Source organism: Cavia porcellus, unplaced genomic scaffold (assembly GCF_034190915.1).
Source record: "Cavia porcellus strain 051 isolate PalLab524CR breed Dunkin Hartley unplaced genomic scaffold, mCavPor4.1 scaffold_15, whole genome shotgun sequence".
Classification (NCBI taxonomy): domain Eukaryota; kingdom Metazoa; phylum Chordata; class Mammalia; order Rodentia; family Caviidae; genus Cavia; species Cavia porcellus.
In genome coordinates, this window is record NW_026947498.1 from 67,416,155 (window position 1) to 67,526,478 (window position 110,324).

At 40.9% G+C, this 110,324-nt stretch overlaps 3 protein-coding genes and 2 pseudogenes across 6 annotated transcripts; 3 read left to right on the plus strand and 2 right to left on the minus strand.

Annotated features, from left to right (window-relative positions):
• The first annotated feature begins 45,543 nt into the window (after positions 1–45,543).
• On the plus strand, positions 45,544–54,227 carry Argfx (arginine-fifty homeobox). The gene is made up of 3 exons (XM_005003423.2): positions 45,544–45,676; positions 52,506–52,654; positions 53,706–54,227. Exons 1-3 carry the CDS (start codon positions 45,544–45,546, stop codon positions 54,225–54,227), a joined length of 804 nt encoding a protein of 267 aa, XP_005003480.2.
• Positions 54,228–56,905: 2,678 nt separating this feature from the next.
• Positions 56,906–57,770, plus strand: LOC100722438 (etoposide-induced protein 2.4 homolog; annotated as a pseudogene).
• A 6,872-nt stretch (positions 57,771–64,642) lies between these two features.
• Fbxo40 (F-box protein 40) lies at positions 64,643–86,102 on the plus strand. Of its 4 annotated transcripts, none has more exons than XM_013151842.3 (5): positions 64,643–64,867; positions 65,004–65,115; positions 77,432–77,463; positions 78,402–80,309; positions 82,558–86,102. In XM_013151842.3, exons 3-5 carry the CDS (start codon positions 77,461–77,463, stop codon positions 82,771–82,773), a joined length of 2,127 nt encoding a protein of 708 aa, XP_013007296.1. In that variant the 5' UTR covers positions 64,643–64,867; positions 65,004–65,115; positions 77,432–77,460; the 3' UTR covers positions 82,774–86,102. The 4 variants fall into 4 exon arrangements, with proteins under 4 accessions (XP_013007296.1, XP_013007295.1, XP_013007297.1 ...); XM_013151841.3 differs by having other exon boundaries at positions 64,643–64,857; XM_013151843.3 differs by having other exon boundaries at positions 64,646–64,857; positions 82,561–86,102.
• On the minus strand, positions 70,068–70,169 carry LOC111756644 (small nucleolar RNA U3; annotated as a pseudogene).
• Positions 86,103–86,989: 887 nt separating the features above from the next.
• On the minus strand, positions 86,990–108,398 carry Hcls1 (hematopoietic cell-specific Lyn substrate 1). Its single transcript, XM_003469234.5, has 14 exons — positions 108,274–108,398; positions 105,827–105,910; positions 105,172–105,245; positions 96,627–96,756; positions 95,693–95,803; positions 93,780–93,834; positions 91,240–91,350; positions 90,702–90,757; positions 90,006–90,075; positions 89,273–89,484; positions 88,629–88,733; positions 87,952–88,159; positions 87,755–87,820; positions 86,990–87,561 (listed from the first exon to the last, which is right to left on the minus strand). Exons 2-14 carry the CDS (start codon positions 105,908–105,910, stop codon positions 87,425–87,427), a joined length of 1,419 nt encoding a protein of 472 aa, XP_003469282.1. The 5' UTR covers positions 108,274–108,398; the 3' UTR covers positions 86,990–87,424.
• Between the last annotated feature and the right edge of the window lie 1,926 nt (positions 108,399–110,324).

Sequence of the window (110,324 nt, forward strand, 5' to 3'; positions counted from 1 at the left end):
ATAACTAGCATAGAAAAGAATTAAAGTTTATAAAAGTACTCCAAATAGAAATTGAGGAGATTAAAAATTCTATTGGAAATATGGGCAGCAGAAGTGGCCAGTGTGAGGACAATGTGTCAGAACTAGAAGACAGGGATGTTGTCAGTGATCAGTTAATGAAAAAAAAAAAAACCTAAAAGAACAAGAGGACATGAGAAATGGATCCAAGAGCTCCTAGATGATGCAAAGAAGACTAATCTAAGGTTAACGGGAATTAGTGAAAAATCACAAAATTGCATAAAGAGCACTTTTAAAACTTACTTACTGAAATAATAGCTGTAATGTTCCAAACAAGGTAAAAAATTTAACAGAGATAAATGAGGTATCAGAAGAAAAAATTTCCACGACACATCATAATCAAACACGTGGCAGTCCAACACAAGAACTGGATCTTAAATCAGCTATACATGCCCAAATCACTTATAAAGGTAAATTCACTAGCACCACCACAGATTTATGAACACAAACCCTAAAGATCAGAAAAGCTTGGAGCATAGTGTTTGAAGCCCTAAAGGAAAATACTTTCCAACTCAGGCTGATATATCCTGCCTTCAAAACTGGTAGAGAAATAAGATAATTTCATGATAAATAGCATTCAAAGAAATTCATGACCACCAAACCAGCTCTTCAAAAAAGATTATCAAGGATAGCCTAGAAAGAAATAAAGAAGCTAACAATGGCTAAATGCCTCAAAAGAGTAAATGCAACAAGTGGAGTGAGCAGTTAAACAGAAGGGAAAGACAGGGACTCAACAAGAGGAAAATAAGTCAATGACTGGAATAACTTAGTAGTTATCTGTAATAACTCAATGTGAATGGTTTTGCTTGCTCAAAATATTGGCAGACTAGATCGAGAAATAAAATCCAACACTATGCTGTATACAAGAAACATATTTAACCCAAAAAGAAACTCCTAGACTAAAAGTCAAATGATGAAAAACAATATTCCATGAAACAGGAAACCCAAATGCAGGTATAGATGTTTGATATACAGGTAAAGTGCACTTCCAGCCAAAACTGATAAAAGGTAACAAGGATAATCTCTACTTACTGGTTAAGGGAACAATCCAACAGGAGGTGGTGGCACTTATTAACATATACCCACTGAAGAACTGTGCATCTAACTTCATAAGACAAGTGCTACTTGACATAAGTCAGTTAGACACAGACACAGTTATGCTTCAGTGCCCCACTATCACAAACACACAGATCAGCTAGACAAAAACTCAACAAAGAAATATCAAAAGTAAACAAAATCTTCAAACAAAAGGACTTAATAAATATTTCCAGGGTATATCTACCCAACAGCAGCAGAATGCACATTCTTCTCAGTGGCATACAACTTTCTTCAAAATGAATCACACACTGATCAATGAATCAGCCTAAGTAAATGAAAAAGAAATGAAATTATACTACCAGACTATAGTACAATGAACTTAGAAATTGACAATGAAAGAAAACACAGAAATTATGCAAATTCATGGAAAATAAACAATACAGCTTAACCAAACCATGGGTTATACAAGTAATCAAGGAAAAAACATGACAGCTTCTAGAGCTAAATGATAATACCAGTACAACATACCAGAACTTATGGGACACAATGAAATAGCTCTAAGAGAGAAGCTTATAGCTATGAACGCTCCCACTGAGAAACAGCAAGTTCAAATACGCACCTTGTAATGCTTAATTGTGTCAACTTGAGTAAGAGAAATTCAAATAAATTGTCTCAGCAATTCCACACCCTAGGATATGAAAGATGCATTGTAGGGCAGCTTGCCATTTGATGGTATAAAAGAGAAATGAGGAGGAAGGGATCTCTTTCTGTTTCTTCAGAAGAGCTCCATCTTTACCTTCATCTTAGACGTCATCTCCTGGCTTCCAGCGTGGACTCTTCAATCTTCTACCACAGACCCACTGGCCTCCTAATCCAGATGTGGGACACTGTGGTGAGTTCCAGACCTTGAACTGCAATGTACAGACACTCTCTGTGCACTTCCTCATCCAATTCTGTGGTTATCATCATAAACCGATCTCATAATTTGTTATCCATTTGTATATCTTGTGTTATATTTGTTTCTCTAGTAAAATATGGACCAATACACACCAAGAGGTCATAGAAAATTTAGAACAATCCAAATTCAAAAAGAGTACAGGGAAATAAATTATAAAGCTCAGAGCATAAATCAATGAAATTGAGACACAAAAATATATGAAGAGATGGTTCTTAAAAAACATAATCAAACCTTAGCCAACCTAATTGAAAAAGAGAGAAAAGATGCAAAATCAATGCAATTAGAAGTGAAAGAGATGAAATCACAATGGACACTGCCAAAATACAAAACATTATTAACAGCTTCTTCACAAACCTATACCCCAATAAATTGAAGAATTCAGAAATGATAAATACACATGACTTACAAAAATTAAAATGGAAATTTAAAAGTGCTGAGCAATCTAATAAAAGTAAAAAAATTGAAAAAAGTAATAAATAACCAATCAACTAAGGAAAGCTCAGGTCCAAACAAGTTCACTGCTGAATTCTAAAAATATTTTAGGAATGTTCTACCACCAATATTTCTCAAAACTTGTTAATGAAATTGAAAAGAAAAGAGTATTCCCAAAGTACTCCTAGAGTATTCCCAAGGCTTCTCCTGGAACTTGTCATTAACCTGACTCCAAAACCAAACAAGAAGCCAATCAAAAAAGAAAATTATACACTAATCTCTTTAACAAATATCCATGCAAAAATCCTGAACGATACTGGCAAACAGAATGCAGTGTATCATCAAAAAGCTCATATATCATGACCATCTAGGCTTCATACCATGGATGCAAGGATGATTCAATATACAAATCAATAAATGTACTCTGTCACATAAATGGAAATGAGAAAAATCGCATCTCAGTAGACACAGCACAGACTTTGACGATATGCAACATAATTTCATGATAAAAACAGGTATAGGAAGACCTTATCTCCATATGATAAAAGCCATTATAACAAACCTACTGCCAACATCATGTTAAATGTAGAAAAACCACAAGTTTTTCCTCTAAAATTAGAAAGGCAATGATGTCCATTATCATCATGCCTGTTCAATATAAATGAAAAACATTAGCAAAATCAAATAGGCAAGATAAAGAAATAAAAAGGATATGTCTAGGAAACCAAGAAATCAAATCATCATTATTAGCAGGTGACATGGTACTTTACATAGAAAATCCAAAAAAGTCCACCAAAAGACTCTTAATAGCCAAATTGAGTAATACCTAATAAATACAAGTGGCCCAGAGAATCAACACACAAACATCAATATTGTTCCTATGCCTTAATAATGAAACCACTGACAAAGAAATTAGTGGAAAATGTCACTCCAGAAAAATTAAATACTTAGGAATTAACCTAAGGAAATGAAATAATTTAAAAACAAATATTACAGTACTCAGAAAAACAAAATTGAAGAAGGCATCAGAAAATAGAAAGGTATCCCCTGTTCCTGGATAGGCAGAAACAGCCATGCTTCCTAAATTGATATGCAAGTTTAACACAGTCTAAATCAGAATTTCAACACCATTTTTCACAGATGTTGGAGACCACTACAAAGCAGCTCTGATTGGGATTTAAAATTAACTAATTTGCTTTCTATGTTTATCTGTCTGTCCTAGGCATAGGCCCCTTGCCTGGTGATGGGAGCTGATTCATAGTAAGCAAACCTCTATGAATCACTGGTCCTGGCTAAGGCCTATAGTGCTGTGATGCCAGGGGTACCTCAAAGGGCAAGACAAGGCCACAGATGAGGACACCTTGGCTCCAACCCCAAATAAGTAGATAGAGATTGCAGCTGCAGGCTTCTCCTGCAATCTCCTAACATAAATATCATCTGGAAGTAAGACAGTTCTCCTAAACTGGCATAATTTACTACTTAGAGAAGTCTTTGAAGTGACTCCCAAGGTTTTGCTCATTTCCCATGCTTTCCTCAGTGTCCCCTCTTTGTTTGAATACCTAATAAATACAGGTGGCCCAGAGAATCTCTTTGTCTTAGTTCCCAGAGTCAAGAACTCTGCAAGAGGGTTTTGATCCTCCTGAAGCTCTAAAATCATACCATTTGTCTCATTTATTTGCTGTACATTTGTTTGGGAGATTGGGGATCTAGGCCAGACCCTGATACACAGAACAAAAGAAAATAATCTTAAATCCATACAGAACCAAAAGAGACCCAGAATAGCAAAAGCTATTGGCTCTGTGTAAAAAGAGCAAACTCATAACCATCACAATCTTGCTCTAATATTATAAAGCTACTGTGATTTTAAAAAATAGCATTGCACTGGCACAAAAACTGACATGAGAATCAATGGAACTGAATAGAGTTGCAGAAGCAACCTCAAGTACATTTGATAAAGGTACCAAAAACACACACTGGAGGAAAGATAGCTGTGATGGCTGATGGATTGTGTCAATTTGAATAAGAGAATCAAATAAATGGGCTCAGCAATTCCACATGGTGTGGAAGACCCTGGAGAAGCTCGTCACCCCTATGATATAAAGGGGAAACGAGGAAGGATGGATCTGCTTCTGTTTCTCCACAGGAGCTCCAGTCTTCACCTTCACATTGGATGCTATCTCCTGGCTTCCAGTACGGACTCTTCAGCGAGCTCTAGACCTCGAACTGAATCCTTTGGTCTCCAGTGTGCTCACACCCTCTGCATGCTTCCTCATCCTACTCTTTGAGTGGCTATTGTAAGACAACCTTATAACTTCTTATATATTAATATATCTTGTGTTATGTCTGTTTCTCTAGTAAACGCAGTTACAGCAGCTTCTTTAATAAATGACTTTGAGAAAACTGGCTGTCCATGTGAAGATGATTGAATCTAGACCTATATGTCTCACCATGTACTAAACTAATATTAAAATGAATCAAATAGCTAACATTAATACAGAATCACTTAACCTGCTGGAGACAAAATAGGTAAAACTTATGAAGTTTTAGGTATAGGCAAGGACTTTCTGAACAGAACTCCAGTTAAATTGGAAATGGTGTTTCAAATCAACAAATGGTATCACATCAAGTCACAAAGTTTCTGCACAGCAAAAGAAGCCACCAACAGAATGAAAAGAAAACCTTCAGATGGGAAAACATTTTGCCAGTCATTCTCAGACAGAGGACACATACCTGAACTATATAACGAACTCAAAAAAATTAGACTCTCTTGAAATAAAAGTTCCATTCAAAAAATGGGCAAGAGGCCATCATGGCTTTCCTCATAATAACCTGTCCTGCTTTCTCCAGGGTACTCTTTTATCTTGCTTTTTTCTCTTTTACTTGGCCTAAGCTTGCTATTCAGAGCCAGTTTCTCTCAATGTTCACTTTCACTTTTTCCTATAAACTTTGCCAATGATAAAAAAAAAAATTGGGCAAGAGAAATGAACAGACACAAAGAAAAGATACAAATAACCAATAAATACATGAACAAATGTTCAACATCAATGGCCATTAGAGAAATGCAAAGTAAAACAACACTGAGATTCCATGTCACTCCAGAAAGATGGCTGTCATCAACAAATCAACCAGTAACAAATGCTGGCAAGGCTGTCGGGATTAAAAGAAAAAAGTCTTCTCTACTGTTGGAGTCTAGATCGGTACAACCACTATGCAGACCAGTATAGGGATACCTCAAAACTCTAAATCTAGAAATTCCATGTGACTCAGTTATTGCCCTTCTAGAAATCTTCCCGAAAGAGTTAAAGACATCGTATTACAGTAACAAATGCATACCCCAGTTTATAGCAGCACAATACATAATGAAAGGGTTTTGGCCCAGACAGGACACTGTAGCTGGTGAAGCCTTAGAGGTGGAACCAAAGAGCTCCTATCTCCTCCACCTCTAGGAATTTACCTGTGACGCCATCTTCCCCGCCTCTGGGAACTTACCCATGGCACCAAACCTAGGACCAATGGGCTACCCGTGCATCCCTGATGCCCCCTTAAGTTCCACCCCAAACCGAGGCTATTTACATATCCCCGATGCTACATGTCCGCCAGAGAGAAAGCTGGACTCCCGGGGAGGGGGGGTCGGTTCTCTCTCTCTCCGTGTTCTCAGAATAAAGGCCTCTTTTGTTTTATACTTCTCATCTTCTGAATATAATCCTATCACATAATAGCTATATCATGGAAGTAGCCCATATGTACATCAACAAATGAATGAAGAAAATGGGCCATTTGTTAGGTCCCCCATCTGAGAGACAGCACAATCATCATGGCAACGATTCAAAGCTGTGCTCTCAGAATGTATACCTCCTTATTCCCAGAAGCCCCTATAGCTTCTCCCTCCTGAAAGTCTGCCAAAGTTCAGGCATGTAAAGGTTTACTCAGTCCCTGTACTCTCACGAAATAAAACAGTTCATATCAACCACCGGAGCCCTTCCCCTATCAGAGCCTATGTCAGTCAGAACCTGCCCTTTGTCTGCAGGAGAGCCACCTACCCTTCTCTGTCGTGACTCCCTCCGTGCCCCCATTAAACTCTTATCTAGTTGTCTCCTATATTTTAATATTCTGCACTGCTCTAGACTGAGTACAAATCAATCACCATTTACACAGAATGGAGTACTACTCTGCCATAATGAAAGATGAACTTGGGTCATTTGTAGGAAAATGAATACAACTTGAGACTATAATGTTTAGTGAAATAAATCAGACACACAAGCATAAATACTGATTTGTCTTATATGAGAACTTCAGAATAAAAATACAATGCAAAAAAAAAGATAATAGGAAGTAGGAAGATAGATCATTCTCAGAGGAGAAGGGTATCAAGAGATGGAGGGCGGGAAAGGGAGAGAAAGTAAGGAACTGGAATGTGTTAGGTGAATGTACCAACACCACACAAGGAGGGTACTGCACACAGGCATCAAGGGTTGGGGAGAGGGGACATGAGATGGATGGGGGGCCAGGGAAGGGAAGGGAAAAGAAAGGAAAAAGGAACTAAAATTTCTCATGCATGTCTGCTAACTTCCCACAAGGAATATAAACATTATGTGCTATTCACATGTACTAATAAGCCAAATATAGACTTCCTTTTCTCTCTCTTAAAAACTCCATTTTTTTTGTACCATGTCCCCATCTTTATGCAAAGTCCTGATCATCTGTATGAATTAGGTGTGCCTCTGTAAATAAATCTTATTTGCACAAAAAAATTTCCATTTTTTTCATTATGAGATTGTTAGGGGGTTTTTTTGTTTATTTGTTTTGTTTCAGTTTTGCAATGATATTTGTTAGGGTTCTCCAGAGAGACAAAACTAATAGGATATTAAAATAGATGTAAGGTGGGGGGTATTAGGGAAATAGTTTCACATTATTATGGAGGTTAAGAAGTCTTGTCTGCAAGCTGGGGACCCCAATACCAGCATCAGAGCTTAGTTCAGATCTGACACTTCAGAACCAGGGAAGCTAATGGTGTGGTTTTCAGTCTAAGACCAAAAGTCTGAGAGCTCTGGGGGGCTGCCAGTGCAAGTCCTAGAGTTCAAGACTCAGAGAGCAGAGTCTCAATGTCTAAGGACAAGAGAAGGATGTTCCAGCTCCAGAACAAAGATAGGAGGCTGCTCTTGCTGTGCTTTTTTTGTTGCTGATCTACAGGACTCTCAGCTGATGGGATGGTGTCTGTGGACACTTAGAGCCAGTCTTCCTCACTGCACCAATGCACACACCAGACTCTTTCACAAACACTCTCACAGACATGCCCAGAAGCAATGCCATAATCATACCCTAGGTAGAATTTAATCTAGTCAAATTGGCATCTGTCCTATTTTTTTAGCAGAATATATTTATTGAAAGAAAGCTTCTAAGAGAGAGGAAGAATGGGTCCAGAGTGGGTTGCCCCTTCTTAATTATTTTTCTTTCATTGCTGTGAAAAAATACCTGACACCCAAACTTAAAAGAGGAAAGCTTTATTTGGCTCACAGCGCATAGAGGATTCAGTCCATAATCAGCTGGATCTGGCAAGGTGGCATGGCAGAGGGGCATCACAGAGAATAGTTCATGGGGCCCACAAGATAGTAAAAGCAGGCTGGGGATTTAGCTCAGCAGCATAAGCACTTGCTTGGCAAGCCCATGGAAGAAAAAAAAAGATAGTTGTATTAGTTACTTTTTACTTGTTGCTGAGATAAAATATCTGAAGCCCAAGATGGGAAAGGAAAGATTTATTTCTTACAGTTTTTGGAGGTTTCAGTCCACACTCAGTTGGCTCCGAGGCAGGCAGGCATGGCTGGGTCGCAGTTCATGGCGGCTGCAAACAGCAAGCAGGAACCAGCAAAAAGCAAGACCCACTTTCTTCCTGCCATTACATCACATCCTGGCTCCACCCCTATGTGGGCAGAGCACTGACACCATCAAATCCAAGCACTAGACAATGAACCATCACAAATGCACAATGCAAACTCATGAGGCCTGGGGGACACAGACATAAACCATGACAATAGTAAAAGCAACAAGGAAAAGAGGTCTTTCTGTCCCTTATATTGTCTACAGACTATCCATCCTAGGATGATTATAGCACTCACACCCTTAAACTTGGCCAGAAATATGCCAAATTAATCAATGGAGTGAATTACTCACCACACATGTTTGATCCCAGAATCACACACTCTAGATTCAGCCACCTCTAAAAAGCCCTGTGACCACAAGAAGCTATGGGGGGACATCTAGACACAAACTATCACAACACCTAAAGGTAACCATCATGAGTCAATGCCTTCTAAAATTTATTTCCACAGATAAACAATACAATACATGCTTTTGTTCACTTCTTTGTGTCAAGCTTTTTGTTGGCTTCTAGGGTGTACAGAAAAAGTGAACCCAATCTTCATGCTCAAAGACTTGGTAGATGGCTGGGGAGGAAGCACATGCATTTGGAACCCGGAGGGAGGCATCTCAGTCAGACTAGTGGGGTTCACTCAGTGTCACAGAAGTCAGAAAAGTCCTGGTCTAGCAACCCATGTTCAGAGCTTAAGGCGGAGTTGAGGTTAAAAAGAAATAAAAAGAATTCTATGAGAGGGACACAGAAAGAACTAAGATGTGTTATATGCACATATCGGTGACTCAAGATAAATGTGGTCATTGTGTACAGCTAACATATACTCGTAAGAAAAGTTTTTCAAAATTTTAATAATAAAAGGAATGCTAACAGACCAGAATTAGGGAAGAATTGGAGATGCAGGACAACCTAGAGATTAACAGTGCAACTCTGGTGCTCAACAGTCTAGGTTTGAAGATTCAATAGCTGTGTGATCTGTAGCAATTTGCTTAAAGCCTCTGTGCCTGTTTGCTCATGTGTATGATGGAGTAATAATGACAGCTTGTTTGGTATGGTGAGGACTATGTAAGTCAATGTGTGTAAAGTGCTTAGAACGTAATAAGTATTATCAGGAGAAAATGATATATAAGTGTTCTAATATTGCTCCAAATATAAGTTAGTATTCTGATAGAAAAGAATAAACCAGGCAAATGTCTTACAAATGTATTATATATATTTTTTATAAATAGCAGACAACAAGTTTCTTTTATTTACAAGTTTTACAAATCACTAAGGGAGAAATTTAACAACACAATAGAAAAATAGACAAAGGATAATAATAGGCAGTTTCCTGAAAAAAAAAAAAAGCAGATGGAATCATATTCAGCTCACTCAAATAAATGTAAGCAGTCTATTTTTCAACTACAAGGACAGAAAAGATAAAATATTCTGATAACACACAATGTTAGCAAAAATCAGTTATTAGAAATGTAAATTGAAATAACTTTTGAAAGGCAAGTCTGTGCAACCTATCAAGATTTGCTTTTTTTTTTTTTTTTTTTGGTGGGTACTGGAATGGAACTCAGACCTTGCACTTGCCAGCCAGGCATTGTGCCACTGAGCTTAGCCCCAGCCCCCTAACCTATCAAAATTTCTAATGCATGTACTGCTAACCATAATTTTATATTTAGGAATTTACCCAATGAGCTACCCTTAATCATTAATTCTTTAAGCTATCTAAGCAGTCTATATTTACTGCTTCATATTGGTAATGACAAAAATGTGAAAATGATGCAAATACCCATCAATTTTAGTCTACCTGGTAAATTAGGCTATTTTATATAAAATCAACTCAATACTGTTTAGCACTAAAAAGAACCATACATGATGGAAGAGGGAAAATCATTTTGTGTTGTGATGCATTCATGTATGTGAATAAATCATATGTAAGCTTTATATATATATATATATATATATATATATATATATATATATATGAATCAAACAGAAATGCTGGTGGTTTAGCTCAACGGCATAAGTGCCTGCCTTGCAAGTGTGCAGTCGTGAGTTTGATCCACAGTACAAAAAAAGAAAAGAAAAAAGAATCAAACAGAAGAAACTTAACTAAGTAGCTAAAGCAAAACTTTGGGACAGGAATTAGTAGAGACTTTGTTTTTCATTTTATAACTTTATATCTAACTTAAATTTTACCATCTACATTTGTACACATAAAACATCATATATATATATATATATATATATATATAAAACATATATGTTTCCTGAAAAAAGAAAAGAGATGGAATCATATTCAACTCACTCCTTTATTCCAAACACCATATATATATATGGGCTGGGAATTGATCCTAGGGCTTCTACCTCTGAACTGAACCATCAGTCCTATAATATTTATTTATTTATCTGGTACCAAAGGTCGAACTCATGACCTCAAGTTTGCCAGGCATGTGCTTCTGTCACTGAGCTGTATCCCTGAGCCTGTATTTATTTTTTAAAAATAGTTCTTCCTGTGATACTGTCAAGTAATATGAAATCACACAGACAACTGTTCATATGCCCTAATCATTCCATAATATATATGGTATAGAACTCACATCATCCATTGAAATATTTTTTTTCTAAACAGTGATTGAAAAAATACAGGTTTCCATCCTATCTTTCTAGATGTTATTTTAAATTTAAAAGTAAGTCCAGCACCAAAATATAATTAGTTTGTTTTCCTCTCTCAAGAAACTGTTCAAAAGACGATTCGTGAAGTGTGGGGGAAAAAAACAAGAAGTCACCAAGAAGCAAGCCCTCCCCGAGAACCAGCACCCTGTCAGACTGCAGGGGGACAGTCAGACCCCAGCCCCTTCCAGCACATGGGCTGGGAACAAGAAGAGCCAACTCCCCTGCCCCCGCCACACACACATCCTTAAGCAACCAGCTGATCTGATGAAACACAGGCTTTGCCCATAACTATTGAGATGAAATGAAACTGGATGCTTGCGATTTTGGGGTTTCACTGACTTTGCAGGTCTAGGACCAGCAGTCTGACCTCTACTCAGAGGATCACGGTGCACAGTGTGGCATCTATAGGGGATCTCCTTCTGAAGGTGGTGGCCATTGTTAATTCCTCATCATCTTCCCTTGAAGTCCCATGTCATGTTCACTGTCTCTTTGGGTTGGGTTTTATTCTGTCCCATTTTGTCTGATTCCTTTTATCCAATGGCATGAGCACCTATTTCAAAGATGGCATGATATATTCTAGTAGCCATTTCGGATTTACTATTGTCTTGTTTTGAAGTCCTTTATTGCATTCATTGTTTTGTTTTTATTAGTTCTGTTCTATTTTGTTTGGCTTCAATACCCGGGAGCCACTGACCAGGTACCCTGTATTATGTATTTTTATTAAGTGAACTATGATCAAATAAGAAAAATCATTAGGAAGGAATTGAGTGATTTATATCACCCTGCTAGAAGTCTAGACAAATTTTACTATTTATATTTTTAAAATGTTCAACATTGTCACTCCCTGATTGAAGACTGTATTTTGAAATTTTGTTTAATTTCTTTTCTTCTTTGAAATGAAATGTATTTTTTAAAAAAGATCAAAAAATGTTCACCACCTTCTAATTAAAATAAACCATACTCAACAATATTAAATAATTATATGCTAATAGTGTCTCAGTAATCAATATTAGAACACGAGAAGCATTTGCCACCTTTTGCTGGTGGCTTAGCTCATGTTTTTTTGCAATTTTGTCTGTGATAATTCTCCAAGGTCTGAGTTACATTTCCTCAAGGAACATTTACACCCACTTCCACCAGTTACTTAAAAGACGTATCAGGTCTGGGTCACTTGAAAGTTAATCTCTGAATTGACAATTTGTTTTTCAATATACAAAGAAATCAGAACAACATTACTGACATCAGAGCCAGGTTTGGACAGGAGTTAATTCTCACTGTCTTAATCTGTAGCACAACTATTTCTCTGTTTTACCCACTGAAGGAGCTGTGCCTGTGTCCTTGTTCTCCTTACACAAGGAATTTTGTTACCACTTAGCCTGCTAGAAATTCAAACTCCAACCCACTAAAATCTATACTCAAGACTCTCAAGGATTAGCAGATATCCCCATGGAAATTTATAGTTCCAGTTTTTCACTCTGCTTATATTTATTTGACATTCTGTTCTACAAAGAATTCCTGATTTTACTAACTTAGTCATTAATTTTAAAAAAATTTAATGAAACATCCAGAATTTTAAAATATGGTTTGCTCTTTTGGAAGTTATTTTTTCAACTTAATATTGAGGACAACAGAGGCAAAAGAAAATCAAATAATAATTGATGTACACTGGCAGGCATGACCTGATGATTTCAGAAAGTCTTCATGAATAAGAGAGATTTTTCTTTGAAACTCAGAAGTTATATGGAAAACAAAATTTTTACAAAACTACATTTGAAGATTGACTAAAATTGTCTACCTAGACTGAATAAACTCTATACCCTTCACAGTAGATGTGATTTGCACAGATACAAAAAGGAAAAGGCCAGAATAACTACAAGAAATAGACGATTTGAGTGGTGTTTGGAATAAAGGAGCAGCTCATTAAGGGGATTTTAAGTATGAAGTTCAGTGGTTCTCAACAGGACATTAGAATCACCTGGGAAACTTTTGAACTAGTATCCTACTCCTGGAGATTCTGACTTAATTGATCTGGGATGAAGCTCAGTTGCTATTGACATGCCTTAAAAGTTTATATGAAGAAAGAAAGAAAAAAGAAAGAGGATGGGGGGGTGGGGGACAGAGAGAAAAGAAAGAAAGAAAAAGCTGATGAGTGTGTGTTCTAATGTGCAGCTGGGATTGGGGTCCGCTGTATGACCACAGTGGTAAAGCCAACTTGAATGTGTGTGGCTCCAGTGAGAGTTTTCATAAGAGGCTTAAATTATCAAAGGACCCTGGGAAAGATCTATTTTTCTACAATGACTGGACTACTAGAAATAGCTTACACACACTTTAACTTAACATGAGTTGACATCAAGATAAATCTATTGTACGGGGCCGGGGGTTTAGCTCAATGGTATAATGCCTGCTTGGCAAATGTGAGGTCGTGAGTTCGATCCCTGGTACAACAACAACAAAAAAAGATAAATCTATTGAAAATTGAAACTGTCATCATTGAAAATGCTTGTAAACTGGGCATAGTGGTACACCCCTGTAATTCCAACACTCAGGAGGATTGCTGAGAGTTTGAGACCAACCTAGGCCCCATAGTGAGTTCAGGGCCAGCCTAGACTACACAGCAAGACTCTGTCTCAAAAAACAAAACAAAAAAAACCCACAAACAAACCAAGAAAAGACTTGTAAAGCATTCAACCTATCAAGGGAGCTATCAGAGCCCTCTTAAGATTCAGGGGCAACGAGGAGCCGGGGTTCACTAAGCCTGCCTGACCTCATCAGAAAAGACTACTGTTTATCATCAGACCCCAGAGAGATCAAAGCTCAAAACTCCAGGCTGCTTTCCACAGAAGTCTTATCACTTTCAAACCATTGCAAAGCCAAAACCTGTAGTTCTAAGACTGGAATTGTCTTCAATATTTTTCCCATGTTCATCAAGAACAGACTGAGAATCACTGAGATTATTGTGATCACTGAGATTATTGTGATCACTGAGAATCACTGAGATTAACCCTCAAACAACTTAATCTAAGGCAAAGCCAGGCAGGGGTAATGCTGCAGGCCCATAATCCCGCACTCTGGGAAGCTGAGGCAGGAGAATCAGATTCAAGCCCTGCCTGGGCAGTTTAATGAGACTATCTCAAAATTTAAAAAAAAAATTTTTTTTAAAGCTGGGAATGTAGCTCAGTTCAAAAGCCCTAGGTTGGATCCCAAGTGCCATAAAATTTAATTTAATTTAATTTAATTTAAAAATGTTTTCAGTTCACAAAATAAGAAACTTAAAAGGATTGAAATCATATGGAATAAGCTCAATGTGAAGGCCCTGAGTGAAAGAAAGGAAAAAATAGCTGTAGTGTTTTTTGTCTTTATGTATTGTCCTCCTAATGCTCCAAAATTCCTTTTTTTTTTGGCCGGAGATTGAACTCACAACCTCGACTTTGTCAAGCAGGCGCTTACACTGCTGAGCTAAATACCGGGCCCTAAATTTCCTTTTTTTTAATCCTTCCTTTCCACTTAAAAAAATGCCTTTAGATGTTCTTCTAAGCTGGACGTGCTGGCAACAAACTCTTACTTTACTTCCTCTGAGAAAGGCACCCAGCCTGGCTCTCGATGTGCCAGAAGACCCAGAGTTAGCCACTGCTGCCCGCAGAATCCAGAGAGGACACCAGTGGTGAGACAGACAAGGGATCCAGTTTTGGTGTCATCATACAGAAAGACAGCAGGTCCACTGACCTCCTGAGGAAGCTGCATTCGGGGAACTGACAGTAGCTCTTGGATTATATAGCAGAAGCCTGAAGCATTCAGTCCGCCATGCTTGGCCAACCTGGGTGTAGTCTGGTCCAACAAGGTCTTGCTGTCCCTAGAGAAGATGACTGCCTTCTGTTTTGCTGTTCCTAAGGTTTGTGATAAGTCCAGAGGGAAACTGACTCGGAGAAAACAGGCCAGAAAAGAAAAATAGTTGAGTCAGTGACTGAGGACTCCTTCACATTTAAGACAGTGACTAGAGATTTATGTATCACTCTTGTGAGGCTGAAATCGTTATCTGGTTGCTGGACGTGGTAGGTTATATCTGTAATCCCAACTCTCTGGGAGGCTGAAGCAGGAAGACTGCAAATTCAAGCTTACTCTGGGAAACTTAGCAAGACCTTGACTCAAAATAAAAAGGGATGGGGGTATAGCTCAGGGCCTGCACTTAATCCCCAGTATCATCAAATAAAACAAAACAGAGGTAAAAGCTGGTGGTTGATAATCTTGTTGGTTATGATTTCCCTATAAATCTTGAAAATATCTTGAAGGCAGAGGAAAGAGACTGGATAAATTTAGGGCTAACCAACCCCCTCTATTACCCACTTTAGAAGAGCAGTCCTTAAGAGGTTACCATGTCTATGTGCAGAATTGGGCAGGAATCTCACCCAAAGTTTAAGAGCAAAGATGCAGGAAACAGTAAAAGGCAGAGATGCCAAACTTCTATCCTGCTTGCAGTTATCCATCAGGTTGCTGCAGGTCCAAATGGAGAATAAGAGCTTTCAGCTCTTAAGGCAGCCTTTAAGTTCTTGCTACACTAATTCTTGACTTTCCCTACATACATGCAAGACATTTTTGTTGGAGGTAGAGCATTGTTTTCAGCACTTGGAAATGTCTGTCACCTCCTTCTGGCCTTCGTGGTTTCAGAAAAACACGGTATTTGTGATTGTCTTTCCCTAGAGGTGAACTGTCATTTCTAATTAGATGCTCTGAAGACTTTGTCTTTCCTTTCCAGAAGCTTGGCTATAGTTTGACTTAACATAAATTTCTTTGGATTTAACCCAGTTGAGGTTTGCTCAGCTTTTTCCATCTGTATATGATTTGGGTCCAGTTTTTGGAACATTTTAGCCATTTCTTCAAATACATTTTGGCCCACTCTCTCTGCTTCTGGGACTCTGATGATACAAATGTGATTTTTTTCCAAATCCATTTTATTCAAAGATAAATAGAAAAGAAGAAAAAGAAGGAGGCGGAGGAAGAGGAACTATGACAAAATGTCAAAGCACATCAATCAGGGACAAATGTGAATTTTAAAAACTAGTTCCACCAGTCTCCACAGCTCTATTAATTTTTTTTGGTACCAGGGATCAAACTCATGGTCTCACAGGCACTTATGCCACTGAGCTAAACCCTTGCCCACTAGTAATTTTTTAAAGAAAGGGTTCATTAAATTGCCCAGACTGACCTTGCACTGGCAACCCTCTGCCTTTGCCTCTTGGGTATTTATCACTATGCCCAACTCGGTTTATCTTATTTTTCCAGGCCATTTTCTCCCTGTTATTGACATCAGGTGGTTTCTAGTGTTATGTCCTCACGCTCACTGATTCTTTCCACTGTTCTTTCCATTTATCTATGAGCATTGCAGTTTTATTGTTCTGTTTATCATCAAGCATTGCAATTTTATTATTTTTTAGATCTAAAGTTTTCATCCGGTTGCCCATCAACCAACGAATGAATAAAGAAGATATGGCTTTTTGTACAATGGAGTATCACTGGGTCGTTAAGAAGGATAAACTTGAGACAATTTTAGGTAAATGGATGCACCTTGAGACCCTACTCTTAAGTGAAATAAATAGTACACACATGTTTAAATGTTTCATTATTTCTTTGGTGTGAGAAACTGAAAATCTAAATAAAGACAAAAATATACATGATATCATGAAATAAGAAGTATTTAAATACATGTTCAAATGGGAAGGAGCACTAGGCAGGAGGAGGAAGAAAAGAAGGAAGGGAAAAGAAGAAAAAACAAAATAAGGAAAAAGTGAAACCAAAGCTTTTGTAAATAAGGAGGAGAGAAACACAGAAGGGAAAGGAGAGAATTGGGAAAGAAAAAAAGAATCAAGTTATATAATGTACGGATACAAATTCTATGATGACTGATTGTTATATATATCTAAAATGTATTAATAAACTTAATTAAAAAACAATTTAAATTTTGAGAGCATAATACAGTTAGATGTTGAGTATATTTTATATATTTGGTTTACATATTTTTTTTAGTTTTGTCCTTTGTATTATTTTAGCATCTGAGCATGAGTTAATAAAAGGCAGCATCAGAAAAATAAATAGGGGCTGGGGATTTAGCTCAGCGGCATAAGCACCTGCCTTGCTAGCAGGCAGTTGTGAGTTCGATCCCTGGTACCGATAAAATGAAAAAGACAAAAAAAAAAAAAAAAAAAGAAAAATAAATAAATTTCCATTTGGAGATATTTATATATTTTCAAAACTTCCTATTTCTTTGCTGAGAGTTTTCATTTTTTTACATTGTTTCAAGAGTGTTCATAATTTCTTGCTGCAGAATTTTCATGATTACTGCTTTAATATTCTCGTCTGTCAATCAACTTCATAAATAACAGGCTCTATTCCTAGAAGGACCAGCCATCCAGATAAAGACATGCCCCTCCTCAAACCCTGCCACCATTTTGCCAGAAAAGGAGGAAATTAAAGCTGATGGACATGACTGTGAACAGGTAATTCTCCATACGTATGCTGCCAGAGAAGATTTAATAGACACTCCCCAAACAATGCATGCACACAATAACTTTACAGGGTAAAGACTGGATGCACTGGTTTAATCACCTGGAATTAGATGGAAAGTCCCCAGTGGCACTCATTGGTCTTGTAGGACAAATTTATGGCCCTTGCCCTAATTGGATGGATAGGAGAAGACACATTAGGATTTGCATGGTTATAAGGCAGGAGTGTCAAAAATATCCACAAATCTGCAAATTGAATCTACCTATAATTTTGATGGTCCAGAAGTGTGTTTATCTGGCATGATCACTTGGCCTCTATCTTAATCCCTTCCCTAGAGTTTGAAGATAGCATGCAGCACGTCAAGGCATTAACTAAGTAGACCCAGCATGCCTTAAAAGACACCATGGTTGGACTCTCTCTCTTAAATGAAGAAGTAAAATTAATGAGACAGGCTGTCCTCCAAAATTGGATAACATTGGGGCTGGGGATTTAGTTCAGCGGCATAAGTGCCTGCCTTGCAAGTGTGCGGTCATGAGTTCAATCCATGGTACCGATAAAAAGGAAAAAGACAAAAACAATTGGATAACATTAGACATTCTAATGGCAGCACAGGGGGTACTTGTATAATTTAAACACTGAATAATATGTGTACATTCCTGATCCTTCTGTTAATATCTCAATAGCTACCCAACATATCAGATGACAAATCAATGATATGTCAGACTCTGAAATTCCCTGGGCCTTATCCTTGCCTCTATGGGAAGTGATTACTAGCTCCTCTGGGTAGAAATCCTGGTTAACTGTATTCATAATTATCCTGCTGATCCTATTATTTGGTCCACGCATACTTATTTCTTTGGTTTTTGTCTCCATCAGACTAAAAGCTGTATGCCTACCAGAGTTGAAGATGCCTGATGTCTATCAAGGCCCTCTAGATGGATACTCTGTGGAGTATCTCTGATTGCCAGTCAACAACTATGACCCTATTCAGCCTGAAGAAGTCAGATCATTCACTGCTCATTACTCCCTCATGGAACTTTGGGTTACTTCTTCAGAGGGGTGTTCGGGCAGCTGAGTTAGTTAGAAATATTATAGGCAGTCAGATAGGGCTGGGCCTCAAAGGAGCCAGTGCAAAAAACCTGGTACCTTGCCACTGTGGAGGGTAGACAGGCACCTCCACTGGACCAGACCTCAAAGTAAAAGATAATATGAATGCACTCACACGCTTCTAAAGGATAAACATCAGGGCTTGATATGCTAAAGGAATCAAGGGTAAAAATCAGGGATTGATAGTCTAAAAAAGGTAGCAAGGGTAAACACCAGGGTTGATATTCTAAGCAGGTATCAATAACCTTGGGGAAACCAAGAAGAGCCACTAACGCAACCTCCTACAAGTAAAGGCCCTGTTCTGTTTTCACGTTCACTTGGTACATGAATTGCTTTCCCATTTGATTTAATCAATTTTACCAAAGAAATTATATTTGTAATCTTATTGGTTGACCACAGTGTTGTCCTGTTTCATGACCACCTTGCATTTTCCCATTCTTCCCACATTGGACCTGCCTTACTTCAAGGGTTAGCTCTATAAAAATCCTCAGAAAAAGGAAGGTCCTTGGTAAACCACTTGGGACCTGTTATGGATTAAGAACTGGTGGTCAACTTAATGCCAGCTGGATTACATCAGCATGGCATTGAGCGAAGATGCTCCACCTGAGGAAAGTAGCCAGGATAAATAGGTGGAGAAGAAAGGTGTTGAGGGTTGAGGCATTAATGCGTTGTTGCATAGAGGCATTGTGGGTTCTCCTATGAGTTGCTGTTTGAGTTGTTGGTTCTCCTGGAGAAGTTCTGCTCCTCACATTGAGCATTGCTTCCTAGCTCTGGAGGGGAAGATGTGTGCTGCTTGGTCTCCAGGATGAACTTGTCGCACTGGCTTCCTGACATGTACCCGACTGTGCTTGTCGAAGGAGGAACTCAGGGCCTCTGTGTCATTGAGCATGGTTGTGGTGCCTTTCAGAATAGCCTTGGTCTTTGTTGTGAGTGTGACTTCTCGGCTCCAGTGTAGAACCCTCATCCCACTAGCACAGCCCCTTCATCCTGCTGGCATAGACTTTCTGGCTTCCACCACTGACCCTTGGGTCTACCCGGCATGGGTCCATAAAAGAGACTGGTGTGAGTCCTTCTTGTGGGCTATGGACCTCCTATTGGACTTGTGAGAGGCATTGTCTTGAGCTCTGGGTTTTTATCTGGACTCATGTGGGACTTTGCTGTGGGGTTTAGGCCTTGACTAAATAATCTATGTCTTTGATGTTGTCGATAGATTTCCTGCATTTTCCTGTGTTAACTCCTGGTGACCATTATAAAAATAATATTATAAACTCCATGTCCTGATCCTAATTGTTCTCTGTGTACAATCTCTAACTACAACAGGACCTCTCTGCCTTTCTCTCAGACAGAAGCTTTCTATCCCCCAATAAATACATTCTACTCTTCAAAAAAAATCTCTTGTCCAATAATTCAACGTCATCTTGTTGGTATTGGAATTTGTTTATTACTCCATTTAGTTTGGGATATTTCTGATTCTGGCATTTGTTCACTATTCCACTGAGTTTGAGACCTTCTTGGTCTATGAACCATGAGTTTCAGTGGAAACATGCATATTTTGTATGACTCAGGACCTTGTGTAAACCTTGTAATTTAGCAGTATCCTCCAACATTAAACCAATGGGTACAGGAGTTTCCATTCCTTTACTGCCTGGTGGGATGGAAGTCCAGTTTCTCTGCTCAGTGTCTATGGACAGTGAAGGACGAAGGAGGATTTTATTACAGCCAGGAGACAGTAAATGGGTAGGCTCTTCCTTGGATCTCTGTTGGGGTCCACCCTGGCCAAGGGATGGGGGGAGGAAGTTATCAGAGTCTTTAAATCTCATTCCAATACTACCCCATCAAGAAGGAGGACAAATGCATTCTTACCACCAGGTGGAGCTGGAGCTCTAAGCTCTGCTTGGTCTCTGCTGACACCATTCAGGAAGAGGTGTTCCTAGGCAGAAAAAACTTGACTCTCCATTCTGCCTTCTGGGATTCCTCCCAGCTGTAGAAGATAGGGAGAGATGGCCTCCCCGGATGTCATTCAACTATAATGGCAGTTATTGTAGTGAGGTTGTGTGTGTGTGCATGTGTGCGTGTGTGCATGTGTGCGTGTGTGCATGTGCTTGTGTTTGTGCGTGTGCATGTGTGGTGTCCATTGTCATTTCCAGGTGCCTGGCTTCTTCAGTGTTCAATTTAGAATCTATTAAGCAAATCAAAACACAAATTCACAATAGATTATAGTCTTTTAGATCCCCCAGTTGTGTGTGTTTTGTTTTGCTGGTAGTAGGTATTGAACCCAGGGCCTTCATCCTGAGCTACATTCCCAGCTCACGTTTTATTTTTTATTTTGAGACAAGGTCTCACTAAATTGCTAAATCATCCAGGCTGGGCTTAAACTTGAAATTCTACTGCATTAGCCTCCCAGGGTGCTGAAATGACAGGCATGTGCTGCCAAGCTTGGCCCCCTTGTCCTAGCTGGTCAGCCTCCTCTCTATCTTTGAGAATCTACATGTGTGTTTGCATATAATGTACAGGGCTTTTAGTTGTACTTTGCAAGAAAAAGAGGGAAAAAGACATCTATTTCATCTTTTCAGAAACAGAGGTCTCACTTCCTACTTTTTAAATAATCTTTTCACAAACAGACATTCAGAACTTGTAACACTGATTTCTCCCGAGACTCTTCCCCCAGGGGGTTTGCCGAACCCTCTTGGCTGTCAGAAGCATCGGCTGGGAACTTACAGATGCCCCTCTCTGTGACCTCTACACCAGTATCCCTCTACCTGTCACATTCACATTCCAGTCCATGCTGCAAATCTGCACTCAAGGCTTACCCCTGGGAGGAGGCCAAAGCTAGTCGCTTGGTTAATTTTCTTATTGCTGGGGCAAAATATCCAACATCCAAAGTTAAAGGGGAAAAGGTTTATTTAGCTCACAGTTTGTAGAGGATTCAGGCCATAATTGGCTGGCTCCATGGCCAAGTGGCAAGACAGATAGGCATCGCAGAAGAAATCAAGTTCATGGTAACCAGAAGACAGAAAAGCAAATAAGCAAGACGTGACTGCAGTTCTTTCTGTCCCTTGTATCTTACCCAGGCTACTCACAGCATGTAGCACTCACACCCTTAATCCTAGTGCCCTGGAGTCTAGTACTGTCCCGTTATCAATTCCAGCATCACACATTCTAGATCTGGCATCTCTGATAAAGTTCCACGAGGCTTTGGGAGGACATCTAGATACACGTTGTAACAGCAGTCTGCAGCTGAGGCCAGGCTCCAAATGCATTTGTGTTTTTCTTTTGTGGTCAGTGCTATTTGTGCATTTATCTCTCATCCCTATTCCAACTGTCTCACTCCCTTTTTCTCTGTGATCATTTTTGATTCTCATCTTTCACCTCTTCCATTTTTCCTGTTTCTGGGATGCCAAGGCAGATAAAGGTAGTCACAGCTCACTTCAGCTCCTTGAGGTTCAGTTCTCTGGTCAAGAAGGCAAGGTGGGGTATGGCTCCCACCTCCTCAGTAGTGGGGTTCCCATAAGAACATCACAGGGGCCCTTCCTCGCCTGGGGGCCAGGCCGCGGTTCCCTGCCAGGATCAGTTAGTGGGGACGAGGCACAGAATCCTGTCCCAGCCTGGCTGACCTCTCTCCCTCACTTGGAACAACACTTGAAGCTCGAAAATATAGGGAAATGAGGGGCTGGGGATTTAGCTCAGTGGCATAAGCGCCTGCCTTGCAAGCAGGCGGTCGTGAGTTCGATCGCTGGTACCGATAAAAATGAAAAAGACAAAAAAAAAAAAAAAAAAAAAAAGAAAAAAGAAAATATAGGGAAATGACAAAATGGAAGACCAAAATGCAATATCAAACATCCAGCCCATCCCAAGAAAGCCTAGGAGCCATGTGCATAGAAAAAAATACATGCCACATACCTGAAATACCTGAAATAATAGTAACTGAAATAAAGAAGCAATTCTGGGAAGCCTTAAAGAAATTCGAACTAGAAATAATCTCACAGGTAAAAGAAGAAATGATAAAAGAAATGAAGGAGATGCTGAACATATCTAAAGAAGACATAGTTAAAAAATTAGAGGAACTAAACAAAAAGAATCCCTGGATGAACAATATAAGAAACAAACAGAATACATAAAGCAGATGCAAAGAGATATACAGGAAATAAAAAACTCCATTGAAAGTTGTAAAAACTGCCTCAATGAATGTGAAGATAGAATTTCAGACCTTGAAGACAAGATTGCAGCCAGTGAACAGGGAAGGAAAGATCTTTGAAAAATAACAAGAAATCAGGAAATAACAATTCAACACCTGCAAGATGATGCAAAGAGGAACAACATAAGGTTGATAGGGATAAATGAAAAAGAAAGGGACAACATAAAGGATGTCAAGAGGATATTTAGAGAAGTAATAGCTGAAAATTTCCCAAACATGAGATTGGAAACTGATATCAAGATCAATGAAGCATATAGAACTCCAAATAGCCATAACCAAAATGAAACTACACCCAGACATATAATAATGACCATCCCAAAAATCAAACAAAAGAATAGAATATTAAAAGCTGTCAGAGAGAAAAGACAGATCACCTATAAAGGAAAACCTATCAGAATCACAGCAGACTTCTCAGCACAAACAATATAGTCAAGAAGAGCACAGAGTGAAGTATTTCAGGTCCTAAAGGAAAATGATTTTCAACCTATGCTGATGTACCCTGCAAAACTGTCCTTCAAAATGATGGAGAAATAAGATACTTCCCATAACAAAGAACAGCTGAAAAGCTTCATGATCACCAAGCCAATCCTGCAAACAATGCTGAAGGACACCTAGATACATTTAGGAAAAATCCACTAAACAAAGCAGACAATTAAACAGAGCAGAAAGATAAAGATGCAACACAGAAAGATAACATGTCAACAATAAACCAATATATAACAGTTATAACCATTAATGTAAATGGTCTCAATACACCAATTAAAATTACCAGATTAATTACACCAATTAAAAGAACCAGACTGGCAGAATGGATCAAGAAACAAAATGCAACCATATGCTGTCTACAAGAAACCTATCTAACCCAAAAGGATTCTCACAGACTAAAAGTCAAAGAATGAAAAACAATACTTCATGCAACAGAAACCCCCCAAAAAAGCAGGAGTAGCTATTCTGGTTGCAGACAATGTGAACTTCAAGCCAACAATGATCAGAAGGGATAAAGAAGGTTACTACACACTGGTTAGGGGAAAAATGCAAAGGAAGAGATAATTATCTTAAATATATATGCACCAAACTCCAGAGCACCCAGTTATATAAAACAAGTACTAACAGAAATGAAAAACCAAATTAGCAGTAACACAATTCTAGCAGGAGATCTTAACACACCATTGACACCAATGGACAGATCAACCAGACAGAAAATCAGCAAAGAAATAAAAGAACTGAATCGCACCTGTGAACAAATGAACTTAATAGACATATACAGAGTATTCCACCCAACAACAACAGAATACACATTCTTCCCAGCAGTACATGGGTCATTCTCTAAAACAGACCATATATTAATTCACAGAACATATTTAAATAAATGCAAAAGGGTTGAAATTATCCCTTGCATGCCATCGGACCATAGTGCTATGAACTTAGAAATTAATGATAAAAGATACTGCAAAAATCCCACAACACATGGAAAATGAATAACACACTCTTGAGTAATCAGTGGGTCACAGAAGAAATTAAAGAAAAAATTAAACAATACCTACAAACAAATGAAAACACAAATACAACTTACGGGAATCTGTGGGATGCAATGAAAGCTGTCCTCAGGAAAATTTATTGCACTGAGTTCACACATCAGGAAAACAGAACGAATACAAATAAATAACCTGATGTTACACCTCAAACATGTAGAAAAAGAAGAGCAAGTCAAGCCCAAAGCCAAAAGAAGAGAAGAAATTATAAAAATCAGAGCAGAAATCAATGCAATAGAGACTAAAAAAACAATCCAAAAAATCAACGAATCAAAGAGTTGGTTATTTGAAAGAATAAATAAAATTGACAAGCCCCTAGGCAACCTTATTTTTAAAAGGGAAGAAAAAGCTCAAATTCATGCAATAAAGAAGGAAAGAGGCAAAATCACTACAGACCCTATAGACATACAGAAGATCATCAACACCTATTTCGAAAACCTCTACTCTCAAAGGTTTGATAACACAGAGGAAACAGACAGATTCCTAGAAGCATACGAAGTACCAAAACTAGGTCATGAAGATGTAAAACTACTGAATAACCCAAATTCTATTAATGAAATCGAAAACATAATTAAATCTTTACTTACAAAGAAGAGCCCAGGCCCAGATGGATTCACTGCAGAATTCTACAAGAAATACAAAGAAGACCTAATGCCAACACTCCTCAAACTCTTCAATAAAACTGAAAGGGAAGCAATCCTTCCTAAATTGTTCCTAGAAGCAAATATTACTCTAGTACCAAAACCAGAGAAGGTTTTGAAAAAGAGAATTACAGACTAATCTCCCTAATGAACACAGATGCAAAAATCCTCAATAAAATATTGGCAAATAGGATGCAGCAAATCATCAAGAAGATCATACACCATGACCAAGTGGGATTCATCCCAGGCATGCAGGGATGGTTCAACATACGTAAATCAATAAATTTAATACACCACATCAATAAAGCCAAAAGTAAGAATCACAAGATCATTTCTATAGATGCAGAAAAAGCTTCTGATAAGGTCCAACATTCATTTATGATAAGAATCTTGCAGAAAATTGGAATAGATGGTCTTTACCTCAATATAATTAAGGCCGTCTATGACAAACCAACAGCCAATATCATATTAAATGGCCAAAAATTGAAGGGCTTTATTTTAAAATCAGGCACAAGACAAGGACGTCCCTTATCACTGCTCCTATTTAATACAGTACTGGAAATACTGGCCAGAGCAATTAGACAAGACAGAGAAATAAAAGACGTAAAGATAGAAAAAGAAGTTAAATGATCACTATTTGCAGATGACATGATACTCTATATAGAAGATCCCTAAAACTCCATTGAAAGACTCCTAGATATAATAAATTCAGTAATGTAGCTGGATACAGAATCAATACTCAAAAATCAATAGCATTCCTATACACTAACAACAAAGTCACAGAGAGAGATATAAGAGAGGCCACACCCTTCATACTAGCAACCAAAAAAACGAAATATTTAGGAATTACTCTCATGAAAGACCTATACAGGGAAAACTATAATGCACTGAAAAATGAAATTGAAGATGATCTCAGAAAATGGAAAGACATCCCTTGCTCATGGATAGGAAGAATAAATATTGTGAAAATAGCCATTCTCCCAAAACTTTTATACAGATTCAATTCAATTCCGATAAAAATACCATCAACATACCTCATAGAACTCGAGAAATCACTCGTAAAATTCACCTGGAGCGAGAAGAGACCTAGAATAGCAAGGACAGTTCTAAGCAGCAAAGGCAAGGCAGGAGGCATCACAATCCCTGACTTGAAGTTATACTACAAATCAACTGCAGTAAAATCAACATGGTACTGGAACCAAAATAGAGCTGAAGATCAATGGAATAGATTAGAAGATACAACCACAACTACAAACACACTCAACCACCTTATCTTTGATAAAGGGGCCAAACATGTTCACTGGGAGAACGACAGTCTCTTTAATAAATGGAAAAACTGGCTCTCCATTTGCCGAAAACTAAAGCTAGACCCATGTCTATCACCATGTACTAAATTAAAATCTAAATGGGCCAAAGATCTGAATATTAAAACAGAAACACTAAATCTATTGAAAGACAAATTGGGTAAAAACCTTGAAGACATAGGAGTAGGTAGAGAATTCATGAACAGGACTCAAACTGCATGGCAAATACTTCCCAGAGTCAATAATTGGGATTGCCTCTTATTGAAAAGTTTCTGCACGTCAAAAGAAATCTCTAGCATAGTGAAAAGAAAACCCACAAACTGGGAAAAATTCTTAGTGAACAGTCCCTCAGACAAAGGACTTCTGTCTAAAACATATAAAGAATTAAAAAAAATCAGACCCCCAAAATTCAAAGACCCAATCCAAAAATGAGCATCTGAGATGAATAAACAATTTTCAGATGAAGAAATACAAATGGCAAATAAATACATGAAAAAATGTTCACCATCACTGGTCATTAGAGAAATGCAAATTAAAACCACACTGAGATTTCATGTCACTCCTAAAAGAATGGCCAAGATCAAGAAAACTAACAACAACAAATGCTGGAGAGGCTGTGGGGAAAAAGGAACTCTCCTGCACTGTTGGTGGGAGTGTAGACTAGTGCAACCATTGTGGAGGTCAGTCTAGAGATTTCTCAGAAAGCTGGAACTGGAAGCCCCATTTGACCCAGCTATTCCACTTCTCGGCATATTCCCAGAAGAACTGAAAGCATCATACCACAGTGATATATGTGCACCCATATTTATATCAGTACAATTTGTAATAGCCAGATCTTGGAAACAACCTAAGTGTCCATCGATGGATAAAAAAATTGTGGTATTTTTATACGATGGAGTACTACTCAGCTATAAAGAATGATCACATTGAGATATTTATAAATAAATGGCCGCAGCTTGAGACCATACTCATAAGTGAAATAAATCAAACTCACATGTATAAATACCGAATAGTTTCCCTAGTGTAAGAAATGATAAGAATACATAAAAGTATGTGGTAATCATGATTCCCAATCATATTGGTTTGAAGCCATATAATGTTTTCACTCATTAGTTGCAATGGTTTTAACCTGGGTTGTTCGATTTTAGTATTGGTGATAATACGAATAGCTATTTTGAAGAAAACAACACATCATAGAAGCTAGCGCTGATTTAATATAATCTTGCTTTGAAGTCCCATCAAGCTGTTGTACATCTGTTTCCACTGGTTTTAACATGTTGTATCTTACTATATTTTACTATATGCAATAGTATAAACAAAATTTTTTATAGGAAAAGAGATAATATAGAAACTGTTGTTCATTTTCTGTTAATTGGTTCTAAATACCCTGTAATTCTTTCATTCTCTTGAATGGCTTCACACTGTCTTGATATGCTTGATGCTACAATATACGAAGTTATACTGAAATAATTCAAGGAAAGAGGCACTCTAGTGACTACTATTATGTTAGATTATCTGGGGGTGAAACACAATGATGCTTAAATTGTTTGGTTCTGACCTGTGTTGTTCTGTTACAATGTCCTCTTTTATCTCATTCTCCACCCTTTTTTTAAAAAAATTAATCAATTTTTTCTTATTTTTTTTTCAGTTAAGGGAAAACTAAATTAAAAAATAGTGGGATATATTATAATAACTTTTTTGCTTTCGTTTTAAACTGATTTGAACCCCAGTATTGCTCTCCCCATCTTGTTCTGTCTGATTTTACTATATTCTATTTTGTTTGATAGTATCAAGTTTGAGGGTATAGGCAACCACTTTGAAGGCAATAAGATTTACTATGATGCCCATTATGGTTTGACTGTTATCTTCTTTTGAAGTCCTGTAAGGTTTCCAGTGTAGGTTTCATTGGTCTTGTTCTGTACTGTTTTGATCATTTCTATTATACCTGAAGATATAGGCAACTCTTTAAAAATAGCAAGAGGCACAATGGTAACCACTTTTGATCACCTGATATTCTATTTTTGCATCATGTACTATGGCCATCCTTCTGTTCTAACCGACTGTTTCGTTTAGTCACATTTGGTTTTATTCTCTTCAAAAAAGTAATAAGAACTGTGGGAATAAAAAAACCCAAAAAGTGTAATCGTTATTGTAAAAAAGAGAGGAAAGGAAGGTGGTCTAAGGGATATAACTGCATGTATGGTTGAGTGTGTAGGATGGAAAACCATATTACTGAGCTTTTTTTGGATCATTGAACGGAACTGTCTGCAATCTCACTGTATGAATATCCACTTTATATGATTTAATATTATAATTTGGACAACCGTTTCTAATATGTAATATGTAACCTACTAACTAGTGATTTCTTACTGCATTTTTTTTCTTGAAATTTGGTATTATTTGTACCCTTTCACTGCTTTATTTTTTTATTTTCTTTCTTTTTTCTCTTAAAAAAAAAATCACAGGGTTGGGACCACAGAAAGGAATGACAGAGAGAAGCACCCCCCCCCCTTACTAGGGATCGAACTCTAGATAGGGGCAGTTTTATCTGTAGTTCCTCTGTCCCAGTCTCTTTTGTTACCTGCACTTCCTCTTTATTTTGTTGTCTAACTTAAAAAGTTAGATTATCAAGTATTCTCTTTGTGAAGACTACTCTCCGCCCTCTTTTGGAACCTCAGCCCCTCCCTCATCCGGTGCAACTCTGGCTCTGTCCCAAGAGACGTCTCATTCCTGCTGACTCTCCCTCCTCTTCTCTCACAAGTTAGGGTTTATCCTGCTGGCAGCATCGCTGTGTCTGCCCCTGTCTGCAGGAATAATTTGTAAGTCCCTAAAGCCAGAACACTTACAAACCAAGTATAAACTAAAAATTGGAAGGAGACTAGAGAGGGTTGTGCACAGAAATAATTAAAAGCCTCTCTTGGGGAATATCCTAACCCTCAAGTAATACATACACGTAAAGCAAAAAGAAATGAGCTTCTCAAGTACGAGAAGCTATGATATAAAATGAGCTTCTAGTGCTTATTAGCTTCTAGAAGTATGTGCTTAAAAACATAGACTTAAAATACAAAAAACAAAACCCGACAGAATTAAAAGTGGAAATTGGCTGGGGCATAGCTCAGTGGTAGAGTGCTTCTCTAACATGCGTGAGGCTCTGGGTTCCCTCAGCCCCACAAAAGCAACTGGAGAATCCAAAGCATTTACCCAAGTCTGAGCATCTATTAAGAGGATAATAGTATACAGTGTTGCAAATATGGGGGGGATTTCCTTCTGTCTTGGTTTTGAAACCCGGTATTGTCCTGTTTTGTTCCATTTTATTGTTTTATTTATTCAATGTTTTGTTTTGGTTGGCTTTATTCTGTTCTATTTTGTTAGGTTTTATTCTCCTTAAAAGAATTATAAAAGAAACCCATCTACTCAGCCCTCAGGAGGCTGAGGCAGGAGGAACACTGTGAGTTTGAGGCCAGTGAGTTCAAAGCCGGCCTGAACTCCATGGCAAGACCATGTCTCAAAAAGGCAGAAAATAAATAAATAAATAAATAAATAAAATCACTGTGTTCATTCTTGGATGGTGGCCGCCCTTACACAGTAGGATGTACTTCTAATTTTATTTGGACAAAAGTCCCTCCCTATTTCTTTTCTTACCTCTCTTTAATAAAACTTGGCTAACAATGATTAAAAAACCCCAACATAATAAAACAATACAGCTAAGAAAGAGAGATTAAGCAGACAAAATAATCATAATACTTATTGTTTTGTTTTGTTTTGAGACAAGGTCTCACTACGTATCTCTTACTGGCCTTGAATTCACTATGAAATTTATACTGGCCTCGAATGTGCAACAATCTTGCCTCAGCCTCCCAAGTACTATAATGATAAGTGTGCACTATCACAACTGGAGATATTTTTTAAAAATTTTCTGTGACAATGGGGATTGACCCCGGGTCTTTTCACGGAGCTACCTCCCAATTCCTGTTGTTTTGAGACAGGGTTTTGATACCCAGGCTGGGCTCAAAAAGTGCTAGGATTATGGGCATGCAGCACCATGCTCAGCTAGGATAGAAAAATTTTGAACAATATAATAAACAAATTTTAGTTGGTATTATCTACACATAAGATATATAATATTTATATGTAATTTTGTAACCAAATAATAAAGTACTTTCACTTTAAACATGCAAGTAACAACTTAAGATTTAGCTATAAATTAAGCACTATGGACCAAATGTTTGTTTTGCCAAAAATTAATAGTATGAAATCTTAATCTTTAGAGTAATGGCATTTGTCAGGGCCTGGAATCTCAGCCTTTGGAGGGTGAGGCAGGAGCACTGCTGTGAGTTCAAGGTTGGCTTGGCCTACATAGGGAGACCCAGCCTCAAAAAACAAGAAAGAAAGAAAGAAGAAAGAGAGAGAGAGAAATGGGACTTGGGGATGAGGTCTTTGGAAAAGAATTAAGCCATCACGGTGGAGTGATCATTAACAGGTTAGTGCTTTTATAAAAAAGAGGCCAAACATCTAAAACAAGTACACACTCAACACAAACCCAATCAAAACTCATGTGAAACCAGAAGAGATCCAGGAGGGCAAAGGCAATCCTGGGCAGTAAGAGCAGAGCAGGAAACATCACAATCCCAGATCTGAAGTTGTTCTACAGCGCTGCAGTGATTAAAGACAGAACAGCGTGAGACTGGCACAAAACGGGACGTGGGTCAGCGGAACCGAACAGATGATGCAGAAACAAGCCCAGGCACCTTCAGCTACCTGATCTTTGACAAGAAGACCAAAAACATGCATTGCAAGTAAAATGGGTCTTTAATAAAGAATGCTGAGAAAACTGGCTATCCACACAGAACACTGAATCTAGACCCATACTTCTCACCACGTACGTTAGTAAAATCAAAATGGATCAAAGATCTAAATGTTTATATATATATATATATATATATATATATACTGGAAAATAAAATAGGTGAATCTCTTGAAGACATAGGCATAGGTGAGGACCTTCTGAACAAAACTCCAAATGCATAAGAGTAACATCAAGAGTATGTTATGAATTAACAAACAGGATCATATCAAACTGAAAAAGCTTCTGCACAGCAAAGGAAACAAGCAACAGAGTGAAGAGACAACCTACAGACTGGGAATAACATTTGCCAGCTACTCCACGGAGAGAAGACTCACACATAGAATACATAAAGACTCAAAAAAATTAAACATCCCCCAAAATAATTGTTATGGTTTGATAACTAGTGGTCAACTTAACACCAGCTGGATTACATCAGCATGCATTGAGAGAAGATGCTCCACCTGAGGAGGGCTGCCAGGATAAATAGGTGGAGAAGAGAGGTGTTGGGAGAGGGGTTGAGGTGTTATGGAGGCATTGTTAGTTCTCCTACAAGTTGCTGTCTGAGCTGTTGGTTCTCCTGGAGAAGCTTTGGTCTTCACATCGAGCATTGCTTCCTGGCTCCGGAGGGGAAGACATGTGCTGCCTGGTCTCCAGGGTGAACTCCTCACGCTGCTTCCTGGCACGTTCCTGACTGTGCTTGTCGTCGGAGGAGCTCGGGGCCTCCGTGTCGCTGAGGACAGCTGTGGTTCCTTTCAGGACCGCCCCGCTCTTTGTTGTGAGTGTGACTTCTCAGCTCCAGTGTAGAACCCTCATCCCACTAGCACAGCTCCTTCATCCTGCTGGCATGGACTTTCTGGCTTCCACCGCTGACCCTTGGGTCTTCCCGGCATGAATCCGTAAAAGAGACTGGCGTGAGTCCTTGTGGGCCCTGGACTTCCAGTTGGACTCGTGGAGGCATTGTCCTGAGCTCTGGGTTTTTATCTGGACTCATGTGGGACATTGCCATGGGGTTTAGGCTCTTGACTTAAATAATCTATGTCGTTGGTGTTGCGGATAGATTTCCTGCATTTTCCTGTGTTAACTTTCAGTGACCATTATAAAAATATTATAAACTCCATGTCCCGACCTGAATTGTTCTCTGTGTACAACCCCAGACTACAACAATAATGAAAGATCCAAAAAAAAATGGGGAAGTGAAATGTGTAGACACTTCTCAGAAGTTCAAATGACCAATAAATACATGAAAATATGTTCAACATCTCTGGCCGTTAGAGAAAAGCAAATTAAAACAACACAAAGGTTCTTACTCCAGAAAGAATGGCTGTCATAGCCGGGGAAGGTGGCACACTCCTGTAATCCCAGCACTTGGGAGGCTGAGGCAGGTGGATTGTGGCAAGTTCAAGACCATCTCCTGCAATCCAGCTGTGCCTTCCTTCTCGAAGATCAGGTGCGCCCAGGTCTGGTGATGATCCGTGTACCTCCCTAGCTCCCTATGAGGCTAGTGTGAGGCTTAGGGGGGTATCTAGACGTAAAACATACTACTGCCTCAAAATGAAATAGCAGAGGGCTGGGGGTGCAGTTCTATGCAAAGACCCAAATTCAATCCTGAGTACAAAAGAAAAAACAAACAAATCCAGTTTGGATAAGCAGAAAACACAAGAGAAATAAACTAATCCAAAAAAAGCAGCAGTGGGCTGGGGATGTAGCTTGGTGGGCGCAGTGCCTGCTACACAAAGTCCTGAGTTCGACCCCTGGTGCCAAAAAAATTAATTTTTTTTTCCATTTGCAGTAAAAAGAAGGTAAATATGAGAGTGGCTTAGGAGCTTGCTCATGCAAATGTGTGTGTGTCAGTTCCATCACTGGGCAGATTTCTCGAGCTCCCTTTGGCCGGCTGCTTGACATGGTTGGGTTGAAGTCCTGCGGAGGGGAGATGCCGGGTGCAAGCCAGGAGCCTACAGCCACTCCGGGAACTTCCAAGACAGAGCAAAGTCTGCGTGACACGGGACAAACTTGTCTCTCACTACTGCCTCTTCTTCTCGAGGAAGAGCATGGAGTGGAGCTGTCTTTAACCTGCCTTACCCATTCATAGGGATCATATTTCCTTTCCTTTCTTATAGTTAAATACAGCACATAACTGACAGCCAATCAACACTTTCACTTTTGTGATGTGACTAGATACAGACTTTTAAGTTTTTACATTTTTTTAAAAGACAGAATCTCACTAATTGGTCTTAATATGTAGCCCAGGATGGCCTCAGACTCCCAGCATTCCTCCTGCCTCAGCCTCTTAAGAGTTGGGATGGTAGGTGTGTGTCACATCTGACAAATTTTTACTCTTCCTGAGATTTAAGATGTGTCTGGAATTTGAGAATTGTATTAATCCATTCTGGAAAATTCTTACACAGCTGTATTTAAAATATCACTCAAATATATTTTCTATATCTCTGTTTCAAATTTCCAATTGGAAGTATGTTAAGCGAGGTATGGGGTGCGCCCGTAATTCCAGCACTTTGGAGGCTGAGGCAGTTGTATAGTGAGTTCAAGGTCAGCCTGGGTTACATAATGAGTTTAAAGCCAACCTGAACTGTCTCAAAAAAAACAAAAACAATTTAAGCATGTTGTACTATAGCATGGCCCTGTAATCCCAACACTCTGGAAGGCTGAGGCAGGAAGATCACAAATTCAAATCCAGTCTGGGCAAGTTAGTGACTTAGTGTGACTCTGTCTCAAAATAAAAGTAAAAAGTAGCTCTTTCAGGGACTGGGGATTTAGCTCAACGGCATAAGCACCTGCCTTGCAAGCAGGTGGTCATGAGTTCTTGGTACCGATAAAAAAAAGAAGTGGCTCTTTCACTGTAGCTTGGCACAAAGGCCCTGAGTTCGATCCTAGGACCACATACAAAAAGAAGCATGGCGAACCGTCTACTGTTTTCTTTCCCTTCTTGGAAAAACATATCTCAGGAGCTGGTGTGGCACAGTAGGATTTTGGGCTTTTGACTTGTGTCCTGTAACAAAGATGTATCAGGAAACTGAACTTGATGATTTCTGAGTCATTTAGTCACATAAGATCTTCTCTGGATATTTGTTTTAGGATTTTCTAATGTATTTTATCTTCCCGAAATTTAGATTGATCTAGGCCTGCTCATTTCTTTTATAAATGATAAAAAAATGAAGAAAAAAAAAAGAAAGAAAGATTGCCCAAACCATGTAGCATTAATTCACTCGATGACTTAACAGACATTCTTCTTTAGAAAATGACTCAACCGGGTGTGGTGGCACACCCCTGTAATCCCAGCACTGGGGAAGCTGAAGCAGGAGGATCATTGCAAATTTGAGACCAGCCTGGGCCACATACTGAGTTCAAGGACAACCTCAACTGCATAGTGATATCCTGTCTCAAAACGACAAAACAAAACAAACAAAAAGACTGACTCTCAGGGAGGCACCTGTCTGAGCGCCCTCTAGCACTGTTACTCTCTCCACAGACTCACAGACCCTGTAATGTAGCATTTGTGCACATTGCCAGTGATGGCCAATCGTTTAGAGCCTGAGTGTTCAAACTACTACCCCAAACCCACTCATTTATCATAAACTGTGAATGCTGTCCCTACTGATGCTCTGGGGTGACCTGCCTGAGCGCTGACAGCAGCATGCATGCAGTCGGTTTACCACCACTGCCCACTGCCGTGTGACTTCTTCAGCAGTTCCCTGAGGGCAGGAACTCCACCTGGTTCCATGTGTGGCTGGCATTTAGCACCGTGCATGGCACATGGGAAGTGCACAGCAGTGTCTGCATGATGGGGAAAGGATGCTACAGCAGCACAGTGCTGACTCTAGAACCCGGTGATGGATGTGAGAGGCATGGTGTCTCAGTGTCAAACCTTCTGCCCTCTTTTCTGAAGTCTTTTGGTTTCACTATTGGACTTGGAAAACAGGGGTTTAACCCGAAGGAGGTCCAAGTGTGCTATGTTCCCCAAGATGTAAATATTAACTGCTCACACTGGGGATACAGATTGTGAGCCTCCCTCCCGCCCCCGCCCCGCAGTACTGAAGATTGAGTCTAGGGTCTTCACACCAAGCTATGTCCCTTCCAATTGTTTTTCTTTTCTTTTTCTTTCTCTTCTACAGCAATGGACAATGGACTAAGACATCCTCCTTCTGTATTCTTTTCTCTGTCCCTCTCTTCTGTTTCTCTCTTTCCCTTCTTATTTTTATTTGTAGTTTTTGAAGTTAAACAGACGTTATCAGAATGTACCTCCACCACTTTAGAACTTTCTTGATCATAAATTTCAGATAAGGATTTTTCTGAAAGGCAAGTTTTGTAAGTTGTTGTAAACTAAATACAATTTCATTCTGAACTTCTCCTCTCCGATGAAAACTGCAAGACAAATTTAGCTGAAAAATCATTTTCCTTGTTACTCTGTAAAAAATGTTATTAGTAGGCTGGGGATTTAGCTCAATGGCATAAGCACCTGCCTAGCAAGCATGAGGTCGTGAGTTCAATACCCGGTACCAAAAAAAAAAAAGTTATTACTGCATGTTTATAGTCCATGAGTACATTTCCATGTTGCTGTATGCTGTTGTACCTGTACATAGCATGCCCCTTTCCTTCTGATTGTATATTTTTTCATTTCAAAACCCTATTGAATTCTGTGTCTCACACTTCTGGTTCTTGTGGCTTATCTCAGAGTGAGGTTTGTGAGCTTGGTCTTTAAAATTAGGAACATTTGAAATTAGAGCCTGGGTCCATGTTCAGTCTTTATTGCTGGAAAGTCAGTTTTCTCAGCACACTTATTAACCAGGCTGTCTTTCTTCAAGGGAAGAAGAAAAGATGGATAGTTACATGTACTAGGACTGGAAGACTCCATTGGATTTTTTGTTTTGTTTTGTTTTGTTGTTTCTGGGGATAGAACGAGGGCTCGTAGATGACACTGTAGCATTGGGCCACACCCCCAACTCTGCATTGGAATATTTTAAACAAACAAACAAAAAATATATTATAAGCCAAAGACCTGGGCATGGTGGCACACACTTGATGTCCCAGCAGGGAGGATGAGGCAGGAGGATCACTATGCATGTATGTAGGCAAAGCTCTGAGTTTAATCCTCAGAACCACAAATAGAAAGAAAGATAACTCACTAATGGGGTGGAAAAAAAAAAGGAAAAGAAAGAAAGAAAGAATATACACAGGGAAGAATCAAAAATATAAATAAACAAATAACAAACAAAAAATTATGTACAAAAAATTAAAATGTGGAAAAATAAAATAAAAATATGACAGTGAACAGACTTCTTGAATAAATTGTATACTTACCTAACCTATTATACAAGAACAACAATGTAATATGTTTTAGGGAAACAAAACTAGTAAACATTTGTAACTAAGCAGCCATCACTGAGAGAATCACTTAGAATTCTACATCAAAAAGAACAAAATAGTGCCCAAAAGGGAAAGGAGACATGAAAGAAGCAATGATGATTTAGAAAAATGCAGTAAGCATATGATTAAATCTTAATAATAAATATTTTTGATCAAATTAATGACTACCTTTAGGGGCATTAAAACATTTGATCTAAAATAGTAAGCAAAAATAACTCAAAAAACTAAATTTCAGCATGCATTCATCATTACAAATCCAAAGAGCATGTTATAACTTGAGAGAAGTATCAAGACTGATTAATTTCACTTTTGCGTGTGTCTTTTAAATTTTATTGGTACCTTTAGACATACATAATGATCCCATTTATCTAGGGAATTTGTGCTGTACATGACAGATCTGGATTCTTCCTTTTTTCTGCATTCCTCTCCCCTCCATGGTTAAATTTTAAACTTTAAAAATCAAGAGTGTATTCTCAAAAGCAATGTACTTAAAATTTTGCATTTAACTTACTGTTGTAAGTGAGAGAACAAAATGTGACTATTCTAATAGAAGCCTGGAAAAGTGTAACACCTGGAAAGGTAGTGCAAAATAAGGAAGGGATGGATTTTTAGTTATGCTAAAATTCTCAGATTGGATTGCTAACATTAGAACTCATTTTTAGTTTTCTTTTTCCAGGACGGGGAATTGAATGAGGGTCTTTGCGCTAAACTACATCTGAGCCCGTTTTTAAACAAACTTTTTATACTGGGACAGGGTCTCACTCTGCTGGCTAGGCTGGGTTTAAACTTGAGCCCCTCAAGTGCTGGGATTATAGGTGTGTGCCATTCCAAATCTAATCCTTGGATTTTAAATATCTAAAAACTAAACAATGCGAGTATAAAAGTGGTGAGGTAGCAGAACTGAAATCACACAGGAGCAAGTTTGAAGGGTTCTGTTAAGGTAGGAAGCTTCAGCGTAAAAATAATAATAACAACTTGGATTCCGGCCAGAGCTACACTAGGCTAAGCATGTTTGTGTTGAGTGGATGAGTGAATCAAATGACTGAATCAGTCAATGGATCAATGGTGGATTTCAGGGTGTATCTGAGTGGTGTTGGTTGAATCCTATTACAATTGCCTTTAAATACCCAGTTTCTCCCTATGAGGACACACAGGAAGAGACTGCTTTTCCTGAGATGGACCCCCAGGCCGGACTGAAAATGAGTGCTCCCCGGGAACTCACCGAAGGTAAGCAGCAGGGAAGGGGGAGCAGGGGATAGAAAGTGGGACTTCAGGGGACTAAAGGGACCCAGCAGTCACAGGGGCACGATTAAGGATGTGGAACTACTCAGCTATGAGGAAGGAAGACCTTGAGGCCTTTGTAGGTAAAGGAATAGAACTTCTTAAGATCAAGCTCAGGGGTAAAAAGATTCAGAACAACCTAGGTAGGGAGGCTGCTTGCCTCCTTAATCTAAAAACTAAAGGAGTTAGTGGGACCCAAAATGTACAGGGCACCTGTAAAAGTGAAAGAGGAGAAATTCTCTAAAGAAGGAAGGCAGAAGACATTGTTAATAGTGTATCAGGATTTAAAACCCCACGTGGTTCTCATCACTCTGTTTAGTTTGGTTATATTCTGTTCCAGTCTGTTACTTGTACTAGATTTGAGGGCACAGACAGCTCTTCCAAGAATAGCAGGATATATTGCGGTAACCATCCGTAATTTCCTATTAACTTAATGTGAAGACCTATATTACTTATATTGTCTTATTATGACTGATTTTATTTGAATCTGTCTTGTTTGATCACTGTCTTTTTTGACTGATTTTGTTTGAATTTGTTAGTATCAAGTCTGAGGGTATAGGCAACTATTCTGAAGACAATAATATTCACTAGGATACCCATTCTGGTTTGACTATTACCCGCTTTTGAAGTCCTATAATGTCTCCAAAGTTTTGTTTTTATTGATATTGTTGTGTACAGCTATGTTCAATTTTACTACACCTGATGATATAGCCAATTCTATTGAAGATAACAAGAGACATCATAGTAACCCCTGTAGATCACCTTGAATTGTGGTTTTAATCTTGCATTATGCCCATCCTTTGGTTTTTAATGATCCTGGTTTTTTTTTTCTCATTTGGCTTCATTCTTCTCAAAACAAAATTTAAAAGGATTAAGGATGTGAATCTCTCAGCTCCATTCACACTGAAGGGAGAGGAGAGAGGGTATGATGACACAGGCAGTGGTCAGGGAGCCAGTGTGGGGCTGGGCAGCTGCTCTGCGGGGTTCCTGCACCTCCCCAATCAGCCCCAGTCCAACCTGAGTCCCATCAGGGCTACTGTTCTGAGATCCTTCACAGAAGGCAGGTAGCAACTATGCTGTCCTGCCCGAAGTTCTGTCCTGTGCTCCTACTGCGGGAGCGCTCACACGGTGAGCGTCGGTCAGATCATAAATGCCCTATGTGCCCTTTCCGGCTGCCTCTTTATCTGTTTTGTCAAGAATCAAAGGGGTTATGTTTGTGGAGCACCTTGCGTATGACACATCCAATGACATGCTGCCCCACATTACACTCCCGCTACTCTAACTGCATCCTGTTCTTTCTCCAAGCACAGTATTCAAGTGCAGAGGCTTAGTGAAGTTTACTTTTTTTTATTCAGGGTTTTTGTTGTTGTTGTTATTGGTTTTTTTTGTCTTTTTCTTTTTTATCAGTACCGGGGATCAAACTCAAGACTGTCTGCTTGCAAGGCAGGCGCTTATGCCACTGAGCTAAATCCCCAGCCCCAGTTATTGTTTTTGAAACAAGGTCTCACTGGGTAGTTAAGGCTGGCCATGAATTCACTGTGAACTACACACTGGCCTCAAACTCATGGATTATGCTCCTGCCTTAGCCTCCCAAGTTCTGGGATCACAGGGGTTCACCTCCTCGCTGAGTTTAAAATTACTTTCAACTAAGTGCCAGACACTAGCCCATTCCTTGCTTTCACACTTTGGACTTCAGAAGCTCTTCCTATTTTTTCTTTTCTTTTCTTTTGTTTTATTTATAGAGACAAGTCTTGCTATGCAGTTCAGGTTGGCCCTAAGCTCACTGTGTATGTAGCTTAGGCTGGCTTTGAACTGCCTGAGTCTCCAGCTGCTGGAAGGTGTGCACCACCACCCCCAGCTTTGCCTCAGTTTTTGAAAGATATTTTCCCTGGATACAGAATTCTGACTTGACAATTCCTCTTAGCACTTCAAAGATTTTGTTCAGCCTGTCATGTTTGGCACATGCCTGTAGTCCTGGGCAGTCTAGAAGGCTGACACAGTAATATCACAAGTTCAAGGGCAGCCTGGGAAACTTAGTGAGACTCTGTCTCAAACTAAAGTCCAAAGGGCCGGCTGTGTGCTCGGTGGTAGACCACTTGCCTCGCACATGTAAGGCCCCAGTTCAATCCCGCCCGGAAAAAAAACAGTCATTCTTCACCAGTGTGGAGGTAGAAACCCTCCCCTGCCTGAGGTCATAGCGCAAACCCCCGCTCTTAAACATTGTTTTCCAAGGAGTGAATGACCTTCTCAGCCCGTGCTTTCTCATTTAGGCTTTTCACCCCAGCTTTCAGAAATCTTGAACAGAAGGACTCCAGAAAATCCTGGGCCAGACTTTGTTTTCTTCGATCAGAATTTCTCCAGATGGAACTCGTTGGCACCACCGTGTCCTGGTGGACTCAGTGAGTAATCCGACCCTCCTTCTCCAGCCTCCCTCTACTCTGCCCGGGGCCCTGTGTTTGCATTTTGTGCTTGCTTTAAAGTAGCTATTGTTGGTTGTAAAAAAAAAAAAAAGACAAAAATAAAAAAATATTTTCAAAAATCTATTCAAAATCTTCCCATCATTAAAGCAGAACTTTAGGTTTCAAATCAATTGGGTCTTTGCCCCATGTCTAGTCCAGATCATGGTGGATATGGCTGAGCACACAAGATATAGAACAAGTGAGAACACTTTCCTGGAAAGAAGGTAGGAAGTACAGGGAGACAGAAATAAGGAAGTTCTCTTTCTCAGGCAAGAATATTGTATGACACTAGAAAAAAAAAAAAAATAGAGGGTTGTGGTGGGGGATTTAGCTTAGCAGCTAAGTGCCTGCTTTGGCAAGTCAGAGATCCTGAGTTCAATCCCCGGTACCTCGGAAAATAAAAGGAGGTTGTTAGAATAGAGTATAAATGTGTACAGGACTTATTTACATAAATTAGATTCTACTGCACAAAAGTTTTTTCTGTATATTAACAATAAAAAGCCTAAAAAAGAAATTATAAAAACAATTCCATTTATGATAATATCAAAGATAATAAAATATTAATAGTTTCAATGAGCAACATGAAGAATTGGTACAGTGAAAATTATGAAATGTTGCTGAATGAAATGAAACAGGATACCGATAAAGATATCCGCTGTGTGAATGCTGTTAAAATGTCAATAATATCCAAATGACCTACAGGTTCAATACAATCCCTAAATGGGTGTGGTGCTACTCACCTATAATCTTGGCGGGTGGTTGAGGCAGGAGGAACAAAAATTCAAGGACAGCCTGACTAACTTGGCAACTTAGCAAGACCCTAAATTGTCTCTAAAAAATTATTGTCTCTAAAAATAAAAAATAAAAAGAGGGTCCTGGGTTCAGTTCCCCCAGTACTGGAGGAAAAAAAAGAGGAGATCTCTACAAAAATCTCAATGGTACTTTTTTCAGATTAAAGAAAAAAAAGCACAGGTATGGCGGTGGTATATTACCTGTATTGCTAGAGACCCACCTGGGCAAGGCAGCAAGCTTATGGGATCTTAGAGGATTCCACATAGCCAAAGGATCTTGGAAAGCAATGAACAGATTTGGCTGTCTTGCACTTCCTAATGTTAAATTATCCAACAGTGTGGTGTTGTCATAAAAAGAAGACATATAGACAAATAGAAAAGACCAGTCAAGAAATACACTCTTGTACGTATGGTCAAATGATGTTAAACTAGAGTGTAACCACCATTCTGCAGGTAAGGCGCCTGCTGACCGACGGGTTAGGTATAGGGAGAGTCACGTCCAAATCCAAGCCTTACACAAAGGATTTGAACAAATATTTCTCCCCAGAGGAGGTAAGAATGGACGGTAACACGTAAGAAGATGCTAAATCTCATGAATCATTAGGGAAATGTGCATCTGAAGTATATTGCAAAGCCCTGTCTCAAAACAAAACATTAAAATTACTGTGATTGCAAAATTCCATTTCTGAGCATGTACCCAAAAGAATTAGAGATGATATCTCAAATAGCTTATTTTTACATTCATGTTCACAGAAGCATTATTCATAATAACCAAAGGTAGAAACAATATAAATGTACATCAATAGATGATTAAATGAAATGCTTTGTATGCATATAAGGGAGATTGATTTAACCCTAGAAAGGAAGGCAATTCTGACACCTGGTGCATCATAAATGAACCATGAAAACATGCTAAATGAAATCAACCAATCACAAAATGATAAATATTATGATTCCACTTATAACGCACCTATAAAAATCAAATTCATAGAACTACAAAGTAGAATGTTGGTTGGCAAGGGCTGAGAGGAAAGGAGAATGCAGAATTGTTTTGTTTTTAAATTTTAAAGAAGTAGTACATGTTTAGCTGGACATGGTGGCCCACGCCTATAATTCCAGCACTTGGAAGGCTTGGTAGGAGAATTGCTGAAGGTCTGAGGCTTGTCTAGTGTTCTTTAATGGGTAAAGGGAGCTTCAGTTTTGTAAGGTGACACATTTTGGAAGCTAGTTGCACAATCAGAATACTTATATCACTAATGAACTGAAAATTGTTAAGATGATAAGTTTTACATGTATTTTACCATGTTTTAATTACTTCACACCTTGAATGCATGAAAGATTATTTCTCTAATTTCCTACTAATGAACATTTTAAATTCCTGGAAGGAAATATTCTGGGTTAACTGGTGTGAAGACATTAAAGATATGGTTGATGGTTTAAAGATACTAAATTTCTCTCAAAACTTGCATCAGCTTATAGTCCCACTGAGAGTAAGTAATGGGGTACATTCCTCTCTAGTCAGTAGTCATTGATTTATGCCTAGCCTTTTGCCAGTCTAGTGTTTTATTACTATTGCATTTTGGATTTTTTGCAGGCCTGGGGATTGAACACAGCACTGTGTACTGAGACATACTCCCTTTTTTTGTTTTGAGACATCATCTTGCTAAGTGACTAAATGGCCCAGACTGGGCTTGAATTTGTGATCCTCTTCTCTCAGCCTCCTAGTGTGCTGGGATTATAGGAATGTGCCACCACACCCATCTAATACTACTATTTACTGTTATTATTCTACCTCTGCATTAATACTCTCATCTGATTATAACAGACTTTGAAAATTATCTCATGAGAGTATTAATGCAGATAATGAGATAATTTTCAAAGTCTGTTATAATCAGATATATGAGCTAATACATCAGTTTTTCTCATAAGAAACTCAAAATATAAACAGTAAAATAAAAGACAGATACTAGAAAATAGAGAGATAGTCTTTTGTTTGTTTGTAAACAGGGTCTCACTGTGTAATTTAAACTGATCTTGAACTCATAACAATCCTCCTGCCTCAGCCTCCAGAGTGCTGGGATTGCAGGTCTGTGGCACCATGCCCATTGGGATAGATCCTTTGAGGATGAGAAGAGGGGACCAAGAGATGGAGAGGGCAGAGAGTGGAAGGAGATGAAAAAAAATTAAGAAGTGTTACGTATATGTACTGGCTCCCCAGGAGTAATCACAATGCACCACAAGCACATACTAATAAAAATAAAAATTGGAGAAAAGTGAAGATGCTCTTGATGTTCATTTCCAATGCATGATATAACTCAGGTGAAGAGTTTTAGTAACTTATCCCACATCATGTGCCTATAAATATAGAGTTTAAAGGCAGAATTTCTACTATTGAAAACATAATTCAGATCACTGAAGAAAACTTTTTAGGAGTGTAACCTGCATATCCCAAGCTCTGAGCTTACAGAGTGAAAAATAACTCTGTGTGTCCAAAGGCCCTGCACATACATCCAATTAATTTGCAGAATGAAATTTGACCCCCATGGAGTGACTTTTCCTGGGGTACAACTGGGAGTTGACCATATATGACCAACATATGGTCCGTATGTTTGATAAGTATATCAATATAGTCAATCTTATCATGTTGTTCAGAAAAATAACTTGGCTCTTTATGTAGAATTAACTTGTAACCAAAAGTTCCTTCTACCTCCGCCTTTTTCATTTTTCAAAGTGAACTGACAGTATTTGGAGAGTGTAATGTTTTCTTTCTGCAGTGCTCCCGATAGAAAGAATGGCAGCCCTGACTCTGCAGTCTAACACTTCAGTCAGCTCAGGTGACCAACAGACATACTTGACCCCGCAGGTCCAATCTAGTTACGGTGAGTACAGCTCTCCGACCTCCGTCCTCTCTCTAATCTGCCTCTTCTCCTGGGAGCCCACTGTCTTTCCCTTCAAAAGTTACGGCTGTAAGGTTCAATGAAAGCAAACCCAGGGAGGACACTGAGTACCCTTCTTCCAATGGAATCAGGAGTTTTTTGGAAGCACAGGCCAGCATCCTCTTCAGTCTTGGATCTCAGTGTCTCATTCTTTTCGAGCTGTTGCACAGTTATTTGGTTGCACAGTTACTTCTTTGGATCTGAGAGTCCAGGCTTGCTTTCTGCCCCTAGCCATGTTTCCCAACCACTTCATGATCTTTGATCTCCAAGGTGATGTAGTAGTGTTTTCTTTTTCTCTAAAATGTCTTTTTCTCTGAATCTTCTTATGGTTTATATATAGATGTCCCCCATCATGTGATCATAGGCAGGGATTTGGGGAGAGTGATTGGATCGTGGTGTGTTATACTCATCAGTGGATTATTTCCTCAATGAGTTTATAGCTAAATGTGATGACAGGAGGTGGGCCCTGGTCAGAAGAGGTGGGTTACTGGGGGACGTGACATAAAGATACACCTCCCCTCCTGACTCTTCCCTAGCTTCCTGCTTTTATCAGGGCAGAGCAGCTTCTCCTCAATAGGTCCCTCTGCCATGCTTTTTCTTCCTTGGAGCTGGCTGACTGCAGCTTGGAACATGAGGCAAAATAAAACTTCTCCTCCTGTAAGTTGTATGCTAGGTGCTGTGTTCCAGGAATAAGAGAGTAACCAGGACAGATTTTTGGTACCAGAGAAGTGGATATTGCCATTACTTGACTGTGTGGTTCAGAAGCCTTTGGAATTGGCTTGTAAGAGGAGTTTGGACAGGTTTGGAGATGCTGCCTGGAGAAGCAGCCCTAGAATGTGATAAGCTAAGCTTGACAGGTGATTCCTGGTTGGAGCTCAGAAGAGCAGAATGCTGATAGAAATGCAGATGGTAAAGACCAGGCTCAGTTGGTCTCCCTTGAAAATAAGAATCCCATTGGCATTTGGACTTCAGGCCATGGGTGTTATTTGTGGTGGAAAATTTGTCTACATTTTGCTCATGTCCTGAAATTTTACGGGAGACTGAGATTCAGTGTGACAGACTAATTAACCTGGTAGAAGATATTTCAAGGTATCTGAATGTTCAGGCTGTAGCATGGTTACTTCTTGCTGCTTTTAGAGTGATATACTGTGAAAAATGAAATCAAAACCCCACTTAAAAAGTTTTTAGTTCTTGGCCATTTGTGGACTGGGAATGAGGTGAGGGATCCAAGCAGCCAAACTGATAAATTTGGACTTTAATTAACTGAGCTCAGGACCACTTGTACAGACTCCCCCATTTTAGAGTCCAAACAAGTGGCACAGAACTGGAAATTTATAGAGTTTTTAAAACAGAATCACAAAAAGACATCCTGTTGGAAACAATTTAGCTAGAATCTTACATTAATTTTTGGTTGACACCTGTATCCTGCTTCTGTTGAACAGGTTAATTTTTCTCTTGTGGATACAGCTCATTCTGCTTTTCTCATGGGCCTCATATCCTGAGTAATTTTCCATTCTCCTGGATCAAATACAGGGCACTAGTTAAATTCAGGGATCAAGATGACGTCAGTTGTGCCAAGCTACAACGGAGTAGAGAGCTCAAAGGACACATCAGTGAGTAAACCCAATCTGGGAAGCAGTGCCATGCGCACACCCCTGCTGGATTGGAACAGCCAGACCCCAGCCTCTGTCTGTAAGTCAGTGCCATTCAAGGACCAGGGTAGAGAGAACAAAGGACACACATGCACTCCTGATGGACTGGAACAACCAGACCTCAGCCCCTTCCAGCATCCCAGCTGGGAAACATGAAGTAGCATATATCCCCGCTTCCCAATACCATAAGTGGCTGGCTTAAATGGAGAAACACAAGCTGTGATGATAGCTATGGAACTGAAATGCAATTGGATGCCTGTGGTGCTTTGGTGTTTCACTAACATTGCAGGTCTAGGTCCAGTGGTCTGATCATGGATTCAGAGGACAGTGGTACACAGTGTGGCATCTAGGGAGGATCTCCTTCTGAAGGTTGCAGCCATTGTTGATTCCCTATGGTCTTGTTTTGGAAGTCCTATATTGTTTCCATTGTTTTTCTGGGTTGTTTTATTCTCTTTTGTTTATTTTAAATCTGATGGCAGGAGCAGCTATTTCAAAGATAAGATATATTATAGTAGCAATTTTGGATTTACCATAGGCTTGTTTTGAAGTCCTTTATTGCATTCATTGTTTTGTTTTTATTCTGTTCTGTTTGATTTTTACTATGTCCAAAGTTATCTGCTGCTATTTTGAAGACATCAAAAGGTTTTTCCAGAAAGTGCCTGCAAAATAAAGGAGAGCTTGGTTGTTGAAAACTTACCATTAAAAACAAGGCAAGTACTTTGGATCAGAACAACAGGAAAAAAATCACTTAAGGCATGTCAAATGAGCAAGGCCCATACAGTTTGAATCCTCAGTGTTGCAAAGGTAACTTTCAGAGAGAGCCCAAGCTCACACAGCTTGAGAATGGGAGCCTAGGAAACTTGTTCCTTGTTCACCGTGCTCCTGCATCTAGGCATTTGGAGGTCTCTGGAGCCTTCACCCAAAATGGCCTGGCAACTCCTGCAGATGGTGACAGACCTGGCATTATTCATGTCCTACAAATTTTACAGACTTGCATAGTGCAAGACTTTTGGGGTTGGGAAGGCTTCTACCCAGATTTCAGAAGGTCTGGGAGGCTGGGAAGTGTGCCTCAGAGAGGGCAGTGAAGACTGCAACAGATTGCAGAAACCAGGAGCATAGAGCATCAGAGGAAAGCTGCAAAGAGGGAACAAACCCAGCCCCAAACAGAAGCCAGAAGCGCTACAAACACTGGCAATGTCATAGGGATGGGGCCACCCAAGCCCTTTGGATTTATATTTTGCCACCACTTGCCTAGAGGACTGGACATGGAACTATGTGATTGAAGGTTTGCCTTGCTGGGTTTCAATCTTGTTATGGACCTGTTGTTTTTAGTTCTGTGTTCCTCCCATTTGGAACAATAGTGACAACACTATGCTTTTATACGTAGTGGTGTTTAACTTTCTTTTTGATATTCATAGGGTCTCACAGGTAAGAGTTCACTTTAAGTCTCAGAGGAGACTTTGCACTTGGACTTTTCAGCAATGCTGAAACTGTTAGGACTTCGGCGACTCTTAGAGGGGGACTAAATACATTTTGCCTAAAGAGATGAGTTTTTTGGAGATTAGATGTAGAATGCTATGGTTTGTAACTGAATCCACCCCTCCCTACCCCCCCTACCCCCCGCAAAACCATGCAGTCACAGGCAGGGTTTGGGGAAGTGACTGGATCATGTGTTGCCGTCCTCATTGGTGAGTTTGTCCACTATGAGTTGATAGCTAACTGTGATAGTAGGAGGTGGACCTGGACAGAGCTGCCAGGTCACTGGAGGACAAGCCAAGAAGCAGGTGTCTCCTTCCTGGTCCCTCTTTCCCTGCTTCCTGTCCGTCATGAAACGGAGCAGCTTCTCCCCAACAGACCCTTCTGCCATGCTGTTCTTGCTTTGAAGCTGACTGACTGTGGATGGAAACATGATATATACCCTTCCTTTAAACTATGTGTGTCAGGTTTTATGTCCCATCAATAAGAAAGTGACGAAGACAAACTGTTCGTTTGTTTGTTTGGTTGGTTTTTTTGGAGCAGGGTCTCCCTATGTATTCCAGGCTGGCCCCAATCTCTCAGCAGTCTTTCTGCCTGAGCCTCCCAAGTGCTGAGAATCTTGCCTTTGTAGTTCAGACTGGCCTTGAGCTCACTGTAAGGCCGAGGCTGGCTTCAAAACCAAGGTATTTCTCCTGCCTAAGCCTCCTGAGTACTCGGATTACAGATATGCACCAGTGTTCCAAGATACAATCTTATTTTTAAAATTCTTCATTATAAAAACAACGTTTAGAAACTGGTAATGTTTTCGTTGTTTTGTTTTTTTTTTTTAAATTTGTTTGTTGATTTGTTTGAGACAGGGTCTCGCTCTGAAACTCATTCTGGGCTTTAATTCACTATTTAGCCCAGATGGGCTTGAATTTACAGCAGTCCTTCACCTCAGCTTTCTGAGTGCTGGAATTACGGGTGTGTGCTACCACTCCTAGCCTGATAATTTATCTTTTTTTTTTTTTTTTTTTTTGAGACAGGGTTTCACTATGCAGTTCAGGTTGGTCTCCAGTTTACTTTGCACACCACACTGGTCTTGAACTCAAGCAGTCCTGCCTCAGCTTCACAAGTGCTGAGATTATAGGAGTGTGCCACCACACCCAGCCTGGTTTGGTAATTTTGTTTATTTATTTAGGTAGCAGGGATCAGACTCATGATCTTGCCTGGCCTGATAATTTAATAGTTATTTTAAAACACCCATACTCAGCAGTGGGCTTTAACTGATCACTATGTTATAGGCAGCTGAGCTAGTTAGAAATATCATAGGCAGTCACATAGGGACAGGCTGTCGAGGAAGCTGGCACAGAGGACCCATAAGACACCTCCTGCTGTGGCTCAGCTCTCAAAATAGAAGGTAAAATAATTGCAACCACACGTTTAAGTATATACCTTAGGGATTAGGTATGGATTACTTTGAGAAGCCAGGAGTCACCATCCCCATGGGAAGAGTCACTAATCCGAAAAGAATGTTTGCTGGCTACACAGCTCGCTTCCCCATTTGTCCCTGATTTGGTTAATTTTACCTGAACAATTAAACTTACTGCTTGACCATAGCTCTGTTTCACTCAGTGGCCCAGGCTGGCCTTGAATTTCCCGTCTTCCCTCAGCCTTCGAGTGCTGGGATTATAGGCCAGTTCCCCTTTTAGTAACTACCAGTTTTTGCATGAAGTGTACTTTTTTCTTTTCCTTCCTTCCTTCCTTCCTTCCTTCCTTCCTTCCTTCCTTCCTTTCTTTTTGTTTTTGAAACAGGATCTCATCGTGTCATTCAGGCTAGCCTTAAACTCACTACTAGCCCAGGCAGTCCTCAAATTCATGACAATCCTGCGTCAGCCTCCTAAGTGCTAGGATCACGGGTAGGTACCACCACATCCTGCACTTTCATAAGTGAAGGGCAGGCCAGGATTTTCAGCTTCAGGGTTCTTTTTTCATTGCTTTTGAAGTTATCAGAGACCTCTTTTCTTTCTGTCTATCCTTTTCTTTTGTCTGTATTATTGTGTTCAACAAAACCTTCCAGCAGAATATGATACTTATTCCAGAAAGTACATGGCTTGTGTCTAGCTGTCTCCCCAAAGCCTCAAGCAGTCATAAGTGGGACTTTTCAGAGCTGTGTGTGATGCTAGAATCAAGGATGTGATGATGGGGTTGATTCATGGGGTGAGGCTGGGATTAAGGCTGCCCTGCTCTAGGTGTGAGTGCTACCTGAGCTGAGGTGAGGAGCCCAGGTAGGATACAAGGGACAGAAAGAGGGCTTTTGCTTGTTGCTTGCTGCCTTCAGCTTTCTGCTGGCCAGGAAGTGCTTCTCTGTCATGCCACCCTGCTTTGGAGTCAGCCAACTATGAATTGAAACCTCCACAAACTGTGAACCAAATAAACCTTTCTTCCTTTGACTTTGGTTTTTGGGCATTTTTGTCTCAGAAACAAGAAAATTAACTAAGATATGTTATGCTTGGGAAGAGAGCTTTGGTTAATTAGTTTCAGGAGGTCAGGGAACTGTACTCCATCCACTTTAGACCTATCCAGATTCTTGGAGCTCACAAGTTGGAGTCAGGGAGGGGGATGCTCCTGTCTTCTCAAGCCCCAGTGGTCCCCTAAATTCCCTCTGCATCTCTGTGCATGGATAGGTGGGAAGTTACAACCCACAAATGGCTCCAAGGCCCATTCAAAAAGATAAAAAATAAAAAGACTGGTTGTTATACCAAGATTTGAGTGAGAAGCTTAGGTATGAAAATCCATCCTACTTAAAGAGATTCTTCACATCAACACAGAAGCAAGATAATGATCATTTAAAAGTATACAAAAATCTAAAACCATGCACAAAAGATCAGTACTTTCCTTCTCTTTGTCATTTATAGGGTTTTTTATAATTTAGTTTACCTTCTGGGAAGTTTTTACAGTTTATAAATCCCCTCAGCACAAATCCACAAAGTCACTACAGATGATCACAGAATCTTTACTCCTTCAGCTTTTGCAGCCCCCCAACTTTCCTCATTCTGCTCTTGCATTCCTCTTACTGTTTGCTTGAAGTCTTCGTTTTTAGTTTGCATAATCCAAAGAATCATAAATCATGCAGTCAACTGTCATAACTTTTGTGTGTGGGTCAGGGTCTCACTGTACAGGTCTGGACTCACTACATGGCCCAGGCTGGCCTCATATTCACAGAGACCCTCCTGCCTCAGCGTCTGGAGTCCTGGGATTACAGGCATGTGCCACCTCCTCCAGCCAAAGTCAACGGTCGCTCCACAAACAAGATGGCTTCGTTGCTGTCTCAGGTACGTTTGCTGTCTCGGGGCCAAAGATATCAGTGACCATTTGTTTCCTTTAAAGTAGTGGCTCAGTACCTCCTGGTTTAAGTAGTTATTGTGTCATTCATGATGGGCAATCCTCAGGCAGCCAGGAAACAGAGCAACTTATTTAACCTACTTTTATATATAGTGTTTAGATATATACAAGTAGGTCCTAAATCTAGGGCTTTTATCTTTAGTTTTGTTACATGATTAAATTAGACCATATATATGTAGTATTTGCATTTAACATTAATAAACCATACTGTTTTCGTTTTTTGAGACAGGGTTTTGGCATGTAATTCAGGCTGGCCCTCAATTTACCGTGTAGCCCAGGCTGATTTAGAACTGAACAATCCTACTGAACAATCCTCCTGCCTCAGCCTCGCAAGTGCTGGATTATAGATGTGCACCACCATGCCCAACTAGCTGTTTTGCATAAAGTGTAGTTTACATTCTTCTGTTCATCCTAAGATTTGAAATCCAGTGATAATTTTATGCTTATCTAATCTAGCATATCTCAATCTAGAAGCTAAATTTTTACCAGAAATACTTGATGTAAAAAAGAAATAAAACTTGATGTCTCTGGGTTTTATAACATTTATAGTTGAAAATTATCCTAAGCATACTTAAAAGTTTTCCAATAACTGGATTATCACTTTTAAATTTTAAATTAACTAAAGTCCGCTGAAATTAGAAACCCCGTACCTGAGTGGAATTGGCCCTGTTTCATAGACTGAATGCTTATTTGGAGTAGTGGCTACTGATTTAGACAGACAGCTCCAGCAGGTAATCATGAGGCTGGAGAACAGAATCATCTCAACTGTGTACTGTTTGCCATCTAGACAAAGGGATTATCGATTTCTTCTTTAAAAGCAATATAAATTTAGGTTGCAGGGTAAATTCGTGGGCATTAGCGAGAGGGAGAGCAGTTATCTTACTATTAAAAGTGGCGTCCTCTTGGCCTAGAAAAACATTCCCAAAGATAGTCTTCCAAAACCATATGCCAAAGGTACTGTGCTACTAACAATGTATTTTATTTTATTTTTGAGGCAGGGCCTTGAACCTAAAGCAGTCCCTTTGCCTCAGTTTCCTAAGTGCTGGGATTACAGGCATATGCCACCATGCCCAGCTCTAACAATTTGGGTTTTTTTTTTTTTTTTGTCTTTTTCGTTTTGATCGGTACCAGGATCGAACACATGACTGCCTGCTTGCAAGGCAGGCACTTATGCCGCTGTGCTAAATCCCCAGCCCCTCTAACAATTTGTTTTAAAGTATAGATTATGTTCGTGGTAAAGTTCTAATATGTAATTAAATAGGATCAGAGTGGTGATAAAGATAACAGCAAACAGTTTTAGTGAGATAATTGTATTAAATAGAAAAAGAAAAATCAGTATTTCTGAATTCTTATTTTATGTATTTGACTTTAAAGATGTGTAAATGGACCTCGAACATGAGATAAAATTAGGAATATGTACATTTAAAATGAGTCCACATATATTTGATGCAAATTGTTTCTAATGTGTTCTTAGGTAGCAGGATCTTTAGTTTTTTCTCAGTGGTTATTCTTCCCTCACTGTGGTTGCGAGGCTCAGGTGAAGGTCTTCCTTTTCTCCAGATGGATTACATGATCGGAGATTCAGCACAGCACTGCTTTGCAGTCTAATTTATCTGTATGTGTGGTTACGCATGGTCTGTGGCTCCTGTTCAGTTAATTTTGGTAATGGTGTTTCTTTAGAGAATTTTACTGTCTTCCCCATTGCGGTTTACAAAATAAAAAAGAGTGGAGAGAGTCTTAGGGACTCTCCAAGAGATAAAGCCCAGTTATCAGGGGAGATGGAGGCTCCGGCATAAGTGGGCACGGGGCAGAGAGCCTTGCTACCAAGGGCTCCGCCACCCCAGGTCACCCCTCAGGCTCAGGTCTCCAGCTTCTACATCCTGAGTGTAGCTGAAAAGGGAGCAGGAGGGACCCACAGCTGGGCCAGTGTCAGATCATTGTTCCGTCCTTTGTTTTACTGGGAGGGGACAGGCACCATGAGTGTGATGGCTCGCTTCTTTCCCCCACAGATGCCAGGAGGAAGCAACAAGGTCGCACCTCATTCACCCGCCAGCAGCAGAAGGAGCTGGAGGCTCTGTTCAGCCAGACCATGTTCCCAGCGAAGAATGTCCGGGAAGAACTGGCTGGAAGGCTCAACCTGGAGGAGAAAACCGTAAAGGTCTGACCCTGGGGTGCACGGGGTACCCCAAACCATAGGAGACCATCCGAACTGGAAAGCCCCTCCCTGCCACAGCAATAACACTTTCCTTACCAAGTACCTGCTGAGCCAGCATTCAGCTGGGCATATCTCTTGGGTCGGTCTCCTTGTTATGCAGTTAAAAGAGGAAAATTGAGGCTCAGGCAATGTGAGTGGGTCTCAAGATACTAAGTAGTATAGCTAAAATTGAAATTTCAGAAGTAGTTGGGTGGGGGTGAGCGTAGGGATTAAACCCAGAGACTGTTGTGCTACATCCCAGAACATTTTTTAAAATAGTATTTTGAGACACAGTTTAGCTAAGTTGTCCAAGTTTGCCTGAATGTGAGATCCTCCTGCTTCAGCCTCCTGAATAGCTGTAATAGGTTGTGTGCCATTCAATCCAGCTAGCGGTTTTATTCTTAAGTCTTCTCTAGGAGACATTGCAGTTTATTCTTTCACAACACTACCAACAGACAGGTTAATTAATCCCTCCCTCTGATCTCTGGGTCTGCCTGGCCCATAACATTTTTGGTGGAATAGCCTTCATAATTCAGGCTTCCTGAATCAAGAATCTTAGTTCAAGCTGGGCATAAAGGCACACACCTACAATCTTGGCATTCTGGAATGCTGAGACAGGAGGATCCCAAATTCATACCCAACCTGGGCAACTTAGTGACTTGGCAAAACCTGCCTCAGAAAGATTTAAGCAGGCCTGGAGTGAAATTCAGTGTGAAAGCCCAGAGTTCAATCCCCAGTACTGAAAAAAATTCCTAGTTAAACTCCTCAGCTCTGGCTAGATGCCCTAGCCCTTCTTTCGAGTGCATAAATCTTTCCCTGAAGCAGTACAACCTGTGAGACACAGGCCCTCTTCTTCCCCTTCTCTGGGGACCCAGGCCCAAGTCTGCTGGCTCTGGTTGGCTCCTGCTGCCTTAGCTCTGGTGTTACGGTAAGGGGGAGAGGGCTACAGTCTGATCGTCTTCTCCCCCAGGAAGACGCCTTCTCTGTCCACAGTGGCCCTCTTTCCCTGCTCTAGATCTGGTTCCGGAACAGGCGTTTCAAGCTGAGGAAGCAGCAGAAGCAGGAGGAGCAGTCACTGCAGCAGTCAAAGCAGACGCCTCCACCTGTGAACAGTGTGCCTTCCTCACTCAGAGCATCCGCCAAAGCACACTACCTCACTTCTCTAGCTTCAGATTTTGATGGCTCCCTATCAAGGCGGCACACAAACCCTTGTGACTCATCGGAGGATGAGAGTCCCACAACTGATTTCCAAATGCGTGATTTTCAGTTAGACAAGCTGGAGGCCTCTGTTCGTGCTGTGTGTTCCGATGCCTTTGACATAAGCCAAATCATAGACCTATACAGTTTTCCTGATGAGTGTGAGGACTCTGACTGTTTTGGCTGTCTGTATCAGTATCTTTCACCTACAACGTCCCAGCCAGAAGAAAATGATGTCTCTCTCTGCTCCCTTTATGGTCCGGTTATTTGTCCACCTCCTGGGCAAACCTGCATACCCAGTGTGAGGAGCCAACCCTGTGCTGCCTGGGGTCCCCAGTAGCCTGGCTCCAGAACCCCTCCAGTAGGCAGACTGTATTTCTAATGGAAGTATTTTTACAATTAGTCTTGATGCATTTTGGATGCCCTTCCTGATTGCATTTGTCAGAGGGATTTTGTACACGATACATCATGATTCTTTTTTCCGCTGCTCCCTTCGACCCTACTTCCCTTTCTTATTTACAAAAAGCAAAAAAAGGTAAATAAACGTCAGATCACTGCAAAATCTTCTTGCCTCTTCCACATGACTGTCTTCTTTCCTTTGCCTGATTTTTAACCCAAATATCTGTCAGTGTTAAACTTTGTTTTTAATACAAATATTGTAAAGTAAAAATTTTTCCAAGTACAATTCACTACTAGACAGCCAGCTCCACAGGTCATGGGGAAAGTCTTTCTAGCCTTGAGAAAGTCACCAATACTCTAAAACTCTTTCTTCTTAAAATTTTTAAGTTTTTTTCAGAGACAAACAGTGGCTTTAGAAGTAACTGGCTTTTTTGGTCCTGGAAATTGAACCCATGTACACTGAGCTAGAGTGCCAGATCTTTATATTTTTATTTTCTGATTACTCAGAATTTATAACCATTCTGTTATGGTCTAGATCTAAAATCTCTCCCTAAAGTCTCATGTTTTTCAATTTTTTTTGCTATTGTTTTCTAATTTCATTCCACTGTATTTGGAGAACACATTTTGTAACATTTCAATTCTTTTAACCTTTGTTTTATGACTTCCAAATGCTGTATTTATTGATTTATTTATTTTTGTGGCACTAAGGATTGAACCTAGTTCAAACTGAACTAGATATCCAGCCCTTTTTTATTTTTTGAGACAGAGTTTCGCTAAAGTTACTAGATTGCCTGGGATGATTTTGAGTTTTCAATCCAGAGCACGAGGAGTACAAGCATGTGCCACCATGCCTGGATCAAATGCCTTTCTTTTCTTTCTTTCTTTCTTTCTTTCTTTCTTTCTTTCTTTCTTCCTTTCTTTCTTTCTTTTTTGGATACAGGGTCTCAGAATGCAGTTCAGGCTGACCTTGGAATCACTTTGTAGCCCAGGCTGGTCTCAAACTTGCAACAATCCTCCTGCTCAGCCTCCTGAGTGCTAGTATTTTTTAATTTTTTCGATGTAGGGTCTCTGGCCTTGAATTTGGACTAGTGGGAAAAGAAATCAGGAAAACTGCTCCATCCGTAACAGAGTCACATAAAATGAAATACCCAGGGATCAATCTAACCAAGGGAGTGAAAGACCTCTGCAGTGAAAATTTGGAAACACTGAAGAAATTGAAGGCATTAGAAAATGGAAAGACCTCCCATGCTTATAGATTTAATATTATTTAAATGCTCATATTACTCAGATCTATATAAACTCAATGTAATCTCCATCTAAATTCCAATGGCAGGGGCCAGGATGTAGCTCAGAGGCATAAGCACCTGCCTAGTATTGGGATCTGTGCCTAGATCTCCAATCTCTCAAACAAGAGCGAGATAAAGGCCCAAATGAAGGAGACAAATGGTATGATCTTTAGGGCTCCACAAGGACCAGAACTCTGCAAAGTTCATAACTCTGGTGGCTGAGAGAGACAGTGTCTTGGGCACCTTATTCGTTTAGTATTCAAACAAGGAAGGGGTTAGAGCAGGAATCCTGCTAAGGACCTTGGGAGGGGTTCGAGGACCCCTCCAAGCACCAGACAATGCTAATTAAGGAGAATTATCCTAGCAGAAAGTCTCCCGGTGTCCTCAGCTGTGGCCTGTCTTGTTCAGCCATGCCCAGGTCATGCCACAGCCCTGTATGTGTATTCAGCTTCAATGGCTTCAACAGTCTGGCAAGTGCGAAGTCCTGAGTTTGATCCCTGGTACAAAAAAAAAAAAAAAAAAAAAAAAAAAAAAAATCCAGTGGCATACTTCACAGAATGAGAGAAAACAATGCTAAAATTCAAACAGAGGCAAACATGACCCAGATTAGCAAAGCAGTCCTAATCAAAAAAAGCAAGGCTGGAGGCATCACAGTACCTGATTTCAAATTATATTATAAAACCTTAGAAACTAAAACAGAATGGCAAGGAAAGAAAGGAAAAAAGTACAAGATAGTTACATTATAGCAGGAAATGCCTCCCACCTCGGTCAGTATACTTCAGTTGCCAGTTCCTGTAAAAGACCCAACACTATGATGCCTATTGTAAGAACCAATCAAAGGCAGCCAAGTACTCCATTTCTCTACCTCTGCTTTGCAAGCGCATAGAACCTCCTTCCCTGAGCCTTCAAAACCCGATATTGTTAAAATATTGATTCCTTGTTAGTGCCATCTGTCATTAAATCTGACTGCAAATCCTGGGTGTCATTTGTTTATTGCTGCAACAATACTATTAGCTTCTTTTAGTTCATTGAAAAGGAAGGTTTTCTCATTTGGAGAATTTGTATGCCAATATCTTATACTCTAAGAAGATAACAGTACATGATATATTAATTATGGCTATTCTATTTGGTATAAAATTTTGTTTTATATTTTACATAAAATAAAATTCTAGAAAATAAATAAAATTTTAGAAAAACAATAGTACTGGGCGTGGTGACACACATGTGTAATCTCAGCACTTGGGAGGCTGAGACAAGAGAATCATTGTAAGTTCAAGAGCAGCCTGGATTACAAGGTGAGCTGACAGCTGGCCTGCACCTTGGCAGCTGAATCAAAGACTCCATCTGGGACATTTGTACCATCTCAGGTTGAAATCCAGCAAAAGAAAGAGGAGCAGCACAGAGGAAAGGCAGATAGTGTCTCAGCTCAGAGAAGAACCCAGAGCACAGAGCACAGGCGGGAAGGTGAGCCATGTGTCGTTAGCACAATTTTCCAGGACTGTGCATGGATTGGTGGAATATTCTGATTCAGTCCCTGCTTTATTGAGTGTTATTCCTGCACTTCAGTCAATAACAGCCCAGATTATTTGTGACCCATCATTGCATGGAGATGTTTGATCACAGCTGGAATTCTCCCCTCATGTCAATTTTGTCTGCTTTTGGGGTACTGTCCCGGTTTGTTCTTAGTGAGACTGTGAGGACCATTTGGTTTCAAGAGCCAGCTGAACTGGCATTTGAAGTCCCAGGGAAGATGCCTCACCCATTCCCTGGTGTCAGCAAATTGCTGACATGCTCTTCGGCCTTTTACTGCAGCTATTTCTTGATCCAGAGGATGCTTCTGAGTCTCTTTCCCATCCTTCTGGTCGGTCCGTTGGTTAGCCTGCTGTGATGTCCCTTCTGTATGCACTGTACTTCTTCAAATATTATTGGTTCAGTAAAAGAATTGAAATGCACTAGTGATTGTCAAACATAGAGAGGAATTGGCTTTGCCACTTTGGATGTGGTCTGCCCTGGCTTTCCCCACAGCAATGCCATATTCATATATTATCAGTGCTACCTCTTCTCCGACCTCTTTCTTTTATTCCACATCAATCAATGCCAGTGAAGCAAAGACCCCTGCAAAATTGTGGGGATTGAATTGCTGTTCCGGCAGGGAAGATGGTTACAGTCATGCTCATCACCCTAGGCAGAGTTCGTGAGTGGAAGCAAAATGTAGCAGAATGCTTCTGTTCAGAACAGAAGTAACTGTTCAAGAACAGAAGTATTCATGAACGGTGGCATTGCTGCACCTGTAAACAAGTTAAAAAGCTGGCATAGTTATATTAATACATGTCACATTAAACTTTTTGTTTTGTCTTTTTTTTTTTTTTTTTTTTGAGATGGGGTCTCGCTATGCAGTTCAGGCTGGCCTTGAACTCACTTTGTAGGCGAGGCTGGTCTCGAACTCACAACGATCCTCCCACCTCAGCCTCCCAAGTGCTGGGATTACAGGCATGATCCACCATGCCGGGCTTTTGTTTTGTTTTTGATATAGTGTCTCACTATGTAGTTCAGGCTGGTCCCAAACTTGTAGTGAGTCTTTGCCTCAGCTTCCCAAGTGCTGGGATTACAGGTGTTTTCACCATGCCCAGCCTTATTAAATTGAACTTTAAGGCAAAATGCTTTATTAGAAATAAAGTATACTAGATAAAAGGAACAATTAACCTGAAACATAATTCCAAACTTTTATATAGTTAATAGCATATACTCCAGGACTGGGGATTTAGCACCTGCCTGGCAAGCACGAGATCATGAGTTCAATTCCCAGTGCCAAAATAATAATAATAATATACCCCAAATATATGAAGCAAAAATTGGTAAAAATTTTTTTAAAACCGAGCAAATACATCATCATAAAATTTTTATACAATGCTCTCGATAATTGATAGGTCAAGTAGATCCGAATTTAGCATGAGTGGAAAAGATTTAACACAGTTAATAAGTCCAATCTACTGGAAGTACATAGAATTTTACATCTAACTGGTAGAGAATATATTCCATGAAACAAATCTTAACAAACTCAAATGAATCAACAACACACATACAGCATTCATTGATCACACAATAATAAAAAAAAAACTCACTTCTCTTATTTAGAAAATAAAAATCAATTGAAAAAGAAACTATACTTTGAATAATCTGGTCACACACATATAATAATGATCCAGAGCAGCATTCTGAGGGAAGTGAGTAGCAGGTTTTTAGATATCTGTTACCCACAGCATTCTAGGTTGTCACAGAAAGACCTTGCAAAGCTGCAATATAGAACCAGGATGGGAGCCAGGCACAGTAGCCCATGCTTGTCATCCCAGCACTCAGGAGGCTGAGGCAGACGGATTGCAGTGAATTTGAGGCCATTCTGAAACTACGTAGTGAGTTTAAGATGAGCCTGAACTATGTAGTGAGACCCTGTCTAAAAAAACAAAAACAAGAATTGTGCTGGGACTGGGTCATTAGCCTTTATGCTAGTAGCCATTTTTTGTTTTGGTTTGGTTTTGCAATTTTGATTTTTGAAATTAGACTATATTTTACAGCAGCTTTAGGTATGCAGCACATTGAACAGAAGGTAAAATTCCTATATCCCCCATCTTTATGGATGTACAGACTTCTTCATTGTCAGTACCTCTCACCAGAGCGGCACCTTTGTTACACTAAATCTGTTAGTACATCATGGTCACTCCAAATCCATAGTTTTTGTCAGGTTCAATTCTTGATGTGGTACATTCTACAAGTCAACAAATGTGTAATACTATATTCCCACCATTAATGGTATCAGAAATATCTTATAGAGTAATCTCACTGCTTTAAGTAATTCTTAGCTTACCTGCTCATCCCTCCCTGCCCAGACCCTTGACAAACAGAGCATTTTATTACCCTCATAGTGTTGCTCCGACTCAGTAAATTTCTACCTTAAAAACTAGAAAAAGAAGTGCAAACCAAATCCAAAGGAAGTAGAAAGAAGGCAAAGTTTAGAGCAGAAATAAACCCGAAGGAGACTAGAAAAGGCGATAGGGAAAAATCAGTGAAAGCAAAAACTGGTTGTTTGAAAAGATGAATGAAATGAGAAACTTTCAAGCTAGACTGAGCAAAGAGGAGGAGAAAAAGGAGAAGACTCAGTAACTAGAATCAGAAGTGAAAGGGAGCTGGGAGGGGTGGCATCTCCTGGGATCCAGCACTCAGGAGGCTGAGGCAGGAGAATTGCTTTGAGTTCAAGTCCAGCCTGAACTACATAGTGAAACACTGTGAAAAAAAGAAAGAAATGAAAGGGGATTTTACACCAATTTTACAGAAGTTCATAGCATTATAAAGGAATATTGTGAACAATTGAATGCCAATAAATTAAGTTACTTCGTTGAAGACAAAATTCCTTATCTGACTCAACAAGAATATAAAAACCTGTGACTAAGGCTGTAACAAACAAGAAAGTGAGTTCGTAATCAAAACTTCCTCTAAGTAAACGCCAGGCTCAAATGGCTTCACTGATAATTTCTACCAAATGGCTGAGGAAGAAATAAAAATCCACTGGGTGTGGTGGCTCACGCCTGTAATCCCCACACTCGGGAGGCTGAGGCAGGAGGATCATTGTGAGTTGGACACCAACCTGGGCTACAAAGTGAGCTCAAGGCCAGCCTGAACTGCCTAGAGAGACCCTGTCTCAAAAAAAAAAAAAAAAATTAAAAATCCTTAACTGGCCTCTGCCTACTGGATACCAGCACTGGAAGGCCCTTTCCTGCAGGCAGCCAGTTTGGGCAGAGAGAACCAGCAGATCTGCCTCCACCTGCTGGGTGCCTCCTGCTGTGGGCAGCCAGCAGGAGCAGGGACAGGCAGCCAGGTAAACCCTGTGCACCTGTAGGCCACCACTGGAGGCCCTTGATTTCTTCGGGCAGCCATCACCTACTAAGAGAATCAGACAAGCACACCCCTGTGTGTCTGCCACCATTATCGGAATCAGTGTAGACACACAGGCTAAGAGAAGCAGCCTCACTTCCATGCATCCCTGATCACTGGGAAAGACCCAGTGTAGCTGCACAGAGCTGGAGAAGCCTATCCAACACCCAGCTACCTCCCTGTAAATCTAGAGTCAGAGGAACACACTGCTCTACAACATGGAGAGGCAGCCAATGCGGGAAGTGCCTGGGGCTCCACAACCAGCTTGTTGGGAGGAACCCAGGAAAATGTCAAGACGAAGGAGCAAAGACAAACTCAGGCCTCCAGCCCACACAGAACAAGTCTGGGAGATACAGTCATGGAAGAAAATGGAAGTCACTCACCTGAAATCTCTGAGAGGACAGCAATTGAAGTAAGGAAGCAACTTCATGAGATAGTAAAAGCAGTCAAATCAGAAATAATGTCTCAGGTGAAAGAAGAAATCACAAACATATTGAAAGAATTGCTCAGCATGTCTAAAGAAGATATAGATAAGAAAGAGGAACATAGGAAAATGATGGAAACCTTGAATGAATTTAGAGGAATTACAGTGCATGAAACATATTCAAAGAAAGACACAAGAAATTAAAAAGTCAATCAAAAGTTGGCAAAACCACTTGAAAGAGACTGAAGACAGACTTTCAAATCCTGAAGATAGGCTTGTAGCTAGTAATAATGAAAGGAAAGATCTCTTAAAACTAACAAGAAATTAAGAAGTAATAATTCAACAGCTGCAAGATGACACAAAGAAGCGTAATTTAAGAGTTATGGATGTCAGTGAAGAAGCAGGGGTCAAAACAAGCATTAAAAGGCTATTTACAGAAATATTAGCAGAAAACTTCCCAAACAATGGAACTTGATTTGACATGCAGAAAAGTGAGGCATATAGAACTCCAACTAGCCATAAGCAAAGTAAATCTACACCCAGACATATAATAACCAACATCCCAGACATTCAGCACAAGCATAGAATACTAAAAGCTGTTAGTTAGAGAAAAGAAACAAATCATCTATAAGGGAAAACCCATCAGAATCACATCAGACTTATCAATACAAACCATCAAATCAAGAAGAGTTTAGAGTGAAGTGTTTCAAACCCTGAAAGAAAACTTCCAACCCAAATTGATATGCCCTACAAAACTATCTTTCAAAACTGATGGAAAAAATAAGATATTTCCATGATAAAGAACAACTAAAGGAATTCACAACCACCAAACCAACCCTACAAAGAGTGCTAACGGATATTCTAGAGAGAGATAAAGATGACCATGGTTCCAGGAACAGCAGCAGAGGAGGATCACTAAACAAGACAAATTGAATGAAGGGGAAAAGTGGAGAGCCAGCAACAGAAGGACAGCATGGCAGAGACAAACCAGTGTATGCCGGTTGTAACCATTAATGTAGATGGCCTCAGGTCAGTAATAAAAAGAAACACAGGGAGAGTGGATCAAGAAACAAGATCCATTGATATCTGGCATACAAGAAACACATTTAGCTGGAAAGGAAATTCACAGACTGAAAATCAAAGGAGAGATATCAGTTGCTCCATGTGACAGAAGACCCGAAAAGTGAGAATAATTTGCCCATCAACTACAGGATGAATAAGAAAGATATGGTATTTCCATGCAGTGGAAAGTCACCCAGCTATCAAGTAGAATAATCTCAAGGCTCTTGTAGGTAAATGGGTACAACTGGAGATCATGTTCATGGGCAAAACAGTTTTAATGCATATGCATGATCCCTAGCTCTTGAAACAGAAGGAGTTAATGGGGCCCAAAAGCAAAATAGTTACTGTAAGAATAATAGAGGAGTAAACACCTGGGAGGCAAAGGTGGGTAACTACTGTTAGTTTCTTATTGTCTTTTTTTTTAAATTGGTACGGGGGATCGAACTCACAACTGCCTGCTTGCAAGGCAGGTTCTTATGCCACTGAGCTAAATCCCCCGCCCCCTAGTGTTTTGTTTTGAACTCTTGTATTTTTACAGTTTGTTAGGTTTGACTTTGTTCTGCCTTGTTAGATTTTATTCCAGCTGAAGGTATGGGCAGCTATTTTGAACATAATGGGATATATTATGATAATCATGGTTAGTTTCCTATTATATTGCTTTTAAGTCTTATAATGCTTTCATTCATTTTTTTGGTTTTATTCTGGCTTGTTTTGTTTGATCTTATTATTATTATGTGTGACGGTATGAACAGCTTCTTTGAAGAAAGGAGACATTATGGTAGCCATTGCTGATTTTCTATCATCTTGTTTTAAAGTCCTATTATGCTTTTGTTCTTCTGTTTTGATTGGTTCTATTCTGCTGTGTTTTATTTGATTTTATTATGTGATAATATGGACAGCTTTTTTGAGGAAAATAAGACATTATAGTAGCCACTGTTCATTTCCTGTTATCTGGTTTTGAAGCCCTGTAATGCTTTCATTCTTTTGACTGGTTTTATACTATTTTGTTATGTTTGATATTATTGTGTGTGAAGGTATGCTCAACTATTTTGAAGAACACAAGAGACGTTATGGTAGCCACTGTTGACGTCCTGTTGTTACGAAGTCCTGTGTTGCTTGCATTGTTTTGTTCTGATTTGCTTTGTTTATTTTGTTTTGTTTTCTTTTGTTTTATTCTCTTTAAAATAAAAATAATTAAAAACCCTTTACCAACTCTTCAAAGAAATAAAAAACAAAGGAGAAGGGAACACTTCCTACCTCTTTCCATGTGACCAGTATCACTCAGATACCAAAACTAAGCAAAGACCTCACAAGAAAATTACACACTCTTCTGAGTATAAATGCAACAATCCCCAATAAAATCCTAACAAAACCTCAACAACACAAGGGAATTCTACATCATGAATGAGTGAGGTTTTTCCAGGAATGAAAGTTTGGTTCCATATACGAAAATCAACTAACATCATACACTATTAATGAAGGACAAAAATCACATGTCCATCTCAAGAGGGACAGAAAAAGTGTCTGATAAATTCCATTCCCTTTCACAATAAAGACACTCTCCTTGACTTTGGTAAAAACTCACAGGTAATATTTTACTTGTGAATGAAAGACTCTGCTGTGCCCTAAGGTCAGGGACAAGTCAAGGTGGGCTGCTTAGCACTGACAACAAAGCAAGAAAAAGAAAGAGAAGTCATCCAGATTGAAAAGGAAGCAAAAATTCCTGTTTGCACATGGCTTGATTTTATATAAAGAAAATTCCCAGCAATCTCCAAGAAAGCCATAGGACAATTTCAGCAGTTGCAACTTAGAAAATTTGTTTAGAAAAATTTTACAATTTTTTTTTTTTTTTGTCTTTTTGAGACAGGGTCTCACTATGCAGTTCAGGCTGGCTTTGGGCTCACTTTGTAGCCCAGGCTGGTCTCAAACTTGCCACAATCCACCTGCCTCAGCCTCCCAAGTGCTGGGATTACAGGAGTGCACCACCATGCCCGGCTAAATTTTACAATTTTAGTCTGCAACTTTTAGTAATATCCACTCAGACACATTCATATAACATCTAGCACTTTTGAGCACTTTGTATGTAGTAGACATTACCCATGTGCTTTTTGTATATTGATGCACATGGCCATATCAGGTAGATTTATGATCATTTCACAACAGGGAAAACTGAGAAAAATAATGCTTAAGTAATTTAGTCAAAACTTTATACTGAGAAATTAGCAAAGCCAGGATTATACATTTTCTTTTCTCAGAAGTTAGCTGAATGAGTTTATTTGAAGATGATAAGGCACATAAGACCTTTGGATTTGGAATTAGAATGATGTCTTTCCTCTGGCTCTGTCACCGGTAATCCATGTGACCATGAATGAACATTTTACCTTCCCTGGGCCTCTTTTCCTCATCTTTAAAAAGAAAACTTAGACTAAATGATGGCTAAGGCTACCACCTCTAATTCTTTACACTGGACTTGCTCTCTGCCTGCTTTCTAGATTACAAAGTCTCTCCTTTTCTCAGTCATCTGGGAAAGACAAGGGCCAGGAGAAGACAGCTGCTTACTTGCCGTGACAAGAAACAGGAGAAACTACAGCAGGACAGCATGTCACTTGCACAAGTTGCTGCTTGAGCCCGTGGTGGGGTTGGGTGAGAAGTATAGTTATAATTAGAGCAGTGGCCTGTGCTGACCGCTTCACCAGCCTCCCGAAGCACAGCTGGACCTGCCCAAGGCACCACCGGGACTCGGACACTGTACTGGCCTTGAAATGATCCTTCTTCAAAGGGTTTTTCTTGTCCTTCTGGGGAAGAAAACCCATTGTTCTAAAAAGCCCCACTTCCCATCCAGCTTCCTTTGCCAACTGCCCTTGCAGGAGAGAGTGAGTGTTGGTACATACAGGGGAAGGGAATCCTCGTAAGCTGAGCCTGGTCACATTGCCCCTTGTGATATAGTTTTATTTTTAACTTGGAAACACTCGAACTATTTCTGTTGAACTTTTCTTCCCTTTCTTTGCCTTCCCCACAGAGCTCTGGCCTGTGCTGCAGTGGATACACCAGCAGCCACCTCCCTGTGATCTGTTAGCTCCCTGTCCAGGGACGCAGTTGCAGCAGATGCTGACTCAGCCTGCACCCTTAAGGTAAGCTTTCTGCAAAGAGCAGGTGCGGCAGGGGGACCTGCAGACAAAGTCAGGCAGACCGGGGCTTGCTGTGCTTTGCTTTTGTGCCTGGAGAAAGTGGGTTGCTCAGCAAATATGTTCTAAGTAGGGGTGGGAGAAAGGCTGGTGCTCAGCAAAACACACTTCAAGTGTAAAGTCAGAGCAGCTCAGCGTCTAAACTGCTTTCTGACAGCTTATGGTCTCCCTGCCACCAGTTTTGTCTTTAAAATTACATAGTGGTAGCTTGGGAGGGGGTTGGTGGGGAGAGTGAGAAGATGCTAAAGAAATGGGTAGAAGACCCAGAACCTAGAATTCCCGTTTTCTGGTTTAAATGTGCTCTTTTCTCTGATCAACGTTTGCTGTGTTAATTGCAAGTCATTCTCAGGCGGCTTAAATTCCATCTACCGTGTCCCACTGCTGGTTAATGTAACACAATTGTGTTTACTGCACATACCGCTGAAACCCTGCCTGTTCTTCTCTAACAAAATTCCATAGATGTGACTATCTCCTTCCTAGTACTCTTGAATCTAAAATGTATCTATGAAATATAAATGAAAAAAGTGTTTTATGAATTGAAAATCTACAGACTCGTGCATCCAAACCAAAAATCATTTCCAAATTGCACATCCATGGGCACAAAAGTAACATGACTAATGTTACTTGAAGCACTGAAAGCTATAAAATGTAGACAGAGTATTTATAGCTTCTGAAATAACTATACAGTGTGGCATACACAAAAAATTGGCAATAGAAGGGAACACATTCATTTTCTGGTTCAAAGTTCAGCTGAGGACATCCTAGGAATGGCCTATGCAGCAGAAGGAATTCTATATCTCTGAACTTTTAAGTGCTCAGGGTAAGGCTACTAATGCCAAGTAAAAGACCTAAAGCAACAACTCAGAAACCCTCGCTTTTGGTTCCTTCTTGCTGGTCTCTGTAACCTCCAGATATATTCCAGCACTCTGCTGGAGGTGTCTGTGTTATGATTATGCCCTTTTGCTAGCACAGGCAAATTCGCTGTGTATAACTGCCCAACTCATTTAATTTTACCAATGTTTCCATGGCACCAAAGCTGCAGAATGCATGCTGGTCTGCTCTCCTGGGGAGACAAGGGTGCTGGCTTAGGCTGACTCACAGCTGCCCCTAAGTAATCCAGCTAATGAAGCACTTCCTTGGCCAGTGCCACAGTGACTTAAAACACTGATACCACTGTAGCACCAGAGAAAAGAATTATCTAGCTAAGTAAATAACTAAAAAATTTAAAGATAGTGTGATGGATTAAAAACTGATGGTCACTTTAAACAACAGCTGAACTGAATAAATGGTGGTAAGTGTAGATGGTCTGTCTGAGGACTGTTTCCAGCATGAAAAGGAGACCTGGAGAGGAAAAAGTATCATTGTCAGTTCTCGTAAGCCTTGTTGTTTGGAGTGTTGGTTCTCCTGGAGGAGTTTGTCATGCTGGCTTCCCTAAAATGGGTACTGACAGAGTAGGATCATTGCTGTGATGTTGCCTAGCCATTTGGTTTAAGAGTCTTGAGAATCAATTTGCAAAGTTTTTGAGAGGCTAGCCAAAAAGGCAGTCCCAGTATGCCATAAACTATATTGGAGACTCTGGTTGGAGCCTGGAAAATCAGAGTACTGATGGTAATTTTGCTGGTTAAAATGAAGCTCAGGAAGCTTCTATTGAGAACTGCAACAGTTACTGCATCCCAGGGAGCATATTTTGTTTTGGTTGAACGTTGTTCTGCATTTTGCTTGTGTTTAGAGATATTTCCTTATTGGGAACTTGGCCAAGAGTCCCGATTGTCAATATTGAGAACTTGGCAAAGAGTCTCAATTGTCAATCTCAAGAATGTCATGAGAGAAATAAAAACCAGAGACAAGTATCATATTCCAACAATGGCTGGGAAGTCAATGTCTCTGGATTCAACTTCCTCCACTTCCAAATAGCTACTATTTATTTGGTCTACACAGTGATAGGTGGGGATAGCAAAAGATTACAATTCATCCGAAGGCTCTGACTCCAGAGGGCGTAGATAGTCTTATGTTTGAAGTATCTTGACACAAGTATAGTCTTGTGATGATTTAAGAAGGCATAGATGATCTTATGCTTACAAGTGTCTTGTCCTTGAGTGTAGTCCTCAGATGACTTAAGGAGGCATAGATGATCTTATGCTTGGAAGAGTCAAGGGGAAATCCCAGATTAGTTTCATCAACAATCCCAGTTCTTCCTTTCATCCCACAGGGAAATACACAGATCCAGTCACTGTGAATTTGTGGTTACCTGGGTGGCAGAAAAATTTTTGTGCAGTCTACTGTTGGGGTTGATAGCATGGTTACTGCTGAGAGCTCTCAGTCAGACGTGTGTTGGAAATTAAGAGAGAAGAGCCACTAGAGTGATTTGAAACATTTGGCCAGAGAGAAAGGTCTAGTGGAATTGTATGTAGATAGCAAGCGTGAAACAGAGGAGAATACAGTTTTGAGAACAGGAAAAATAAACTGAAGTTTTTCACCTGAAGAGAAGACTTTATGTGAATTGCAGAGGATCCTTGTTTTTTTAATCCTGCCATGCCATGTTAAAAGTGAATGGGGGGGCTGGGGATTTAGTTCAGCGACATAATCGCCTGCCTTGCAAGCAGGCAGTTGTGAGTTCAATCCCTGGTACCGACAAAAACGAAAAAGACAAAAAAAAAAAAGTGAATGGGAAGCAAGACTGTGATTGTAATAGTTGTTTTAATATAATTTTAATGTCATTTTTAAGTACATGTTTGTAACCAGGTTGATTAATCAAAATATTGTGGTTTGAACCTTGAATTTGGTCACCCTTTGAATATTTTGCTTTTGGTACAGAAATGAGTGTAATAAGAATTATATATGTGTAGTTGTTGTATTAGTGTAAATCTGAATAGACTAAGACATGTTAACTTTTCACAAATCTGCTACTAAAGAATATGGGTTAAGGAAATGTATGAATAGTTATTAAGCTGGCCAGGGGTGGACTGTGGTGGATTAAAAGCTGGTGGTCACTTTAAACACCAGCTGAACTGAGTCAGCATAGTGCTGAGTGTTAATGGCCCACCTGAAGGATGTTGCCAGCATAAAAAGAAGTGGAGAGGAAGAGAGGAGCCTTGCAGGTTCTCCTAAGTGTTGTTGTTTGGAGTTGATGGTTCTCCTGGAGGAGCTTGTCATGCTGGCTTCCCTATGAACCCGGCTGTTACCATCTGAGGAGCTCAGGACCTTATTCTCACTGAGAATGGCTGCAGTTCACCTTGGGGGAATCGCTGATTCTTACTTTGAGCATCACTTTCTGGCTCTGGAGGGGAGGATGTGATGCTCAATCTTCAGGAAAGGTTTGTCACACTGGCTTCCTGCTATGTACTCTGCAATTCTCACTGTCAGAGGAGCTCGGGACCTCACTGTCACTGAGAATGGTTGTGGTACTTTTGCGGGGAGCCCTGGTCCTTATTTTGAGCATTGCTTCTTTGCTCCGGTACAGAACCCTCAGCCTCCTAGCGCAGATCCTTCATTCCACTGGAATAGACTTTCTAGCTTCCACCATTGATCTTTGGGTCTTCCCAGTGCAGAGCTGTGACATAGATTGCCCAAGTCATTGTTGTGGGCTCTCAGCCTCCATTTGTACTTGTGGGAGGCACTGTCATGGGCTCTAGGTCTTCAGCTGAACTCACTCAGGTTATTGTCATGGAATACAAGTCCTCTGATGGATTTTCTAGGTCTGTGTGTGAACAGATTTCTTGTAATTTCTTTATATTTGACTCTGGGTGACTATCATAAATAATACTATAAATTATGTGTCCTGTATTGTATTGTTCTCCTTGCAAACTTTTGACTACAGCAGAGAGATTTCCAGGTCAGGTAGAGAACTACAGACTATGAAGTTGAGTAGATCCAAGGGGGACAGTTATGGCTCTAGGGCAAGGTGAAGTTACTGGAAGCTTAATACCTTGGAAATCAATGTGGAAATTATCCTCAGCCAAGTGGTTGTATAAAAATCTGAAGAGTCAAAGGGGTTATTTTAAGGCTTAGCTTTGTATATATATATATTTTTTTAAATTTAGAACTAATAACTCCACAGCAGGAAAACATGCTAACACTAAAATTATTAATTGTGTGATAATTATGTATGTAATATAATTAATCAATATAATAATTAAAGTAATGAATCAATTAGCTGGTTAATAGTTCAGGAATATCTTTGACCTTTAACTTCTAACCTTGTCCTTTTCACTGAAGTTGAAGCTCAGAATAAATCGTTATTGGGAGGGCCAGCCACATGAGGGGGCAGAATAGTCACTGACATCATGTGAGGGATGCCATGAGGGCCCTTTGCCTAAAAATATCTCTCTGACATCAAGCCTGTTTGCCACTAACTTTAAAATTATAGTCAAGAATGTTAAAACTATTATCTGTTAATCCCATTCTCTTTGGCTTGAATCAGTGACTTAAATATACCTGCTATGTGTTATCATGACCTTGTTGGCCTATGACAGCTGGTCGCCATCTTGTCCTTTCAGGCTATGACCTATTCTGTCCTTGGTACCATCTAAGCCACCACATTCTTGGCCACCACCACGCAGATAGCTTGTGTAGGGCTGTGATTTCTACAGAATCAATGAAACATCACAGTACAGTACGGAAAAAAAAAATCAGGATTTCTGGTTGATACCTGCTCTAGGCTGCTGACAGTAGCCTACAACATTTCAGAGATCAAGGTTTTATTGTCACACTAGCACAGGTCCTTGTTTCAGTGATAATGGAAATTAAAATGGAGGCAATCAGCACAAATTTCAGATGAAGCTGTAACTGGAAAGTAAGAGAAATAGGAGAGAAACTTTAGCTTCAGGAGCTTGAGGGGAAATTTGTTGTTGTTTTATTTTATTTTATTTTAATTTTGAGATAAAGGTTTTATTTAGCTCACAGTTTATAGAGGTTTCAATCCACAGTTGGCAGTACTCTACATGATCAGAGAAACTTGTCTAGTAACCAACTGTAGAAATGATCCCAGAAAGTATAGCCTCTTGAGGGGGTAGTTTGTCTCTGATGAAATGATTGTTTTTGCTTGGGAAGGGGCTCAATTCTTCCCATCCTGGGATAATTGCTCCCACTTGGGGAGGTGACCTCATCATGCAGTGGTCTTGTTTTTCTTTTTTCTTTTTTGAGACAGAGTCTTGCTATGCAGTTCAAGCTGGCCTTGAACTTGTGGTGATTTCTCTGCCTCAGCCTCCTGAGTGCTGGGGTTACAGGTGTAGTTAATACATTCCCTATGTTAGGAAAGAAACTGCCTTCACATTGTTTCTGTAACATCTGAAATGTCCCAGGCCTTCTGATGACAATGCCTCCACTACAAAAAATGTCTTAGGCCCCAGCACACTATCTGAATTCTTGAATGCGTGAGGAATGCTTTGTGATGATTAAGGGATCCCAAAGGGGCAGAAATTACAGGGATTTGCATTCTTGCAAAGAGTGAGAAGAGAAGGCTTGAAGATTATTATACTGGTAGTGGTCTATAAGATCCACTGGAGAGATGAGGAACTGAAAATTGGAATGCCAGCCAAGGGCTGCAGGAGCCACTCAGTGGGAAGCAACACAGCTTATCTGAGGAGGCAACCATAAGAATGGCCTTCTGCATTGAGGAAGGACTCACCATTGTGTGACTTTTGTATATTAAACACTTTCTTATTTTACTCACTTGATACTCACACAAGCTTAATGTGTTATTAGAAGCCCTGCTTTGTCAATGAATACATTAGATTTAGGGAGATTAACAACGTCACAAACTGTGCAACTAATTCACGAGTGTCATTGATGTATTTTGTAATAGTGTCGGAGAAGCCTCTTTGTGTAAGATGTAAACTGAAACCAAAATGGCAAGAAAAACTTACAGTGCAAATAAGGAACGAGGGGGAGAATTTTCCTGGCAGAGATACGAAGCACACAGGTGCCCAGCTGGAGCAAGTGAGCAGGCAAAGTGAAGCGCATTAGAGCAAGGAGAAGATAAAGGGAAAAACAGGAAACAGTGCCTTCAGGACTTGTGGCTGTGATAAGGACTTCACAGTTTATTTCTTGTGGTGGGAATCGCTGGTAATTTTAAGAAGGGGAGTAAAGACCTAATTTTATAAATAGGTAAAATCACTCTTTGCTTGCAAACATGATTATGGGTGCAAGTTTGAGGAAGTGAGTCTGATTATAAAGCCATTACGCTATTCCAAGTGAGAGATCATGGGGTTTGCACAAGGGTAGCCTTGTCAGAGATGGAAAAAGGTGGATACAATTGCATGCTTCCTTTTCGGGTCTTTTGTCAAGCCCTTCCCACCTAACTAGCAATACTTTCTTTGTACCTGGAGGACACAAAACCAAACTGCTTGTAGCTCAGTGGTTGCCAAACATGAACTTCGGTAGAGTCCACGGGATTCAGAAGATCTGCATCAACAGGTTGTCATAGGACCTCCGATGTTCTTCTCTGCAGTTGCCAAGCTTTGCTGGTGCTGTTGGCTTTAAGAACCACTCTTCTGGCTGCCTCCCCTAGTTGTCAGTTTACAGCTTTGTGAGCAATCTACACAGCCCCTCAACCTGCACCAAATCTAGCTGCCATCCTCCTGGCTGATTCCAAATAGTCCTCCATTTCTTTAAAGAAATATCCATTCCTTATTTAAAGTCTCACACACCTGATACTCCTGCCAACTTATATTCCACTTAAACTACGTCTAATACAGTCAATAAAATTGAGTCTACAGATCTTCAGACTATTTGAATCTAAATTACATTATTTTGATTTTTCTTTTTATCTCCTCTAAACAGGAATATTTTGTTATGGTTTGCATCTGGATGTCCCCCCAGAGCTTTATATGGTAATGGGGGGCTTTCAAAGGTGGCTGAATCTAGAGTTTGTGATTGGTTAATTGTCTAGTGTTGGATTGGTATTGTGAGTGCTGTACTTGCCATGAATGGTTGCCCCTCAGCCATGCCAATCTGCCTTGGAGCCAACTGAATTTAGGCCAAAACTACCACAAACTGTGAATCAAAGAAACCTTTCTTTCCTTCATTTTGGGTGTTGGGTATTTTGTTTTGGCAACAAGTAACTAAGACACACTTTAAAATTCAGAGCTTGGGAACAACATGTTGATCACATACTTGACTGAAATTCATTAGTAAGAGGAAGGAATGTATTGCCTTTTCAGGTAGGAAGCAAGAACTTATAAAGGAGAACACAAGGTCATGGAAATTAAACAGGGAAATGGCACTTGGATAGTCATACTCTTTCAGGTTTAGATTCCTGTTAACTTTTCTGAAGTGAAGCATTCTTATGATCCATGTACCTGATTTGGTGTTTCATTTAAAACTCTGAATCCATATTCTCATACAGATTTTTAACCCTAAAATCTTCCCTTTTACATTTATCGGTCTGAAATGCAAAGCCATCAGACCTAGAGGCTTCTTTTTCCCACTACTCAGAGAGGACACAATATGAGATGTGGTCCAGAGGAGTGAAAAAAATCCACATAGAGATCAAGGTGCTTCTCAAATGGAAAAAGACTGACATCTTTCCATTTGGGTAGATTACACATGTGGATGCTATTCTGTGCCCCATTTCTCACCGTAGATTTGCATTCTTTCCAAATCATGGGGCAGACCACATATGTATCTGTGGGTTTCCAAGACACACGGTGTAATATGACAAAGGATATAGAGTTTGTGCCTCAGGGTCCTTGTTTGTAAACTGGAAATAGTAATAATCAACTGCCTTAGCTACTTTTCTTTCATTGCTGAGACAGAATACCTGACTCCCAAAGTTAAAGTGGGGAAGGATATTTAGTTCACAGGTTGCAGAGGTTTTAGTCCATAATTGGTCTGAAGCAGGGTAGCACATGACATAGGGACAACAGTTCACAGCTGCAGAAGACAGAAAAAAGCAATGCAAGAGAGACAACACTCTTTTTTATTCCTTATTTTATTTTATTTTAAATTTATTACTTTATTTGTTAATATTAAGAAGAAAATGTAAAACAAATTTTCACAACAAAATAATGAAAAAGTAACAATTGTTGATAAATTACACAACATTATCTTTAGTCACTCAAGTACAAAATATGAGCATAAAAATTACTTCAATCAATATTAGGACAACCTTTCCTATTCAGTGAACTAAGTGACACTAATGGTATAACTAACTTGCATTTTTTTCTTTTCCCTTCTATCCTATCTCTTTTCCCCTATCTTAGTTTTATTCCGTATTTTATATGCAGGCTACCCAGGCAAGTGTAGGGCTCACACCCTTAATCCCAGCACAGGACCATGAATCAATCAGACTCTAGATTCAGCCACCTCTGAAAATCCTGCCCCCATGACTGCATGACACTTTGTGGGGACATCCAGATACAAACCATAACACCACCTTATATGGTTATTGTGAGGACTGAGTGAGATGGTGTTACATAAATGCACATGATAGGCACCAAAATGTTATTTCTGTTCCTTCATAACAGCAAAAGAACAGAGAAACCTCTCAATGTAAGAAAGTTAGATTAGTCCCATTAATTCTTCCCCATGAAGAATTCAGTCACTGTGCAGTAGCACCAAGACGATGAGGGGGATAGGTCATCTTATGTCACAAGGCAACTAATAATACACCTAGTTTGATTCATTTGAGGCAACACTGATTTGCTCCACTTCAAGTGATCAATCAACTGTCCTACTTTGCCTGCTATTGAGGGGTTCCTGGAACATAGAACCGTCAGTGCTAAACTAGGAAAGTCCTAAGTCATAGGAAAACCAGGATGATCGGTTGCCCTATTCACCCAGCACTAATTAGACTACCAAGAATCCTGGGTGGATCCTTATCCCACTGAAACCACTTTTTCCCAGCTATACATAAAAGGGCTAAATGTGATTTTATGCTCTTATTCTAATATTTCTCCTTCTTCCTCCTCCTACCGCTAAATCGTTTCAGAGTGGTCCCTGTTCACCATGTCTTTCTGCTTAGTACAAGTACTTTCTCAAAGTCACTTATCTGGAACTCAGAACCTAACAGATTTTTAAATAACAGCAGAAAGAAATAAAGGAGAAGAGAGAGGGGAGTGGATAGTTGCCGGTATATGTTATTTTGTCTTAAAAGGTATTCTCAAGTAACTTCACAGAGATGGAAAGCAATGAAACCAAACCACAAATGTTCTTAGCTTCAGTAACACTTTCCCAAGAATCATAAGCTAAATGCCGAAGGGTAAGAGGGGAGTGGTTCTAGGTAGGCATGGTGGAGCATGACTGTAATCCTAGCACTCTGGGGGCCTGGGTAGGAGAACTACGAATCTGAGTGCAGCATGGGCAACTATAGGACTTAGCAAGACCTGTCTCCAAATAAAAAATAAAAAAGGGCTTGGGATGGAACTCCTTGTGAAGGCTCCTGCCTTCAATCCTCAGTACTCAGTACTACAAAGGAGGTGGGGGGATCGGCCTTAGACTATCATGGTGGGTGTCCCCCCAGCCAGACATCCCTGCTGCCAGGGCAGAGTTCTCACTATAAACATGAAGCCCACTGAAGTAGACAAGCCTTTCCTTTCTCTTCCTGAACTAAGCTCAGCACCATGATGGATGAATGGCTATTGTGAATAGAAATCAGGTGGTCACAAGCCTGCCAACATTGGGGTGTGCACTTAATAGCTTTCTAATTCCTTCTAAAAAACACTATTTCTAATGGCCAAGAGTCCTACCACTGAAATGCCATGTGTATTCTGACCAGTGCTCTTTAGCACCTCCCATAAGAAGTGGCATAGCTGTCACTGTTCTTGGCAGTGGCAGTTGAGGCTTCCCTCTTCATTTCCTTCACACTTGGGACAACATCATCCTGAATTGCTTAGCTCTGTGTCTCTCCTCTGGATCTATTTTTTCCTAAGTTCCCCTATAGCTATGCATTCATAGCTGTGCATTTCATTCTGCAGGGGTCTATTCTGTGTTCCCACTTCCGAGTCAGAACTCCTTCCTGCACTTTTAAGTGGATCATTTTCTTATCTACATGTCCATCTAGTCTGTCATCACGTATATTAAACTTGCGGGACTCATCTTGCTTCCACAAATAGCTCTCTCTAAGATTTCTATTTTTCTTGAAGTTGTAGCCAAAATTCACTTCCTGGTTCAAAATCTTGGCATCAGCTTTGATTCTTCTTTCACCATCTCGAGCCAGAAACAAAAATAAAATTCTTCCTTTGTAATCTCTCCTATCTGCCTTATCTTGTCTGATTCTGTTTTCACTCTCCCCCATACAAGCTTCCATCACTCTATATCCTACTATATCTCTCAGCTATGCTTAGCTAACACCCAAATTACAATGTAAAATGACTCCCTGTTTTGTACCAAGTAATTTCAGACTCTTTAACCAAAATTTAAGAATTTCCACAATAAATTCACAATAAAACCAAAATGCCAATAGGCCTATGGGTGTAAAGGCCAGACCCAGATTTCAACTAGTAACAAGTGTTCAGTTGGCAATTGGATTAGATGTGTGTTTCATATACTGTGGCAGAAAATTTAGCTACATTTTGCTCATGTCTTGAGACTTGTGGAAGAATAAGATTGACGATAGTAGACTAATTGATCTGGCAGATGAAATTTCAAGGTAGTCCAGCATTCAGATTATGGCATGAGTACTTCTGGCTGCTTTTAGCTAAATTTACAGCAAGAATCAAGGACAAAATTCAGAACAGAAAAACTTAGAAAACTTAAAATTTGTTCTAAAAAAACCCACGTGTAAAGTTGGGACAAAAGAGATGTGATTTCTGAAAAGAGAAACCTAAAATATAAACAAAGAGTAAAACAAAAGATAATGTCTTGTCTTGTTGCTGAGACAAAATACCTGACACCCAAAGTTAAAGGACAAAAGGTTTGCTTAGCTCACAGTTTGTGGAGGTTTCAATCCATAATCAGCTGGCTCCAAGGCAGGGTGATGTGGCACAGAGGCAATAGCTCACATCTATGGAAGACAACAAGAGCAACAAGCAACAAGAGCAAAAGAGGAAGCCAGCCTCTTTTCCTCCTTTATGTTGTATGCAGACTATCCCCCATAAGGTGGGTACAGTACTCACCCCCCCAACCCCAGCACTACACAATGAAGCAATCACAAACTCTAGATTCAGCTGCCTTCAAAAAGCTCCCCACCATGACTGAATGGGGCTTTGGGGGAACAGCCACAAAACCGTAAAAATCATAGGAAGTAGGGAGATCATTTTCAAACGGCAAGGTGAACAAGATGTGGAGGGAGAAATAAAAGGGAAGGACAAGAAGGTGGAAAAAAAGAATTGAAGGGAAAAAGTAGACATAGATTTTTTGCAAATGGGAAGCAGACCAAGAATTAGAAGGAACAGGGAAAAATGGAAAAGGTAGGGGAAGAAACAATTAAGATGTGTCATATATTTTACCAGCCCTTGATAAATACAACCATGATGTACAAAAAAAAAAAAAAAAAAAAAAAAGGAAAATGAAAAAGCAAGCACTTGGCATAGGAATAAGAAGAATGATGCCTTGAGGGCATCTCGGGAATCATGAAGATTTGACCCATTGCTGGCATATTGCTGGTATAAAAATATTAACCTTTCATTTGAGAAGAGAGTGTCTCGGACCCTTGCTTGAGAAAAGCCTCCTTAGGAATTGGTTTCCAGAATTCATCTCATTGTACTCAGCCAATGAGCACTCAGAAGCTACAGCATTACTTGGAAGGCAGGGCATCTTTTCTCCCATGTACCACAGTCCCCACTTGGCCTGCTTCTGGGACATTTGGGGTTTGACCTCTGCTCCAGTCCCAGAACAGCCGAAGACATTAAGGTGAATGTCATATTATGTGATAGATGTATCACTGGCACTTAAGTTACTCTTCAGATCAAGTTGAATATGAGGCTGACTTCTTGGTGGACATAAAGACTTAATGAGAGAGAAAGTTAGAGGGTAGCTTGGGCCAGATTGGGTGAGGGTAACAGAGGTGAGTAGGAACACCAGGACAATTGTCAGCAAACAATAAGAAGCAACAAGCATGATTGGCCCCATCAGAGGACAGTGTGGGTTTGTGAAAAGAGGATGGGCCTGCATGGACTCAGATATAACAGCCCAATTCCATCATGTAGCTGCTGTGTATCGTTGGGGAAAAAACCTCCATTTCCTTGACCATAAAATGGGGGCAATACTTTCAGGGTGGTTGAGGAATTAATAAGAGAAGTGGAGTGTCTTTGGTGTCTGCTAAAATAAGTGCATTACTCTTCTTACTAATCATTCATATTCATGTTTTCATATTTCCCGCTAGGGTTAAGAAGCAAGAAAAACTGGAAAGCTATGGTAAGTACCACAGTCTTCCTGAAGGGGTTCACTTTCAGGGGTCCTCGTCTTGACCTATTTAACCTGCAGATGAAGTGGCTAAAAGATGCATCCTTGTGCTTTGATTTGTTGGTGAGAAATTGACATAGGATAAAAAGAAAAAAGTTCAGAACAATTTGTGAGCAAGGATTTTTAAAGAATATTTAAAAATAAGGTTCCCAACATAAAAATGATAAACATTTGAGGAGATGAAATGCTAATTACTCTGACTTGATCATAACACACAGTGTATTTGTATCAAATTATACTGTACCCCATAAATATGTATAAATACTATGGCAATTAAAAGCAAAATAGAAAAAACAAGTATTAATGTAAATGATTAACAATTTGTTCAACAAATACTACTGAGTAGCTGCAGAGATCCAGGCCCCATGCCAGGTACTAGAGATGCAAATGTGAGTTAAGCCAGCCCTCCAGGATGCCTTTAGGGAGTGGTTGGTTGAGTGAGTAATGTTCTGTAATATTTCACTGCTGTTTTGAAGAAAGTGTACAAAGAATAATTAATAAAATATGTTATAATAGCAAGTTAAAAAGGAAGATACAAAGTTGTATTCATAATATTAACAATGAGATACAAATCACCCATAATCCATAATTCAGAAATAACAACTGTCAAGATTGTATTCTGTTACATTCAGCTTTTTTGCACTATTCTAAACATATCTACCATGTAGGTAGAATAAACTATAAAGTGTTTTAAGACTGTCGATAGCTGTTATTTCTGGATTGTGCATTATCATGGATTTCTTTTCTCTATGATTCTTAATATTACAAGATTCCTATAACAATCACATAGACAGGAAATGAGCTCATTAAAGCACAGCCACAAACATGCATCAAGCTTCTCCTCTAGCATTCATTTGCTTTCTCTTTTCCTTTACCCTTGGTGTACACAGGGCAGAGTTCACAGGCCAGCACCCGGGCAGCACCGGCACTGTGAGGGATGCATCAACCGCCACTGTCAGGCTCCTGTGGAGCGGGGTGTTTCCTGTCTGGTGATAAGCTGCCACCTGCTGTGTGGTGCAACCTTTCACATGTGCAAAGAAGCAGAGCATGAGCTCCTGTGTCCTTTAGAGCAGGTTCCGTGCCTCAACTCTGAATATGGCTGCCCCCTTTCCATGTCCCGTCACAAGCTGGCCAAGCACTTACAAGTGTGCCCAGCCAGCATAGTGTGCTGCTCCATGGAATGGAACCGGTGGCCAAATGTGGACTCAGAAACAATCCTTCATGAGAACATCATGAAAGAGACCCTGAGTGAGGAGTGCTTGGACACAGCCCTTGCCCTGCGAGACCAAAAGGTCCTCTTCAAATCCTTGAAAATGGTCGAACTCTTCCCCGAAACTAGAGATGCCACTGAGGAGGAATCCCTTATGAATGGCGAAGCCAGTTGGGAGGAAATGGCAGGAGCAGTGGGGGGACTGGGTGCCACTTTGGTACCACACGCAGCTGCTAATGGGGAAATGATGGAGTTGAGCCAAGAAGAACGAGAAGCATTAGCCAAAACCAAAGAAGGGATGGACCTGGTCAAGTTTGGCCAGTGGGAAAACATGTTCAGCAAAGAGCACGCAGCCTCTGCTTTAGCAAGTACACCAGCAAGGTGTGAAAACAAGAATGCAAAAGGCACAGGTAAAGAACAGAGCTCCAGTGGCGATAACATGGCAGACACAGAGGGTGCCACCAAAGGGAAAGAACCTCAGGAATACCAGATGCAACAAAACTTGTCCTCAGTCATAGAAAAGGCGGGGCTCGCCCCCTGGCAGGACGGTGTGCTGGAAAGACTGAAAACAGCTGTGGATGCAAAGGACTATAATATGTATCTAGTGCACAACGGGAGGATGCTCATTCACTTTGGTCAGATGCCTGCTTGTACACCCAAGGAGAGAGACTTTGTTTATGGCAACCTTGAGGCTCAAGAAGTTAAGACCGTTTACACCTTCAAAGTTCCTGTGAGCTACTGCGGAAAGCGAGCTCGGCTTCGTGATGCCATGTTGAGTTGCAAGCCAGGTGAACACAAGGCTGTGGATACTTCAGACTTGGGCATCACTGTAGAGGACCTGCCCAAAGCAGATCTCATCAAGACCACCCTGCAATGTGCTTTGGAAAGGGAACTCAAAGGCCATGTCATCTCTGAATCCAGGAGCATCGACGGGCTCTTCATGGATTTTGCCACACAGACATACAACTTTGAGCCGGAGCAGTTTTCATCTGGGACAGTGTTGGCTGACCTTCTTAGCACAGCCGAACCGGGGGGACTCCATGTGGAGCTCCACAGTGAGTGTGTGACCAGGAGACACAACAAAAGCAGCTCTGCCTTCACTTTCACCTGCAACAAATTCTTCAGAAGGGATGAATTCCCCTTGCACTTCAAGAACATCCACACGGACATTCAGTCTGGCCTCAATGGCTGGTTCCAGCATCGATGTCCCCTCGCCTACTTGGGATGTACATTTGTTCAAAATCATTTCCGTCCCCCGGGGCAAAAGGCAAAAGTGATCTACAGTCAAGAACTTGAGACTTTTGCTATCAAGCCAGAGGTCGCTCCAGAACTGAACGAGGGAGGGAAGAACAACCAGCTCTCTGGCCGTGGAGGAAAAAACCAGAATTGTCTAAGCGACCTGCCCCTGGAGGTTCTGCAGTACATTGCTACGTTCTTGGACAGCGTCAGCCTGAGCCAGCTCTCCCAGGTATCCAGGCTGATGAGGAATATCTGCGCTACCTTGTTACAAGACAGAGGGATGGTCCTCTTACAATGGAAGAAGAAGAGGTATTCTCATGGAGGATCTTCTTGGAAAGTCCACAAAGAGGCAAGTCAACACTCACTCATTCATTTAACAAATATTTATTGAGAGCTTTCTGTGTGCCAAGCACTTACAGTGGTTGCACATAACACTGATTCAATAAGATCTGTCTGCTAGGGAAAATAATAGGAGGAATATATATATATATATTCTGCATATGTACATATATACATATATATATATATCTTCTGAATGTTTTCTGTATGCTCACATCTTTCTCCTAGTAGTCTGCTAGGCACCAGCTTCTCTGCACAGAACCTCAGCTGGACCCCTTGCCCTTCAGCTTCCTGTTGGGCCCATTCAATGGGAGGCATGGGCAGGGAAGCACGGCGCTGAGGGGTCCGTTCTTCTGGCTTCTTGACACCTTGAGCTGGATATATTGCTCTACCGAAGGTGGCTGTATCGGGAGGTTCTCTACACAGTTATTCATTCTGGGTTCCAAGGACCAACCTCCTTCTTTCCCTCAGTATAGCGTGGTATCATGCAGCTTTCCTTTACTATGCCTATGTGTTTTAAAAATCATGTCTTTTAAAAATTATTTAAAATTGGGGCTGGGGATTTAGCTCAGTGGCATAAGCACCTGCCTTGCAAGCAAGCGGTCATGAGTTCAATCCCCAGTACCGATAAAAATGAAAAAAGACAAAAAAAATTTTTTTAAAAATTCTTTAAAATTACCCTATTGAGTGTACCATCTGTGTTTTGTTTGGACTCTGACTGATACCAGAGGGCAACAAAACTCCTCTCAGTCCTCTGTCAACCAATTGCTTTTGTTTTGCTTTTATTTTTGCAGTATTGAACCCAAGGTCTTGCACATGTTAGACAAGCTACCACTGAGCCACAGCCCCAAGCCTCAAGTGATTCTTAAGACAGTTTTTGCTTTTATTAAAGCCATTTTGAAATTCTAAGTGAATTTGGTCCACTGATTTCCCCTGTTTCAAATGCTTATTTAATTTTTCAGGAACTGTTGTTTAAATCAAAGACTTTCCCTTCAGTAAAACCTTGTTTCTTTTTCTCAGTTGGATACTGTTTGCTTAACTGTATTACAACTTCTACGCAAGTGAGATTTTTTAATTCACCATATCTAGGGTTCCTGTGAACACCTGCACTGTTACAGAAATATGTAAGATAGATGTTTCAGACATAATCAATAAAAGTAGATGTAAACAACTCTCAGGTGCCAATTTTCAAATACCCATATTAAGAAGACCATAGAATTATTGACCTTAGGAGCTGGGGATTTAGCTCCGCAGCATAAGCGCCTGCCTTGCAAGCAGGCAGTCATGAGTTCGATCCCCGGTATCAAGACAAAAAAAAAAAAAAAAGAATTATTGACCTTAATAAATATGATTTATACATGGTTCATATTGCCAACATATTTACTTTGAAAAAGCATGTTACAGGCACCTTGGCTCAGAGAAATGGCTCCAAGTTCCCATAAAATACTTTTTATACAAAGAAAACAAAACAAAAACTGAAGATGACATAGGTAGGTTTAAAAGGCACCAGGTTATGTCTACTCTTAAGACCAGATTTTAAAACTAGTGACTTTGCTGCCAATTCCAAGTAGAGAATGACCAGCGAGTACTTTATGGGTGTTACACTCATGGCGGGAGCGGGGCTTCCTATTCTAGTGAGACCCTTATTAGTTGGATACTTTTACTCTCAAACTGTAGAAAATTAGCTGAAAGCCATAAATAAAGGGAATTTTTAAAGCCTATGTAAGATCCAAAGGTGTTAGCTTCAGATAAGGCTTGACTCAAAGCTCAAAACTGCCCTCCAAATGACTTTAACTTCCTATGTTTTTAACTATGCTTCATTAATACTCCCTACGTCCTACAGCTTCTTCTGTGGTGGTTCTGGTAACTGCTGGCCCCTTATTGAACTATAGTTTCCCAATTCAAATACAGAAGGAAAAAGGTAATCTGATTTTTGATATCTCAAACAAAACTTCCAGAGTTGTCCTGATTCAAAAACTGTCTACGCTAGCACCAGTCACCTCCACTAGTAGAGAAACAGGGGAGGCCACGTGTCAGTGTGCTGATTGGTGACAGTCATCAGCGCACAACTACAGGGCTGGTTGGGCAGATGACTAGCGGGGAGAGGGAGCCAGGAACTGGACGCTGAGGAAGAAACTGACAAATATGTGCAGTGACCAAATAGCTAAGTCCCAGAAGAGAAGCTTTCCTGATAGTGTCTGTATCTGATCACCTGAGTGCGTAGCCTGGTGTTCAACTCTGAGCTTTGTCTTTCCCAGCAGATCTGGCAGTTCAGCAGTCTGTTCTCCAAAATCAACAGCTGGGAGTTTAACGAAGTTACTTCCATGTCTGAGCACCTGAAGACCTGTCCTTTCAACATTGTAGAGCACAAGACGGACCCCGTTCGTTTGACCAGCATGTGCCAAACCCATGAGCAGCCCCAGGAGAGCTTAGTCTCCACCTTTAGAACCAGGCAGCGAGGAAGATACACCTAATGATGAGGATACTTGCACTCTTGGACTTCTCCTCGGGGTTATTGAAAGCAGGATGGCGTGGGGTTTCAGGACCCCACTTCATAACTGTGTGTCTGGGTCCCTGAGTGTGTTCAAACACAGCTTCCTTCCCACCTTGGCAGTTGTGCTTGGCATAAGAATTTCCTAAGCTATGACTTATACTATGGTGCCACTTTGATGTCTGCTTTCTTTTCTTAAAAAGATCCATCTGTGGAGAAAATAAGTAACTTAAGGCCACTTGGAAAATGAACCCAAATCTTGAGGAGATGAGAAGACAGTGAGATTTCATAATCAGCACGAGCCTGTGGTTTAAGGGGGCTTTTTTGATTCACAAAGCGCTTGCAAATTCATGGGGCAGACAGTGAAGTCTGCAACTGAGAGGCAGAGAGTTATCTTCCAGCCAAGTCTTCCAGTCAAATCCAGGGCTTCTTTCAGCCCCGATTGCCTGGAAGCCCAGATGGCCTCAGCTCAGCCTAACCTAATAAAGCTGCCACGAGGACATCACAGACCACAGGAGGAAGGCAGTCATGGGGTCCCAGAATCTCTTTCCCTAGAATCTTGGCAACATACAGAAAAGAAGCCTTGAAAAACAAAGGAGAGTCCAAAGGAAACACTATCTTTATGGAGACTATTGGGATCAAAACCACAAGTCTACTTCTTAATACATTAATAATGATTTAAGAGTTAAGGATGTTCTTTCTTAAAAAGAACACTGAAAGCCTGGGAAAGAGATAGCACAGGCAGAGTCCAGTGCCACTCATGTCATCAGAAATGACATCAGTTCATAGTGCCAACTTCAGTGTCACACCAGATCGCACAACACACATTTGGCAAAGTCCAGACAGAGTCCACCAAAGACCTTGTGGCATCAGCCGTTGGGTCCTAGACAGCCCTGAGGTACAATATCTGAGGTTTTGGAGAGGAGGACATGTGAATATAATGAAACTGCTCCAACTAATTACTGGTCATGCCTCCAGCCTGTCAAAAATGGGTGGCACTGCTATTTTTGGTAGCAAACTGAATATTCTTGAACAGAAATTTTTAAAATTACAATAAAAACTGGCATCTACAGCAGGGCTTCTCAGCCTTCAAACTAGTGATCTTTTAAAGTGGATAACTCTGTCGTAATGGACTGTCCATGTATTAGGGGATATTTAGCAGCATCCTTGGCCTTCATCCATTAGATACCAGTAGCACTTCCACAGTCAACAACCAAAAATGGCTCCAGACATTGCACGATGTCTTTGGGGAGCAAAGCGGCTCATGGCAATCACTGGCCTAAGGATGTTGTGTAAGTGACAGTAAGTTAGGACACGCTTTTTTTTAGCACAGCAAAATCTAGTCCCACATAGCTAGTGAAATTGGCTATGAGTTAGTGTAGTTCTTATTTATCTAGATTAAGCTGGGAACCAGTGTGGCTGATTTGCTTGATATGACTTCACGTCCTTGAGACACATGCAAGAACACATCCTTTCTGCTCTCCCCCAGGTACGACCAAAACCAGGGAGTTTGAATCATTAGCCCTGTGTTTATATCCCTCTTACTGTAATTAGCACCATTTCCCCAGAAGTCCTAAAACAAGAGAGAGAGAGAGAGAGAGAGAGAGAGAGAGAGAGAGAGAGAGAGAGAGAGAAGGGAGGCATTGTAAGGAAGCAGAGAAAAGGAACTTAGCTAAAGAAAGAAAGAAAGAGTCTCATCAATCTGAGTGCTATGGTTATCTGGGTCTCGCTCTGACTGTGGGCCAGAGCTGGTGTGGATGTAGTCGGCACCTCTGAGGAGTCCTGACAGGAGCAGAGCAAGTCCCAGGCCAGCAATCATCCACATTTCCTCATTACATTGTACCACTTGGTGCACTTAGTAATGTTATCCAATCTTTCTTAATATTTATTGTTTAGTTTAGATTTTGCATTTGTATACAAGTCATGTTTTAAAACTAATTAGATTGCGATCTAACTATTTTTATTGAGTGAAGATGAGTTAACTGGAAACTACTAGACACTGATGTAGAAAAGAAGGAGGAGTTCTTCACCTGTCACTTCTACTGTATCTTAATCTGGCCCTTCCTACACAGAGAAATTAAAAATCCAAAGGGTGTATATGAAAAAGAGATGAAGGGTAAGAGACCCTGCAGATGATGGGGATGAATATCGAGGACTACAGTTTGGTTGGTGAGAAGCAGGGTGCTCTAAAGGGACGGGAGGAGGCAAAGGGCTTTCCCTGCACAATCTGGGTGGGCAGGACAGCCCAGGGCCCAGACAGTAGCCACGAGAGGACACTACGCAGGCCTTCTCTGTGTGTGCAGGTTTCCAGCCATGCCTCACTCTCCTGACTGCTGCCCTGGGAGCAGCACCGCCCTGGTCATCACAAGATTTCTAATGATCCGTATTGCTGGAAATGAAAGTGCTGAAGACATCCCCGGCCCCTGGGAAAAGGTGCATTTTACAAAGCAAGGGCAGATGGAGCAAAAGGACACTTTTTTAAAGCAGCTGAGTTAGAAAATGGTTTGCTTTATGAGGTGAAGTTTTGAGTGAGCGGTGTGAGTAACAAGCCTCCTTTGACATAGGCAAAGCAGCTAGATGAGACTTCAGATTAAGAAGCCCGTAAGGGGGATTGGCGATTTAGCTCAGTGGCATAAGTGCTTGCCTTGTAAGCGCACAGTCATGAGTGCGATGCCCTGGTACCAAAAAAAAAAAAAAAAAAAAGAAGAAGAAGCCCTTAAGGTGCTGGGTATTGTGATGTACACTTGTAATCTCAGCACTCTGGAGGCTGAGGCAGGAAGGCTGTAAATTCAGGCCAGCCTGAGCAACTTAGTGAGAGCCTGTCTTAAAAATGGATAGAAAGACTGAGGATGTAGCTCAGTGACTTGTCTAGCGTGTCACTGGGTTTGATCCCTGGTACAATTTAAATAAAACAAAAGAAAAACCTCTGATGGGAAGAAGAGGGCGATGCTGCAGGGGTAGCGACGGGAGAGGAAGATGTGTGTACAGAGGGCCTGTGAGGAGAAATGCTGCTGAGAGAGACAGCTGGAGCTGAGACTAGCCAAGCACGAAGTCGAGTTCTGTAGACCCAGCCACAGAGGACCTGGGGCCTTAGCAGCAGAGGGGTCTGAAGAAGATGTTTCTGTCTTACAAAGAGGAAGTGCAAAATGAGAATTGGAGATGTATCAGGAAAACTATTGTAAAAGTCTTATTTATGCATGATGTCAAATGAACCAAAATGAATGAGATTGCATATATTCGTGACAACTTGTCTCCATGTCCTGGGAGCCCCGATGTTTCTAGAAGAGGAAATAAAGCTGCTTTGCACTGAAAGACTAAGTGGGTGAAACTTGCGAGCTAGGTTTACAGACAGACTTATGATTCCGTGATTGTTGAAACCAAGATGTATGTGCATGTGTGTGCATGTACTCATGCGTGTGTGTGTCAAAGAAACACCATGGGGCAAACCTGGAGCCTGCAGCACTCTATATTCACAAGCATCTCACCAGCTCTATGCAGCCCTGAGCAACTATGGGTCTCAGGCCCTGATCCTTGCCCTTGTTTGATCTCAGTGCCTCTCTGTCTTTGAGAGCCAGAGCTAACTTTCAATACAGGTGACAACACAGACATCTATGTTCTGCCAACCAAGGGTGCCCTGCTCTGGCTTTTATTTTGACTGTGCTCTAGGACCTCTAATTCCTTGCTGTGCTAAAGCTGAGGCTTGATAAACCCACCAGGCCCTGGCCTCCCATTTTCCCTCACTCTCATATTTTGCTTGGTGATTCGCTTTTTCCCCATCCCTGGCCATCAGCTCTCCTCACCTCCCTCCCTATTTGCTTTGGCTTTGGACCACACAGAAGCTTCTGGTACCTCCTCCACCTATGCTCTTTCTTGGACATTGATTTCCATCACCCAGCTACAAGGGGGCCTGGACTTTCTTGAGCAAAGGCTCTAAATCCTCCCCAACCTCATCTGAGTTTGTCTCCTCCTAGCTTTAGTACTTTCTGTGGGTCAGATATGCCTGTTCCTCCTTCCTATCCTATAATTTGTGTTTCTTCTCAAGAGTCACTGTTGATTTTCAGGGTGCCAGGGGGAGGGCAAAGGGATGGGCAGTGGTAGGGGAGGTGTCTTCTGGTCATGCCTGGAAAAGGAATGGGGAATGGAAGCCACAAGGGACAGGGCCATCAATGGCTGCACAAAAAGTATCACTTACATATGCATAGAGGTGAGAGAGAGTCCTACTTTATTTTCCACATTAGGGCTGAACAGAGAAAAGGTTCAGGGATAAACCTGTGGGGAAGAAAAGTGGGCGAAGGCACCACCAGGGAAGCCACACAGTCTAGAGAGCAACCTGGGAAGCCCAGGGCTCAAAAGGGAGGAGACCAGAATTGGGATGTTAGTGGGTACACTCTTGGAGAAAGAGCCAGGACTATGGGACAATATCCTCTAGCTCATGCATGATACGATTCTGAGGGGAAAGAAACCCCCCATCCTCATGCTGTCTCCACCCAAAGCCCTTAATAAAGCGGGAGGGGAAGTCTGTCCAGAACAGCAGGTAACACGTGGCGTCTGTCAGGCACTCAAATGGTGTTGGGGTGGAGGCACAGCCACTTTGGACACAGGAAGTCACAGTAGCAGTAGACGGAAAAGGCCAGTTACTGGAGAAGCTTGACATAATTTGCAGGGAAGAGTCCAAAGTGACCGCGACATTGTCCCCGCCACCAGCCCTCATCCACCATCTCGATGTCAGTGATAATGTCGTCTGGATCAAAGGACAGCTCATCGCTTCCCTCTGGAGGGAGGCATTAGGAGAGAGCATTAGGATGGTTAGCTGGGAATCTCTCCGTGCCTGCCCATGCCCGCTCTAAGCCTCAGGGAAAGAAACGGGTCCGGCTTTCCCTTCATGCTGAACCAGGCCCTCCCTTGACTCCTGGGACCCACCCCCCATCCCTTGTACCCAGCTCCTTGGACCCCTCCACACTCACCTCCTTGGTAATCATACAGGGTGACAGCTGAGATCCCCACAGCCCCATCTCTGCTGCCTGATGATCCTGCACAATGAGAAATACAAGCATGTTTTCAGCCACATGGAGAAGGCAGACACACAGGTCCTGCAGGGCCATGTGGAAACTGCTCCAGATTCGGGAGACAGTTCTCCCCCACTCCTGACACCACCACTTACCAGCCTGGGCAGAAGGAGCTGAGGAGTCCTCGGGCTCCAGCACATCCTCGTAGTCCCCCTCGGCCTCTTCATCGTGCTTGCTAATCTCTTCAACGTCCTCGTAGTCATTTTCAGGCTCGGGTTCAGGCTCTACTTCGTACACTGGCTCTTCTTCCACTTGGAAGCCTTCTGGGGTCCTAGGGGGCAGAGCTGGAGGCTCTTCATCATCCTGAAAAGAGACAGAGTAGGGCAGGTGACTTCTACTCTGCAGGAGGAGTCAGTGGAGGCTTTGTGGGGGACACTAAGGCCCCCCCCACCGTTACAGCCCTGCTGCCTATGCCCTTCCACTAAGAGCCTCTGCTCAGGGACACAGGCCTGCAGTCATCCCACCTACCTCCCCAGAGCCTCAAAACACCTGCCAGGAGGTGAGGGGAGAAAAATGTAAAAGGTGTGAGGGAGTGGGAGATAAGTCAGAGCCCTGGGAAGGCCAGGAAAACATGGAGCGAAGGGCCTCGGGACAAGGCTAAGGGAATTGGCTGCCCTAGTTTGTCTAGGACGGGGCAGAGCTTTCTAGAATACAAGCCTTTCAGGGCTAAGACCATAACAGTCCCGGGAAAACCATGATGGATGATTACCTTACCCCTGCCTTAGACTCGAGGAGTAGGGTAGGGAGCGGAGAAGTTCTGGGCTTTGCTTACCTCCAGGGGATCCTGCTTCGTGGGCAGGGAGGGCGCTGGGCATTCCCTGCTGGGTCTTACAGGCTCGGGCTCTGGTGGTACGTGACTCTGTGCTGGAGGCCAGGCCTGTGGAGAATGAAGCATCCTTCCAGTAAGCACACACTGCCTGCATGCTTACATTTCCCAAGAAACCCTCCCGGTCTCTGCCAGTCCAAACAGAACTCCTCCCTCAAGATCGGCTCCAACCTGAAGTGACAGCTCTTTCCTCAGTTCCTTTATGGTGACCTGCCTTCAGTTGTACTAGGTAAGTTCTGTTGGTTATTTTTTCTGACAATCTGTTATACAAGGCCAATTACACAGTCAGATGGAATTTTCCTGATGACAAAGACAGCAGACTGCCAGGCATGGTGGCTCATGCCTGTAGTCCCAGCACTGGGAGGCTGAGGTAGGAGGACTGTTGTAAGTTCGAGATTTGGCCTACAAAGTGAACTCAAGGCCAGCCTGAACTGCATAGCGAGACCCTGTCTTAAAAAGCCAAAAAAATAAGAAAGAAAGAAAAAGAAAAGACAGCAGACATAGGACACAGGACAGGCCTTTGCCATCATCTGAACCCCTCAGAGCTGACCAAGGGTCTCTGGATGCTGATGTTGAGTCCGGGTGCTTACCTCTGAGGAGATTTTCTTGGGCGGTGGGGCTGGCGCTGCTGGCTCTTCCACAGGAGCTGCTGGCCGTCGAGCCTCTTGGCTCATCTTCACCACAGCCTTCCGCTCCTGTTGCTGTCTGGCCATCTGCTTTGCCTTCTCCTCTTCCTCCAGCTTCCTCTTCTCCTCAGCCATGGACTCAAATTTTGCCTTCAGTCCACGTGCACCACTGGAAGCTGCAGACATAGGCAGGAATCAGTTAATATCTAGGAGGAGAGAAGACGGGGGAGAGGACTCCTGGAGGGGAGGTAGAGAGGTGGCGATGGAAGAGTGTAAGAGGATGGTTTGGCCCTGGACCTCAGATTTCCATTTGACGAGTCTGCGTGACCTCAGAATCTTGTCCTTCCTAAATCATAGGCCTTGGTGCCCTAACCAACATCCTTTCCTATCTACCTTCCTTAAATCTATAATGCTCTCTAGCCACCACCATCTTCTGCCTCCTCCCAAGTTCCCACCCCAACCATCTTTCCCAATCTCCATAACTGTGTTCTTTGCTCCCACTTGGTTTCCCAACACTACTCCATCTCCATGTCCACTTGATATGGCTTTTCTAGGAGACAAAACCTGGAATGTGAGTGTGGAGATCAAGTCATTCTCAGCTGATCTAAGCAGTTGATGGTGTGCAGAAGATAGTCTCAGGAGAAGGGAAGGGAGAGGAGACTAATGATCACAGATGGAGAGGATCATTAAGACTCACCAGCTTCTATGGGTGTCGTCTTCTTATAGGCCGTGGTTGGGGCCTCCATCTCATTGAAGCCAACAGCACTCTACAGGTAAGAGGATGGTATGTGTGGTGTGGGGCAGGAACAGGAGTGGCCGTGACCCACAAGGCAGTATGGAGGCACTGGGGCCACTCTAGGAGACATCCCTTACCTATGTGATGCTCAGTGGTAGCACAGGGTTCTCCAATTTTGCTTTGTAGCAGAGAAGGGTAAATATATTCTCACCTGATAGCCTCAGCCCTCCTTTCTAGAAACTCAGTGTACTAAGAATCTCATGTGTCCAAGTCCAGCTGCCTGGAAGGTCACAGAACCCCTAGCTAAGGCAGGAGGAGCAACTAACATAGAAAGAGGAAAATTGCATGGGGAAGAAAGAGACTAAAGACTGTGTCAAACCATGCCAAGCAACCCCGTGAAACTTCACATCGGACAGCAGCTTTCCTTGGCATTTATCTCTCCCTCTGTCTCTCCTTGCTGCCCTCATCTCCTCAGTTAAAGCTCGGGCTGTAGAATTCATGTCCATCAGATTTCGAAGACAGTCCGTGGGAGAGCAAGAGCCCAGTGGGCAGACTCAGGACACACAGCACCCTGTCCCTCCCTGCCCCAGCACTGCCACTCACTATTCTCCATGTGCTTCCCTCCCTTGTTAAGACATGGCTGTCCTGGTGCTTTACCTTATCCACTCGGTCCTTCTGGATTCCATACTGGCCACCAAAGCCTTTGGCATAATCTGCAAGAAAGAAAGTTCTGAGGGTCAAACAAGAGGTCAAGATGCAGGGAGCGGATGTGGGGAGAGAGAGCAGTGGGAAAACAGACTGAAAACAGGGAAAGGGGGAGCAGAGAGGTACAGAGGAAGTAGTTACCAGAAGACAGAGGCACGGATGGAAAGAGAGGAAAAAGGATGGGAAGGAGGAAGTTAAAGAACAGAGGAGACCCGTGATAGACAAGGAGGAATAGGAGAAGACAGGACAGCCCTCCGCCAAATGCTGAGTCCCTCTGTGAAGCCAAGAGCCTGGAACATTCAGCCAAGCAACCCCGTCCTCAGCGGCCCCCTCTCTGGAGCCTCCTTCCTCTGCTTGCCCTTAACCTGGCAGCTGTCCCCTCTGCCCACCCAGCTGTCTCTCTGTCCCACTCTGTCCCTGCTCAGCTTCCCGCAAGGAAGGAAGCAGGCCCTCGGCTCCTCGGCGGCCTCTCCCTCCCAATCCCACTCACCTCTCTGGGACTCGTGTTTCTCCGTCTCTCCCTTGTAGTCATATCCCAGGGCAGCTTTGTCCTTTTTGTCCTTCTCCACTCCATAACGGCCACCAAAGCCCCGAGAGTAATCTAGTTAAAGGGGCAGTCATGAGAGCCCACTCTCAGCCCATGGGAACATGCTGGAGAAAAGTTGGGAGGCAGAGAGACGGGGGCTTGGGGAGAGAGCAGCCTCAGGCACAGGCTGGCTTGATTGAACACTGGCCCCCCTTTCCCTCTCCTTCCTGGCTTTCATCCCCTAGAGGACCATTTCAACACCCAGCCCACCAATTTTTGCAAGGAAGGGACAAGTATAGAAAGTGTGCGGAGAGATCGTTAGGACAAAAGTACAGACAGAGATGTGAAATACACCTTTGCTCTATGCTGATATAAACAGAGATGTGAGCAAAAATGTAACACTTTCTTAAACAGTGAAACTCAAAAGAAGAAAATCTTGATTCCACAAAGATCCAGAGGAGGCAAGCTGAGTATGTGTGAGGGTAATTGAGAGGTGACATCACAGGGAATGTAGAGCATCTTACATTCCAAATTAGGATCTAAAGTCTGGGGTTCTGATATCTGTACAACAGCAGACAAAGCAGGGGAATGGGAGCCACAAATGAGACTATGTCTAGTCCTAATAAAAGAATTCTAGAGAAGCATTCTCTTGTCCAGGAAATGGAGAAAGGGCTTGTAGTTTGTTCAGCATTTGATGGGGGAAATTTAATTGTGAGATCTGAACACTTGAGGCCCTATACCTTACAAAGGTTAAGTAGACAATGAAGGAATCTCAAGCAACATAGGTACAATGGACAAACTTCTTGAAAAGTACAACATGCTAAGCTGACTTAAGAAAAAACAGGAAGTCTGAACAAACCTGTATGCATTTAAGAAATTGTACTCAACAAGGACAAAAAATGAACCATTACTATTAACAGCTCTAGAACTAGGCCAGGAGTGGAATCCAGATTTCTTTATATTAGGTTCAAAGTATATGAAACTCCTATAAAACAAATATCCCTGTCCCCCCTGAAATAAGTTCACAAAAATGAGAAAATAAATAACTACTAACGAAAGCAGATTATTCAAGCAGAATTAACTCCCAAGAACTGCAAATGATAAAATTTTTGAAATAAGCTATAAAACAAATACATTTAAAATGATTAATAGCTTGAAGAAGGGAGGGTGTCTTATAGAAAACATTATGGAAAAAGAACCAACATATTTGCAATAGAACCAAAGTGACTTGCAAGAAATGAACACACTTGCAACTTAAAATTGTAGTGTGAAATTTAAACAATAATTTGCCATATCTATAGGGAGGGGGGATTAGTGAATATATCATCGATCAATGAGAATTAACCAAGGCACAGCACAGTGAGGTAAAGAGATGAAAATAAAGCAGAGAAATTAAGAGATACCGAGAAGAGAATGAAAAGATCTAATATGCACCTAGTGGAGTCCAGGAGGAGGAATAAAACCCGAGAGCAGAGAGGAACTGTCCAAAGAGAAAACGCCTGAGACCTCCACAATGAGGCTCATGCTTGAGGCAGGAGAGCAGAAATAAGTCTCATGTTGGATCATAGAATAGATCTAAAACCTACACATACATCAGAGACAAAACAAAAACCTTTAAAGTTTCCGGAAAAGACAGAGATAAGTTATGTTATCTACAGAGAATGATGATGATTAGATTGACACAAGACATGCCAAAAAAAATGAAATATTGTCAATGTGATGTAGGAAAAATAAAAATGAAGAGTGGTACAAGATAAAAACATTGTTTAAAGACTGACATTTCCTCCAGAATCTCTTACTAAAAGAGTTAACAAACCATCTACTTTAACAAGAAAAAAATGAAAGAAGAAAAGAGGAAACAATGAAATACAATAAACAATGATGAGCCTAGAGACTGACCGCTAGTCAGTTTAAGTAAGCATTATTGTTGGACAAGACATCATGCCTATATCTTATACTCTGAATAACTACTACGAAGATAGCAATGTACAATGTACTTAATTATTGTAACTCCTCTACTAACCTGCTTTGAGACTCTGTTTTATAGTTATTTTTATTTTTTTCTTTTTAAAATAAATAAATAAGCATTCACTATGTAATAATGAGGGACAGGATAAACTCTAGATATAACCAATATTACCAGACAGCAACAACGTGGAAGAACGCAGAAAGAATCCATGGTAGAGAGAATGCAGTTAAAATATTCTAAGTCTCTTATATTATTCATGAACAAGTGGCAATTAGTTTTAAATTCAAGTCAAAGATACAACTTAAACTTTAAGGGGAGCCTAGCATAAAGGAGTGGTATACCTTAGTTTTAATCATCATAGGAAAAAAGAGATTAAAAGAAACTTGACCAATCTCGTAGAAAGCAATAAAAGCATGACCAGAAGCGGGAGCTGGGCAGTGGGACCCAGGGGAGCTGAGGGAGGCTCCTGGGAGGTGATGTCTTAGCAGGACTGTGGTGGCCAGGTAGGTGTGGAGGCTGAAGCGCAGTTCCTTGCCTTTCTGAGATGCGTGCTTCTCTACTTCTCCTTTGTAATCAAAGCCCACTGCTGACTACAGAGAAGAGAACAAAGAACTAGTTAGAATCCGAGAATTCAGCCTTCTCCCCAACAGCCCACCCTTACTCCCAGCTCAGCCCCCGAGGCAGTGCACAGGGCTCAAGGGTGGGTATGGGGTTTACGTAGACGGTCTGGATGGCTGGTGCCAGGCAGTGGACTACAGGACAATGAGCACAGCCTGTGGATGCAGACAGTTCTAGAGCCAAATCTTACCTCCCTGTTCACAGCTGTATAGCTTTAGGCGGGTTCCTTAATTTTACTGAACACTGATCTCTTCAAATAAAAAATGAGAAGTACATCTGCCGCATCTACCTCAACTGTAGAATGAGAGAAATGATCCCTCTTCATCTGGGACAACATGACAACTAAAGGGAACAAGATCACTCTATCTGTCTCCCTATCATCTGTCTACCTGTCTATCATCCATCTATCTACCTATCATCTATCTATCCATCTATATCTATCTCTCACCTGCATTGAGTCCTTCACTAAACCACTATTTTTCTTCTTAAATAATCTTCTCAAGACTGAAATGAGATAACAGAAAAATGCCCTATAAACTATACAGACCATGCACATGTACTGCTGGTTGACTTGCCATTCAGTTTCATTGTGCAGCAGTGCAAACACAAACATGGGTATTTAGGTGGGATGGGAGCAATCCGGAGCAGCTGGATCCTAGCTGGCTCCAGGACCAAGAGCACTGGCCAGACACCCAACATCACCTCAGAGCAGCATTTTCATTGGTTCAGTAACTACAGGTCTCCAAGCAAGTCTAGATATGATGGGTGCTAAGGAGTATTGTTTTTTGATTTACATGACACTAAATTATGTAGGTGATTAAGTTTGTAGCAAACTATCATTGCCTTTAAAATTATTTTCTGTGTTTTCCTCTCCTTTATTGCATGTTTTCAACTTTCTGGGTTTGATTTGGTTCCCCCCTCACACACACACACATTACCTATGCAAACAATTAACTTCTAGCACTTAGCTTTATGGATTCAGTATCACCAAATTAGCAATAGCTGATAAATTTTTAAAAATCTCAGTCATTTGTGAGGGAGATGTCCTCTCTCATTGTGCAGCTGTAGGAAAAAAGACATCAGCCTGCACCATGAATTATAAATTCAGAGTCTGATTTAATAACTGTGGAACGATGGGCTTCAGTGAATCCAGTTTTATTCTCCTATTCTGTGTATCAGCCTGTAATCATACTGTGTTATGCTTTCTCCTTAAGATCACTCTTGTACAAAGGAATCTATAAACAGCTGGACTTTAGAGACTGATGTTAATCCTGTGAAAAGTAACTCTTACCTTCTAAGAATTTATGATCCTAATCACTTTAGTTAGTTTTTTGCTGCCATAGTACTAATATTTACACTGACCTCACCTTTCCTGGAAGGCATCAACATTTATTTATAAGGTTTGGATGTAAGTCCAGAAGAATAATTTCGGAAATTCTGTCTGCTCACTTCATGTGCGCAGGTATAATAAATTGAGGAGGTCTTATTCGAACAGAGTTTGAAGACCTTTGTCTTAATTTATTTCTATTTTGTAGGCTGGACATGGAGCCTGGGGCCTCCTGTATGCTAAGCAAGTTCCCTCCTGCTGAGCTGCACGCCCAGCCCAGGTCCTCATTTCAACAAATGCCTTCAGCTGAGCATGTTGCTGCCAATGTTCACACCAGGGAACCTGATGAGGGAGGTCACAGGAACTATCCTTATGGTGATGCCTGACTCCAATATCCACTGTCTTTTACCTTAAAACGTGTGTCTACATCTCCTTGGGGGTGAGTGTTGGTAAGTCCCACAAGATTGAAGGAGAAAGGTCTGAGGAGGAAGGTTGTCACTTACTTTGTCGGCTCTGTCTCTCTCAACTCCATATTTGCCCCCAAAGCCTTTAGCAGCATCTGTCTGTGAAGAGTGTTTCCCCACCTCCGCGACATACTCATGGCCCACAGCACTCTGAGAAAAAGTAAGAAAGAATGAGGCAAGGGGCCAAGCCACCTTGGAAAAATAGATACAGAGATGCATGGATGTTAGCATGGGACGTTGTTAGCATACAAAAAACTTTCATCTCTTGCAGTGGCACCACGTAATGTGTGACAGGAGAGCATGGTGACTCTTCCCGGACCCCTGTGCCTCCCTCGCTGCCGTTAGGGAGACATCATTCAGAGGTTGCCCAGAGGATGGGCGAGGGCCACAGGAAATAGTAGACCAGGTACACTGAACAAAAACACCTAAAACAAGGCCACCAAATAAAAGTGAGCAGTTTGAGGGAGATCCAAGGGGACTGAGTGGATGATACCATGACTGGAGTGAATTTTTCACTAAAACAGTTATGTTTTTGTCCTCTCTCTTATGTGTGGCCACCAAAGTTTAGAAGTAGATCCTGAACTTTTCTACAACACATAATGGGTAATATGAATATATACCAAATAATCACTAAACACATAGAAAAAAAAGCAAGTAAAGGAGCATCTTAGACACAATACATTTTAAAAAGCAGCAAATGACTCTAAAGCCCATTTTTCTCCTCCATTTTCCCAGATAGTGCGCTGGGGGCTGCACAGGGCCAGCTACTCTGAGTTCTTGACTATTTTCTGTCATCTACATCTTAATGAACTGAGATAAAAAAAAAAATTGATACTAACCATATGTTGACATTCTATTTTAAATCCCAAACTAATACTGTACTTTTAACAAGCTCTAAATCATAAGCCAACACATAAGTCAATGAATCATTTATCGTTTATATTTTAAAGCAAATTTCTCCCTTTCAACTCACTTTGTCCATTCGGTCTCTTTCCACTCCGAAGCGCCCTCCATAGCCGTGGGATGCTTTGGGCCCTGACTCCATCTCTTTCTTCTTGAGAACATCGTGTTCCTCTGACACTTTACTCCTCAGCTGGTGGATGCTGGAAGTAACCACATGATGAGACCTGACGCAGGAAGGCCAAGGAACCCACCCTTCCAGGGAAACACACTTCAAGGTCTGTCTGCTCAGGTGTAGCAATAACCTGAGTCCCCACAGCATACTGGTGATGGTTCTGCAAGCCCAGCTCAGTAGACCTGTGGATGACAGCCTGATGGAAATTCTTCAGGAGCCATTCGAATTTCCTCTATCTATTATTTTGCTCATGAACATAACCTGTTGGAGACCACTACGAAGCAAAGCGGCTCTGAGCAGGATTTAAATTTTACTAATTGGCTTTCTATGTTATCTGTGAGTCTGTCCTAGGCCTAGGCCTCTTGCCTGGTGACAGGAACTGGTTCATAGTAAGTGAACCTCTGTGAATCACTGATCCTTGCTGAGGCCTGTAGTGGCCTGTGAGGCCAGAGATATCTCAAAGGACAAGATAAGGCCACAACTGTGGACACTCTGGCTCCAACCCCAATTAACAAAGTAGAGACTACAGCTGCAAAGATTACTCCTACAGGCTCACTTCTACCATGTCTTCATGATAAGTCAGTGCTACTGAACTGACTTGATTCATTACTTGGAGACATCCTTGAAGTGACTCCCAAGGTCCTGCTCATTGCCTGAACTTTCCTCTGTCTCTCCGCCTTTTGTTCTTGGTCCTAATATAAGTGGACTGATCCAGAGAAGCCTTTGTCTTTACCCTCAAAGCCTTGAGCTTAATTAAAGGGTTTTGACCCTCCTGGAACCCTAAAAATCATGCAATTTGTCTCTTTTTATTTAACCTCTGCCGTACACTCGTTTGGGAGATTGGGGATCTAGGACAAAACCCGATAATAATCTTCTGATCTTATACCTATTTTTCATGTTCTCTGGTATTAGAGTACAATGATTCTATATTGTAATAACTGGGACATTACCGTTCTCTCTGAGTGGACCTTTTTTCTATCAGTTTGGTGACTGATCTTAAGAAGCATAAAAATATTCATATGTACTTGGGCCCACACGTTCTAAAGAGTGTACTCCAAAGAAATAATTTTAAATACTTACAGCAGAGCTTAATGTTTAATCATTCATTAAAACTGTATATATGGTACCAGAAAGCAAGAAAAAAATCTATATGACCAATAACTGGAAAATAATTTAGAAAATTGAAATATCACCTTTTAGCATATATTAGAAGTCACTAAAAGTGAAGATTATAAAAATGCAGCATTGGAAAACTTTATTTATGCATAAGTATTTGTAATTTTTTTTAAATCAAGAATTAACATCTTGAACCCTTCCACCCCAAGCCCAATAGTTTCTAAGGCACTAATAACAAAAACTAACTATAAGAATCAGTGCTCCCCAGATCCTGCCATGGTGGGACTTAGGCAGCTTATTCATCCGCCTTCTTGGGAAATGCCCCTGGCATGGGCCAGGAGGAGAACCAGCCTTTCCCATTAGCCTACCTGTGTGCAGGCTGAGAATCAAACATCACCCTTCCTCGCTTAGCAACTGTGGATAGATGTCTCAGTATCTCTTAGGAAGATAATCATATGCAATATAGCACATATGGGGGATTTCCTTTTATCTTCTGTTTGAAGGCAAAGGCTGTTTTCACTGTTTTGTTATGTTTGTTCTGCTCTATTCAATACTCTCTTTCAATTGATTTTGTAACGTTCTGGTTTTGGTTTGATTTTACTATACCCAATTGACTGGACAACTATTGTGAAGATAACGAGATATACTCTGATAGCTGTTACTGTTATCCCAGTACCATGCTGTGAAGTTCTGTACCAATTTCACTGTATTGTCTCAATTGGCTTTGTTCTGCCTTGTTCTGTTGTATTTTTACTATCTTAAAAATAAAATTTTAAAAAACTAACTATAAATTCACAAATCATTAACTGTTATAATCATTTAAAGCCCAAGTAACTTTGATTTGGGATACTGCTCAGTAAGAGTGGGAAAATCAAAGGCGGTATCATCTACTTCACATTCACTTTCTTCTTCAAAAAGATTAGACAGACCTCTGCCAGTGGGCTCAGCCTGAGAATATGAAACCACAGCTCAGCACCAGTGCCATTTTATTTACAGGGATATCCTCTTGGGATTCCCCCATACAAGGACCACTGGGATTCTTTAAAACATTTGAGCAAAAGAATCCCAACTAAAAAAACTTGACTTTCTGCAATAAATAATGCAGGTTTGCTGGGATCTCACTAGCTCAGGTCAGACAGACCGTTTTGTTGCAGGTAGGGTGGCCACCTCAATGGAAATTATCTTCCTTCATGGAAGAACAGATACATCTGGAGGTCTGGTGGAACACTCCCATTAAGGGCCTTTTAAAAGCTTGCTGGGCTTTAGCCACAGTTAATTTTAGAAAGCTGGCTCTGAGCCAGGTTGAATTAATCTAAGTGCTGGAAGAACCCTGTGTTCCCATGTCTCCTCTAACCTGCTGGCAGTGGAGCCCACAGAGATCCTATATTGTAGTTCAACAGAACCAACACTTTAGAACTGGCTGTGTTGGAAAAGCTGCTTGTTCCAAGAATGTGCAAATGACTGTTTAAGGTTGCACAGTCAAAGTGTTTGGATGGAGGACAAAAAAAAAAAGGGTGAACAGTGCTTTTGAGAAAAACTTGCAAGGTTTTAGTGGTTTCAGTGATCTGTTTTTAAATTACATAAATTTTTATTAACAGAATTTCATATGCAATTCCTTCACTCATTACTCATCAAGGTCAATTCAATGAAGTTCTTTGTCTTCAAGATAACCCTTTTTTAAAGAACAGTTGCTTAATTCAGTCATTTTATCATAATGCTTTTTATCTCTATTTGAATTATATAGAATGAAGGCTGCAAAACGCCTGGGATCTTATATTTAAATTTCTCCCAGCGGTTTAATTTAGGAGCATTTCGGGAGGATGCTTCCACTTTGCTCAGACACCTTCTCTAAACATGCATGAATTCATATTCATTTCCTAAGCTACCTCACTGAGGAGCAGTACAGTTATCAAAGGTTTTTTAAAAGTATGAGGCTTTCCATACTTTTTGCTGTCTTGCAATCCCTTATCACAGGCTTAAGAAATAGACCTGTAAGCAAAACAGAACTACAGAATTACTCGATGAGGGGTTTCCGGTAATGTGCAGCCACAGCTCAGCGATTGTTAAATGGTATTTCTACAATGTAGTCATGGACATTTGGAAGTTGAAAATTAACAAATATTAGCTATGGTCATGTGAAATATTTTAGTACAAAATATTACACCTTAACATTGGAAAACATCTCTAACAAAACTTAAAGGTAACCTCAAAAAAAAAAAAAAAAAAAAAAGGAGAGACAAGCTAGACTCATGAGTTAGAAAAGTCAGTCTTATAATTTAGGATGTCAACCCCCTCCATGTCCTATGCATTCAATGTAATACCAATCAAAATCCCAATGGCATTTTACAGGAATTGACTAGCTTATTCTAAAATGTACGTGGAAGTATAATCCACTGGAGTACTGAAGAGTTTTATTTATATTTTTAAAAGAAGTATAAAATGGGAGGACTTTTAATTAATGACTTATAAAGCTACAATAATCTCTGCAAGTCCACAAGCTGTCAGGCTATACGTATAGCTCAGTGAAACAGAATGGAGTTCAGAAATAGATTCACTGTGATATGGTCAAATATTCCAGCTAAGTCAATGGGAATAGATTTCCTTTTTGAGTGTGTGTGTGTGGGGAGGTACCTGGAATCAAACTCAGGACCTCACACATGCCAAGCAGGTGCAGTGCCATTGAGCTATATCCCTGGCCCCAAAGAACAGACTTAAAGTGGCTCTGGACAACTAAATAACCCTGTGTGGGAAAAGATGAGCCTTGGTCTTGATCTTTAAAAAGTCAACTTGAGGGGCTGGGGATTTAGCTCAGTGGCATAAGCGCCTGCCTTGCAAGCAGGCTGTCGTGAGTTCGATCCCTGGTACCGATAAAAATGAAAAAAAGACAAAAAAAAAGTCAACTTGACATTCAATCAAAAGTTAAATGTACAAACTAACCATATAAAACAGAAGAAAATCTTCACAACTCTGGGGCAGATAAGAATTCCTGAGATACACTAACAATAAATATTGTTTGATAAGTTAGACTGCCTTGGAATTAAAATCTTCTGCTCTACCAATGATGTCGTTAATGAAATGAAAGGAAAATTACAATTTGGGAGAAAATATTTGTAAAAGTCATGAATGGTGCAAGATAAAATGCTTAATAAAGTTATTCACAAAAGTAATACAAATTAAAATCATCACATGCCCATAAGAGTAGTTGAAATTAAAATTACTGACCAGGATGTGGCGCTGCTGAGACCTGGGCAATGGTAAATAGGAATGAAAACAGTAAATACCTCCCAAAAAATAGTTGGGTAGTTTCTTTTTTTTTTTTAATTACTTTGTACCCTTTTATGTTGGGTAGTTTCTTAAGAAGTTAAGTAAACTCTTACTATATGACTCAGTGATTTTATTCCTAAATAGTTCCCAAGAGAAATAAAAATATGTGTCAGTAAAAAGATTTGTACCCAAATAGTCATAGTATCTGTGTAATAGATTCAATGTCCAGCAACAAGGTAATGTTAAAACCATGTTATACAATGAGATACTTTTTGACAATAAAAAGAAGCAAAACACTGATTTATACTACACCATGCCTAGGTCTCAAAAACATTACACTGAATGAAAGACAAACTCAAAAGAGTAAAATCATCATTATTTCATTTACACTGTATGTGATATTCTAAGACAGGTAAAATCCCCCCATCTTGGTAAAAAGCAGATCAGTGTTTACCTCCAGACAGAGGTGGAGAAGGGCGGCACTGACTACAAAGAGGCACAAAGAAAATTTTTATGGCAACATAAATACTCTATATCTTGCTTGTATTATATTTTTCTCCCAAATATATGTATGACCAAAATTCACCACACTGGCTGTGTGTGGTGGGCTGCATCTGTAATCCTAGCACTTGGGAAGCTGAAGCAGAAGGATCACTGTGAGTTCAAGGCCAGACTATTTCCTTATAATTATTGTATTCGATAAGGTTGATTTTTAAAATAAGAAAATAAAGAAAAATTAAATGAAATATTTTAGGCATTCGTAAAGAGGTTTGTGCTTATGGATTAAATTATAAAATGTTATTAATGCCAACCCACATGTCATTCTAAAAGGCAATAATTCATAGGAATTTATATTCTATTTCAACTAGAGAATTGCAAACATGACAATATTGTGTTTATTAGAGAGAAACAATGTCATGTATTGGTTAGAATTCAGCTCATGGAGTCAGACTGAGCTGAATTTAAATTGTTAATATATTACTTGTGTCCTTGGACAAACTGTTAAATATCAATACATCTGGTCACTTTTCTGTGAAATCAAGATGACAGCATCATTCTGGGTTTTGCATGATGTCTAATAGCTCCATAATTATTGGCCATCGGCCCCGAGTTAGAGACATGGCTCTCCGCAGTTCCTCCGTGAAGTAGACAGGGCTGGTACTATTATTTCTAATCACATAGGGAAATAGAAACAGGGTAGTGAAATAATTCCCTTTAATGCTTTGATTCCTTATATAGGAGAGCTGAGACCAGTGTCTGGATTTTCAGAATTTTATTTTAATATTCATTTGCACTTGGCATTAAATGTCAGGGCACAAGAAAGTAGACAGGGCCACTGACTCATGCATATTATGGTTAGCACATAGTGAAGATCTAACCTAAGAGCCAGGCAGGTTTCAGGAAGCACCAAAGACCTAGCCTGACACTGTGCTATTCCAAGTGCAATTCTCAACTGTTTTCCACAACAACATAAGAGAAAAAATTGAGAGTACATGTTTAGAAACTTTCATAGCAACTTGATACAGTGATCTTACATATGCTGATTCTAAAAATAAAAATTATGCATGTATTTTCTACTATTTATTTTTCCAGAAATTCATTGTTACTTTATTTTATGAAAATATCGGTCTGTGACAGATTTGAAAATGAACAAACATGAACCCTTTTCCAGAGAGCTTCCTAAGTACTGTCACAGCGTAATAAGGTTCTTTCCTCTGAATCTATACAAGGAAGGATGCCAAAGAAACAAGGGAGCAAGTGGAGCGGGGCGACAGCCTGGGCAGCTCAGGCGCTCTGCTCTGTGCGTGCTGGATGAGGGAGGGATGGATATGTACTTGTTGCTCCCCTTTCCTCCCCTCCATCTCATTTCCCTGCCTCCCTAGATCCCCTCCCAAACTTCACAGTCTAATCTAAATTTATTCCGGACAGACCTAAAAAAAACCCCACACTGGTATGGGGGAGGTAGCAAGATTACTGAGAACCTGTCACTTCCTTCCTGCCTCAGGCCAGCTCAGCTCAGCAACCACCACAGCCTTCTCTGACTTCCCTCTTTGCTTCGAGAGCCTGAGTGATTCGCATCTGACTGTGAAGGCTGGCTTAGCCACAATAACTAGAGAGAACCCAGGAGATTGGAGATTTCATATAGGACTACCCTTTAGAGATCTCTCTGATATATACAGGAAACCAAGGATCAGAGAGGATGAGAGATTTGTCCAAGATGACCTGACCTGAATGCAGCACAGATTGGGCCTGAGTAAATGGCAAGTGAGTAAACTTTTGTGACAATATCTTCGATATTTATTCCAGTGACTACAGATCTAATTAGGTTTACAAGGAGATATGCAGGGATACCAGTCAAAGTGATCTACACCATGGAGTTTTGCAGTCCGTGTAAACACCACTTAGTAAAAAGAAAGCCCATCATCTATTTATATATTTATATTAGTTTTTAAGAAGGAAATTGTAAATAACATCACTGCACAGCCAGGTGCCAAGTCTATAGGAGACAGTGATGTATGCTATTTTATTGAACTCTCATCTTGAATCCTAATCTGGAGGGCAGCTGTTCTAATTTCCACTGATAACTGAGAAGAGATGCAGAGTTTCTGTGTCTATGTTCACATACTTAGCAGTGGCTGAGTGAATCTAAATCTATCTGATATACAAACATAAACTCCCCTACACATTCATAGCAGGTTGTAGAAATCATTTTAAAATGTTCATACCACAGCAAGAGAAGGGTACAATGTGTAGCCTCATCCTGACAGTTTCCAGGATTCCAGGGCTGAGTAGCCTTTGCTCAAAAAGGAAAAGGACCTTTTAAAAAAATCTATGAGCCTGTAGAGGAGTAAGCATCAAAACAGCTTCTTAAAAGATTCCAGTCCTTTTTTTTGTCACCCCAAATACTTCCAGAATTGCTTGCTTAAGAATAATTTTTATTGAAGTATTCAGTTCAAATCAGTTATGTCTGATTACACAATTACATTAGGTACTGAATATTTTCAAACTGCACAAACATATACCTAGTTTTGTTAGTATGTTGCTTATGCCATGTGGGCATCCACTGGTACTTTTTGTAAAACGGGATTAAGACATTACATTGCTAAATGTGTGTGTGTGTGTCCATGTGTGTATTGAAATAGAATTTAAAACTGCATTATTTTTGCCAGTTTGCGTGTAATTGTCAATTCTTTAATTTTATTCTTCTTGTTACACTATTTATTGTGTTTGCTTTCTTTCTATCACTTGACCTTCTGATACTACCCAAAGCAGACAGTCCAGGTTAGATGAGTTCAATAATCGATGGAAGAGAAGAGGCGATCTCAATCTCAAGACACAATCCCACAGAAAACCCTACGTAAGTCAGTGAGTTCCTCCTCTCTTTAATAACAGAGGCTATTTCTAGTAAAATAAACATTGGACTACAATCTTAACACCCTCCGCATCATTGCTTACATAGTTTTAATCATCAGATTTTCCAAATGTCATATTTCTTCATAAAGCCTTGCAACTTCTGCAAAGTAGCCGAAGACAAATTTGCATTTTAAATATTTAGGCCAAGTATGAGATTTGATATTGTCCCTTTACAGCATTTATTCTGATTTCTTCCCCATGATATTTCGGCTAATCCTTCTTTGCCCATGTGAAGTCATTCTACATTCTAAGCAGATATTTGCACTTATATAATTGAAGAGATCAGTGAATGATGATACATGACAGATGGATGACAGGTAGGTAGGTAGACACAACCTTAGCATCTGAGTCACTTATCTCTGAATCTCTCATGACTGACTAAAGAAAGAGAGGCAGTTACTACAGTAGACTCCGTTGGAGAAACAATGGTTGTTAGATATAAAAGGCAGATAATACAGTTAGGGGGATACAAGGAGGGACGTGACATGAGAGCACATGGTAACACATGTACGGCCCATGGAAACAAACTTTAGGAAAAAACCAAACATGCAGACGTGAACCGCCCCTGTTGTGCCTTTCACATATTCCCCTCACTCTCTGTTTTCGTTGTGCTCCCTGAATACCCTGGCCCGGTCCCTCTGATTCTTACTTGATGTGCTCTGTGTGTCCAGAGCCTTCGATGGTCTTGGCTCCCCACCGTTGCTCTTTCTCAGAGATGTCATTCTGTAAAAGACAGCATCCAGCAGGAAATGTGTCACACAAAAAGGGTCATATCTGACAAACATGGCCTCTATTTCCCCTGCATTGGGCAGGGTCTTTGCATCCTAATCCCATGTAAAAATTAAACTGGTGAGTTCTGAAACCTGCATTACTGCCCTGCATCCTTCACACTTTCCCCTTCCTGCAAGATCTCAATCCACCCAGATCACATACATGCAGTCCAAATCTCATCACCTGTGCTCGCTTTGGCAGCACATGCACTAAAATCAGAACCAAATCTTAGATCACAGGCCACAGGAGACCTAGATTCACCTGATGCTCAGTTTCAGGACAGCCTGTCATAACCGGTCAATCACCCTGCCAGACGCGTCCACGCCTGTCTCCTCCAGTCAACACCAGCTATCACACATGTCCCAACACGACAGCTAACTGTCCTGCAGACCCATCCCTCCCCAAGGGCTACCTCAAGGGCCAGGTGGTCCTTTGCTAAGCCCCCGCAGAAGGCTGTACCTTCTGAATATCTGTACCCAGCTTTCTCCCCCACTACACCCTCATTGTCCAAGCAAAGCTACTTCCAAACTTACCACAAAGTCAGGGTCTGTGTCCCAGTCATCACCCTGTGTCTCCACAGAAACAGACACATCATGGCCCACCACTGACTTCCACATCTGAGAATGGCAGGAGACGGCAGGAGCAGGGGTCCAAAGCGTGGAGAGGAGAGAAGACAGGAATGCCGAAATCAGCGACACAGCCACCCAACTTTCCTGCCATTTTTTTCTTAGAAGAAAATAGAATCTTGAGGCATAGCAAGTGGAAGTTCTAGAAGAGCACTCAGAGAAGAGGGTGAGGTTCATGTGAGACATGTGTGGCCTCGGCCTGCGTGAGTCTTGAGAAAAGCATTCAGAGCTGTAGATAAGATTAAATAACCTGGATCCCGAAACTGCTAGGAATATTCACTTGTGTCCAGAGCTTGGCCAGCCAGTGGCTTGCAGTGGTATCACCAGGGACAGGTGCTGGGACAACCACAGAAGTAAAATGCCATTTCACTCAGATTTCTACATATGACTCCTTTCATAGCCATAGAAACAAAAATTAGTCCCACTCCTGGAAAAATAAACCTCTCTTCCTGTCTACTACCTACTTTACTATATTGAGAATTTTTCCAACTCTCACTGCAAGTGCTGTCCCAGTCACTCTGATGCCGGCCACTGCACAAGTGTGGGTAGTTGCTTGGGACAACCAACTGAAATTCCTGCACCGAACAATGGGAAAACATTATTGCTAAGAATAAGTTATTTACCAGTCAACTTAAAAAGGAGATAAATTGTATTTCTAAAGACAATAAATGGTTCAAAAATTGCATGTGGTATATGCCTTACTTTAGGCATCAGAAGGTATTTGATTTCTGTTCACCAAATGAGCATTAAAGAAATATTCTGACTATAAAAGAATCTCACATTGTTATTCTGCTAAGGCTACCCCAGAGTTCCCTCTAGCCTTGCCACTTGGGGCTAAGAGCTGCCTGGTTGCTCTATCTGTGGCCTCCTGGATCTCGAAGTAAGGAGTTTACAATGGACAGTGCTCATCTGCTCTACTGACCCAGGGATCAGGTGCTAGCTGGCAACTCCCCGCCCATCCTGCCCTCTTCAGATAGCTCCTCCCACTGGAGGTCCTCCCCTCCTCTTTGTTATTTCTTAAAGATCTTTTATAGCCAATCCTAGGGCTGTCTTGTCTTTCTACCTAGGCCCCCAGTTTATTGTTTCTGTTTCTACTTGGAAAGTGCATCCTCCCCCACACTGTTTGACTAATACCTTAAAATTCAGCCCAAGGGAAAGTCAGAATAGACTGATTAAAGAAGTTCCAGGGGAAACACTGGAGAGACCTGGATGGAATCAGCCCAGCCCCAGAGCAGCTCTGTCTTTCTGCTGGGACAACAGGTATGGGTGAAAGGTGGAGACACGTAAACAAGACGTGTAATCCTGCATTCTTACAGTTCCTGATTCTCACATCCTGGCTTTCGGGCTTTCTGCAACACAAGGACTCACACAAAAGGCTTGAAAGAAGAAGTCTGAAATATTCATAAGTAATAGGGAAATAATGAGGACTCGGTCTCATGTTTCCTGCAGCTCAGCTGTCTTTTCTCATCAACCTCTTGCCTTTATCCATGTCTAAAAGAGAAAAGCTTCTGACAAAGAGATAACTTAATATTTTTTCACCTACTGACCAAAAATCAAGACAAGATTGCTGTCCAGAAGAGAGAGAGACTAAAGATCTAGTGAAGCATGGTGCCAGGCTGCCAGGCATGAGGCTGAACTGCAGTATCAGGAAAGCACGCAGAGTGGCAGTCAGGAGAGCTGGCAACCTCCGCTGGCCTCTGTGGGCCATGGTTACAGAATCAATGCAGAGGATGTACTCTGCAGGGGACCAGACTAGGTTACTCACAAATACCAACTTCAAAAATCTGGAAAATCGATTCTCAGTTCCTCCGTGGAAAACAAAGGGTCTACCTTGCTGATCTGTAGTCTTTTCTACTTTTAACACTTGAGTTTTGTGATCTTACAGTCATGGCAGCCCAGATTAGGGATCATGCCTGCCCTTGGCCCCCACCAGTCCCCGTTCTCAGCATTACAATAGTAACTGCTTCCTGCTTTGGTCTAGTTCCTCGTGCTTTTGCCTTCCTGTTAGACCCTATTCTCCTCGTCAAGGGAGGTCTGTCTCCATCTCCCATGGTGCTCTTTTAAGTGCAGGAGTAGCAGCCCTTAAGTAGAGTACAGGTTGTCAGAAGCTGGGATCACTTTGTTGGAGTTGGCATGTACATGGCCTCTGAAGCTCCCTTTCTGGGCTGGAATCCTTTCCTCGTCTACATCCTCAGAAGCTTGTTCTCCACAGCTACCGCCTGAGGCCTTCTTGTCAGCAAAGCTTAAAAGCCTACCAGCAGTGGCCTTGCCTCTGCCCAAGGACTAAGTGCCAGGTCGGTTGCTCTTCCACTCTTACCTGTGCTCCCCAAGTTTCCCACCACGCAAGAACCCACCTGTGCGTGTTTGTTCTAAGCTCCCAGCTCTTCACGTCCACACTCAGTAGCCTCTCTGGCTGCTGCCACTTCACAGCAAGAAACTGAATGGCTGCTTCAGTTCCGTATTCAGGTTTTCTGTCATTTCCTGCCACCCCATCCTCACAGCAACTTCCTGAAGTTTGAGTCAGTTCCTTCTCCCTTAGGCACTTGAATCAAAGGGGTTAATTGTTTTGGTACTGGTCTTTTGCTACACTGTAAGAGTGATGGGGCAGTCATAGAAAAGTACTGCTCTCACTCTCAACGTTTGTAATCTTGTCCAGAGAAACAAACATCAAACCAGAAAACTCATTAGAAAGTGCTATATGACAGAACTTGTTGTAAATAGGTGGGCATTTGCATATTGGATATTAAAGGAATTCACAGCATTTAAATCAAGAAAAACTTGGTGGGAAAAGTACATATGGGTTTTGATTAAATTTTCTTTTTTAAAAAACAAATCTATTTGTACATTGCCCATAGCAGTTAAAAGTAAGATCTGCATATAGTTGATGTCCAAAAAACACTGATTAGTTGAATAATGAGGAGTAACTCACAAGGGCCAAAGCAAGACATGGAGGATGAAAGATTCCCAGCTTGCTGGGGACTGTGTTGAGCCTGAGCTCACTGGCAGATCTGGCTCCACACAGAAGTGAGAAGTCTGAAAGAACCAGGTGCTGGGCTGGGGCTGGAGCTCAGGGGTGCAGCACCTGCCTGGCAAGCCTGAGGCCGCAAGTTTGATTCCTGGTACCAAAAAAGAAAAAAAGACCAAAAAAGACCCAGGTGCTTATGATCTGATAGATGCTACCTGTGGTACTTTGTGCACTGCTCATCACTGGCTGGCCCCCTGTCCTCTTCATGGCAGAGCTGCTCAGGTCACTTGTTTTGGCTGACAGACTGGATCCCTTTCTGTGCTAACCCCACTGTAGCTCTGTTATCTGATCGCTGCCCACCAAGGAAACCTACAACTCTCCAGTGACTCCCCTAGAGGTGTCACTTTTCCTACATGTCATCACGTGAGGAACTTGGCGACTTTAACTCAAAAATAATTCCTTGTTTTTAGCTAGCAGGAATGGCGTGTGTGTGTGACTATCTATGGATTTGTGATCTGATTTGATCAGAGGTTGTGAACTCCTCTAGGATCTAAAGATTCTATGCTTGGGGCAGTTTTATTTATTTCTTTCCTACCTCATTGTCTATCACGGCAGCACAAAAGCTATTTTAAGGGAGAGTACATTTATAGAAAGGGAATCTGTTAGCACATTTGAAATTCTAATCCAGTGTCAAAATTGGAGTTATCAGACCAGGTAATTTTGACACACTGTATATGAACACAATACTCTAGGGGAAGCATCGAAATTAATCAGAAATTATTCTAAGAAACCCCAACTATCCATTGCAAACGTCCCAAATTTGTTCCAAATGGTAGTAAGGTGTGGGCTTTGAAATCATGCAGACTAGGTTTCATTAACTGACTTATTATACCCTGAAAAAGTAAGATAGCTCTTTCCAGGCAGCAACTTCAGTGGGTGCCACTACATTTCCCTTTCTCCATTCCCAGGCACCTGACGTTCTTGAGTTCTGCCAGTACTGTACTGGAAACAGCATGGATTTCACACCCTAAAACACGACTCACTTGATTCAATATTAAGAGTGGAATTTCCTTATTGCATTTCACTTTTGGGGGGATCCAGCAACAATAGCCAGAAGGATACTTGTATCATTATTGATGTTGTTAAGTAGGAAGACAGAGTTTGTAAAGCTTCCTCACCCCCTATTCATTCCTCCACATCAACCCCCATCCCGTACCTTTATCCCTTCAAACACAGGTACATCAGCACCTGTGTACACAGTCATACACACCACAACTCATCCTGAAAATAACTTTATTATTTTACAGTTGTTCAGGAAAGTTCATGGAATGCTGTGCCCAAAGTTTAGTCACTACAGAAGAAGATTTACAGACCAGTGAGCCACCGTCTTCTTTCTTCTCTGGGTGGTAAGAACAGACAGGAAGTGCATGGTGTAGGTAA

Excerpts from the sequence above, each read along its gene's own strand:
- Argfx (XM_005003423.2), top strand. The coding sequence starts at position 45,544 with ATGACGTCAGTTGTGCCAAGCTACAACGGAGTAGAGAGCTCAAAGGAC. Across the intron at positions 45,677-52,505 it reads CCAGACCCCAGCCTCTGTCT|ATGCCAGGAGGAAGCAACAA; the intron begins GTAAGTCAGTGC and ends TTTCCCCCACAG. Across the intron at positions 52,655-53,705 it reads TGGAGGAGAAAACCGTAAAG|ATCTGGTTCCGGAACAGGCG; the intron begins GTCTGACCCTGG and ends TCCCTGCTCTAG.
- Fbxo40 (XM_013151842.3), top strand. Across the intron at positions 80,310-82,557 it reads CTTGGAAAGTCCACAAAGAG|CAGATCTGGCAGTTCAGCAG; the intron begins GCAAGTCAACAC and ends TGTCTTTCCCAG.
- Hcls1 (XM_003469234.5), bottom strand. The coding sequence starts at position 105,910 with ATGTGGAAGTCAGTGGTGGGCCATGATGTGTCTGTTTCTGTGGAGACA. Across the intron at positions 95,804-96,626 it reads AAAGAGACCGAATGGACAAA|AGTGCTGTGGGCCATGAGTA; the intron begins GTGAGTTGAAAG and ends ACTTTTTCTCAG. Across the intron at positions 88,734-89,272 it reads CCAAGAAAATCTCCTCAGAG|GCCTGGCCTCCAGCACAGAG; the intron begins GTAAGCACCCGG and ends CATTCTCCACAG.